This window comes from Hemiscyllium ocellatum, chromosome 2 (assembly GCF_020745735.1).
Source record: "Hemiscyllium ocellatum isolate sHemOce1 chromosome 2, sHemOce1.pat.X.cur, whole genome shotgun sequence".
NCBI classification, from domain to species: domain Eukaryota; kingdom Metazoa; phylum Chordata; class Chondrichthyes; order Orectolobiformes; family Hemiscylliidae; genus Hemiscyllium; species Hemiscyllium ocellatum.
This window is the reverse complement of record NC_083402.1, coordinates 76,988,039-77,132,217: the sequence shown is the minus strand read 5'-3', so window position 1 is coordinate 77,132,217 and position 144,179 is coordinate 76,988,039. Positions and strand designations below refer to the sequence as shown.

Genomic DNA, 144,179 nt, shown 5'->3' with positions numbered 1-144,179 from the left:
CAGAGGCAAATTGAGGTTTATGCTGATTTTGTTAAATCCAGTTACTGCCCTCCTTTTGTGCTTTAACTATTCCACAAATCTGAGTCAAGCCAATTTTTGATTTTCATTTTATAAATCTTTCTCCATCTTTTTCCATTCATCACCTGATTCGTGCTATTTACAAAATTCATACCTTTATTAAGTTCCTCACTGGGAGAAAAAACAAATTTATTGGCTGAAATTTTGAAGCTGAATTTAATTGCTCTCATTGGCATACACGGGGTTAAAAAAAATCACGTAGGGTCTTCCCAAAGTGGGGAAGAAAGGGCTTCAATTTGTTTCCTGAAAAACACTGGAGACTGTTGTTATTTCCTGGTGTTAAGTGGCCAGTGCATTCACATTCACTGTCAAGAATGTAGACCATTGTTAGAAATTGAATTCACTACTTTATGAATGGCTACTTTACAAGGTTTATTGCCTGCTATTCTTTCTTAGGGTCCATACGGGTGTTCACTCGGCCCTTGTTGGCAGATGAAAGGTTAGAACTCAAACTGTCCTAGCAGCATTTTTGATTGACAACTGTACCTAAGGGAAGATACAATCATTGATTGGTTGCAGCCCCTGCGACTGACAGTATTGAATTGAGTTGAATTTATTGTCACGTATACCGAGGCACAGTGAAAAGCTTTGTCTTGTGAGAAATACAGGCAGACCTCATAGTTAAGTAGTATAGATCAGCAAATAATAGGTAAACAGTGGCAAAAACAAAAACACAGGTACAGGCGCATGCAAAGAGTTTGTGAGCCCATTCAGTATTCTAACAAAAATAGGGTAGAAACTGTTTCAAAACCAGCTGGTGCATGTGGTCAGGCTTCTGCATCTTCTCCCCAGTGGTAGAGGTTATAGGAAAACATTACCAGGGTCATAAAGATCTTTGAGAATTCTGGCGGCCTTTCCTTGACAGCAGGCCTGGTAGATGGATTCTATAGATGGAAGGTTGACCTTTGTGATTGCCCAGGCCGAATTCACCACTCTCGATAACTGTCTCCAATCTTGAATGGTACAGTTACCATACCATATTTAGGAGTCAGAGACATCCAGTAGCAGATTTATTTTGGGGCATAGTCATCAGGCCAATGCTCAGTGAATGAGCTTTGTAGGCAGGAGTTGCTGGACTATTTTCCAGTCCAGCTGTTGAGATTGACTGGAGCTTGACTTTGGTGTTTCTTTTCACTTACTTTTTCACAGGACCTGGGATAGGCCAGTATTTATTGCCCATCCCTAATTGCCCTTGAGAAAATGGTGGTGAGCTGCCTTGTTGAACCACTGCAATCCATGCTGTGAACCAGTGAGCTTTTGCTTAAAGGGGCACATTTAAAAAGAAGGTCTGTTGTATTTGAACTGTTTTGGACCATCTTTATTGTGCTAAAGATTAGTTTTGTTGAATCATATGTCTCATGTGTCACAAGAGTGTGTACTGGTCAAATGATTGCAGCCTGAATTCTTGCTCCTCAGTTGGGAGCACAAATTTGAGCAAAACCCCAGCACCACAAAAGCAATGCTGAAGGAGATGCTCGGACTTGTCAGGTTTGTCTTCTGGGGAAAGAGTGATGACCAGAATTAGGTCCACCACCAGCAAAACTCTGGGGGCAGCCACATGTGCTGTTGATGTGGAGACGGCCTGTTTAAAAGGCCTGCCTCTGTGCTGTGGGACTTTATCAAACCTGTTAATAAAGCAATAAAACCAAAAGTCAGCCCTCATCCCCACACACTTGCACCATGTCCCCACCAACCCATGCTGTGTCATGCTCCCCATCCACTCCCCATGATCCCTCATATTCTCGGTGCCAAAGTGTGCTCCTCCCCCCACTCACCTGTCCCTTTGTGCCTTCCATGGCAACCTTTGCCCCCTCACTAACCTCCATTGCCTATTTTTGCCCCTATATCAACCAATGCACCTCCATCAATGGCCTTTTATTGCCTCCTGCACCAAGTGCCCATACAGAGTGACCCATCTACCCCACTCATCACCCACATCAGCCAACAGCACACCCATTTACCCAGTATGAACATGAATCCATGCCTAGACTAACTAAGATAATTATCTTTTTTTTTAAAGTACAGCTAAACACTGGTATTTATCTGGTAAGGTAGAGCTTTGAGAGAAAGTGAGGACTGCAGATGCTGGCAATCACAATCGAAAAGTCTGGTGCTAGAAGATCACAGCAGGTCAGGTGGCATCTGAGGAGCAGGAGAGTCGACGTTTCGGGCATAAGCTCTTCAATATAGAACTTTGCCCGTATTTATCCTGCCCATAAAAAGTAAGGCTAAGCCAATCTGTTTGTACTGCCATAACAGATCATCAACAACTTGACAGTGTTCTCAAATGATATTTCCCCAGAAATAACCTGTTCACTGATACTCAGTTTGGATTCTGCCAGGACCATTCAACTCCTGATCTCCTTTCAAACTTGGTCCAAACATAGACAATGGGTTGAAAGCTAAAATGAGGTGAGAGTGGCCATACTTGATCTCAAGACAGCATTTGACTGAGTGTGGCATCAAGGAGCCCGATCAAAACTGGAGTCAATGGGAGTCAGGAGGAGAACCGTGCACTTAACTGGAGCCATGTCTCACATTTTGTGATCTAGTTGTCGTAGTTTTTGGCCAACCAGGATATCACTGCAGTGTTTTCTCAGGGGCAAGTCTTTGACCCCACAGTCTTCAGCTGCTCCATCAATGAGCTTCCTTACATCATAAATTCAAAAGTTCAGTGCCATTTGTGAGTCCTCAGGCTCCTTTGACTTTCCAAACCTGCAACCTCTACCACCATTCTCTGCCTACTTGGTTCCTCAGAGTATGCTACAGGGTCATGTGACAGAGGCTTCCTCTCCAATGATATAAATGTAGCAGACTGTATGATCCCTGATGAGGTCCTCAATGATGAGGGCAATAGCCACATGTACCTCAGCTGCAAGCAGAGACCAGAGAGTAGACTGCCTGGAGCTGCTCTGTGGTCACAAGGTGAGCATTGCGTGGTTGAGGCCGAGTGCTGAGGATATCTTGTCAGTTCTGAATTAGTGACACTAGTGCCCTCCGACTGTCTCTGAGCATGGTGTCAGACAGTCACTTTATTGCAGACATGATGAGGATAATGATATGAGGTGGTAAAGGAAATGAAAGGGTCATTCATAGTCAAGATAAAGCTTCATTCACAGTCAAGGCAAAACATTAAGTCAAAAGGAGCATCAGATGTTATGGGGCAACCTTATCAAAGTTTATAAAATCTTGAGGGACATGGATTGGGCAAATAGCCAAGGTTTTTTCCCCAAGGTAGGGGAGTCAAAAACTAGAGAGCACCGATTTAAGGTGAAAGGAGAAAAATTTAATAGGGACCTAAGAGACAATGTTTTCATGCAAATGGTGATGTGTGTGTGTATAGAATGAGCTGCCAAAGGAGGTGGTGGAGGCTGGTACAATTCCAACATTTAAAAGGCTTCTGGATGTGTATATGAATAGGAAGGGTTTAGAGGAATATGGGCCAAGTGGTGGCAAATGGAACTGGATTAATTTAGAATATCTGGCCAGCATGGACGAGTTGGACCAAAGGGTCTGTTTCAGAGCTGTACATCTCTATGACTCTAATGGCAGCCAGTGCTGTGAGGATACAAATGTCTGCATGGAGAATTATAATCCCCTGCATCTATGATTCTCAGTCACCTCCTAGCAACCCAGTGTTTGCGAGTGGATCCTATGTGGAAGGTTTTGCATTTATGAACATCAAGCCACTTGTTCTTTTCTCCTTAGCTCCTATTGTGATTGGCTCTGCTCTTCCTCTTCAGAATTTGTGTTCTGGACCCAAACTCCAAGCTTTATGTTCCCATTGCCAACTTCTGCTTTCTTTCTAATCAGTTGATTGTCCATTTATCCTTGGCAGTTTCCCCCTACTTTTTTGCCCCTGTGATACCTCGATGGTAACAGGTTCCACACTGCCTTAGTGCTGACTGCCCACTCTGCCTGGTCCCATGGCAGCACTGAGGGCATCAAGATACCAATCTCTAAGCCTGCTGCTGTGCCACCAAAATGGTGATGTCTCCAGGGTAAATCCCTGGGTAACCATTATTGGCTCCCCACTCTGTACCCAATCCCTTCCATCTGTTTTGCACCAGACAGCCTGGAAGGGTTCCCTGAGATTCTCAACACGCCTAGCAGGCTCTCCACAATCTTCAGTTGGCCATTATAGGAGTTGGGGTTGGATCAAGAACTTATGCTTCCCATAGTACTAGTCAACTTAGACAGCATCAGGAAATCAGTCAACAAACCAGCATGCCAGCTGTTGTCAGGAATTTTGGACTCTGTTCACATCTGGTGTTGCCTCAATGATAAACATTCATTCAGACACTGAGGAGAACTCCCCTGTTATTCTTTGAAATATGAGATGGAATCTTTTATGTACACAGGAGAGCAAATGATTAACATTTTAAAAAATTACAGCTCTTCTGACAGTGCAACACTCTTCTCAACTGAGGTTATTGTGTTTAGTTTTAATCTGGTTTGGAGGCTGAGAGAGCTACAATTGAGGTGTAACTGACATAAAAGTATCATGGAGCACACCTGAAGAACAATTGACTTCCGTCTCCTCCATTCATCGGATTGTCAGAAAAAATATCGTAGGTTAAGCAATGGCATCAACGTTGTCGTTTGATCAGCTGAAGGAGCACCCATAAAGAACATTTCAATTTCTCCTTGCTACAAGCAAACGTTGTTGTAGAAGGAGTATAAATAAAAAAGTTTATACAAGGTCGGAATTTAATCACAAGGACAAAAGTTTTAAATTCGAGGTATGGGGAGATCCAGAACCAGTAAACAGATTAGGAAGTCGCCTATTTTGATTCTTGGTGAGCAATAGGTCAGTTGGCAGTCAGGCAATTGTAATAAGTTATAGTGTGCCCAGAAAATAGGTGGGAGTAGAATCTAGCCAAATTCCAAACAATAGTCCAATTCCATCACAAGAAAATTTCACAAGAAAGTATGGGTGCCTGTAACTCCATCCTTCCTCCCTTATCTCATCCATATTTGAAGCAATTGCTGTGCTATAAATCTACAAGTCATAGCTTTTTAAAAAGCAGAGCAGAAAAATGAAAAAACAAAAGAATTTTAATGATATCTAATTGGAACTCTGTTAAATTGCAAGTGGCAATGAAGTAGAATATATTTTTATAATGTTCCAGGACTTTATAGAGGGCGCATGTTTTAATTAACAGAGCCTAAAAGGTTAATGCACTATGTCATAACCAACATCAATATAGCTGGAAAGATATGTGGCAAGTAAGAAACTGCATTATCTTCTGAACATAGCACTGCTGTGAAATCAGATTGAGCAATCTCTTAAAGGAAAGGTGCAGACTCTTTATTCTAGTGATTACTGTTGTCACTACTTGACTTGCATCCTGACAGCTAGCTATGAGGATCACTTGCCAAGCTTTGATACAATTGATGGATTGCAGTGGGTAACTGTTTGGTAACTTTGACTCACCAATGAGGACAGAGTTAGTCAGGAGGGATGACGATGGCAGGTTTTAAGAAGGTGGATAGTACCTAAGGACAAAGAAACATTAACAACTAGTGTTCACATCAGATCAGAAGGGAAGTTGATTGGTCAGCACTTCAGTAGGGATAGGAAGCAAGAGATTGGGTTGAGAAGATATGAAGGAGATCAGAGCAATACTAAAGAAATAAATTATTTCAGGATAACAGCAATAAAATGGGGAAATAGAATGACGAGAAAAGGGAAAGATCCGATTGACAATATTGTAGTGTTCTTTTCAGCTTGAGACACTGGCCAAGGAGAAGAATGGAATAAAAGGGATGGAGCAAAGTTAGTGGCTGGTGCCAATAACAATGGTTTTGGTTTTAACTCTGATGAACTGGATAAAGTTATGAATCATTTATAGTTGGATGTTGGATAAATAGTCACACAGCAGAGAGTAATAGAAAGGCACAATACTATGGTTTCAATTTTAATTAAATCCCTGGCAGGATTGGTGGGGTTATTAAAGTATCAGGATTATAAAATCAGGGTGGTTTGCAGCACAGAAAAAAAGCCCTTCAGCCCATTAAGCCTGTGCCAGTCAAAAAAAACCATCTAACTGTTCTAATCCCACTTTCCAGTACTCGACAATAGCCTTGTATGCCTTGGCAGCACAAATATGCGCCTAATTACTTCTGAAATATGTACCTCCTCAGTCTCCTCTGCTCCAAAGGAAATATCAGAACTGAAATGCTCCACCTCAGGGATCATCCTGGTAAGTGTCCTTTGGACCCTCCTATAATGTGGACTTCAGAACTGCATACAGTACTCTACCTGTGGCCCAACCAAAATTTTATGTCGATTGTTCACCCTGATCCCAACTTGACCCTGTTTTCTGCCTGTGTTTAAAATCTGAAGTACAGAAAACTGATTACAGATGAAGCTCTCACAAAAGGCAGGTGGGAACATGGTCAACATACCACAGTCACAGGCTGTAACGTAATTGACAACTTAAATTTAGTCATAATTGAGGGGAAGCCTGGCAACATGCTTGTGGCTGATGTGACAGATGGACAGCATATGAAGCATATCGATGATTTAGAGGATAGGACAAAGAAAGTTACTTGACGAGAGGTGACTGTGCAGAAAGGAAATGAGAAATTATTTTTGGAGAAAATACATTTGCATCAGTGACTTCATCAATGTTAATGGTTCTCTGTCCTTAGGTACTGTCCATCTCCTTAAAACCTGGCATCGTCATCCGTCTCACCTAACCATCCCCTGTCCTCACTGATCAGCTGAAGTTACCAAATAATTGCCAATCGCAATTCATCAATTATATCAAAGCTCAGCAAATGATCCTCATAGCTGATTTCCCTCAGTTTTACTTCAATTTATAAATCTTCATGTAATGAAGTGCATGAAGCAAGACCTGGACAATGTTCAGACTTGGAATAGTTTCAAGATCACAGTTTATTAACCAGGATCACCTATGGACATATCAAGCTTTAATTACAATATGCTTTACGTTCTGTTAAGAAAAGGACTGTAAATACTTTTTTATTTTTCTGTATTTTTGATGTTGGACTGAAATGGGAAAGGTTTTATAAATATTGCATTTGCTGGCACCTGGAGTATGTGCAGCTGCAGTGAAACATCAGAATTAAATTTAAATAAAACCTAACAAGCATGTAAAAATGCTTCAAAAATCAATGAGAAATTAATGTTGAAGAGAAAAAAATCTTTTAGACAAAGTAAGCTTTTATCTATGTTCTTAAAATCTGCTGTATATTGCACACAAGTATACTTATGTCAAAAACAGAGATGACCTTGCACATTCAGAATTTACTATTGTAACTTCGGTGTCAACAGACACTTTAATTAAAAAAGCAAGAACTGTGGAAACGATTTCTGCACTTTTAAAAAGCGAGTTACCTGACACTGGTAAGCTGTTCATACTGCTGTTGGTTAAAGTAGTGGAGGTGAGGCCTACTTACAGACAAGATGGAGTCAAGAGTTATGTACAATAGAGATTCAGCTGGCAATGGTGACCTATTGTAGATGCCTTTTGTCTGTCAGCAACTACATGATTAGCTCCAGATAGCTGAACAGCTTCAACTCTGATCTGTGTATGTTGGTCTCCTGACGTCCAAATGCATGGATTGGTGGGCTGTGAAGGTCACTTCTCTGAGTAACTTTAACACATGACTATTTAAACACCCCTGTACTTTAGGTAAGGAAAGAAAAAATACTATTGCTTACTCTGAATGCTGAAAGTTGTACAAAAGCATTTTAATCAACCTACAGCGCCAAGAATCTTGAGGTTGACTGAGAAATGACCAATGCCATTGCTATTGGTAACACCAATGCAATGAATGCAACATTCAAGTATTTGCACTTCATGAACAACTTAGAGATTAATCCATATCTTTTGATATTAGCTTTTTGGACTCAACGTCATAATTCTCATCTGTGTGTATGTGTTTTGCATTCTTATTTCATCTTGTGTTTAGTAATTAATGAATTCACTCTTGGTTATTTCAAGTAAACCCTGTTTAAATTGACTCCATTTGAAACACCTACGTCTCAGAGAAAGATATGAAACTTGCTGCAGCCAGCTGAGGGGTAGGTGTAGAACCATATGGAGCCAGTTCAACCCTTCTCACCAACAAGCTGAACAGCTTGAAATATCCCATCTGAAACCACAGCAATTTGGGGAACCTCACTAGAGAAATAGTTGTCACATGAGTAAGCGTGAAGTAAATGAAGGCTGCACGTGTTGGGTAATAGCTATATCCGAGCTGAAAATGTGTTGCTGGAAAAGCGCAGCAGGTCAGGCAGCATCCAAGGAACAGGAGATTCGACATTTTGGGCATAAGCCCTTCTTCAGGGCTTATGCCCGAAACGTCGATTCTCCTGTTCCTTGGATGCTGCCTGACCTGCTGCGCTTTTCCAGCAACACATTTTCAGCTCTGACCTCCAGCATCTGCAGACCTCACTTTCTCCTCTAATACCTGTATCCAACAAGAGATTCTAAACAGCTCCCCTTGACAGTCACAGAGTCACAGAGATGTACAGCACCAAAACAGACCCTTCTTGTCCATGCTGACCAGATGTCCTAACCTAAACTAATTCCATTTGCCAGCACGTGGCCCATAACCCTCTGAACCATTCCTATTTATATACACATCCAGAAGCCTTTTCAATGTTGTCATTGTACCAGCCTCCACCGCTTCCTCTGGCATCTCATTCCAAAAATGCACCACCCTTTGCATGAAAAACTTGCCCCCTAGGTCCCTTTTAAATTTTTCCCCTCTCACCCTAAATCTTGGTTTCTCATTATCATATCTCCTACCATCAACATTGTGAGGATTACCCGTGACCGATAACTTATGTGAACCAGTCACATCAATACTGTGGCTACATTAGTAGGTAAGAAGTTGCGTTTTCAGTGGTGAGCTATTTATATCCTGGCTCCTCAAAGCCTTTGCACCATTTAAATGACATAAGTAAAGAGTGTGAAGGATCTATCCAATTTGCTGCAATGCCAATGAGATTCAAGAAACTCAATGCCAAGGCAAAGTAACCTCCTTGGTTGGCACCCCATCCATCAGCTACAACATTCAGATAACTTAAACACCAGCATGGAATGTGCACTATCTACAAGATGCACTGCAGCAGTTACCAAGGTTTTTTCAAACAGCACTTCAAAATTACATGAGCTCCTGGGAATGTCACCACCTGACACAATATCCTGACAGTGGATGTACCTTCAACCCATGGACTCATTTCAGTGATTGTTGCTGTGCATGGTTCTGTACAGACAATGAGGGCTGTTTGACAATGGGGGGAATCACAGTCAAGCCTGCTCTGTATTCGTTCACCTTTTTTAGAATGATATTATTGGATTTCTATTCATAAAGTTAACACTGACTGATATTTTCCTCTCTGGACTCGGGGTTGTAAAGTAAACTATTGCCAGCGAAGTTGAAATCAGATAGCTCTGCCCAAACTGCAGCTTGAACCTCACATCAACCTGGCCTGTGTTTGCTCCATTCACAATATTTAGAAACTAAGCCACAAGTAGGACAAGTACTTGGAACACATGTGTTATGATTGTCTCAAAGTATTTATGGAATATTATAGCTTTTCAAGACTCAAGAGCCCCATTCACATTGCAACAATCATAGTCTCGTAAAATATTTGCAAAATTGATATCAATAAACCCTAAGTGACTAAATTTGACTCGGGACTGTTTACATTGACAAATTTTGATATCGAGCAAATGCCAAGAGAATAGTAAATGCTTACAGACATGTTTCAATACACTTATGTCATGGAGTTTTCTACTCGAACATCTGGTATTCAAGTTACAGATTTCTGTTGTGGATATATTTATACTGAAGTTTTCCAACAGGACCTGACCTCTGTAAAATTTAAAGAATTTTGCCTGACCTCCTCAGTTAAAATCCCACTAACATTGGAACCTGCTTTCCTGATGATTTAGGGTCAAACTGCCTTGTGACCTGATGAACATTGCTAACCTAAGTGTAATGTGAACAGGGCACATTTCACAACCCTCCCCCATCTCCTTCTTACTCACCAGACAGATATTAGTTTCCAATTTCTTCAACACTGGAACATGAAAAGTGCATTCATATGTAGACTATGAGATGTTGCAACATGAAATTTGTTTTATGCTGCTGCTTCAGAGTACAAAACAAAATTATGTTCACTTTCCCAGTCCAGAAGTGTATTCGGTGTGCTTATGCATTTTAATATTTGATCGGTATAGGAGTAACCTTTGTTTTTTTTAAATTAAGGAATGTCAATATGTTTTGTTTTTCCTGAAAGTTTTGGCTAATTGCTGGGATTTGGCTTCACATGCACTCATATGTCTACAGGGACTTCATCCACGTGATCCTCATTTGTATGTGAACTGAGTCTAGACAGGAAGTTGCCGTTCACTTTGGGAAAGAGCTGAATCAATGTTGGTAAAAAGGCCTTTACACCTTTTTTTTGCCTAGAGTTTTCACAACTCTTCCATCAAGCAAGTACAAGAACCCCTGCAGAAGTTCACCTCCTTTAACTGTGGAGGTGATTGAAGGTAGTTTAGTGAAAACAGCTAAAGTCTGATCCAATTTCTTTTCAAGTTCCAAAGCAGTGTGTTGTTCCTTAGCCATAAGGAATGAGAAGCTAAGAAAATTTTACCTGAACCCTAAATCAAGAGGCCAAATGAACTGCCTGAATGCAATTGATGAAATCAATCTGAATCTGGGATCCTTTTGACCTGTAAAGTTCAGCTTCTTATTATTTAAATCTCTGAATAATTGTGGAAGCTCATAAGAAATTTTATATGGCCTGAGCAGATGGCGCAGTGTACAAAAATAAAAGAGAAGTGGCTAACTGAGGAAAAACAAAGATTCAGACTGACTCTTCGATTCATAAAATGAGCCAAATTTTAACATAGCATAGAGAATTCCAACCAGCTATCCATTCGTGCATACTATAGCTTAGAACAGAAGGTATTTCCTAAAACTGCACCATCACTCAAATCTACAATGAAAACATATTTTGCACTGTGCTATTGTTTAGCTACTGGGGAATTCTTTGCAGTCTGATTATAACAAAACAAGTATTTCCAGTTTCCTGGCAAATTCTCAAAACAGCACATTCCACATCCCGCCGTGCATGTATAACTAGAGCAGCTACATAAAAAATGCAATATAACAGAAGTTGATTTTTTTTGTGTGATTGATTCATTCCTTACCTTTCGCTTATTATGGAATACGTACAGTCCAATTTCTTCCATCAGCTGTAACTTTAATATGTAAAGTAACATGCTGTCATGTATATACAGTTATAGAATCATACAGATGTACAGCACAGAAACAGACCCTTCAGTCCAACTTGTCCATGTCAACCAGATATCCTAAAATAATCTAGTCACATTTGCCCATATCCCTTTCCTATTCATATACCCATCCAGATGCCTTTTAAACGTTTTAATTGTATCAGCCTCCACCACTTCCGCTGGCAGCTCATTCTGTACATTCACCCCCCCGCTCTGTGTGAAAAAATGTAGTTACATTCTCACAAAATAACTTTAGCTGTCCAAAGTACTGCAAAAGAGGAGAAAGTGAGGTCTGCAGATGCTGGAGATCAGAGCTGAAAATGTATTGCTGGAAAAGCGCAGCAGGTCAGGCAGCATCCAAGGAGCAGGAGATTCGACGTTTTGGGCATAAGCCCTTCTTCAAGAATTAATTACTGCAAGTACTGCAAAAGTCAAGTGGCAATTGGTTATAGAACATAATGCAGTCAGATTGAGAAAGGCAAAATGGTGGATGGCTGAAGAGCAATGGCATCAGTTCAAATAATGTGCTGCCACTTTCTACATTAATTGGTCACAATCGGCAAAGGCAACTCACAACTTGAACCCCGACCCATCCAAGATTAGTTGAGGTATTCTGGGACCTGTTGCAGTGTAAGACTAAAGTGTGAGGCTAGCTGGAGGCCGTGGGTGCTGGAATGGTCCTGGTGACACCCTCATGTTATGGAGGTGAGGGTGTGGGTAACCTTCAGACTGCAGCATCCTGGAGAGATACTTGCCCAATGTCACAGATCCAGCTGAGGTTGTCCTGAAAAAGGGTTTTTGTTGCTGTAGAGGCCTCACTGAATAACCAGCATAGACTATAGGCTTTCCAACCTGGCTTTGGCACTGAATGGCAAAGCGATGACATAGTGGTACGATGCCTGCACCAGAGTGCTAGGCTTATGCTTTGTGGATATGGGTTCAAAACCCATCAGATCAGCAAGCCTAATGGTGTTTATGTAACTAATGTTGTAAATACCAATCGTTAATGTCCTCCAGAAAAGGTAATCTGTCTTTCTTACCTGATCTGGCCCACATCTGACTCCAGATCCGCGAAAATGGTGATCCATTCAAGGGCAGTTCAGGATGTGCATTAAAGTTTGGTTCAGCCAGCAATAAGTAACTTTAAGAAAAAGGTTTATTTGAGGATACCGAGCTTCATTGCTAGGGGATATTATTTTGGGGGATTTATGTTTGGTAGGCATTAGGTTGTGAAGATTTAATTCGGTGGTGAGTATTGTTTGGGAGATTGTTATGGTGTGTTGTTTATTTGGGTGGTTGTAGTGCTGTGGTGGGTTTTATTTCAGAGCATTTCATGCAGGAGGCCAAGATTTTGTGACAGTATGTAATTCCTGACATCATAACATCAGAAGTGGACATTAGGATTGACAAATCAGCCATAATCCTATTAAATAGCAGAGCAGACTGGGAAGGCAAATGACCTACTTCTGCTCCTATTTCCTATTTCTTAGAACAACACATCTCTGACCATTTCCTGGGACATCATCAGGTAGGTCGTTTCTTTTTGTCCTGTCGCTAGGTTGACATACCAGTGCCTGTCTTGACTGATACGTTCCCTGGATGCCTGCATCCAGACCAGCCTCACATTCTAGTGCTGCCTGCTTTTGACCTTGAGGTCTTTGTTGATGGGCAGCACAAATTCACCATCGTCACATTCTCTCCTCCTGTTTCCAGTATTACAGGAAATGAGACCCATTGCTATGGCAGTAATTACACTGTTTTAAGGGGGGAAACACACACGTGAGAGCACACTCATTTACAGAATCCTTTTAAATCAGCCAACTGAGTACAACATTAACTCCAGCCATCTAAAATTACCTTCCTCCCTTTTTAATCTAACTTATATTCATTTATTGTACCCGTTGCTCCCGATGCAGTCTCCTCTACATTGGGGAGACTGGACACCTCCGAGCAGAGCGCTTTAGGGAACATCTCTGGGACACCCGCACCAATCAACACCACCGCCCTGTGACCCAACACTTCAAACCCCTCTCCCACTCTGCCGAGCACATCCAGGTCCTGGGCCTCCTCCACCGCTGCTCCCTCACCACCCGACGCCTGGAAGAATGCCTCATCTTCTGCCTCAGAACACTTCAACCCTAGGGCATCAATATAGACTTCACCAGTTTCCTCATTTCCCCTTCCTCCACCTCACCCCATTTCCAACTTTCCAGCTCAGCACTGTCCCCATGACATGTCCTACCTGCCTATTTTCATTTCCACCTATCCACTCCACCCTCCTCTCTGACCTATCACCTTCATCCCCAACCCCAATCACCTATTGTACTCTATGCTACTTTCTCCCCACCCCCACCCCCGTCTCAATTATCTCTCCACTCTGCAGGCACCCTGCCTCTATTCCTGATGAAGGGCTTTTGCCCGAAACGTGGATTTTCCTGCTCCTCGGATGCTACCTGACCTGCTGTGCCTTTCCAGCACCACTCTGATCTAGACTTATATTCAGAAAAGCAAGCCATTAAAAAGATGGATTGACTTACATTGAAAACCTGTTCTGGTATATTCCACCTTTCTCCTATCACTCTCATGTTTGCCCCAACACCTTTGATCCATCCAATATAACATTCCCTCTTCCCTTTATTACTTTTGAACCTCCTCATAGTTGCCCAGGTCCAATTATTTGTTCCCTGCATGTATCAACTCTGGCCTCTTTTCCTACATCCATGACCTTCCCAATCCACATTCTGATTGTGAATCATTTCATTACCTTCATCCATACATTTGTTCCCTCCTGTGATCCACTCCACAAGAACTTCCAATATGCGACCTTGACTCTGGACATGCTCCCATACTGAGTACCACTCCGCTCTTTAATATAACTGATTTCTCCACCACCCACTACCCTCAAGAGTGTCATTGATTTCACCAACATCACCCTTCAGACACATCGTCCATATTTCAATCCCTGCCTTGACCCTAATGCACCCGCTTCTTACTGAGCCATCACACCCGACTCACAAAATCATTCCCTTCATCACACCTTCCCTCAGCCAGACAGCAGGGCTCTGTTCTCCCTTCCATCTCTGTATTACACCATCCTGCACCCAACACCATGCCCTGTCCCCCCTGCCTTCTCTCTTCCACCTCTGTCCACACATACCCAGCACTTTCAACACCCAACACTCTATGTTAGACTTCAATATGAAACGTTACTTTCTTTAGTTGCAAGGGCATAAAACTGACTGGTATGTGCTGCTCTTAAACAGTCATGTACTGGGTGCCTCGACATTCTAATGTGCCATTAATTTTACCCCCAAGGTAAGTTTTAATTAAGAATAGTTTCGTATTAATGAATATTTATGTCATGTAGACCTGATAAGTATGAGCCAATAGGGTTGCATGAGGATCAACTCTGTGCAAATATGCCACTGACTTTATCTTTGTATCTTGACTTGATTCACACCCAGTGAATGAAGCAACCCACCTTCGTCAACTCACATAACATGCATGGAAACCATCAAGTTTAAGCTTTGACCAAGCTGATGACAAAATATCCTCATTTTCAGATACTTGCTGCATGGTTTTGAACGTGGATGATGTACAAATATCAAACCAAACCTTCAATAATTGCCATGGGTGGTGCAGTATAGGCACATCATGGCAGATCATAGTCAGAAAAGCAATAGTCCCCTGAAATCCAGAGCTCCCTGAAATATAGAACTCCCAGGTTTTTTTTTAGATTAGATTAGACTTACAGTGTGGAAACAGGCCCTTCGGCCCAACAAGTCCACACCAACCCACCGAAGCGCAACCCACCCATACCCCTACATTTACCCCTTACCTAACACTACGGGCAATTTAGCTTGGCCGATTCACCTGACCCGCACATCTTTGTGACTGTGGGAGGAAACCGGAGCACCCGGAGGAAACCCACGCAGACACGGGGAGAACGTGCAAACTCCACACAGTCAGTCGCCTGAGTCGGGAATTGAACCCGGGTCTACAGGCGCTGTGAGGCAGCAGTGCTAACCACTGTGCCACCGTGCCGCCCACATTAATGTTAAAAAGCATTAACAAACAGAGAGCCCTTCATTGACTTTGGCACACCTTCAAGGTGGAAGATAGTCACGCACAGAAGGACTCCCTCCATGGTGAAGCCAGATCACCAGTGGGATGTCTAATACTCCATTTCGAGGATGCTTGCAGATGTGCTGTGAAGGTCCTAAGTGCTAACTATGGCACTTTGAAGTGTCTCGGTGAAGACAGAGGAAATTGGAGACCTGTAGGCTGTCATGCGCCTCTATGATAGCCAGAACAGCAGCTTGAAAACAGACATCAATATCGAAAACTTCCATCAAAATAGTTCTAGGTTACTTCATGTGCTTCACAGTGGCAGAACCTACCTCTTAAGGTTTAACCTCTTCAGCCATCAGCAAAGATGCACAATATGAAGATGCCCTTTCTGAACTGAATTATTTGCCTTATCTTCGTCATTATTAATAGATGCTGTAAAAGGAAACTGCACATTGATAAAGAAAATCAAGAAAACAAAATCAGCCAACATTGAGGGAACCTGACAGGATAGATGCAGAGAGATTGTTTCCCATTCTGGTGGAATCTAGGATTGGAGGGCATGATCTCAAATTTAGGGATTACCCTCAAATTTAGAGATCACCATCTTGCCTCCCTCAATATGACTGCAATTATGTTGTATGACCATTTGCTACTTGAGTTTTGTGGTGCTTTGGACAGCAAAAGTTATAGTGTAAGAATTTAAATATATTTTTTCAAACAGAGTGGGGTGCATGTGCAGAATGAGCTGCCAGATGAAGTGGTGGAGGCTGATACAATTACAACATTTAAAAGGCATTTGGATGGATATATGAATTGGAAAGGTTTACAGGGATATGGGACAAATGCTGGCAAATGGGACTGTATTTATTTAGAATATCTGGTTGACGGATGAGTTGGACTGAAGGGTCTGTTTCCGTGCTGTACATCTACTCTATAACTGTATATACAACTCAAGACAGAGATGAGGAAGGTTTTTTTCTCTCAGAGGGCAGTCAATCTGCAGAATTCTTTAGCACAAGGGACTGTCGAGGCTGGATTGTGAAGTATATCCAGGGCTGAGGTAGTCACATTGGCAATCAGTGAGAGAATCAAGAATTAGCAGGAAACGTTGAAGATTATCAGGTCAGCCATGATCTCTCTGAATAGCAGAACAGACTCGATAGGCTAAAAGGCCTACTTTAACTCCTGTACCTTATGGTTTTATGATCTTATGAGGTTGAAAGGAAAGGATCAGTGCAATAAATTATTAAATGGTTTGGAGTCATATTTAAATGTAAACATTTATCTATCTAATTGACAGAGGCAACAGGGGACAGAGTAAATTCTACAGAACATTATATAATGCTGACTGAATTGACTGCTTCGCAGTAAGTTGCTCATAATATTTAATTATTTTTAAAGTGTATTGTTGTCACATTTGTTATTTGTTTTCACTAATCTGCTTAGTTATTAGCTATTAATTTGCTCCAACAGGACTCTTCCTGCTGTGCAGCACGTAGCAATTAAAACTGAGTGTTCATTCCCAGTTGATTTTGATGTCCCTCTGCCTATCCAATGTTGCAAAGCCAGCATTTTCCTCCCCAGCTCTCCTGAAGACACTGATTCCTTGTTGGATTACAATTCCAGCAGGAGAATGGTTTACAATTGACAGCTGATGTTTTTAATGTAAGACATAGCTGGTCAGCAGTTGAAAATAGTTTGAGGTCGCATCTCAGCCACCCCAATTATCCCCAAGGGCCTGACTGAAAGAAATTTAAGAGAGACCAGAAAATTGCCAACTCAAAGAGATTGAGGGCCACCTAATTGAAATGTAGGACCCCAACTGTCATTTCCCCATTAGAATCATAGAATCCTTACAGTGTGGAAAAAGGCCACTTGGCCCTCGCATTAACTCCACGCCAATCCTCTGAAGAACATTCCACCCAGACCCAGCCCTCTGAGGTGTTTGAGGGTTGTTTTTCAGACTGGAGGCCTCTGACCAGCAATGTGCCAAAAGGATCAGTACTGAGCCAACTGCTGTCCATCATTTACATAAATTATTTGGATGTGAACACAGGAGGTATAATTAGTAAGTTTGCAGATGACATCAAAATTGGAGGTGTAATGGACAGTGAAGAAAGTTACCTCAGATTACAGCAGGATCTTGATCAGGTGGGCCAAAGGCTAAGGAAGTGATGGAGGCTGGTAGCAGATGGAGTTTAATTTGGAAAATGTGAGGTGCTGCATTTTGGAAAGGCAAATCAGGGCAGGACTTATACAATTAATGGTAAGGTCCTGAAGAGTGTTACTGAACAAAGAGACTTTAGAGTGTGGGTTCATAGTTCCTTGAAAATGGAGTTCCAGGTGGATAGGCTACTGAATAAGACATTTGGAATGCTTGCCTTTATCGGTCAGTGCCTTGAGTATAAGACTTGGGAAATCATGTTGTGGCTGTACAGGACATTGCTTAAGCCACTTTTGGAATACTACGATTAATTCTAATCTCTCTGCTATGTTGTGAAACTTGAAAGAGTTCTGAAAAGATTTATAAGGATGTTGCCAGGGTTAGAGGGTTTGAGCAAAAGGGAGAGACTGAATAGGCTGAGGTTGTTTTCCCTGGAGTATTGGAGGCTGAGAGGTGACCTTACAGAGGCTTACAAAATCATGAGGGGCATGGATAGGCTAATTAGACAAGGTGTTTTCTCTGGAGTGGGGTGTCCAAATCTAGAGTGCATAGGTTTAGGGTGATAGGAGAAATATTTAAATGGGACCTAAGGGGCAAACGTTTTCATGCAGAAGTGGTACATGTATGGAATGAGCTATCAGAGGAAGTGAAGGAGCTGGTGCGATTATCTAAAAGGCAGCTGCATGGGAACATGAATAGGAAAAGTTTAGAGGGATATGGGCCCAATATTGACAAATGGGATTAGATTTATTTAGGCTTTCTGGTTGGCATGGATGATTTGGACCGAAGATACTGTTCCCGTGTTGTACATCTCTATGACTTCATTGCAATATTGGACTTTTTTTCTCAACACCGAGAAACTCAATTTTCCATTCTGGTCATATTTTCCCAACTGACATGACATTTTCCATGCCATCCAGGGGCTGAAACAATTCTGTTAAACTGTGGGATAATGACAATGATGGCACTGGTTAGCACTGTTGCCTGACAGTATCAGGGACCCGAATTCAATTCAAGTCTCGGGCGACTGTGTGGAGTTTGAACAACTTGTGTCAGTGTGGGTTTCCTCCAGGTGCTCTGTGGGTTAGGTGAATTGACCATGCTAAATTGCCCATAGTGTTCAGGGATGTGTGGGTTAGGTGTATTAGTCAGGGGTAAATGTAGTATAATAGAAAGGGGAAGCAGTCTGTGTGGGTTACTCTTTGGAGGATTGTTGTGGATTTGTTGGGCCAAATGGCCTCTTACTACACTGTAGGTATTCTATGCTGATGCAGAAAGAATTACCAAAGAGATGTGGCTGCCTTGCAGGAAGTTACAACTTATACTGTCATAAAACTTCCAGCTCATAAAGTGTGTATCATTTTCAACCCATTGTTTGGAAACAGTGTCAATTCAGATGATTAATTCTACTGGTTTACTACTCAGCCACTGAAGATTAAAAAAAACAAGTATTTCATTGCTTACACATAAGAAATAAACACAGATTTCATTGTCAAGAGGCATTATGTTTTAATGTTAAAATAAATTAGATTTTTAATAACTATTAGAGTCATAGACCCTTCGGTCCAACCAGTCCACTCTGACCAGATATCCCAACCCAATCTAGTCCCACCTGTCAGCACCCGGCCCATATCCCTCCAAATCCTTCCTATTCATATACCCACTCAAATGCCTTTTAAATGTTGCAATTGTACCAGCCTCCACCACTTCGTCTGGCAGCTCATTCCATACACACATCACCCTTTGTGTGAAGTTGCTCCTTAGGTCTCTTTTATATCTTACCCCTCTCACCCTAAACCTGTGCCCTCCAGTTCTGGACCCAGGGAAAATACCTTGTCTATTTATCCTATCTATGCCCCTCATGATTTTATAAACCTCTCAGCCTCAGACACTCCAGGGAAAACAGCTCCAGCCTATTTAGCCTCTCCCTATAGCTCAAATCCTCCAACCCAGGCAACATCATTGTAAATCTTTTCTGAACCCTTTCAAGTTTCACAGCATTCTTCTGATAGGAAGGAGACCAGAATTGCACACAATATTGCAAAAGTGGCCTAACCAATGTCCTGTACAGCCTCAGCATGATCTCCCAACTCCTATACTCAATGCTCCATCCAGTAAAGGAATGCATACCAAACGCCTTCTTCACTATCATATCCACCTGCAACTCTGCTTTCAAGGAGCTATGAACCTGCACTCTAAGGTCTCTTTGTTCAGCAACACTCCCCAGGACTTTACCATTCAGTGTGTAAGTCTTGCCATGATTTGCTTTTCCAAAGTGCAGCATCTCGCATTTATCTAAGTTAAACTTCATCTGCCATTCTTAAGCCCATTGGCCCATCTGATCAAGATCCCATTGTAACCTGAAGTGACCTTCATCGCTGTCCTCCACACCTCCAATTTTGGTGTCATCTGCAAATTTACTTATTATATATATACCTCTTACTCATTATACCTCTGCTCACATCCAAATCATTTATATCAATGACAAAAAGTAGTGGACCCAGCACCGGTCCTTGTGGCACTCCACTGGTCACAGGCCTCCAGTCTGAAAAATAAACCTTCACCACCGTCTGTCTTCTACCTTTGAGTCAGTTCTGTAACCAAATGGCTAGTTCTCCTTGTATTCCATGAGATCTAATCTTGCTAGTCAGTCTCCCATGGGGAACCTTGTTGAACGCCTTACTGAAGTACATATAGATCGTGTCTACTGCTCTGTTCTCATCAATCCTCTCTGTTACTTTTTCAAAAAACTATTCTGTAATATTAAAATATTTGGCTTTCTTCTTTTATACTTAATGAAAGTAATATACAGCTGAACCCTACTTAATGCATGTTTCAAAATTTAAAAATCAAGTAATTCTATCCTGCTACATTAGTTTTAGTTGATTGTTGAACATAAGAGTCATAGAGATGTACAGCACGGAAATAGACCCTTCAATCCATGCTGACCAGGTATCCTAAATTAATCTAGTCCCATTTGCCAGTATTTGGCCCATATCCCTCTAAACCCTTCCTAGACATGTACTCATCCAGATGCCATTTAAATATTATAATTGTACCCACCTCAACCATCTCCTCTCATTCCATACATGCACCACCCTCTCCATGAAAAGCGTGCACTGCAGGTCTCTTTTAAATCTTTCCCCTACCACCTTAAACCTATGCCCTCGGGTTTTGGATTCCCCTATGCTGTGGAAAGACCTCATCTATTTATCCTATCCATGCCCTTCATGATTTTATAAACTTCTGTAAGGTCACCCCTCAGCTTCCAACATTCCAGGAAAAATAGCCTCAGTTTATTCAGCCTCTCCCAATAGCTCAAGCTCTCCAACCCTGGCAAAATCCTTGTAAATGTTTTCTGAACCCTTTCAAATTTCACAACGTCCTTCCTATAAGAGGGAGACCAGAACTGAATGCAGAATTCTACTAATGGCCTAACCAGTGTCCCAGAATGACTTCCCAACTCCTGTACTCAATGCACTGACCAATAAAGGCAAGCATACTACCCTGAGAACCTGCAAGTCCACTTTCAAGGAACTGTGAACCTACACTGCAAAGTCTCTTTGTTCAGCAACACTACCCAGGACTTTACCATTATATGTCCTGCCCTGGTTTTTCCTACCAAAATGCAGCACCTCACATTTATCTGAATTTAACTCTAAATTAAACACTTCTCGGCCTATCAGCCCACCTGATCAATGTCTCATTGTACGCTGAGGTAACTTTCTTGGTGTCATCTGCTAATTTACTAACTGCACCATTTACATTCACATTCATATGTGAAAAGTAACACCCTTCTTCTGGATGATGCTGTTAAATGGTTAGTACATACGGTAAAAATGAAGTTAGAATGCTAGAAGGATAGGGTGCAGGATGGTTAAGAGGGGGCAGGGTGCCAGGTAAGTAGGATGCCATGTGGAATAAGATGCTAAGTGTGTAGCACTTTAAATGATTAATGTGCCAATGTAAAGGATATCAGTTAGATTGGGAGTTGGTTTCCAGGGGGTTGGATGACAGGTGTGCAAGATGCAAGTTGGTAAGATGTCAGGTAGTAAGGTGCTAGAAGGACAAGGGTTTAGGGTGCAAGGTAAAAGGCGAAGCAGATGAGTGATGTGCATATGGCAGGTTGGAGTGGATGGAGCTATCACATCAAAAAGGATATGGAGGAGAGTGGGCACAACGCAAGTGGTGAGAGGATAAGGGGACTGTCTGGTTTATAGAACGGCAAGATGTTGGGTCCCAAGTAAGAGAAGTGGGTATCATTTCAGGATCTCGGTGGTGTAATTGGCTTATGGAGTGCAGTTAGGTTTGAGTGAGGCAAGTAAGGAGTCAATTGAATAGATACTCATGTGTTAGAAGTCACTCTTTACTTAATTTCTTCAGAATCCTCCAAATTCTCCAATGAAATTGGATACTTTCAGAGAGTTCAAAACATAGAAAAATGTCCAGGAACATTCGATTTCCTGGAGGATTCCTTCGAAATTTGTTACGATGTGGATTCTGCGAGGTCCCCATGAGCAACTTCCATCTACACTGAAATAATGTCTGGCCATTGAAAAATCAGTACGGCTCAATAAAAGAGAAATTCTCTAACACATAAGGCTGTGTAGGTTATGTCACTGAATACATTTCTAGATTTCTAGACATGAAGGGCCTCAATGGGTGTGAGAAGAAAGGAGGAATATGTCATTGAGATAGAAGATCAGCTCTGATCACGTTAAGTGATAGAACAGGCTCTATGGTTTACTACTGCTCTTGTTTGTTATGTTTCTACTTAGGGTTTGATTAACAGCCAGTTGGATTTCTTGGCCTTTCACACCTCTTTATCTTAAGCTATGCAGAACTGCAAAATCTGAGATAGATCCTTATCTACTCTCCTGCTGTTTGCACAGCAGAAATATATGTGATTTCCAATACAATGACGGGTGCTTAGCTCATAGCCTGTTCAGGTGATAATACTTCTTCCATTCTTGACTTGGAGATGGTGGTGTTGGACTGGGGTGTACAAAGTTAAAAATCACACAACACCAGGTTATAGTCCAACAGGTTTGATTGGAAGCACACTAGCTTTAGGAGCAATGCTCCTTCATCAGGTGAGAGTGGAGGGCTCCACTCTCACCTGATGAAGGAGCGTCGCTGCAAAAGCTGGTGTTATGTGATTTTTAACTCCATTCTTGACAGAACTGATCATTGCAGTCAACTTGTGGCATTGTCCTGTTGTAAATGATTGATCAGGAGTCAGGATTTTATTTAGTTCATTCCTCTGTGCATTGAGCTTAACTGTTTCATGTTGCTCAGTTCTCTCTTTATTATTTCTTTAACACCTAAGATATTACTTCTGATGATCCTCCTGCCACTTTGAGTGGATTGCTCATCTCAGCCAAATCTTAGAGAGTCATTGACAGAGAGGGTCATGGAGCATAGGAAGAAGCCCTTCAGTCCACCATATCTGTGCTGACAATCAAACACCAAGCTACACAAGGGTTTTCTGATGCATAATCATTGGACTCAAAAAAACTTTACCTCCTTCTCACAGATGCTGTCAGACCTGCTGAATTTTGCCAGCAATTTCTGTTCTTGTAGTGATCCACACTAATCCCATTTACCTGCACTTGATCCATAACCTACTTTGCCCTCACATTTTAAAGTGTGCATCTAGGTGCTTCTGAAATGTTGCAAGAGTAGCTGCATCCACCACCCTCTCAGGCAACACACTTTTTCCCCTCAAATCTCCTCGAAATTACTTGTTCCTTACTTTAGTCATATTCCCTCTGGGCTTAGTATGTCTGTCACAGGGAAAAGATTCTCACGTCTACCATCTGTACACCCCTCTTAAATCTGGAGACTTCATACAGATTTGTCTGTTCCCGTCAGCCTCCTCTGCTCCAAGGATAACAAACCCAACCCATCCATTCTCTCCTCATAATTGAGGCTATCCATTCCAGGCATAGAGTCATCCAGCATGGAAACAGACCCTTCAGACCAACCAGTCCATGTTGAATATTATCCCAAATTTAACTAGTCCAACCTGCCTGCTCCTGGCACTGGTCAATGTCCTTTAGTGCAATCATGTCCCTCCAATATTGTGGTGACCAGACGTTTGCACAATATTTCACCTGTGACCTAACCAAGGGTTTGTAAAGATGTAACAAGTCGTCTATGCTCCTGTATTCTCTACCCTGGCTAACGATGGCAAGCATCCTGCATACTGCCTTTAACCCCCTGCCTACCTGTGCTGACACCTTCAGGGATTATAGATTTATATGACAAGGTGCTTTTGTTCCTCAGTACTCCATAGGGACTGACAATTCATTGTGTAAATCCTTCCCTTAGTAGACTTGCCACAATCATTCACACCTATAAGGATTAAAATTCCATCTGCCACTGCACTGCTCAATTTACCAAATGATCGACATCAGACTGGAGTTTGAGACCAATCTCCTCACGATCAACAACATCAAGTCCTACATTCACATCCAAGTTGCTAGTGAACATAGCTACAACAAAGGTGCCAGCACTGATCCTTGTGGCACAGTACTAATCACAAACTTCCAGTCATAAAAAACAATTCTTTAATCAGTTAAGACATTGTTTTTTTTATATTCATTCACAGGATGAGGGTATCGCCAGCTGGACAGCATTTATTGTCCATTCCTAAGTGCCTCGAGGGAAGTTAAGAATCAACCACATTGCTGTGGGTCTGGAATCACATGCAGGCCAGACCAGGTAAGGATGGCAGTTTCCTTCCCTGAAAGACATTAATGGACCAGATGAGCTTTTCCCACAATTGACAATTGATTCATGGTCATCGTTACACTCTTAATTCCAGATTTTATTGAATTCAAGCTTCACTATCTGCCACAGTAGGATTCAAATGCGGGTCTCCAGAACATTCTCTGGGTCTCAGCATTAACAGTCTAGTGATAATACCACTAGGCCATTGCCTCCCGTTAAGTTCCATCATCTGGAATCCCTTTCTTACTAAACCATCAAGTGTCTCCCTTTTAGTTTTTCTTTTTAGCTTTATAAAGATGGTATCTTTTTAAAATTGCTGTATTTTTTATTCTAGATTGGAAAGGGAAAGGGGCTGTTTAAAAGCCAAGGATTTGTGAAAGGGAATACTGCGCTTTTTTATAAAAAAATTACCTGCTACTCATTTTAAGCGTAGTTTACACTCTGTTTGTTCAAAACAGCAGGGAAGCCTAGCTATAGTTGAGCTGGAGCCGGAGCATTGTGTACAAATGAATATTCGGCCAGCAATAAGTGAAGTGGTGACCAGTTATCAAGGACAAAAGCCTTACACTTGCCAACAACTATGTGATTGAGTCCCAGGTAGCTAATGTGAATAAAACCCATAAGAACTACAGCTGCTGGAAATCAGAAACAAAAGCACAAATTGCTGGAAAAGCTCAGCAGGTCTGGCAGCACCTGCAAGGAGAAATCAGAGTTAACATTGCAGGTCCAGGAAGCCTTCCACACAACAGTTCTGAGGAAGGGTCACTGGATCCGAAAAGTTATCTGTTTTCACTCCATGAATGCTACAAGAGCTAGCTTTTCCATGCGTTTCTGTGTTTTTTCTTGGTGATGTGAGCATTCAGGTCAGAAGCCTTTGGATCTCTGAAGGAAAGGAGCTGTCTTTGTTCTACGGTAAATGTATCAAGCCAGAAAATAGCCAGTCTATTTTTCCACATCAGATGCTGAAAGCTGGCACTTTTAATTAACATTCTGGATCTGAGTGGCGCTGGAAAAGCACACCAGTTCAGGCAGCATCCGAGGAGCAGACTTCCCTCCTCCTCGGATGCGGCCTGAACTGCTGTGCTTTTCCAGCACCACTCAAATCCAGAATCTGGTTTCCAACATCTGCAGTCATTGTTTTTAACCTACTTTTAATTAACAAGCCAGCGACCTTTATAACTGTGAACCAGTTATCCTGTGCCTCCTGCAAACAAGAGAAAGCACCAGGAGAAGGACGATCATGTTCAGCTGAAGGATTGTCTCAGCAAAGCCTGTTGTCAGAGACCACTGAATTGCCTTCCTTGTCTTCCCCCCCACACATAATACCCATTTCTTTTACCTCTGTAAACATGTGTAGACGGACAGGTTAATAAGTGAATTACAATTTTAATTTATGAAGTTATAGAACCAATGGTTCTTAATTATTTATCTCTAGTTAAAATATTTCTCTTTGCAGTAAATAGTAATTCTTGTCAAGTACCAAACCTTGGTCTGTGCTTTCTACCGAGTTGCCTCTAAAGGACAGGTGTACAGGGGACCCTCGATTATCCGAACATCAATTATCTCAAAATTAGATTATCCGGAGGAGATCTCGAGGTCCTGACAGAAACATTACATCAAAGACGTGTGTCCAACACTGATCGTGTCTTTTGTTTACAGTGATTAAATAGGCATGGTCTCCAAATGACTGACCTCCCGCCCTCTCTCTCTCTCCCCCACACTTTCCCTGGAGTTCTACCCAGGTGTGTACCCTAAATCCCACTCCCCTTCCCCAGATAATCACTCTAACATTGTCCTATACAGGCAAAGGTGGAACCAGTCAAAAAGTTGCAGCAAAAAGTTGAGTGTGTGTATGTGTCCGTGTGCGTGCACTATTTGGAAACTCACCGCACCCTCCCAAAATGCAGAGCAACGGTAACAATCTTGTTGTTTGTGTCCAATCTGACTGCCCCGGAGAAAGGGCGGGGGTGGATGGGGGTGGTGCACAGGGGTCTGGGGGTGCGGACTGATGGGTGTGCAAACGGGAGGGCAGTGTTAGATGAGGGTAGGGGGCGGGCAGTAGGCAGTGTTCAGGGCGGTGTTGGACGGGGTTTGGGGCAGGCAGGGGGCGGCGTTGGACGAGATCGGGAGGAGAAAGGTGTTGGGGCAGACGGGGTGCAGCCGGGACCCAACACTCCTCCCTGGCCACCCCCCTGTCAGCCCCCAACACTACCCCCACTTGCCCTCAATCTCGTCCAACACTGCCCCCGCCCGCCCTCCAAACCCCGTCCAACACTCGTGTGCACGCGCGCATGCTACCCTGCTGTGTCTCTCCTGAACGGGGAGTCGACTTTAATAGAAAACTCCCGAATCCCAGAGGAAAGGCATTGAATCGATTAACCAAATAATCAATTATCCGAACGAAATAATGCCTACCCATCTTGTTCAGATCATCAAAGTTCCTCTTGTATTGGGGATTCTGCGTACTTTTAAAAATCTTCAATTTTGTCACAACTCCTGTAATAGCAGTGCTTGATTTTCAGTGCACCACCCCAGAGGCATAACAATTTACATATCAAAACATACAAATACAATAATCAATTGTAGAATCACTAATACATATGACACAATTCAACTCCAAGGAGGAACCTCAATATCCCAGTGCAGAGTTTCTCCAGCACATTCTGTTTTTATTCCTTCTACATTATTGTTGGTCGTAGAGTTCCTTCATAGCTAACCACATGCAGAGAAGCGAATAATGCCTCACATATACACAATTTTGAAGGACAGAAATATGTTCCACCTGGTTGTTGTGACTGACCCATCACTGGCATCCTGATAGCTATCCACATTGTAGTTTGGTAACTCCCCATTGGAGAAACTCAGCGGGTCTGGCAGCATCTGTGGGGAGAAAGCAGATTTAATGTTTCAAGTTCAGTGAACTGGTTGTTCAGTTTCTTCCTGCATTGTCCTCTGCAGGAGGATATTTTATTACCTCAGTATTTTGCTTCCTGATTCACCTTTGTGTTGCTCAAACTTTCCAATTCATTTTTATCTCCTCTAAGTACATTCGCCACAAGGAGTCGGTTTTGGTTTTGTAGCCATGGTAACCAAAATGCTTTTCTTCTCATTCATTTATAGTCACATCTATTGTCCAATATATTATCTTCTCCTGCAGATTCTTGCACCTTCGATTCAGAAATATCTACTTTGCTACACACATATGAGGATATCCCATCCTCCATTGTGTGTGTCTTGATCTTGTTCATCATTTACCTCTAGTCCTTTGAGTCCTGCTGTGATTTAAAAGATCTGTAGGAGATCCTAGTCCCTTTCTCTTTACAGTAATTCTTGGACTCTGGCCTTAAAAGAACAAAATGCATACAAGAAACATGGTTAAATGCAAAGTTGAATTCATTAGTTCATTAAACCAACAAGACCAAAGTACAAAGCCATTTTTGATTTGACTGAAACTTACAATCACCTACGTGGCCAGTTGTTACCAATGTTGAACGTGGAGCTGATCAGTCTCTGTCCTTTTCCACTGGATGCTGCCACCATGCTTTCATATCTTCCTTTTGTATAGTGCCCAGTCACACTATCACACCCTGGGCCTCCGGCATAGATTTCTTTAACAGCCTGCTGGGTTTCCCAGTCTTTCTCACCTCTTTATTCAGTCTTTCAGTCTCCTGAGATATGCAGAGCTGCAAGGTCAGAGACAATTCAAGAACACTCCCCTGCTATTTACAGTACACAGCAGAACAGCAGAAAGATGATCTAATTTCCAGCACACTTTAAACGCACGTAGCTCATTGTATGTTCAGAAGTTAATGCTCCTTCTAAAAGAACTGATCATGATTCAGAATTGCAGTTAACTTGTGGCATTGTCCAGTTGTTAATGATATCAAAGCCAATCACATGGAAAGATTCCAATGAGTTAATTCCATCTGTGCATCAAGGTTAAGAAATAACTGATGACATTTATACTGAATGTTTGTAATTGTAATTATTTGTAATTACTGTAGCATATTTACCTGAGCAATACTTTGGGTTGTATAGGAATTTTTCAGGTATTTTACTTGATGGTTCTGGCAGAAAAATTCTTTTCTTAGATTTTGACCTCTGTATTTTTCATTTTGCCTCCTTGCAGAACAGTGTTAGTGTCTGTATCCTTGTACTGAGAGGCCTGGATTCAAGCCCCACCTGCTCCAGAGTGAATAACATCTCAGGACATGTTGATTAGGGAATGGATTACATTTTTAAAAATCCCATTTTTGCACATGGTCCGTATCCCTCTATTCCCTGCCTGTTCAAGTGTCTGTCTAAATGTTGCTATTATATCTGCTTCTACAACTCCCAAAAAGTAATATATTAAAAGTCAGTGCAAAATATTAGGCCTGGATATTTATCATATCTCTGACTGCATAGAGTCTTAGAGATGATGAGAATAAGAATGACTATGGAAGATATACCGTAGATTAAGAGGTAATGAATGTCTGATATGTATTGCTACACAAATAAAATTACAACACCCAGACTCTACTCAGCTACTGTAAAAATTGGAATATTTATTTTAAAGCAGGCAAATTCACAAAAAAACTAAACCATCATGAGTTAAAACTAAATTTGTTTTTAAATAAAGCAACAATTTAGCTAACAATATGAAGCCTGATCTCAGAACTCATCTAATCCTGAGAATTGGCTAACATGCAACTTCAATCGAGAAGTTGATTAGGCAAGTGTGAATGTTAGATTTTTCAAAGTAATCAATAATTGGCATAATTAGAATTGATAGTTGCAAATAATGTAGCTTGAATCCATCGCTGGAATACCAATTGCATATTAGCTTCAGAAATCTAGGCAGTGGCACGGAACACTTATTCGCCAATTTGATTTTAGCTGTGCACAAATTGCTTTAGCTCTATCCAGCTGATTTAGACCTTTGCCTGGAGGTGCAAGAGATTAATTGGTAGCTACACATTCATTGCTTACAGAATGGAGTCTGTAATTGGGGAAATTTGTTAATGCCAGTTATAAAATACCAATATAGTCCAGCTTTCTTGATAACATTTCATTAGAAGAACCCTAAAATCTCACAGCCAAACAACATTGTCTTCAAGTATTAAAATCCATTATTACGACTTATTCATATTTTTGTTAACATTAATTTTTTTTTAGTATTTATAAGGTGTGTTGTGAACATGAAGATTGACAATGACAGTTCAGCATCGAGGCCTTTGTGGATATGTGCAGTGCCACATTACTGAGTTGATAAGTCTGGGAAGGTTTCACATTGATATCCAGGTTTATATGGAGTGAAGGGACTGATCTCAACCAATCCCTTTGGCTGATGGTGCAGTATGATGCCATACATGTATTTATCCTTGGAGTGAATAGTAGTATCTCACTAAACATAGCAAAGAGGAGCAGGAGTGACCTTTTACACTTGCAGCTTGATCCACCATTCATTCTGTTCATGGTTACTGCTCTATCTGAATCCAAGATTTTTTTGCTTTCCCCCCAAATCCCATGATGCCTTTAAAATCTAAAATATCTTTCATCTATTATTGACTTAGCCTCCACACCCTTCCAGGGATTCTCAGATTCACTACCCATTGAGCAAAGACATTATTCCTCACCTCAGTCCAAAATGGTCTACTCTCTATCCTGAGACTATGTCCACTGGTTGTAGACTCCTCACACAGGGAAAATATTCCCCTGTACATCTAGTCTGTCCAGCCCCGTTAGAAATTCAAACTTTTCCATCAGATCCCTTCTCATTCTTTGAAACTCTAGTGAATACAGGCACAATCAAACCAATCTCTCCCCATATGATATTCCAGCCATCCACAGTATCTGCTTCGTGAACCACAGCTGCACTCCCACTGTGGTAAGTATTAACCCCATTAATTTCCCCAGCTCTGCTTTGTTACTAATACTGACTTCTTTGAATTCCACCTTCTCACCAGACCCTTGGTTCCATAACATTTTGGGGACAATATTTGTGCCGTCTTTTGTGAGGAGTGAAGTCCAATTCTTCTGGCATTTCTTTATACCCTACTACAACTTCCCTGGCTTCTGACTGTAACTCTCAAAATCTCACTAGCCAGATTGTTTTATCATGATAAAACAGTCTGTGCAGATGACCAATATTGTTCACATCTGGAATATCTTTGTAAAGGAGGTAATTGATTATACAGATGTTCATGCCTTAAGGAATGTCCTACAAACGTGAAAGTATACAACTTTAATTCCTCCAGCATATGCACATTTCAAAACTGATTCCATTATCTTTGAAAATCCTTCTAATACAGAGCAGAATGCCTCATTCCTTCATATAATTACTGACCCTGTAAGGAAATTATGGGAGCGTGTGATTTGTGAGAACGTGATTTAGTCAGTGGGCCATTAATTACAAGGGGAAAAAGACATTCATGGGTACGATTTCACTCTCCTCTCATGATTGCCAAAAATAGCTCTTTGAGGATAAGAAAAAATATTATCAATGTCTAGAGAACTGGACAGCAAGGAAAGCTTTACTTCAACACCATGAGTGCACAATTTATAGATATTGTGTCATGACCACCAGAGAGTTCAAAGTATCTTTAGTAGTGAAGTTGACCGGATAATTTGTGAGTGAGTCATGGCCAACCTCAAGATATTTATCACCATGTGCTGGCCACAACAATTTCTATTTATACCGCACATTTAAGAGATCACATCAAGGAAAGAATGTAAGTATAGAACTAAAACAAAAAATTCTCTATGCTTTTCAGGTTTCATGTGGTTAAAAAAAATGTGCTGCAAGGTTTGGACAGTCAATGGCATAGTTAAGAGGTTGAGAATTGTACTGTAAGGGTCATGATACAAGAGGAATATAAACCTCTTCTTCAATTCGTGTGTTGACTCATTCAGCCATGCTGTTGGGGACATGTGCTGAGGGAGGCAAGTGCAAAGCAAAGGTTTGGCCTCTTTTTACAGAGTGAAGAGAAAAATTAGATGGAGGAATACCAGAAGGAGGTTTCCATTCATTTTGTAACACTTTGAGGCAGCTAAGACTGATGGGAATGGCCCTAGCAAATGCAAGAGGTCCATGCTCCTCTTGCATCAAGAGGAGATGTAATATTTTATGTGTTCACTAAAGCTGCAAATCATATCTTGGCAAGAGAAAAACAATCAGGATATTTAAAATATTTTATTTCTCAGCAATTAATGTGTAGTGGTTGCAAAGTGTTGCTCATGGTAACAACTCCTTCTGTTCCATATGTAAATTAGTCCATGAAGTGGAGTAACCCATGTTTATATCAGCATTCAATAGAGTTGGGCAACAAAAACCCTTTTTATAAAGTGCCAAACTTTAATTCAGTTCCTGGAAACTTCATGAATTAATATTGATGAAGTAGCATAAAAGAAAAGCCATTTGTACTAGTTTTTTATGAGGTTTCATGAGTTGTATACTTATGCATTTCCTTGAAGTTACCTGAGGTTGCTGTGAGGATTACTGATTTAAATAATCAACTGAATGATGACTTAGAAAAACAAATAATTTGGTATTTCTTTGTTCATCCTGAAGATGGTGATTCATCTGGTAGCAGTCAGAAGCTGTTGAGTATAAAGTGCCAGACACTGTAACTCAACTCTTCTGTTCTTCATTCAGTGCCAAATGCACGATCCAAGACCACAAGTGGATAGGGAACATGAGAGTGAATTTGGTTTCACAGCCCTAATTATTGAGTCCAATTGTTGCATTCCCCCTTTTCCTGGATGAGAGTAATCAAGGTCTGCAGCACAGAAAAAGATCCTCTCCAGCCCATCGAGTCCACCTGAGTCAAAGGTAACGTCCAACTATTCTAATTCCATTTTCCAGCACTTGGGCCATACCCTTTGGCATCGGAAGCACACATCTAACTAATTCTTAAATGTTATGAGCATTTCTGCCTCCACCACCTGTACGGGTATGAGTTCCAGATTGACACCACCGGCTGGGTGAGAAAGGTTTGCCTCACATCTCCTCACAACCTTCAAACACCGCCCCCTTGTCATAGATCCCTCCACCAAGGGGAAAGATTGAAGCATGTTTACTACTATCTATGCTCCTTGTAATTTTCACATCTCAGTCAAGTGCCCCTCAGTCTCTACTGCTCCAAGGAACGCAACCCCAGTCTGTCCAATCTCACTTTATAATTACAACTCCCCAGCCCAGGCAACATCCTGGTAAACCTCCTCTGCAATAAAGTAACTTGATACTGTACAGCACAGAAATGGGTTGTTGGGCCCAAAATCCAAATAGTGTTTTATGCTTTTGCTTAAAAGATCAACTAGTTCGGTCATGTTATTATTGAACTGAGGAACCACTAAAGTAAAAACAACCACAGTTGGAGTTAAGTACAGGCCTTCAAACAGTAGCCAGGAGATGGGGTGCAAGATACACCAAGGAATAGAAAAGATGTGTAGGAAAGGCAAAATTACAATGATCATGAGGGATTTCAATATGTAGGTGGACTGGGAAAATCAGGTTGGTATGGGATTGCAAGAAAAGGAATTTGTGGAATGGCTACAAGATGGCTTTTTGGAGCAGCTTGTGGTGGAGACCCCAAGGGAAAAGGCAATCCTGGATTTAGTGTTGTGCAACGAGGCAGACTTGATAAGGAAGCTGAAGGTGAAGGAACCCTTAGGAGGCAGGCAGTGATCATATTATGATTGAATTTACTCTGCAATTTGAGAGGGAGAAGATAGAATCAGAGGTAATGGTGTTACAGCTGAATAAAGGTAACTGCAGAAATATGAGGGAGGCGCTGGGTAGAACTGACTGGGAAAGGAGCCTAGCAGGAAAGACAGTGCAACAGCACTGACAGGTGTCTCTGGAAGTAAGCTGAAAATGTGTTGCTGGTTAAAGCACAGCAGGTCAGGCAGCATCCAAGGAACAGGACATTCGACGTTTCGGGCCAGAGCCCTTCATCAGGAATGAGGAGAGGGTGCCAGGCAGGCTAAGATAAAAGGTAGGGAGGAGGGACTTGGGGGAGGGGCGATGGAGATGTGATAGGTGGAAGGAGGTCAAGGTGAGGGCGATAGGCCGGAGTGAGGTGGGGGCGGAGAGGTCAGTGAGAGAGAGACTTACTGAAATCCTTGTAGAGGGAGGAAGAGAGCTTCTTCAAGGAAGTAATTCAGGAGATGCAGCAGTGTTTCATCCTGAGGGAAAAAGAAGCATGGTCCAAGGAGGATGAGGCAACCATGGCTGACTAAGGAAGTCAGGAATAGCATCAATGCAAAAAGAGAAAGGATGTAATGTGGAAAATGGCATGGAAAACCAGAGGATTGGGAAGCTTACGAAGACCAACAGATGGCAACAAAGAAATAACGAGGGAGAAGATTAAATAGGAGGGTAAGCTAGCTAGTAACATTAAGGAAGACAGTAAGAGTTTCTTTAGATATATAAAGGAGAAAAGAGAGGCAAAAGTGGACATTGGGCTGCAAAATGACACTGGAAAGATAGTGGTGGGGAACAAGAAAATGGCTGACGAACTGAATAATTACTTCGAGTTAGTCTTAACAATGACTAACAAGTAATATCCCAAAAATTCCAAAAAGAGGAATATCCAAAATGAGGGAGGGACCAGTGCTGAGTATGGCAGCCATAACCAAGGAGAAAGTGCTAGGAGAACTGAATGGCTTGAAGGTGAATAAATGACCTGGACCAGATGGACTACACCCCAGAGTTCGAGGGGAGAGAACTGATGAGATAGTGGAAACATTAGTGGTGATATTGCATGAATCATTAGAATCAGGATGGGTCCCAGAGGACTGGAAAATTGCTAATGTGACACCCAGTTTACAAAGGGAATAAGACAAAAGATGGAAAATTACAAACCGATTCACCTTACCTTGGTCATGGGTAAGATCCTGGATTCCATTGTGAAGGATGAGATTTCTGAATACTTGGAAGTGTATGGTAAAATAGGGCAAAGTCAGCATGGTTTCATCACACCTGACAAACCTTCTAGAATTCTTTGAGGAAGTAATGAGCAGGTGAAACCAAGGAGAGCCAATGGATGTCATTTACCTGGATTTCAAGAAGGCCTTTGACAAGGTAATGCACAGGAGGCTACTGAGTACGATAAGAGCCCATGGTGCTAGAGGCAAGGTGCTAGCATGAATAGAAGCTTGGTTGTCTGGCAGAAAGCAGAGAGTGGGGATAAAAGGGACCTTCTCAGGATGGCAGCTGGTGACAAGTGGTGTTCCGCAAGGCTCAGTATTTGGGACCACAAAGTTTCACTTCATACGTTAATGATCTAGATGAAGGAAATGAGGGCATTCTGGTTGAGTCTGCAGACGATACAAAGATAGGTAGAAGGACAGGTAGCATTGAGGAGGTAGGGAGATGACAGAAGATTTGTACAGGTTGGCAGAATGGGAAAAGTAGTGGCAGATGGAGTACAACGTGGGAAAGTATGAGGTCACACACTTTGGTAGGAAAAATAGAGGCACGGACTATTTTCTAAATGGGGAGAAAATTCAGAAGTCTGAAGTGCAAAAGAACTTGGGAGTTCTAGTCCAGGATTCTCTCAAAGTAAATTTGCAAGTAAAGTCAATAGTGATTGCCAATTAAGGTATTTATTTTGGGAGAACTTGAATATAAAAGCAGGGATATACTTCTGAGCCTCTATTACACTCTGGTCAGACCACTTTTGGAGTATTGCAGTTTCAGGCCCCATATCTCAGTAAGGAGGTATTGGCCTTGGAGGATATTTAGAGGAGGTTCATGAAAATGGTCCCAGGAATGAAGAGCTTAATATGAGGAACATTTGAGGACTTTGGGTCTGTACTCAATGGAGTTTAGAAGAATGAGGGGTGGGGAGGGAATCCATTCAAAACAAACAGAATACTGATTGGCCTGGACAGAGTAAAAGTTGGAAAGACGTTTCCATTGGTAGGAGGGACAAGGACCCGAGGGCACAGCCTCATCGGAAAGGAAAAATCTGAAATTTTTTCAGCCAGAGAGTGGTGAATCCATGGAATTCATTGCCACAGAAGACTGTGGAGGCCAGGTCATTGAGTATATGTAAGACTGAGATAGATAGGTTTGAGTATCAAGGGGATCAAGGATTATGGGGAGAATGGGGATGAGAAACTTATCAGCCATGACTGAATGGTGGAGCACTTTGATGGGCTGATGGCCTAATTTCTACCCCTATGTCTTATAGTCTTATACTCCTCCAGATGGGATTGAATGTAGATTGCCTGACACAGAGGCAGGAACATTACCACTGTATCACATGAGCCCTCTATTGAGCCACTTAACATCTGACAAGGAGGGCCAGGGAATGACTCCACAAGTAACATTGACATAGCACAATCTTCCAAGGAATGAAGCACCATCAGTTCAGGAACAGATAAGATATTGAAAGTGCTGTGTTAGTACTAACATTTTCCGCTCTCAGCCTCATATTATGTAAAAAAGCAGCATCACTGCATAGAAGAGTAAATTGTTGAATGGTTAACAGGCCAAGATGTGGAGATGCTGGCATTGGACTGGGGTGGACAAAGTCAGAAGTCACATGACACCAGGCTTATTTGAAATCATACGCTTTCTTCATCAGGTGAAGTTCACCTGAGCACTCCAAAAGCTGGTGATTTCAAATAAACCTGTTGGACTATAACCTGGTGTTGTGTGACTTCTGACTTTAACAGATCAAGGTGAGAGGGAATCATCTATGTGCCTTGTGCAGCCTATGAGATTTTGCAGTACCTTTGAGAATTCTGGCCCATGCGTGAGACTTAAGTGGTTTATGATTACTTCTAGGATCATAGGAACAGGAGCAGGCTATTCAATCCCTCCAGCCTGTTCCCCCATTCAATAAGACCATGGCTGATCTGTGGCATAATTCCATATGCCTTATGCCTTGGTCCATATGCCTTATTACCTTTGCTTAACAAAAACATTATTTTTCTCAGATTTAAAAACTGATCCTGCAGTCAACGCTGTTTGAGGAAAAGAGTTCCAAACACCTACCACTTTTTTGTGAAGAATTGCTTCCCAACATCTCTCCTGAATGGTCTGCTCCTAATTCTCAGAGTATACTCTCTAGTAATAAACTCGCCAACCAATGACAATAATTTATCTCTATTTACCTTATCTTTTCCTATTAATCGCTTAAAGACTTTGATCAGGTCACCACTTAATCTTCTGAATTCTTAAGAAAACAGGTCTAATGTGGGTAATCTCTCCTCATACCTTAACCCCTGAATCCAGATATCAATTCTGTAAACTTACTTTGTACTCACTCCAAAACCAATATATCCTTCCTAAGGTATAGTGCCCAGATCTGCTCACAGTATTCCAAAAGAGGTCTAACCAGGGCTTTGTATAAATGCAGCATGAATCCTACATCCTTACACTCCAAACCTATAAATATAAAGGCCAGCATATGATTGCTTTCTTGATTATTTTATGCACCTGTCAGGGAGATTTTAAAAATCTATGCACCTTAACCCACAAATCTCTTTGGGCAATGACTGTATTTAACTTCATACCATCTAGAAAGTGCTGTGATTTATCCCTTTTCGGTGAAAAATGGATAACCGCACACTTTATATTGAACTCCATCTGTCACTGCCTACTCACCTAGACTATAAGATTGCTTTGTAATTTTATGCTATCATCGATACTGTACACAGGTTACCTAATTTTGTATCATCAGCAAATTTGGATATGTGCATTTCCATGCCATTACCCAAGTTGTTAGCAAATAACGTGAATAATTGAGGTCCTATCACAGAATTCTTGTCGGATTTTGTCAATTACACCTACTTACAACATTCTGACATCTGCCATTCAAGCAATTTCTCAATCACCTTAGAATTTGCCCTCGATTCCATGGTCTTCTACCTTAGTAAACAGTTTTTTATGTGGGACTTAATCAAATGCCTTCTAGAAGTCCATATAACCAACATCCATAAACACTGCGTTGTCTTCACAGAAATGACTGCCTTGAAACTGCAATGATCCATGACAGGATCAAGCAATTAGATTCCCTAGATTAAGGGCTATGGGGAGAACACTGGTAAGTGGAGTTGAAATGCCCATCAGCCATGATTGAATGGCGGAGTGGACTCGATGGGCCAAATGGCCTTACTTCCACTCCTATGTCTTATGGTCTTATAGATTCCCTACAGTGTGGAAACAGACCCTTGGCTCAACCAGTCCACACTGATCCTCCAAAGAGTAACCCACCCACACCCATTTCCCTCTGATTAATACACCTAACACTATGGGCAATTTTAGCATAGCCAATTCACCTGACCTGCACATCTTTGGACTGTGGGAGGAAACTGGAGCACCCAGATGAAACCCACACAGACAGGGGGAGAATGTGCAAACTCACACAGACAGTCGCCCAAGGCTAGAATTGAACCTGGACCCTGGTGCTGTGAGGCAGCAGTGCTAACCATTGAGCCACCATGCCACTGAACACAGTTCTACATTGTATGCATTTCATATTGTTAGAGCCATAACTGATTCTTCATTATTTTTGATTTGTTATTTTATCAATTTTGGTTAGGAGCAGTAAATTGGGAGATATAAGCTAAAGGCAATTTATAGACTATAGATAACAGCTTGTGTTAAAAGGAAAACAAACTAAACTAACTTTTGTTAATTCATGAGGCCTGGCATTGAGGCTCCCTGCCTAACCTCCCATGAATAGCTTGCAGGAGCCTAGAGAGTAGAAAATTACATTGTAAGTATTACTGCCTTTATCTGAATGAAGTTAAAATCACACAACACCAGGTTATAGTCCAACAGGTTTATTTGAATTTATAAGCTTTTGTCAGGTCGCTAGTGGGGCAGGTACATAAGATACAGAATTTATAGCAAAAGATCAAAGGGTTATACAACAATACGATGTATTAGACAAATCTAGATGGCTGTTAAGTCTTTAATCATTTAGAATGGGGATGCAGGTTTTGATTGATTAATATGTTAATCCCAGAATTTCTTTCAAGTCACAGCCCCGAGTTAAGTTAAGGTTTCATCAGTGGATAAAAAAAGTCACATCTCAGCTCAGACGATGCATGAAAAGTGTAAGGTTAGAGTCTGTCAATATCCCAAACTGGAGTTAGACTGGTTGAACTAAACGGTTGACCCTGATCGACATCTTCAGAAAATCAAACATCTATGCCGGTGGTTTGTGAAATGCATTGTGAAAACCACTTCAGTAATCTGCTGGAAAAGCACAGCAGGTCAGGCAGTATCTGAGGAGCAGGAGAATCAACATTTCGGTCATAAGCCCTTCATCCAGGATGCTGCCTGACCTGCTGTGTTTTCCAGCACCACACTCTCAACTCTTATCTCTAGCATCTGCAGTCCTCACTTTCTTCCACTTAAGTAAGCCTAGATTACTTAAGTATCATCTTTTGGTATCATCTTTTATTTATTTCTTAATTGTCTGTCCTTTGTGTGGATGGACCTGGATGGGTTTATAGCATAGGTAACAATTAGATTAATTTGTTATTTAATTCTTGCACTGCTATTGTGAAATAAATTGCTAAGTCTGTTGTTTAAGATACAAACCGGTGACTGGATGTATTTATTTACATAATCTAGGATTGGTTATTGGAAAGTCTGGTTAGGAGTTAATTTAAGGATTTTTGAAGATTTTAATTTTACTGCATTATTGGTTGATTTGGTTGTGCCATCTCCATGTCAGAACAACATGTCGGATGCAATGATTGATGTTGATTTAAACTTTTATTGTGAATGCCTGTTGAAAAGCTTCATGTTGTACATAAGTAAAGCCCAGCTTTCTCTGACAAATATAAAACACTGACTCTGCCCAGGTGAGGCTGCAGTTACTTTTCATTTGCAGTGCATATTAATGACTCGTATGAACATGGAAGGCCATACATCTCATGTATGACATAGTGAGACTCAGCCTGGTAATCAAGGGGTGTCTCTGAACCTCCACGTCCCTTTCTTTCCAGCTTTCCTGGGTCAGGTCTTGAATATTGATCCTCCAAATGTTTACACACACCACCTGAAATTGTGTCTTTAACTCTCAACAATGACCCTGAACCCCAGCCTTAAATTTTAGTCATGCCTACCATCATATTGCACAGTGAGGTCACATTGGTGATATGATAACATGCCTCCCTCAATATCCGTTATTCTCCAAAGTGCTTCAAATACCCCACCCCCAATGAGATGTCAAGTTTGCTCCCTTCATAATACTTGTATCCTTTATAAGCACTGTTGCCTCACAGCGCCAGAGACCCGGGTTCAATTCCCGCCTCAGGCGACTGTGCGTGGCGTTTGCACATTCTCCCCGTGTCTGTGTGGGTTTCCTCCGGGTGCTCCAATTTCCTCCCACAGTCCAAAAATGTGCAGGTTAGGTGGATTGGCCATGCTAAATTGCCCGTAGTGTTAGGTGAAGGGGTAAAGTGAAGGGGAATGGGTCTGGGTGGGTTGCGCTTCGGTGGGTCGGTGTGGACTTGTTGGGCCGAAGGGCCTGTTTCCACACTGCAAGTAAGTAATCTAATCTAAATAAGTAATCTAATCAAAGCTTGCTGCCTTCAAAACGCAGAACTGAATCCCCCAATTTCCCTAAAACAGCAATGGGCCAGAACTCTCCTTTACTTTCCATTGAGGCGAAATTCAGGACTGACTGTGGCTCGCCCTGTCAATGGACCAAATTTGAGGAACCAGTCTCACTAATAGGTGACATACTTTCCTCAACTGACTCACCCTAAATCCCCTGAATGTTTGTATGGGACCTGCAGGGCTGATTGCAGCCCACACCCCAGAAGATAGCAATATGGACCCCAAACATATCCACTCCATGTCACAGAATGTGTCCAAGCCTCCAGGCCAAGATCCGTTGATGACATTGACTTACTGTGCCAGGAGCACCTGACTAATGCCAGTTCCCTTTGATTTGATTGAGAAGGACTTCCTTTAAACTTTGAGAAATAACCATTTATTTAAAGTCTATGGTGTATACTTGCCACATAGGCTGCTGGTACATGCTGTCAATGTGAGGTTGACCTGGTACTGTATCATTCAGTAACATACCGACTCCCTTGACTAATCACACGTCACAGCTGCCTGGTTTTGTGTCTGTGCTAAGCAGCAAGCCAACACAGAAATACTGTGAGCCTTTAAACTCTGGCTAAGGGGGCAAAGTGCAAAAATGGCAACAATGTTGTAGAAGGTGAAGTGCCAAGACATGAGCAAGCAGCTCTGAGATATACCCTGGTGCATGCATGAAAAGGCTGCCGGCCCTTTGTGTAAAGCAGCATTGCAATGAAAGGTGTTAGTGTGCTCCACATTCGAGCACTGAAGCACAGAATTATCTTGCAAGTGAATCAGAGATGTGTCATGAGGTAATGGCAAGGCTGCCATGTGTCAGATACCAACATTCGTGGACAGTGGTGGGATGCAGTTCCTGCCCAAGGAGTGTGCCCAGAAATGTTGGTACCTGGTGTCAAAGATAGAGTTCCTTAAGAGCAAATAGCAAACTGGAGTTGGCAGGTAACTGCTTTGATTCGGAATAGTCACCATCTAGCATTTTATGGACAGGTAGGAGAATGAGAAACTGCATATTAGGGAGGTGACACAAAGTAATAATGAGAAGTCAATGCATACAAATAGGCCACTCACCACTCATGTGCAAGTACATACCATTCATTACACCATTGGTAAATAGAATGTTTTACTCTTGACATTAAAAAATTGCTCACTGGCCATCTCTCATGAATTTCCTAACTTTCTTGTCTATGGCTGCATCGCTCAAGGCCATGAAAGGTTCGACCCTACATATTTCTATTTGGTGGGGACAATAAACTTGATTGCAACAAAAACAGAGATTACCAGAAATGCACAGCAGTTCTGACAGCATCTGTAGAGTCAAAGCAGAGTTAACATTTCAGGTGCAGTGACCTTTCTTCAGAAGTGATTCTAGCTGGGTAAATGTTGGTATATATGCTAAAGGTGGGGTAGGAAAATGGGGAGCAGTTGACAATAGGTGGAGATGCAGCCCAGAGAGAAAACTATAGTTGGATAGACAAAGGACTGGATAAAAGCCTGGGAGATTGAATAATTGGGGGAATATTAGTGGCTGACAATGGGTTGGTTGTGGTAACAGACTGTGATGACAAGGCCTAATGTGTGCGTGTAGAGACATGGGAGAAGGTGCTCAGGCCCTCAAAATATTGAGCTTGATATTGGATCCTGAAGGCTGCAGGGTCCCCAAGTAGAAAATAAGAAGCTGTTCTTCCAGCTTGCATTGACTTTCGCTGGAGCACTGCAGCAGGCCCGAGACTGAGTTGTTGGTGAGGGAATATGGTGCTGTGTTGAAAAAGCAGGCAACAGAAAGCTCTGGGTCATTTTTGCAGACAGAATGTGGGCTTTCTGTAAAGCGGTCACCCAGTCTGTGGACAGCTGAACTACATAGCTGACTCTATGACTCTAAATACCGAGAGTTTTGCAACTTGAAGATCAAAAAATGCCGATCTTTAGTTGTGTTCAACAACTTTGCTTTTTGAAGCAGCAAGGCAGCGAATTTGAGAGTAAGTGGCACCACATGTTTTCTGAGTGAAGGAGGTTCTGCCTGATGACAGCCTGCTGACTGGTTAAACTGCAGCATGTTAAAAGCTGTAAGTGTCAGGGCAGCAGAGAGAGAAACATCCAGAGGCTGTGAACTGAAAACATCCACCTCTCTCTCTCTCTCTTTATGTATAGGAAAAATATAAAGTATCAAGAAAGCTTAAGAGGAAGAATTCTCATTAAAAAAATCTAGGTCCTCACAATCAAGATTGGGGAATCGTGAAAACCCTACAAACAGAGGCATGTTGCCATTGCTAAAAATCAAAAGGTCTATGGAAGACAACTCACTCTTGAAATCTAGACATTTATTCTTTCAAACTTGCTTACCCCGCCTATATTATTTTTCAACTCATTGTTTGTGGGTCAAAGGTGCCTGTCTTTTGTATGTCTTAAACATGAATGTGTGTGCGTGTGTTCATGCACGTGTGTATATTTGGGGTTTCTTAAAGGAGAACAGTATACGTTGCATAGTAGTAGATTAGAAATCCTATTGTTTCCCTGCTTTTTAAGTGTGTTGCAATATATCAAATTATATTCTGTTCCTGACAAAACCTGGTGTGAATTATTTTTGCCCTGAATAGTGGTCTGTTAGGCAAATTGGTCATCTTCATATCCTGAATGGTATTTTGTACATTTTGGGAAAGTGTGGCATAATCATTAGCACACCGTTCCCAGCTAAGTCAGAACAATTGATTGTAAGTAATTGACACTCCAACACTGATCCCTGTGGTACACCACCTGTCACATCCTGCTAATGTGAGAACACTTTTTTATATACCCACACTCTGCTCCTTATTAATCAATGAAATCTGTAAACAGGTTAGTATGTTACCCCTACAGCATGACTCTTACACTGCGTTGTAAGCTTAGATGTGGCACCTTATTAAATGCCTTCTGGGAAACTAAATATAATATATCCTTGGTTCCACTTTATCTTCAAACAACTCTAAATAAATTAATCAAACATTATTTCCCTTTCACAAAACCACAACTCTGCCTGATTGCCTTAAGATTTTCAAAGTGGCTTGGTGTAAAAAATTCCAGCAGATGCTAGGTCAACCGCTCTGTTGATCGCTGCTTCCTCTCGCTGTTTCTTGAATCACAGATATTGGTGCATTGTGTCTACTCTGGTTGCCCACTGAGCACTATGACTTATGCCATTTTTCTGTCTATTAAATAGATACATGTATCTATTTAAATACTCATCTAATGCCCTTCTGAATGCTTCAATTGACTCTACCTTCACACACCTTTTGGCAGTGTACTACAGACACTACTTGTGTGTAATAGACTTTTTCACACCGCATTTGCCTTGTTTGTAAATAGAAGAATCCCAGATGCTATTTTCCAATCTGATGGGACTATTCCAGAATCAAGGGAGCTTTGGAACTGTAAAACCAGTCAATTACAACATCAGCAGCCACTTCTTTTAAGGTGCGAGGATGAAGTCTATCACAGCAGGTGGACTTGTTAGATTTAAACAACTTCTTCTGAAGTTTTTCTTTGCTGATTGCAGTGATTTTGCATTCTTCATTGCCTTTCACATTCTGATTCACATTTATTTCTGGTGTTATTTGTGTCCTCAATAATGAAGTAGACATACAATATTTATTTAATGCATTTGCAATTCTCCGATTTTCCAATAGTCATTTCTCAGACTCAATCTCTGGAGGAGCAGCACCAACTTTTGTTGCTCTTTTCAATTTTGCAATACCCGTTGAAGCACTTACTATCTGTTTTTATATTTCTTGTTAGCTTTCCACAATACTCAAGTTTCACTTTTCTCATTAATCGTTTTGTTACTCTTTTATGCTCTTTGTATTCTATTCAAACATCTGACTTACCACTCCTCTTTGTGGAATTATGTTAGTTTTCTTTCAATTTGACATTATCTTTAACTTCCTTAGTCACAGAAGGTACATCCTACTCTATGCAAAGGAACCTCAAGTACCCAAAGGACACAGGCGAGGAGTATTTTGTTTGGTTAATTGAATTCCGGATATTTGAATGCCAGACAACATAGTTTAACCAACCATCCGGACCTTGCGATCTTGCAGGATAATCCGATATTTGGATAATTGAATGCCGGATAATCAAGGTTCCTCTGTAATCTTTTTCTTTGAAATATATATGTCTTGAGTATTCTAAAATGTTGCCTCAATGTGTGCCTCCATGTTTGCATGATCCCATCTCTTAACCTGGCTTCTCAGTTCACTTTAGCCAGTTATGTTATCATACCCTTAGAATTGCCCTTATTTAAGATGAAAATGCTAGTCTTAGATCCACTCTTCTTTCCCTCAAACTGACTACAAAGTTCTATCATGCTATGATCATTGTGACCTTGGGGTGCCTTCACTATGTGGATATTAATTAAGCCAATTTTATTGCACATCACAAGATCTAGTCTACTCTTCCAATCTTATTTATCCTATATACGTGCATATTAAAAGCGCCCATGGTGATCAGATTTCCTTTCTCACATTTCTTTTTGTACACCTTTCCTTACAATATGATTGCTATTAGGTGGCCGATAAACCACTCCCACAAGCGATAGCTTACCTTTACTAGCTTCTTAAATGTCATGTTGCCTTGAATATTCAGGTTCCAGTCTTATCCATCTTGTAACCATGTCTCGTAATGACTATCAATTAATTCTTTTTATTGTAATTGGCACTGTCAATTCATTTATTTTATGATTAAAAACTAGGTGCATTTAAATACAGAGCCTTTTGTTCTATCTTTTTTCTGAACTTTATCCCCATTAACTGCACTCTTAGGTTTGTATACTTGTGTGTTCCTATCTGGTTCTGATGATCACTTCCTTTATGGTTAAAAAATCAAAGAAGCATAGAGAATAGGTGCAGGAGTAGACCATTTGGCCCTTCAAGCCTGCATCACCTTTCAATAAGATCATGGCTGGTCATGCAATTTCAGTATCCCACGCCCTCCATCTCTCCATACCCCTTCAGCCCTTTAGCTGCAGGGGCCATGTCCAGCTCCCTCTTGAATATATCGAGCAAACTGACCCTAACAGTTTTCTGTGGTAGAGAATTCCACAGCTTCACAACTCTCTCAATGAAGAAATTCTTTTCTTCTCAGTCCTGAGATTACCTTGCTCTCTTGCTTTGTCTTGTGTATTTATAATTTACAGAATCTTCCCAAATGCTATCCCTCAACTCCAACCTTAAGTTTAAAGTCCTCTCGACTGCCCTAGTAATACGACTCGACAGAACTGATCCCAACTGATCCCAGTCAAATACTGCCTCAGCCACACAGATGCCACTTCCACCAGTACTGTTGCCAAAGTTTCGGAACTGAAACCCATTTCTCCCAAACCAATCTTTGAATCACAAAGGTTGAATGGAGTTGAGTCTACTAAGTGACCATTGGAAAGCATGGAAGAGTGTGATTCCCACTAAGTCACTAAGTTCCAATGGGCTCAAGAATAAATGGTGCCATTCGGTTTATTAATGAGTCTAATTTACCTCCCACCCTGCCCCCAATAAGTGGACGAGCATCTTGCTTTGGCCTGTTCCCAACCTCAACATAATCACAGGACGTTCTCCAGTTTCCAACAGTTTAACCACGGCTTCCCCTGTGATTAAATGGACCCTGACACCATATTTTGCATTGCAATGGACTGGATCAAATTCCTTTCTATGTTCTCACTTAGTCCGCTCGTAAACATGCTTCTGGTTATCAAGCATAGGTGGGACTGTGGATTCTGAAATACAAACACATGAGTCAATATCTGATTGAATGGTGGAGCAGGTTTGAGGGGCTGAATGGCCTATATGTGTTCTTAATTTGATTTTAAATTGCTAAAGATATGCAGCAAGAACAAGTTACCTATTCGGTATGCATCAGTGGCAAAATAATGTTCAAATCTATTGCAACAATGAGCAATTAGATATACTTTTAATATTCAGAAATATCAGGCTATAAAGTATGGCTTTTCTGGCACATGAACATCATTGAGGCTGTGGCCATTGTTCAGTTAATTTAATCTGCCTGTATGTCTTACATGAAGAATTAGGTGTCGACTTGATGGAATGCTGAAAGCTTCACCAAAGTCTTAATTTAAAATGAACAGTACTGTTATTGTCAGCAGTTCCAGTCAAGGATAACTGATGATGTATTTAACAGTGACTTCAATTCTGCACATATAAGTAATACAGCAACTCAAAATTTAACCCAGCAAAGATAATTAACAAAAATCAATACTGTGGACACTTGTCACAGTTTTTTTTCCAATGTGCATGATACGTCAGAATGGCACCACACATCAGAACACATGTAAGCTTTAGAAAACACTGATTGCTAAATACAATCAATTTAAAATTCTTTGACCTCACATTAACTCAAGACAATAGGCTGAATTCTGCCACTTTTACACAGTGTTTTTTGAATGAGATTGATGGCACTGGCCCACTATGACCCTTGCCAAATTTTCACATGCAATCTTCACCTTATTAATTATGCAACCAGCCTCTGCAATCCAGGAAGATTTACAATAATAATGCCAGGGTTGGAGGCTTTGAGTTGTAGGGAGAGGCTGATTAGGCTGGGGCTATTTTCCCTGGAGCTTTGGAGACTGAGGGATGAGCGTATAGAAGTTCATAAAATCATGAAAGGCATGAATAGGGTGAATAGCCAAGGTCTTTTCCCCAGGGTGGGAGAGTCCAAATCTAAAGGGCATAAGTTTAAGGTGAGAGGGGAAAGGTTTAAACGTGATGTAAGGGGCAACTTTATCACACAGAATGTGCAAGGGATGAACTGCCAGAGGAGGTGTTGGAGGCTGGTACAATGGCAACATTTAAAAGGCTTCTGGACGGGCACATGAATAGGAAGGGTTTAGAGGGCTATGGGCCAAATGCTGGCAAATGGGACTAAATTTATTTGGGATACCTGGTCGGCATGGACGGGTTGGATCGAAGGGTCTGTTTCTGTGCTATATAATTCTGTGACTCTGTGAATGCTGGTTGAAGTTCTTCTGCAGCCTGCAAGAATTAGTGTCTTCTTTCTACTACCTCATACTCTTGGGCCATCACCCTCTCTAACTCTGCCACAACACACGCCTCTCACCTAGGCTTATGGATTACATTTGCTATTACATGCATCATGTCCACACAATGGCTCTCATCTACTGTGTTCTCCCAAACTATTAACCCTTCATATCCTCTGCATTGCCAATTCATTGGGTCGGGCACTTCACCATCCCTCTTTTTTCTATTCATTAGATGAGGGCAATTTAACTACCCATCCCTAATTATCCAGAGGGCGGTTAAGGGTCAACCACATTGCTGTGATTTGGGAGTCACATGTAGGCCAGACTCTAAAGGGCATTAATGAACCAGACTGTTTTTTCCTTACCATTAACAATGGATTCATGGTCATCATTAGACTCTTAATTCCAGATTTTCTTTCAATGAATTCAAATTCCACAATCTTCAGTGGTGAGATTTGAATTCAGGACCCCAGAACATTATCTGGGTCTCTGGATTAACAGTCCAGTGATAATGCCACGAGGTCATCACCCCCACCCCCTTCCTTGCTTGCTCCAGATTCAACACAAAGTGCTCTTGAATCTATTTCCATCATACTCAGTCCCTTCCTTTGTTCACTGCAGGAAAAATTGGTCCATGCCCAGTCTCCACAACATTCTGACTGGTCTATGTGTAATACTTGGACTTTCTTCTTTAGCAGTGTTTGCTGACACTTAGAACTGCAGGCAACTATGCATTCACGTTCATTCTGGAGTGCATATACTCTGACACTGCTGCACACGGATGTGTGCATTATTTTGAACTGGGCTTTAGTGGTGAGGATTGGGTTTTTGGACAAGGGTTAGAGGGAATGCCCTTCCAAAGTGAGAATGTAACAGGGCTCAGAAACAGGAAGGTTGGGGGTGACAAGATGAGCCCAGGAGCCATGAGGCTATCTTCCCCTCTGTCAATTGACCGTGCATTAGGGAGACAATGGCTTCATGGTATTATCACTGGACTGTTGATCCAGATAACAGTCTTGGAGGCTGGATTCAAATACCACCACAGCAGCTGGTGGAATCTGAATTCAACAAATATCCATTTAGTATTAAGAATCTATTGATGACCATGAGTCAATTGTCAGTTCATTAATGTCATTTAGCGAAGGAAACTGCCATCTTTACCTGGTCTAGATCCCCAAACCGTCCTTCCAGGTAAGACTGAGGTTCATCTGCCTCTCTTCCATCAGGTGCTTCCGATGTGATCCTTGCTACATCAGGGAGACTGAATGTAAACTTAGGCAACAGTTTGCCTTGCATCTCAGCTGGGCTCGCAGGGGCTGGCAGGACATCCCAGTCACTGCCCATTTTAATTCACCTTCCCACTCCCTTTCCAATATGACTATCCTTGGCGTCCTCCATTGCCAAACAAACCAAATTGCAAATTGGAGGAACAACACCTCATCTTCTGCCTGAACAGCCTACAGCCCGGATCAACATTGAGTTCTCCAATTTCAAATAATCTCCCTTCCCATCCATTGACTTCCTTCCCATCCCTTCCCCCTCCTTTCCACCCCTCCCTGCCACCAACTGGATTCATTCCTCCCATTGAGCAACCAGGTCGTACTTTCTGCCTGTCTTCATCTATCCCTTCACCACCCTGCCCCCATCATCCATTTTATCTGCAGCTCCCCTTACACCCACCAGCAGTCCTGAAGAAGGGTTATATCCAAAACATCAATTTCTCCACCTCCTAGTGCTGCCTGGTTTGTTGAGTTCTTCCAGCCTCCTGCCTGAATACTTTGAATTCCAGCATCTGCAGTTTTTTTTTGTCTCTAATCCTTATCTGGTCTGGTCTACATGTGACTCCAGACCCACAGCAATGTGGTTGACTCTTAACCGCACTCCAGGCAATTAGAGAAGGGCAATAAATGCTGCCTGGCCAGTGACGCCTTCATCCTGTGACTGTATGAAGAAAAAAATGCCTACCTCAGCTCGCTCCAGCTCCTCCTTTCCCTCCGGTTCTCTTCTGGATCCTAATCTCCACCTCTCTCTCTTCCCGTGTCCTCCTGATTTTTCGCCCTACCCAACCCCTCCATCCTCCCAGCCTGGTCCTGATCATTTTATCCCAACCATCTCGATCTCTTACACCTCTTATACCTCCCAGTCTTGATCTCTAATCCCCAGTCCCAGACCTCTGCCCCCAAAATTGGCACATTTAAACCAACTCATAGCATACAAGCATCGGTGTCAGCTAACACAGCCTATTTCTTTACTCCTTTATGGGTTGTGATGAACTGCCTTCCTGAACTGCTACATTCCATTTTGTTTAAGTAGTTCAATAATACAGTTAGGGAGGTTGTTCCAGGATTTTGACTGAATGAAGTGCAAAATATTTCCAGGTCAAGATGGTGAGTGGTTTGAAGGGGAATTTGTAGGTGGTAGTGTCCCTTGGCTCTGCTGCTCTTGTCCTTGCGGATAGTAGTGGTCATGGGTTTCAAATGTGCTTTATAAGGAGCCTTGGTGCATTTCTGCAGTGCATCTTGTAGAGAGTACACACTGCTGTGACTGAATGTCAATGGTGGAGAGGATGGATCCTGGTGAATGTGATGCCATTCAAGCAGGCTGCTTTATCCTGGATGGTGTCAAGCTTCTTGAGTGTGATTGTAGCTGCACTCATACAGACAAGTGGAGAGTAACCCACCACCCTCAGGATTTGAGCCTTGGAGGCTATGAACAGGCTTTGGGGAACAGGAAGTGAGTTACTCCCTGCAGGATTCCTCTACTTTGACCGGCTCTTGGAGACACAGTAATTACTGGCTTGTCTAGTTCAGCTTCTGGTCAATAGATTGATTGGATTCAGAGATAGTAACACTATTAAATGCTTTAATTCTCCCTTGTTGGATGTGGTCATTGCCTGGCACTTGTTTGGCATGAATGTTACTTGCTACCTTTCAGCCTAAGCTTAAATATTGTCCAGATCTTGCTGCATTGAACATGGTCTGCTTCAGCACCAGAGGAATCGCTAATGATGGGGAGCACTGTGCAATCAGTCAGTCATCTTTACTTCTGACTTGATGGAGGGAGGGTCATTGATGAAGCAGCTGAAGATGGTTGGGCTGAGCATAAGTACCCTGAGGAACTCCTGCTGGGATGTCCTGGAGTTGAGATGACTGAGCTCCAATAATCTTTCTTTGTAACAATGGAGTACTTACCCTCTGATTTTCATTGACTTCAGTTTTTCTAAGGGTCCTTGATGCTTCACTCCATCAAAGGTCTCCTTGACTTCAAGGGCACTCACTCTCACCTCACCTCTGGAACTTAACTCTTTGCTCATATTTGAATTAAAAATATAATAAGGTCAGGAGCTGAGTGACCCTCGTAGAACCCAAACTGAATGCCAGTTAGCATGTTATTGCTAAGCAACTGTGGCTTGATAGCACTATCGGTGATACCTTCCATCACTTTCCTTACGATCAAGATAGACTGATGGAGCAATAATTGGTTACGTTGGACTTGTCCCGCTTTTTTTAAACACAGGACACGGCAACACAATTTTCCTTACTACTGGGTATATACTAGTGTTATAGCTGTACTGGAACAGCTTGACCAGGGAGAAAGTGAGGGCTGCAGACGCCAGAGAGACTGAGTTGAAAAAGCCTGGCTCTAGAGAAAGCACAGCAGGTCAGGCAGTATAGAGGAGCAAGAGAGTTGACTGAAGAAGATTATGCCCAAAACATCAACTCTCTTGCTCCTCAGTTGTATCCTGACCTGCTGTGCTTTCTGTAGGGGTACAAGACATTCTGGAGCATAAGTCTTCAATACTACAGCCAGAATGTTGTCAGGGACCGTGGCCATTACAGTATCCAGTACTTCGAACCATTGCCTGATATCACATGGAGTGAATTGAATTGGCTGAAGACTAACATCCGTGACATTGGGGATCTTTGGCGGAGGCAGTAGTGTATCATCCACTCGGTACTTCTGGCTGAAGATTGTTTCAAATGCTTCAGCCTTATCTTTTGCATTGATGTGCTGGGCTCCCCCATTATTGAAGATGGGGATATTTATATCCTCCGCCTCCAGTGATTAATTGTCCACCACACCACAATTCACAATTGGATGTGGCAGGCTTAAACCTGATCTGTTGGTTGTGCAAGTTACTTCGCTCTGTCTATGCTGTGTGGCATGCAAGTAGTCCTGCCTCGTAGCTGCACCAAGTTGGCACGTTTCCAGGGAAACCTGGTACTTACTTTTGGCTGCCCACATGCAGCCTTCATTGAACTGGTTGCAGTTGACCTGAAAAGTTAATTATGGCTTCATCACTACGAGAACATGGACCAAATGCCTGAACCCTATGATTGGAATTTGATGAGTTCCGTGTCTGACTGGGGCAGTAACCTCTAACTCTTTAAAGATCCCCCTTAACACTACAAAAAGACCACACCCTTTTGATGTTCTGGTATGGTCATTTCGTTGAAGCACACACAGTGTGTTTGCCACATGAGCTCCTAGCGCCTACTGTGATACAATGATATAGCACATCGCCATAAACAATTTTTCCACCTTCTTGGCTGCTCAATGCTCTGAAACGTGACAAGTTACCATCTTCTCATGCAAGCCACAGAGGCTGGCAGCCTCCGAGGAAATGCAAACTGAGTGAGATATGTGATGTCCCCCTGCATGTGAAGCAACCTGACAGCAGCATGTGACTCACAGATGTCAATGATCTCCAAAATAAAGTTCTGAAGTAGTGTGTGACACTCTGATGGTGATGTGGTGAAGCTGGTGAATTGATGTTGACTAGCGTAGACAAAAGACAGAGGAAGACTGTGTCCGTGAAGCGTACAGAGATCTTGTGATGAAGACGGGGTTGGATGAAGGCCTGGAGAAACATGTAATGAGGTACTGCCAACTCTGACTTTCATGTTGTGAACTGGCTCCATCTCTTTGGAGAGGAGAGAATTGGGTGGGTTTAGCCAATGAGGAGATGATGATGAATGGAAGTAAGGTTGTTACCATTCATTCGCGAGATTCTGAACTTGTCATTTTCACCTTAAAGATAATATTGGGAACGTTTTTTTCTCAATATTTGATATTTTTATTTTTGTCATATTTTCTACATTGCTTCCCATTGCTCATATTGTTTCAGGGAGAGAAAATCCTGCCCTATAACTTTTTTTTTGTAATGACATCAGAGATGAGACTAGCTTGCTCGACGTTGCCTGTTTCTATGGCATAGAGCTGACAACCCCCTCATATGTGTCTTGATTTCATCCAGTTCTCATTCCCTTCACCCACAAGTATGATATTCACCTCAGGCTGTGCAAGTGAGGCCTACGGTTCCACTTCTAGATGTCAAGGAGACAGTGACGTGACAGGACAATGTCATGATGCTACTGACCAGCCAGGTGTCAAATTTCTGACACTGGAGGTCTACGGCCAGTTGCCTTATAACAGTGCTGAATTAATGCTGCAAACTGTGCACTTGAAACTGAGCACCCACCACTGGGTTAGTACAGCTGCAGGAGGAGAGAGAAGGAGTGGGCATCATTTTGCTACTATGTAAGGGTGATAGCAAAAGCCAACAAGAGCAGCTTCTATCGAGAAGAGAACAGCAGCTGCAACAATACAGCATAGGAAAATAAAGACTCAACAACACATATACAAAAACATTTTTTTTTATTCTGATTGCCGAATTATTTAAGGCAAGTATAAAAAATGAAAGCATTCAATATACACTTTACATAAAATAAACTAGATTACAGCATAAAACAAGTAACCAGGCAACTGCGCAAGTTCTTCCTAAATCTGGATAATTGTAAACATTTAAAACTGCTGAACTAGTTCAAGTAATAAACAATCACAGATGTCTTCTTGTATGGGTGGGTGGAAGAGATTATGTAGGCTATGGGGGTAATCAGCCATTCAATATCATAAAGACATTTTATATTCACAGATGCTCATTATTTTCCATTTCAAACCTGTACATTATATACACTCACACGCGCGCGCACACACACAATCACAATGGGCATTCTTATAACCCTCAGAGCCCTCTGTATGTATAATCTTCACAATAAACAACAATGCAGTGGACATGTGAATACAGTTAGCACACAGACGCATTTAAATAGTGTCTAAGTGTTTTCAAGGGGTCACCAAGTACACGTAAACACTGTACCAAAGTGTTACTGTCACAATTAGCCTCTCTGAGGGTCTAAATGCCACAACCAGTTCAAAAGAACACCTACCCAGAACAGTATGCTCTACAAAACCAAGCAATTGTCATCTTTTTGTTGCTAACATTTTCAGGAAACGGCAAAGTACTGTGACAACTGCCACCAATAATTGACCCTGCATTTGTGAGCCTGGTTACCAATACAAAAAAAACCAAAAAGAATATATTTAAACAAAAGTTTAATTACAGCAACATTTGTAACTCAGTTATAAAATTTGCAATTTACAAATATGAAATGACTGGTTTCGCCTGACATCAAGGCATTTGAAATCAACACCATGGAACTGATGTCTGTATAAACCTTTTCTTCATGTGATCCAGTCACATGATTATGATTCAATATACACTCATGAGGTCATCATTCCCTGCAGAAGAAAAAGCAAGACAAGATGTCAGAAAGGATTCTAGGAATAGGTCAGCCTGTTAATTTGCTAAGTAATGCGACTACACAAAGTACGAGAATCCCAGGTCTGATGCGCAATTTGATTTCCAGCCATTAGCCGTTCTTGACCAAAGTAGCCACAGAGATGCTGCATTCAGCCTCACTACTCTGGGGTAAGAAGGGAAGGGTCAACTAGGATTGCTGGTCCTGAGTGAACTTTGCCAAAATGTGGACATTGCAGTCGCTGGGGTGAGGTACAGCTTTGGTCTAGTTGCCCAAACCATGTTCTCAAGTGAATAATGGCCACTTGGAAAGGATAGTGGAATAAATCAGAAATCTTAGAATCCCTACAGTATGAAAACAAGTCCCTGGGCCCAACAAGTCCCTGGGCCCAACAAGTCCATGTCGACCCTCCAAAGAGTATCCCATCCAAACCCATTATTCCACATTTACCCCTGACTAATGCACCTAACCTACACGTACCTGAACACGATGGTCAATTTAGCACGGTCAATTCACCTAACCTGCACATCTTAGGATTGTGGGAGGAAACCAGAGCACCCAGAGGAAACCAACGCAGATACAGGGAGAACACACAAACTCCGCACGGTTGCCTGAGGCTGGAGTCGAACTCGGGTCCCTGGCACTGTGAAGTGATAATGCTAACCACTGAGCAACTATGCCATCCAAGAGCAATTCAACCTCAATCAATGTGCATCAATCCACATTTTCCAGAATTGGTCATTGTGTATGAAACAGGATTTGGGTGGCATCATTCCTTTCATAAGTAATGGCTATTAGGTTCAACTGGAGCACACTCACTACCCCATGGCCTAGACTCAGAGATATACAGCATGGAAATAGACCCTTCGGTCCAACCCATCCATGCCGACCAGATATCCCAACCCAATCTGGTCCCATCTGTCAGCACCTGGCCCATATCCCTCCAAACCCTTCCTATTCATATACCCATCAAAATGCCTCTTACCAGCTTCCACCACTTCCTCTGGCAGCTCATTCCATACCCATACCACCCTCTGCATGAAAATGTTGTCCTGAAGGTCTCTTTTATATTTTTCTCCTCTCACCCTAAACCTATGCCCTCTAGTTCTGGACTCCCCCATCCAGGGAAAAGACTTTGCCTATTTACCCTATCCATGCCTCTCAATTTTGTAAACCTCCATAAGGTCACCCCTCAGCCTCCAATGCTCCAGAGAAAACTGCCCCAGCATGTTTAGCCTCTCCCTGTAGCTCAAATCCTCCAACCCTGGCAACATGCTTGTAAATCTTTTCTGAACCCTTTCAAGTTTCACAACACCTTTCCGATAGGAAGGAGACCAGAATTGCGCAATATTCCAACAGTGGCCTAACCCATGTCCTGTACAGCCGCAACATGATCCCCCAACTCCTGTACTCAATACTCTGACCAATAAGGGAAAGCATACCAAACAACTTCTTCACTATCCTATCTACCAGCGACTCCACTTTCAATGAGCTATGAACCTGCACTCCAAGGTCTCTTTGTTCAGCAACACTCCCTAGGACCTTACCATTAAGTGTATAAGTCCTGCCAAGATATGCGTTCCCAAAATGCAGCCCCTCCCATTTATCGGAATCAAAATCCGTCTGCCACTTCTCAGTCCATTGGCCCATCTGGTCAAGATCCTTTTGTAATCTGATGTAACCCTCTTCGCTGTCCACTACACCTCCAATTTTGGTGTCATCTGCAAATTTACTAACTGTATCTCTTATGCTTGCACCCAAATCATTTATGTAAATGACAAAAAGTAGAGGACCCAGCACCGATCCTTGTGGTCACAGGCCTCCACTGGTCACAGGCCTCCAGTCTGAAAAACAACCCTCCACCACCACCCTCTGTCTTCTACCTTCGAGCCAGTTCTGTATCCAAATGGCTAGTTCTCTCTGTATTCCATGAGATCTAACCTTGCTAATGTCTCCCATGGGGAACCTTGTCGAACGCTTTACTAAAGTCCATACAGATCACATCTACTGCTCTGCCCTCATCAATCCTCTTTGTCACTTCTTCAAAAAACTCAGTCAAGTTTGTGAGACATGATTTCCCATGCACAAAGCCATGTTGACTATCCCTAATCAGTCCTTGCCTTTCCAACTACATGTACATCCTGTCCCTCAGGATTCCCTCCAACAACTTGCCCACCACCGAGGTCAGGCTCACCGGTCTATAGTTCCCTGGCTTGTCCTTACCACCCTTCTTAAACAGTGGTACCACGTTTGCCAACCTCCACTCTTCTGGCACCTCACCTGTGACTATCGATGATACAAATATCTCAGCAAGAGGCCTAGCAATCACTTCTCTAGCTTCCCACAGAGTTCTCGGGTACACCTGATCAGGTGCTGGGGATTTATCACCTTTACCCGTTTCAAGACATCCAGCACTTCCTCCTCTGTAATCTGGACATTTTGCAAGATGTCACCATCTATTTTCCTCCAGTCTATATCTTCCATATCCTTTTCCATACTTGACTGTGAATTATTTTATTCCAAGTAGCTGAGTGCCAAAAAACGTGTGCATTTGAGCAATGCTGAAATAACACTCCATTAAATTTTCAGCCTTCCACTGATCTCTAATGTGGCTGTCATGAAATTAGATAGAACCAGCCTACCAACATATAACTAACTAGCAAAAGGAACTGCATTGAAAAATGCATGCTTAAGGCACATTGGTCTTTGGATCTTTAAATTTGTGTTAAACTGCTAAGTCTCATGTAAATTGTAGATGCAGGGGTTGGTAGTGCTACATAACAGGAATGAGGAGGACATAAGGGTATTATATTGAGAAAGAATGAATTATGCAGGAGCTAGTGACATTTTTGGAACAGCTCCAATTCTCAGGAACAAATGCGTGGAAATGTAGAAAATTTAGAGTCAGGTCAGCAATTCTTTTTCCTCGGGGTTATTTTGTTGTTGGCTGTCCCTCAGTCCTTTTGAGGAATGTTGGTCAGGTCACAAGTAAATATGATATCCTTAAGGAGGCCTGAAATAGTCGCTGGACCCTAACTGGATATTTGAAAGTGCTAACATGTGTTTCAAGTACAGGGCCATGTGCCCACCAACTTCAGCTGACAGCTGTCGGGAAGGTGATGGGAGAATATGGACACTGACACCAATATCTACTGCATCAACACACTTCAAAAGCCAGCATTTCACAGGAAAAGACTTTTTTTAAAATATATACAGCTCACCTTCTCTGAGCAGGGAAAATGGCGGATGCAGAAGCCTGCGCAGCCACCTGCTGACCGGCAACGATGGCAGCGGATGCCAGCCCTAAAGGAATTAATGCAAACAGAGCCAACATTTAGAGTTAGTGGAACATGTAGCAAACACATACTAAATACTGCAGCTGGAACTGACAAGAACTGTAACACTGACAGCATAAAATATTGAGTCTGACTGAGGTTTTGCTAGATTAAACTACTACCTTTAATTACACTGTCTGAATGTTAGGAAGCAGGGCAGCTTTGAGCTTGCGTTCTCTGAGAGATTTTCACTCTTCCAGCATAAAAATACCGTGAGCACACAAAATTTCATGCCATGTGTTCGTGGCAAATGAGGCTTCAGATCAGCTGCATGCATTGGGAAAATATACTTCAGCTGGCATGCTTCAGATTATAGCGTCACTGCTCCAGTGTTTATGTTACACCAATACCAAGTTATATTGTTGCTCATTTTTCATGTGTTATCACATCAGTTTCTCCCCTATCCCTTGTCTCCTGAACAGGGTGACTCCTTTCTGGAGTACTTTATCATTGCTACTGGCTTGTTCCCTTGTACCGTGCCACTATTATTAGCTTAGGCAGTGAAAGTCAGCAACTCATTTAGCTGCAGGAGATGTCCAGGTCACATTCCAGTTTGCTCTTCAGCATGTTTTAATCAAGCATGGGTTGCATTATAGAGGACAGGGTTGAGTTCTCTCTGTATAAACCAGGGGACTTTAAGTCTAATTGTGGCATGCTGTTACATTAGCTACATACTGCTAACTCAGCACAGATTAGGAATCCAATCTGGGCCCACATCCATGTGGCTCAACTACGAGGTGCAGAAACGTTCTAAATAGCCAGCGACAATGACACCTTTTGAATTATTTTGAAGTCACAGCCAAATTTAAAGTGGAGCAAGTTTCTTTTAACTCACAATTTGGCTCACCTGAAGTTTAAACTATTGAATATCCCACAGATTAAAAAAAAATGTAATTTCGATGTTTGCTAAGAGTTCTATGATGCAATGTGCCCCCCTCCCACCCCCACACCCCCACCTCCTTCATGCCTCAGACTAAAAGGACAACTGAGATCAGAAACTTGGAGCATTTAAGGACCAAAATGGACATCAGTCTGCAAAGTTAATTGTTGGAAAAATAGATGTTAATGATTTTTTTATCATCAATGTAACAGAAAAACCAACAAGGGAAAATAAAAACACATTTATAACATATCAAACATTACGATGTAATAGTCAGCTTTGACAAAATGAAAAACCCAATGGCTCAGTCAGGTTAGTACCTTGATATGGGTCATATTGGCCTGGTATTAGAGGATAGCCCATTCCAACATGCGTGTGGTGATGGGTGTGGACATGTCGCTGTGCAAAAGGTGAATGACGCTCTCTCTCTCGCTCAGCTTCTCTCTCGCGTTCAGGTGCAGCCTTTTCGGCGGGCTACAGAAGAAAAAAATTGCAACGTTTCACAAAAAAAACAGTTCTGCAGAGTCAGGCTAATTACAATATAAATTACCATCTCCGACTCATTGCACCAAATATTTAGCTCGTACATATTAATTAAGTCACACAACTTAACATTCTACACGCATGCTAATAAAGCAGGAACAAACTTCAAAGGGAACCAGAAAGCCATTTTTTCTCTGTTACCAAAGTCATGAAAAGATAAAGGGAGGCATTGATCTATAAAAATGTGGTTGTGATTTACTGAGTAAAGATTGATGAAGGAAAGAGATCCTGATATTTCAAAGTCTTTTAACAATGCTAAAACCTGAATCAGAAATTACTCCAGGAAAACCAATCAATCAATCTGGAGCTCAGTTGTATGCCAAATATGGACATTTCTATATTGCTTGAAAATATACCCAAACAACATGTAAAGGTTGTGGCTTTGGAAAATATTCCTAAAACAAGTTAAAGGCATGAAGATCAATCACATGCTGAGAATTGGTTGTGAGTATTTCAGACTTTATTTCACGTGTTCCCTATGGATCCCTTTATCTGCATGTTTTTACAAATGTGGTACATCAAGCAGGACATGTTGTCAAAGAAAGTCATAAATTATGAGTTTTATATCTGAGTTTATTGCACCACAGCAGTTTTTATGGTGGTTTTCCCTGTGCAGATTGTCATGCTCAAACAATTTTGGCCGACGTTCGGTCACCCTACTCACCCCAGGAGACTTGCTGCGATACTGGTTGGCATGCTGCTGAAGCAGATCGAGTGCCTTGGATTCAGCCGCTGGTTTAGTGTTCACGTTGGGACTTGTGCTTGATTTCTCTGTTTCCTCACGGCTGGACATCTTCCCATAGACAGGGTAGTGAAACCCAGGAGAGAGGTATGCCCCTGTTTGATACACACAAATAGGTGAAGTCCTCCCAGAGTTTCAAAGAACACCCTGTTTGAATGCCACCGCCAACAAGATTTCTTGTCACAGATCGGGTTTGCGAGCATTCAAAACAGAGGCAGACGTCAACCATTTGGCCCCCAAGTCAGCTCCGCCATGTTACTGAGATAATTGCTGTTCCAGCAAAGTCTGGCAGCATCAGTGGAGATGGAAACGAGTCCAGTGGATTAGCTCTGCTTCTCTCTCCACAGATGCTGCTTGACCTGCTGAGTTTCTCGAGCTTGTATTTTTAGCTTTTCAGCATCTGTGGTATTTTGCCTTTACTTCATGGCTGACTTTTTTTGCTTCAATTTCACATTCCTATTGACTCGTCATAACCTTTTTATTCCCTTATCTGACAAGAATCTATCCACCTTTACCTGAAAAAAATACCCAATGACCCATATCTCCATTGCCTTCTGAGGGAGAAATCCAGAGCCACATTGCTCTGAGAACATATTTTGCCTCATTATATTCCAGAAGAGGAAACCCCTGATTTTACATCAGTGACTCCTTCTGACTCACTTTTTCCACAACCAATGGGTTAAGATCATTCAAGATTTTAAAAACCTCAACCAAGTCACCCCCTCCCAGTCTTCTCAACTCCACTGAAAACAAGCCCAATCTGTCCAACCTATCCTCAGAAGACAACCCACTCATTCCAGATATCACTTGAGTCAGCTGACTCATGCATTTGAACTCCTGAACCTCTCTGCATCTTGGAATTCTGCAGTTATTCTCCATGTAAGAAATATTCTGATTTCTCATTCTTCCTGCCAAAGTGAACATCTTCACACTTACCCACATTATACTCCATCTGTCAGACTTTTGCCATACGACCACCAAATTTAAACTCAAAAGTAAGTCATTTAGCCCACTGAATCAGTCCCCCCAGGCAGTGTGCTCATGGTTAGTCTGGCAATCCTCAACACCACTTTCCTTTCTTTACTCCCTGCCCCCTCCCCAAACCCATTGATTTTCTCACTGGTTAAAAATCTGTCAATCTCAGCTTTGAACATAATTAATGTCCCAGCCTCCGTGATAAAAGAACTCCACAAATTCACTGCACTCCGAGAGAGGAAATTCCACCTCATCTCTGTCTTAAAATGGTGGCTCCCTTACTCGAGAGGTAATGCCCTCTGGCTTCACAAGGGGAAACAATGTTTCTGCATCCACCCTGTCAAGTTCTCGGAGAATCTTCTATGTTTTAGTAAGGTTGCCTCTCATTTTTCTAAACTCCACTGAGTACAGACAAGCGCAATCAACTCAACCTCTACTCATTATACAACCTTTCCATAACCGGCATCAGCCTAGTGAGTCTTTTTTGCACTGCCTCCAATATCAGTATATCTATCCTTAATAAGAGGCTCAAAATGTTCAAAGTATGTGACGCTGTGGTCTGCATAGTTTTAGCAAGATTTCCTAATCTTTATACTCCACTCATCACATTTAGGGAAAGACCCACTTACACATATTCAGCTTCCTGCCAGACAGCTGTACTTCTTTCCGTCTTAGTATGTTACCCCCTACATCATGAGTTTTTATTTTCTGCAATAATCTTTGACGTGACATCTTATCAAATGTATTCTGAAAATCTAAGCACAATACATCTACAGGTTGCCTCCTATCCACAGTGCACATTACTCAGTCAATGAAGTCCAATAAATTGACTAAATATGTTTTCCCTTTGCATGCCTCACTCTCACATTTCTATTCAATGTCTTTTTCACTCAGTCCATGCTGAAATCACTGGCTTAATTTGGGCTGTTTAATGCCAGGTTCTGTCAGCCCAGCAACGTCTGAGACAAATGGCCACCGAAAGAGCCTGGACAGCAAACATCAGCTGGTCGTTCAAAGTGCATGCACTGAAGCACAGTGCCAATCTGCAGACTTTGGGAATCAGAATCCAATAGCATTAGTCATCACTATGTTTACCTCTTGGAAGCCCAGGAAAAGTAAGGCTTGTTGTAAAGCCTTTACGTTTACCTGGCTGAGATCTGCCCAGCTCTGTACTGGGAGTCAAAGGTTGTCAAACATAGGAAAAAAAAAGAGGAGATGTGGTCACAGTCAGATCAGCCACAAATTTACTGAAGAGCAGTGCAGGCTAGAGAGGCTAAATGGCCTAGTTCTGGTCCTAATTAATGTGTTCACATGTACACTATGATTGTACTGACTGGGAGCCAGCACAGGATCCTCTTGGTATGTTATTCCTAGTTACACCTGGCAATTACTGAGATTTTCTTTCTATTCTTTATCTCTAATATTGTTTTTTTTTCACTTTCAAAATCTCTTATGACCTCAACTATTATGAACCAAAACTTTCCATAACCTTTTGATTCTTCACACACACACATATGCGGACGTATAAATGACACACTGACAGACAGAGAGACACATGCACCCGCAAGCACATAGTAGAATGACCTACCTGGGTAGCTATGCATTAGCACTGGAGACACTGCTCTGTAGGCTGGATCATACATTTGTGAATAAGGATTATAAGCGTGCAGGTATTGAATGTAAGATTGATGCTGATTCATTGGTGATGAGACAGCAACACGAGCTCCTCGAGACTCCTTTGCAATGACAGGAGTCTTACGATCATCAGTTTTATTTTTATGTTCCTCCAGTGAGAGAGACTGCGATTCAGCCCGTTTGGCATCTTTTGGCTCCTCTTTTATGTTAGTTACTCCCATAGGAATATTAGATCCATTTCCCTCTTTGCTGGATGCCTTAATTGGACTGTCTTCTTTCTGCTTTTTCTCTCGCTCAAAATCGTCCATTTTTTGCTGTTCCATGTACTTTGGCTGGTAAACATAATGGGGCCATGGTCGGCTATCTGGCTCCTGTGTATAATCAGAGAACATGTCATCGAGATTTCACATTCCATCGCCTCATTAAATCCGTGCAATAAAACTCTGCAGTTACCTTACACACTCACGCACACAGTCATACACATTTCTATATTAAACTGACCTTTTGATATAACTGTCTTGCTAATATGCCATGTTCACATTCATTGCTAAATATATAGCAATCAAGCTTCATCCATTGTGCATAAAGGACTCTGCTCACCTCATAGGAATTATCTGGGATGGACTTAAAACTGATTTCTTAAAGCTCTCTATGAAGTATGGAACCAAAGAAATATTTTTCCAATTATGTTTCTTTCTTCTATGCAGATTAGAATCAAGGAGAATCCAATTACAGTCATAATAACTAGCTCATCTGCTCAGTCAATACTAAAAGGTCCTTTGGGCACAATTTTATATGAACAAGCTATAAACTTTCTGCAGATATCTTGAAACACATTACATAAAAGTGCAACTGAAAGATTTGGACCTGTCCTTTTACACCTAAAAGGTGATTCAGTCACTATCAGTCATCAATTTAAGCTAGGTTATTTTCACTAGAAACTGAATGGTAGTGTGTAACTGGAATGCTGTAAACATAGAACAAAGTTACTTGACACTAATAATTCAAATAAGTTAATTATCAAAGATTTCATAGAATAGAATTCCTACAGTGTGGAAACAGGCCATACAGCCCATCAAGTCCACACCAACCTTCTGAAGAGCATTCCACCCAGACCCACTCCATCCCTGTAATTCTGCATTTCCTATGCCTAATCCACCTCACCTATATATCCCTGAACACTATGGGCAATTTAGCACGGACAATCCACCACACAAACATCGGGAAAATGTGCAAACTCCACACAGACAGTCACCCAAGGGTGGAAGTGAACCTGGGTTCCTGGTGCTATGACCTAGTAGTACTAACCACTGAGCCATTGTGCCATTCTCAAATCAGCATTCTGATTCTAGGATACAGTGGAGGAAAACAGGCTGTATATCTTACTGAGTCTGTTCTACCATTCAAAGAGATCACGGCTAACCTCAATCCAAATACCCATTTATCCGTATCACTAAATATAACAGAAACTTATCAGTTAGCAATTAGTATTTTCAGAAGAAAATCTGTGTAGAAACGTTAGCTACTTTTCATGCAAAGGAATTTCCTTGCCAAGAAGTAGAGAATGTCTAGAATTCTCTACCATAGACAGTGTTGAAGTTAGATCACTGAAAATATTAGAAAAGAAAGTAGGTAGATTTTCAAAATATTGAGGAGTTGAAGCCCAGGGAATACCAGCCATGATTTTATAGAATGTGGGATAGGCTTCAGGGGTTGAATAGCCTCCTCCTGCTCCTATTGCTTGCGGTCATATGTTCACTCCTGAAAGATATGGCTAACTTTTACATGATACCTACCAATCCTAGACCTTCCTAACCAATGCAAATACTTTCAATCTATCCCATTCTTTTTCCCCCTTAATACCTTGAACACTTGGTGAAATCATGAATTAACCTTCTCATAGTGCTCACTTATAGGCCTCACCTCACTACAACTGGTAGTCACCCAGTAGCAGGAGGGGTCTCATCATAGGAGACACCTGTGGAAGATTCAGGAGCAGGTTCATCCTTCAAAGACACTCAAAGGCCTGATCAAAGGACCTAATATTGGGAAGAGAGAGATTGCTGAAAACCAGCCCTCCATCTTTGCAGCAAAACCCTATCCCCCTCAGTTGCCATGCTGTGATGCCCTTCCTGCCATCACTCCCCTGTAGTTTTGGTTCCTCACTGACTGTGGGTGAGTGCATTACTGGCAGTAGCCAGTTCCCCACAGTGTGCTGCTGATCACCGAAGATTATCTCAGTGGGCAGGACTTCTGATTCTCGATCTTTGATCGCCATGAAGGGCCTCTGTTAAGTGCCTGACTGGGTCTTTCTACAAGTAAAAAATGAGGTCTGCAGATGCTGGAGATCACAGCTGCAAATGTGTTGCTGGTCAAAGCACAGCAGGCCAGGCAGCATCCCAGGAACAGAGAACTCGACGTTTCGAGCATAAGCCCCCTGATGAAGGGCTTATGCTCGAAACGTCGAGTTCTCTGTTCCTGGGATGCTGCCTGGCCTGCTGTGCTTTGACCAGCAACACATTTGCAGCTGGGTCTTTCTACAAACTACATTAAATCCTCCCCTGAGGAGAGACACAAGACTGTGTCACAGCATTTCAGGTTTGGTCTAAGGCAACACTGTGAAGCTGTGGCATAACCAACACCCCATTTTTTCTAAATCTCTCTCTCTCTAGATATATCGATCATCATTCATTAACCTGTACGATTACATTCTGTAAATGTTCCGACATTTTAATGAACTATGTACATGGACCCCAAAGTTTCTTTGATCCTCAACTGTTTTTAGCTCTTCATTCTCTGTTCAATCCTTCCAGTGGGTGTGGACAATCCCACATTTGCTTATTTTGAAATCCATTTGCCACACCTCTGCCCATTTCAATTTATTGATATCTCTGTCAACTTCTAGCAACCATGGTTACAAAGTCACTTATCTCTCTGTCATTGTGAAGTTTGAATCTCTCATTCAGTACTTTGGGTCATTTAAGTTACAAGAGACTAACTTACAAGCTCTCTGCATAGCTGAAACTGGTTTCCTTACTTAGACGGCAGAATTCTTTTCCAAAAGAAAACATCAAACACTAACAGCTTTCAATGCTGACAATTTAGTCCACAGCAGGGAAGCATCAGAGACTAGCATCAAACTCATTTCAGCCACGAGTCAAAAAGATGTTTTTCAGCAGAGACTGCAGCACAGAAATCAGGACAAGAGGTTTTCCTGACACTGACAAGTGTGGTCCCAGTGGTAATAATTCCATTATGATCAAAAGTGAACTCAGTGAATGGGATTTGAAATTGTAATCTTATTTCCTTCCCTTCATCCCATCTTCTCTTTCAGAAAGCTTTCAGATTTCTTCATCCTAAACTGCAGAATTCCCTCCTTAAATGTCTCCAGCTCTTCACATAACAGTCCACATTTATAAACTGTTGTTAGAACCCTTTAACCCAGGCATTGTGACGTGGCATCAATTCCTTCATCTATTTTCACTTACGTACTGTAATGTGTTGTGTAGCAATTCTACATTGAAGAGATTTTACAAACATTGTAAAATGTACGGCAAACCTTTTTTATTAACCAGCATCTTATGGGATGTGCCATTTGGTCAAGTGGTCAACATAATCAATGTAAAATCACACATTAAAAAATAGAAATGTAATGCAGGGGATATACACATCACTTAATTGCAGAATATGTCACTTAAGTAAAACTTTCCAGCACAGAGCCTTTCACTCTCACCCCGAACTGACTACTCAGGCATCGTGATAATACAGTAAACTTTGTGGTAGTTAAGTATATAATTTTGGCTGGTTTATCGAGAGTGCCTGTTCATAAAGTGCCGATTAAAACAAAGCTTGCTTTAATTTTATTCACCCCGACCACAACTTCAAGCAACTAAAACTTAAGTTTACCTGTTTAAAGCGGATGGTGGGGTCCACTCCTGTCTGCTTCATCGAATCCATCACAGATTTCATTTCCACCGCCTCCTTGATGAGCTGGTGATTCTCCATTTGCTTGGCTTTAAACCCGTCCATTGTCAGTTGTTGTTGCTGCTGCAGAGGCTGAATGTGTGATTTCCCAAGCTCATCTGCTTTGTTAGCGATTCCGGGTTTTGAGGAATCTGACAGCAAGAAGGGATCCTTAGCTTTTGTGCTACTTTTGTTTGGCTCAGGGGTAGAAGGGGCTTTTGAGATCGTAGCGGTTGGAATATTTTTCTGTTTTAATTCATCTTTTCCCAGATCCTTCTGCTGCCCTTCACCTTTTCTTTCGTTATCTCTACTCAACTGCTGCAGTTTCTGCTCTGCAAACCGTTGCTCCTCATAAAATTTTTCATATTGTTGCCTGTAAGAAGGGTTTGTCATTATTGATTTCTGGTCAACGTAACATAAGCCATATGCATATTGTCCATAATACAGTGACTGAGCAAGTGCTGGATGTCTTTGTGTAATAACAGATTGGTGCTGAGCCTGGACATTTACTGCACTTGTGTCACTTTTTTTAACATCCAAAACCTCCACCTTCTCCTTTTTCTCAGCATCTTCATCTGCCTCTTTTTTCACTTTGATGTTCTGGACTGAAGACGGATTTCCAGTCGTGGCATTACTGACCTGACTAGGGTGCATGTAATTAGGAGAATAGTAAGGCTCGTAACCATGGTAAAAAGGTGAATGAGTCTCTTTACTTTGTGCTGGCTGAGAAGAGGCTGAGGAATGAGTTTTTACAATTGTCTCCTTGGAGGAAATTGTATCTGCAGGAGAATTAGTCTTTGACCTTGCGCCCTCTGACCTGCTGTCAGAGCCACCATCATCAGCAGCATCAGAAATATCCGAGTAAGCCGGGCTGTTTGTTTTGGTAGCGGTCCCATCACCACCATTTTGTGTTAAAACATGCAATGGTGTCATGGGAGATTGTCCATTAACCAGACTGCTGCATTCCAGCCTACAGGCACTCCCAATAGAAGGGCTGGGGGCATTGTCTGTGAATGTGTAAACCTTATCAGCCTCGGCTTTTATGCTGGCCATTCTGCTCTCCTGAGAGTCACATAAACCATTCACAAGCACTTCATTTTTATTGAGATGCTCTTTTAAAAAATGTGCAGTCAGCTCTTTTGCAGAAGCCTTTAAATCCTCAGGTTTCCCGAGCTTCGAGTCCATCTTGGGGCTGACTGTCTCTTTACCTTCTTTGTCTTTCAGCTTTCGCTTCTCTTTCTTCTTTTTATCCTTGAGGGAGGACAGAGCTGGGTTTACCACGCTAGGTTCTCCCATAATTGTAGGCTTTGGTTGAATAGGTTTCAGCGGTGGACTCTTTGGTGTTGCCTGGACAACTGTTGTAGTCAGAGAGGGTAGCCCTGGTATTGTTCCTGCAGTGGTGGTTGTGAATGTTGCTGTGGGAATAGCAATCAGCTGCGGTGGGGGAGGGGCCGGAGCAATTGGCCTTGTTGTTTTAGGCTTTGATAACGTTTTATCCACTTTGCCATTGTTGCTCTTTTTCCCTTTTTCTTTGTCACCCATATTTTTCTTATCTATAACCCCTTCCACTTCAAGTTTGGGCATTTCTGAAGCAGACCCACCATCAGGAACTGAGCAGCTTTCCAAAGCTGCAGTCATGTTGGAAATCACAGGAAGATTATTCAGGTCGTTATGCAGTCCTTTCCTTTTACTAGCATTCTTCCCAGATTTAGAGTTGACTATTGGGCTCTGGGCTGCGTTAGCCAAGTCTTTACGGCCCTTTGGTGTCCCTGGGGTGCTAGTGATAGGTGATGGAGGAGCTTTCATTGGATCATAACTCAATCCACTGCCAGAAAGCAAGCTGCCACTTCCTGGCTCAGCAGATTCAACGCCAATTGCCACGTTACTCAAAGCTTCTTCACAGTCTGACATTTTGTCTTCAATGTCCGGCTCAAATTCCAATTTATTCTCAGGATCTAAATGTGCATGAGCCTGGTGGTATCGCAAACCATTGATGTGCTTGTACTTCTTACTACAGTTTGGATGGGGACAGTCAATTAATACTGGAGAAGAGCAACCTTGATCCACAAAAGTAGTCTCGGGCTTCCCCTGTGGGGTGGTTGGAGTGCTTCTCGAATTTGTACGGACCCTCTTCCCGGACTTGGTATCCTCGGAGCTGGAGTTCAGGTCCAACTCCATGGGCGGCTTGTTCTTCCTTTTGGTAATGGGGGAAGGGCTGGTTTTCACATCCTCCATGGTGCAGTTGGGGGGTGTCCTACGTCCGCTCGTGTTAAGACTCCCTCGCCGACCTTTCCCATTCGCCCCGCCTCGGTTCTTGCTTTGCATGCCCCTGGACTCCGTAAAACTGGCTTCATTCATTGGAGCGCTTGCCACAGACCGCGCCCTTTTCCCTCGGCCTCGGCTGGCTCGCATTTCAAAGTCACTCGTGGGCGATTCACAAAACCTGTGGAACATAAAGTACACTTCAGGTTAGTATTAGCCAGAATCGTGAACGTTTGTAGCTCAGTCAAAAGTAAATGAGGGCCAATAAGAAACAGAAAAGTGACCGTTAACACAACTTCCTTTTCATTCATTCACAGGGTGAGGGTGGTGCTGACCTGAGCAGCTGTTCCTAATATCCTCTGAGAGGATGGTGGTGAACTGCCTTCTTGAGCCGCTGCAGTCCATGTGGTGTCAGCATACTCACAGTGCTGTTAGCGAGTGGGTTTCAGGATTTTGATCTACTAACTATGAAGGAACTGTGATACAGTTCCATATAAGGATAGTGTGTGGTTTGGAGGAGAAATTGCAAGTGATGGTGTTCGCATGTATATGTTGCCTATGTCTTGCTAGGTGTTAGAGGTCATGGGTTTAGAAGTGCTGCCTAAGGAGCCTTGTGGCAGTGCAATTTGTAGATGGTAGACGCTGCTGCTGCTGTGCATCACTGGTAGTGGGAGCAAATGTTAAAGGTGTTAAACACGGTGCCAGTCCAGAGGGCTGCTTTGTCCTGCTTTGAGTGTTGTTGCAACTGCATTCATCCAGGTAAGTTGGGGAGTATTCCATCGAAGTGCTGCCTTGTAGATGGTGTACAGGCTCTGGGGAGTCAGAAGGTGAGTTACTCAACACAGAATGTCCACCCTTTGACACAGTCGTGTAGTCACACTGGTTTCATGACTGATTCAGGTCAGTCTCTGGTAACTTCCAGGATGTTAAAATTTAGAAGTTCAGAAGAGAAATGCCAGCAAGGTGCCCCATATGTTTTCGGATAATGATTTTATATTAGATTGCAAATGAATGGTAAAAAGAAGATGTTTGCAATAATACACTTTTTTTAAATAAAGAGGGCTCCCTGAAGACTCATCAATTTCTATCAAATCCTAATAGGAAGACTGAATAGTCGTGGGGTACAGGCTAGCTCTTTTAATCCGGGAATCACGTACAAAGTCAATTTTGGGTAAAAAGACGAATGGTCCCACTTTTGTCTGTTAGGTTCTTACATTGAATGAGTCTGGCTAATTTCAACACTGGGACTGCCTTAATATAGAAACATTATTGCTTAATAAATGGCAGCCACACATACTGAATTAATGGAGCTGAACCAGACAAGGAAAAGAAGGAAAGAAACCTTGGATTAATTACAGACAAATAACAATACAAATAAAATGTTTAGCAATATGTCTAAAATTAGTAGAGTTATAATTCTGAGGCTGTTATGCTAAACTTTGACTTTATTATGGTCAGACTGTGCCTTGAATATGGCACCCAGGTTTGTCATTAACAGAAGAATCACAAAGCTAATCCCAGAGGATAAAGTATGTAGGCAATTTAGAAAAGCTTGAATTCAACATTCAGTTGAAAAATACAGGTTATTTACATTTCCAAATTGATGAAAAAGGTAAGCAATGAACACAATTGAAAGTGAAAATCAAAATTGCAGAACAGGGAAACAAAGGTACAAACGAGGGAAATGCAAATTCAAAATTGAGGTCAGGAAGCACTTCTCAGTCCAAAGACCTTCCAAGTAGGGCAGTAAGGTCAAAACCCGTGCATCATTCAAAAATCCATTAAATCAGAGTGATAGGGTGGTTTAGGTGTTAATTGAATATCAACTGAGTGTTAATTGTATTCAAGTGAGAGACATTAATTGGAAACACTCCTGTGTTTTTAATATATGAAATGGGCACGATGTGAAATGTGTGTCCCTGTATTCACTTAAAGGGTTTTATTTAAAAGATCAGACACCAATGCCCTATTTTTCACTAGCTGTTTATTCAACCTCTAACAGTTTTCCATGTAAGAACAAGCTAGATGGGTTGAATGGTCTCTTTTATCTCTCGAATACATATTCGGTATGAAGTTTTAATCAATCTGTTCGGAAGTGTTGTGAGACACTTACTGCCGAGGTGGGACTTGAACCTTGTGGCCCACTACTATGATGCCCCACACGCTTGGTACCATGCTCTATTGACGACTTAAAAGTTACCAGCAACTAGGAACAAGGGATACGCTTTCTCCATATAGGATATTAGAAACAATTGGGGAAGAAGGCCTAGGTTAATTTCTGAACAATTTGATTAAACAACCGCATTAGTACTAGTAAAACTCTTCAAAGTTGTGATTTGGAGGAGCTGATGTTGGACTGGGGTGGACAAAGTTAAAAATTGCACAACACCAGGTTACAGTCTAACAGGCATCCAAATAAATCTGTTGGACTATAACCTGGTGTTGTGCGATTTTTAACCTTCTTCAAAGTTGGGACAATTTCAGGTTATGTCTAAAATCCTTCTCCAATTTCCAAGGATTTCAAATACCTTGAAAGCAGGCTTACCTTGGAGGTGCCCAGTCATGCTTAGTGCAGTCCAGAAGTGTCCCAACATATGTTTTATTTCGCCAAGTCACATTTACCACTAGAACACCTGCAGGAGATATGAGAAAAAGAGAAGTGTTTTTTTTAAAAAAATCCAACATCTTTACAATGGAAGTCCATTTTACCGTTTCCAGTCATGCACTTAATGCACATTTGTTTCTGTGGCTGTGGTTTTGCTTTCTTCCTCTTTCTGGTTTTGCTGACCTCAAGTCAAGACCGACAGGAAATTGTTTTTTTTAAGTGTGTAATCGAGATACGGCTGACAGAAGGAAATGGTTCTTGCCACGTCCTGCTGTAAAACGGCAACACTCACCTCTTAATTTTTGCTGTTATTACACGTAATTGCTTTTGCTTGGCAAACTGCCAGCACACACTGAGTCATTCTGCAGAACTAAAAAGCTCTCTGAGTTGACCATAAGCAATCTGTGAACTTTTCCTTTTTGGGTTCTTGGTGAATGATGAGATGGGTGGGGTGGGCGAGGGGGGTGTTTGGAGAAAGGGGGGGTTATGAATTAAAAACCCAGTCAATGTTGCTACGTGATGATGGTTGTATAATGCAGCACAATTAAAAATGGCAGGAGGAGGATATGGGATTTATGTAAATTTAATCTTTCCCCAACAGAAAGATGTGCATCAATCAATCAGACACCTCCTCAAAGCTTTAATTCACATTTCCTTCCTTCGACGTCTGAATTCTTGCCAGAAAAAAGGTTATTTTTCTTCTCAAACAAAATCCATGCAAGTAACTCAGTTGCCAAATCATTTTAAATTGACACCTGCACAAATTACAACTACCCATTACTCAATGCAAAATTGTTCGTTTCAAATTATGAATTTAAAGTTGAATGCTGTGAATGCTATTATACACAAATTCTGGAAGAGTAAATAAATGACACACAACGTAAGACCTATCACTGGAACTATTTTTCTATGAATTAGCTTTCCTTCATTACCTAAACGATACGCAATGTTGGTTTGCTGGTGTTTAAATTTACATAAATCCCATATTCTTCTCCTGCCATTTTTAATTGTGGTGTATAATACGATTGTCGTCATGCAGTAACATGGACTCTGGGTTTTTATTTATCTACTCAATTAGAACTACATATCACCATTTGATATGATTTATTTTTCATATCCCCTTCACCACTCTGTGGGTTTCTTGTAAACAAATGAAGCTCTTCAAAAACGAAGAGGAGAAAAGTCAAGGGCCAAATGATTTCTCATCAGTTTTTCCTTACCTGTACATGTACAGGATAAATTTTTCAAAATAATCTCAGCACTGATAACACATTTCTCCTCATACAGTATGGAATGTAAATAATTTATATTTCATTCCTACCATAAGGTTTTACCTTCTTTCACATTCAATTACAAACAAATATTTTAAATTTTATTTTAAAAGTATGCATTTTGTTAGAAGACATCAAAACTACCTTTATAGCCTTCAGTTATCAAGCGTTTAATCTGTACTGAATAAAACCACAAAACATCTATCTTACACTGCAGTCACGTGGAACAAAACAGCTTTCCCAGCTGGGTTTCCAAGGGCCTGTAAGCAGAACAATCCTACAATTTAATTCCCCAAAGGACTGACAAAATGCTACTGTGGGGAAGAACCTAAACATACCAGTATTCTTATCTCTACGTGACATTGGTGCATCTTACTAGGTGAGAAAACATGTCCACTATATACTGTATTACAGTAAAACAGTATTGTGATTGCAATCAACTTTTCTACGACTGTCCATCCCCAAATAAAGAAAAACCTCCCATCTGGAAATTCTATGAAATAAGGGCACTCTCAGACTACTTGGCCTTTTTTCCTCCTTTCACAATACTAGCTATGGTATCGCAGAACTCTCAGCTGCGTTAAATTCTTGAACATGTCAACAATATTTACAACACTAATGCATTTGTATCGCCAGAGGGTTTTTTTTTGTCCCTCTCTCTCTCTCTCTCTCCCTGGACCCATCCCAGAGATTGCTAGTTCCAGTCACTACTGACTGCAGCAGCGCAGCTGTGGCAACAGAGAGGGGAAAAACTCAGAATACAAACATATAATTAAAATACCCACCACTCCCCCACCCCCCTCAAAAAAAAGCTTTAGAATTTTGAAGAGAAAGGGACAAGCAAGTCCTTTCAGAGCTGCGGCAATAAAACCGTGGAAGACGAAAGACCAGTGAAGACAGTTAACATTTGTCTGCAGTGAAAGTCTTTGTTTAAGCATTTCCCTTCAGGGTTTTGTGTTGCCAAACCAAAGGAGCCACTTCATTGGCTTGCTCCTGTTGCGAGCGCTGCAAGCTGATTGGTTCCTCCTCAGCTTTGCAGCACAGAACACAAAGAGAGAAGCTTTAGCAAAGAGATGGGTACCTTGGAGAAAACACTGCAGCACCATAAGCTGAACAATACTGTTTCCAGGGTTTCAAAAAAAAACCCAAATGAGAACCTGCAAAGAAATTTACTTTTCCTTCATCCCTGACTTAAAGGCTGCCCTGTCGTTTTTGGAATCACATCAAACATGAATATAATAGCTGATAGTTCAATCGACCAAAGAAGGCATGAAAAAAAAATCAGCTTGATCAATTGGAGCCTGCTGCCAAAACTCATGCATCAAATTAACCTTTCCTCACATGGATACGGCTAACGATAAATCAACACTCCACAAACCAGCACCTTATCCAAATCGGAGATTTTCCACAGAAACCAGCAAGCCTGCAGCTTATTGTTGGAGGAGCTGTGCCAGGTCCGGAATTCCAAATATCCTCACGTAAACAGCCTCTGACCTTCTCTTTTTAACTGCTAGGTTACTGAAGCATGCCGCATGCCGCCATGGCTTTTTAACCACAGGACTCATAAAAATTACACTGTTAAATTACAGCCATGAACACCGTACACTGAGGCCCTGTCAGAGCTCCACTGAACACTTTCAATCTGTTTGCTATGACAAATTTAGCAGCGGAGTGCAGTAAAGAATCCTTTCGTAGCTCACAGACCAAACAACTGTAACTGCCTCTCAGTATTTAGATAATGTCAAGACAAATAAAGCTTCATGGAAACGTGCAGGCTGCCAAGCCTGTCCGGCTTTCCAAAAGGCAAATAAGAACCGACTACCAAAAACATGTTTTTCTTTAGTGACAGACTGCACAAGGTGTGGAGAGTTTACAATGTTTTTCAGATGTGGAAACAAAGCACCAACTTCACTGACATCAAAGTTACTTTTGGCTGACAGTTCTGTGCACTGGATGAACAATGGGCCTGTGTCCTGTTGCAAAGGACTAAGTTTCTAAATGTAAACTGGTAGTGGGTGGACATGATAAATACTCCTAGTTAAATGCTGTGTAAAAGCAAGGGAATTAACAGAGTGTAGGATCATACTTTTTTTCTGATGGTGGAACAAGGTACAGCAAAAGGTAACTTGGAAGCAGCAATATCTCATACTTTTAGCCTGGTGGTCTGTTGGACTACAGAAGAATTTGAACAAATGAGCAACACATTTCCTACTGCTCAAAAGTATGTTACAGTTAACCTGCTTCAGAAGATGTAGACATCTGAATTTGTCCCCAGCACAGACTAGGCTTGTCAAGAGTTTCACAAGTATTAATTTGAGCATTGTGATTCTTCCCACCAACAGGAACAGGAACATAGCATCAGTTCCGACAGCTGGCATCAATGGCACTATTGAACTCCTGCTCCTCCCTACCCAGCTCCCACTTGCTACACTACTCCTTCCCACTCCCTGCTACTTGTATTTTTCAGGAAGTGGACAGCCAGAAGAAAGAGCCACTAGGAAGGAGTTGAGGTTTGGGGGTCAAGGAGCAGCAGGAACCGGTGAAGAGAGTGGGTGATGAAGAAAGTAGTGAACAGTTTGGGCTAGAGTACAGATCAGGACAGAGAGGTAAAGGAAGCAGTAGACAGTACTGAGCAGGCAAATTCATGGCAAGGAGGAGGGAAAGGGGAATTAATAAAGGGAATTAGCAAATGAGTCCCATTTGAATATACTTTAGGATTACCTCATAGATGCAAGTGTAATATCTTTCAGAACATGTAAGAGTGCAGGTAAGATGCAATCACTGCAAGACAAGTGACTGGAAACTTCGTGGAAATCATCTGTGCTGAGCACATCTTTAGCTGCATTTCCTTGCTGCCAACCTTCACTTTAGCCTGGGAACAGCTTGGGAATGGGAACTACTGAAGTCACGAATCTCTACTCTGTCCAATGTACTCTTAACAGAATGTCAAGAAAACTCCATTGTTAGGCTCGGACCCCTGTCCCGAGGACACAACCTGGTTCTGGCCATTCTTGTTAAAAGTGACGTTGTAGAATTGCTATGGATTTTAGGGGCCTGCATTTTGTATCAACCAGACTAAAGATGCAGTATTGAAGATTATAGGTCTGCGTAAACTAAAGGTAGTAGCAGGAGCAATTTGATTTGATAAATGTAAAATATCACATTAAAAAAAGCATAAATAAGTGTATTTATATTATTTTATATTTCTACCAATATACTATGTAAGCCCTCTAAGAACATTGCAGATATTGCTCTTATACACTTGGGTGCTAAATAATTGTCCGGGCAGAACACATCTAACATGAAGATCAGACGTCTGGAATGAAGCACACCTGCCCAAATGTTCAAATGGAAAATGAATGCCATACAGCTCGTTGCAATTGTGAAAGGCTAGCATTGGTACATGTGGATGCCTCATGACTAATGGTTCTTTAACAACTGCAGGAGTTCCTTATAAAAGTACGACACTCTTAAATATAATTGTGCTGCACAGATCTGAACCTTTAGGTCAGAAAAATGTCAATTATTGTTCAGAGTCAAACTATCTTGAGTACAAAGTGGTGATTAGTAACCCCTTGTAATGCTGAGGACAAAGCTTATCTGAACAAATAATGTGTTGCAGTATAGTGGAGGGCAACAGCACAAGGAGAAATAGAACGAAACACTTTATGCTCTGGTACACATCATGCTATAAATTGTAGGGCTGACTCTGTCATTTGTCTTTTGTGAAAGGATGGATGAACACTACTAGATTATTACTGATCAGCTCATGACTGCATCTGTTCATGTACCAAAAGCAGAAGGGGAATTTTTGAGAATAATCTGACACAGTAGATGTTTTACTTACAAGGGGTACACACACTAATGTTTAGAAAAAAATTACATTTACTTTCACTGTTTTTCAGGTTTTGAAAACTGTGAAGTGAGTTTCTGGTTTGATAAAAACATATCTAATAACAGAAGTTTCTGTCGCTTAAAGCTTAAGAATTGGACTGCATATTGACATTTAGGGAAAGAATGAATTTTAATTGGAAAACTCTTGCAGTTCTAACAGTAGACGGCATACATTGTACATCAAGGCAGGATTTCACAATAAGAAACAGCTTTCTAAAAGCTCAACATACTCCTCAAGCGAGCACTACTTGCAAGTTCCCAGGTGAATTCCTAAATTTTCTTCCTAAAATTGCCATCTTTGAGTTTTAGAGAGGGAAATTTTATTTAGCCAGGCTTTCCAATCGTTATGCACAGCCAATCATCTCACGACTATGCATGGACATACAGTGCAACATCAGCAGCTACCAAATTGTGCAACAGCATGATTGAATAACATTTACTTTTGCTAAAGATCTGCACTCAGTTATATCTCAGAGAATATCTAATTTCAAGGAAAATCAGCAAGTGACAAAGCTCCAGTCTTAATAAACACTCAAAAATGCAAAGCAACCTCCACCTGCTTCTGGTTAGTATATTTCCTATTATCTGTAAATTATGAAACAGGACTCTTTTTGCAGCCCCCCAGGACAATGAGGGTCATATCTATTTGACAAAGGCTGCGTCTACCCATCTCAGCCTGTATCATGTGAACAAATGAAAAATTGCCACCAGCCACCAAAGCAACATTTGTTAAATTTCAGCACAGTTCCCTCCCCCACCCTTGTCTGTTATTTTCAAGTGAAACTTGTTCTCAGCTGCAGAGAATACTGTATCCACTGAAACAAAACTCTAACACATAAAACAAGGAAGAATGTTTGCCTCTGGGGACTGTGTGTTCCAACGCAGTGAGGTTTTCACCATTGTCATATCTTTGCAGCCTTTGTTGTGCAGCTTGATGTGTAATATTGATCAAAAAAAATCATTGCAATGCTACAAAAACTATACTCAAGCTTATTCATTGCTTAAAGCATAGCGACATCTCTCAGTGGTTCACTAACGTCTGACTTTAAAGAAAATGATATGCCTTAACACTATCCCAATTCATATCCATTTGCAGCCACTTATTTTGTGGCAAGAGATTGAAAACTGTAAAGAAGACATGGAAACTTTTGAATGTGGACATAATTATCAAGTTAAATTATCCCTTTCTGCTACAAGATCAACATTCCCTAATCACTTGGTTGCCATATCGAGACAAACCCACAATCACAGCGCCAACTTACAACTAGAAAGTACAATTTGTTTGTGTCTCAGTATTCTGAATTAAATTCAGATTCTTGCTAAATATATAACAAGTGTGCTTGAGAGAAACCTATAAAATTGATGAGCAAGATATATGGTTAATAGTCCATATCATATTAAAAATTGCATTAATATATATCGAAAGCTTGCTTTTATTCTACAAGTATCACATCTTTTTAAGATATTCTCAAGTGTGTTATGCGCAATGGATGACATTTTCTGTGCAGCAATCACAGTATTTTTATTCACTGGCATAGCCATCCATTTTCACACTGAGAGGCCCAAGAAATACCAAATGAGAGAAATGACCAGTTGCCCTGGTGGACAAAAACTGCCAATTCTGGACTTGTGCGAAACACGCATGTTAATTGGTAGATGGATTTGAACTTCAAATCTGACCGTTGCAGCTGCATTGTGCAAATTTACAAAGGCCTTTATATAAATCATTATTTAAACAGTCCAGTCACAGATTGTGAGTCTTAATTTAGCAAATGCATTCAATCATAATACAGCGTAAAAGAGCAAACAAAAAATAAAACTGCAAATTAAGAATACCATTACATCTGCTTGGATGACAGTAATTTTGGTTTATTTTACATCCTCTTTTGGCAAACTAAACCGGAAAATGTTGTTCAAATTACACATTGTCCAGAATTTGGTACATCCTTGACAAGGACACACACACCCAAAACGTGGGGTTCTGGAACAAGAATTTAGACATTGCATGTCTTCAGGGAGGTAGCCTTGTAAATTCAAAGAGAAGTTAAACTACAAAAGTGCTTCTTAAAAAAAGTCACATTGCAACAGCAAAGCACAATGGTATTTTTGTGTTTCTCAAAACTTGTGCTAAATGCCACTCCGAAATGAAACCTGCTAAAGAGTTTTGGCTTGTCCCCTATACAGTTCAAGGCCTTTCACCATCAGTTGTATTCTTTCATTTCAAGCCTTTTGATTAATCCCAAGAGCTGACCTTTAAACTTTTTCTTGAAGGTCTTCCACTCTCTGTAAATCACACACACAATTAAATATCAATATCCTATCCATATTAATAAGCCTTATTGTGCTCCATGGATGAGTGGGAACTGGTACCATGGCTGAGGCTGCCCCTCCTCTATTCCCACTGCAATATAAAAGCCACAACCGCCCTTTCTTACAGCCTTTCCTTACTTCTACAAGGCTGCACATCAATTATCATGAACACTCACATGCAGGGCTTTCATCGCCTCTGTCATGGTTGCTTCCTGCAGCTTCATTAATTATAGGATCACTGCAACTGTTTATTGTAAGAGATTTTGTGCCATTATCCGTCAAACCAATGCTTCCAGGAGCTGAATCTTTTCTCTCCCTCACAACCAAATTCAGTACTGCTGTTACAAATGTCTTCCAAACAGACATATACCTAAATACATATCAAGCCTTAACAGATCATTTACAATGTGGGGAAGGAGATTTAAGTATTTTAAGTTTTTAAAGTAAAATGTCTACCCTGTGATTGAAGTGTTATTGTTCCAAATAGACAAAAACAAGTCATGTTTTCTAACTGTGCTCCTTAACTATTTCTTAACTTGTCAATCTGACCCTTAAGACTTAAAGACTCTTACATCCTGCATGTCACTATCTGGTGAATGTGACTTTTTGCAGTGATGTTAAGTCATTTATCAGAATACAACAAGCTATCTAAATGCCTTCCCCTGTGCATCTTCACAGGAAACATACAAAAATCAATAAGTTGGACAAATTGTTTCAACAATCTTAATATTTTGACACTTGTTTTTTTTAAGTAAAACTTCTTTTGAAAGCCTTGTTTTACGAAAATAAATTCTGGAACATGACACTGTTTATAGTTCCAGAGCTACAAGGGTTCATAGATTCCAACATGCCTGAAAGCCCATTAATGTCTTCTTTAAAATGCTGTATAATTTGTGCCAGCCCCAGGCTCTTTTTCAATCAGTTCCAAATGAAACAAAAAGCATTCATAATTCCTCTTGGCACCCAGCTGTTGTCTTCCTAAATCAGCACTCTCTTAACCAGCTCTTTATTAACATTGCCAAAGAAATAACTTCTTTTAAAATGCAATGCCTTGCTGACCACAGACTTCAAATCATATTTATCTTTAATACTACAAAACCAAATACAAAAAAAACCTTTTATAGAGTCATAAAGATGTACAGCATGGAAACAGACCTTTCGGTCCAACTCATCCATGCAGACCAGATATTCCAACCTAATCTAGTCCTTTTATATTTTAGAAAACTTTCTTATGTGCTATTAAACTGCAAACCTCACCATGTTGCAACTTTTAAAGAAAGGTCCTGCCTGGTTGTTCAGGTAGATACAACAGATCCCAGCAGCAGAATTTCCCTCTGACCCTCGCCAACGTCTATCCCTCACCCACCAGAAGAATTAGCATTAGATTTTATTGTCATGTGTACTCAAGTACAGGGATACAAAAGTGTAAAAAGTTGCCACTCCCAGCACCATCTTAGGTACAAAAGTACCTAGGTACAAAACCATTGGTAGAGAAAATTAAAGTTAAAAGTTCAACAGGATGCAGATTAGCTGGTTATTTATCTCCTAAATTTTGTGGGACCTGCTGTACAACTTATCTGCTGCACTTGCCTAAGTTACAGAATTTTCACTTCCAAAGCACTTCATTGGTTGTAGAATGCTTCGGGATCACATGAAACGGTGAGAGGTAGCATAAAAATTCAACCTCTTTCTTCCAATGGCCTTCATCATTCGAGTGTTTCTACAAACAACCTCTGCTTTTCCCTCTTTTGAACAGTCTAATTTCTCCCATTACTTGTGAAAAATGTTCAGAAAACATAAAAGTGACTTATGATGCTGCTAATTATCAAGATTTTGCCCAGGTGAAGAGAGGGTAATGATAGATAAATCAGTAGATTTGAATGGGCTCATATTGCAAGGTTATGGACATTACTGAAATGATAAGGAAAGGAGATTATCAAGTACATTTTGTTCACTAATCTCCCCTAAATCCACAGTTTTAAGTCATAATTACACTCTTAGATGAAAGTCACCGAACAGCTGTATTTACCATTTCAACAAGAGTTTAAAGTGAAAACAGCTACTGTGCATGCTTTATTTTGCTTTCAACAATGGTCTGGATTGCACATCAATGCCAAGAAAAATTCATTCAAATGCTGTGTCTTTTCCTGTATGCATTTGTTTAAATAAAAGTCAATATTAGGTATGCAATGGACAGTGCTTTACCATGCCACAGTCCCTTATGCCTTGCATTCCAAAGTTCTTCATCCTCAGCATAAAATTGAACTACAAGTGCTTCAATCATGTGCTTAGAGACCAGAGCTTTTCTGTAAACAAGACTAATGGAGTGCAACTAATAGACTTCTCCAGGAGCGTGGTTAGTTAACAGAGTCTTTGTCAGCAGTCACTGATGCAAAGTCGCCTTTTGCTTGGATAGTAGAAAAAAGGACTATTCCCAGAAAAGCCTTCAGTTTGTTGGTTACAGATTGACTTGCCTGAATATGTGTCAGCATTATACAATCAACACCTTATCTTCTTCATAGAACACATGTACAATTCAAAACCTCAGCTCTATTTACCACAGTCGCCCCCGAATTCATAGGCAGTACAATTCAATACTATAGTGTTAATTGACCCTTTATCTCATACAATGCAATTGGGCAGATTTTGTTTTGCAGAACAACCTGTCACTTAAACCCGATCCTAGCAGTAACAATGCAGGGAATCAAATGAGGTTTGGAAATGGTGGGATGAGCAAGCTTGATCAGTATCATGTTTCCCAGGGTAGATATTTTCTAATCAACTTGTTCACAGATATTATTCTACACTTCTAAAGCAGGTGGGACTTGAACCTGGGTCTCCTGGCTGGGTGGTAAGGACACTACCATTACACCATAATAACCTGCTATTTCTTACTATATTTGGCTGCTCCAAGATCTTTTATATTACTTGCTGTGTGCCAAATGCTATAGCATACTTCCTGCCCAGTTGAATAAGTCTTATCAAAGAGCTCTATACATTGCTTGGAAGGGGCCCACTGCAGCAATATCTTGAGCTAAGCCATGTTAATTGATATCCAACCCTCAGCTAATTGTTCAGAAAATGCTGAATTCTGGCTAAATCTTCCAGAAGATTCAGATCTCTAATTTATATTTTCCTTGGTTTTCAATTTGAATTTACAATCAGCATAGATATTGGAAGGTCTCTGGTCTTGCATATTGTGGGCCAAAGATCCTGTGCTATTTTTGATGTATTCATGAAACAAGCTGGATTTCTATAAAATGTGTAATTAAATATCCATATTCCCTTACACTGCGTAGTCTCTGCATTTGTCATAATATCTTAGAGATGCATAGTACAGAAACAGACCCTTTGGTCCAACTCTTCCATGCCGAACAGATATCCTAAATTCATCTAAGCACACTTGCCAGCACTTGGCCCATATCCATCTAAATCCTTCCTGTTCATATACCCATCCAGATGCCGTTTAAATATTATAATTGTACCAGCCTCCATCACTTCCTCTGGCAGCTCATTGCACACACGCACCATCCTCTGCGTGAAAAAGTTGCCCCTTAGGTCCCTTTTAAATCTTTCCCCTTTCACCTCAAACCTCTGCCCTCTAGTTTCAGTGAGACTTATTTAGTCTTCTTACCTACAGCCTAGATTAGTTCCAAAGTCCAGCAATGCTAATTTCTAGGGCAAGTAACATTTTCTGCCTGTTCAAGAGTACTGCTATTAAAATGAAAGTAGTTGGACCTTGTGGATCCTCACTGTCGACATACATTATGACCAACAAAGTATAAAGACTAACCTGGGCAGACAGTTATGGGTTTCATGACCTCTGTTGAATATTTTGACTCTTTATCTGCCAAATCCACATCAAAAAATTAAAATATTTGTAGCAGGTCTCTTTTGGAGCAGTTATAATGTACCTATCTCTGAGCCAGAAGGTTTGGGTTCATTTTCTACCTCAGGGCTAGAGGGCTTGAGTTATAAGGACAGGCTGGATAGCCTGGTTCATTGCAGCATAGGAGTGTGAAAGGTGACCTTATAGACATTTATAAAATCATGAGGGGCATAGATATGGTGAATCGCAAAGGTCTGTTCTCTTGGGTACATAGAACATAGAACAATTCAGCGCAGAACAGGCCCTTTGGCCCTCGATGTTGCGCCAACCTGTGAACGAATCAGCCCATCCTCCTACCAGCATCCGTATGCTTATCCAAGGATTGTTTAAATCTCCCTAATGTGGCTGAGTTAACTACGTTGGCAGGCAGGGCATTCCACGCCCTTACCACCCTCTGGAGGGGACATATTTTTAAGGTGAGAGGAGAAAGATTTAAAAGGGACCTGAGGGGCAACCTTTTCACACTGGGATGGTTGTATGTGGAATATATTACCAGAGGAAGTGATATATGCAGGTACAGTACAATATCTAAACGACATTTAGACAGGTACATGAATAGGAAAGGTTTAGAAGGATCTGGTCCAAAAGCAGGCAAGTGAGACTAGTTAATTTTGGGAAACTTGGTCAGCATGGACGAGTTGGACCGAAGGGTCTATTTCCGTGCTGTATGACTCTATAAGTCTAAAACTTCCAAACTCTAAAATTCTACTTCTGTTACAGATCCAATAAAAATCATATGGGCAGTTAATTAAAATCCTAAAAGCGAATTATGACCATATTGCCAGTGGTCATTAGAAGGTTATTAAACAAATAAGCCATTAACACTGGGCAAGAATTTTCATTTTGGATGCACTTGCAATCTCGATGCAAATAACACACCAGAGGTGCATTGGTTTCCAAAAATGATTCCTTGTGCTTAATTCAATATTTAAGCTTATCTGCATTTCACCGAGTATAATGTCTTTCAGGAACCAATTTTATATTTTTGGGCAATGTTTTAAATTTTTTTTTACACAGCTGATATAATTTAGAGTGGTAACCTGGTGATTGGCAAACGTGAACATGGGCCCATCACAAAAAGTATTTTCAGCAAATATTTCAAGTCAAGCAGCCATAATATTCATTGATGCAAGATATCATTTACTAAGGAAAATGCTTGGCTTAATTTGTAAAATTTTTAAAAAGATTCCCTTTGTGTGCTTGCACCTTTCAAAAAGCTTTCTTTTACGAGCCCTTTTGAAGGCTGGAAATGGATGCACACAGTGGATACTCACCATGATGATATGGAAGAGCTGAGTAGGGTCAGACAAGAAGATACCAACTCCCACAGTCGATTGTTTTGTATTCAGTAGTTTCACTGGCTCCTATTTGGCCTGGACAATGGTAACAGAATAAACTGCTACAAAAATCACTCCCTGCACTATGCATTGACCACAGGAGTTAATATATTTTCTATTTAAAACATAGAACAATACAGCACAGTACAGGCCCTTCGGCCCAGGATGTTGTGCCAAGCGTTTATCTTAATCTAACCTTACACACCCCTCAATTTACTGCCGTCTGTGTGCTTGCCTAGCAGTCGCTTGAATGTCCCTATTTGTCAGATGTGCCCCAATACTGGTAACCAGAAAGTAAAGTCATCTCACTGGGGTTTCACAGAATTCATAGTTTTGTTTAAATGAACACTTAGCTGGTAGGCAGATTGCATTCCTATTGGCAACACTAATTTGTACACATAACTCAAACCAAGTGAACAACATCCAAGACCAAAGCAAGGTTTCTGTATAAATTATTGATTACACTTTGCCCTCATCTCAAACACTGGCCCTGCAGCTGATAAGCTAAACCCTGATGGCACATCAAGCCCTTACAGAACAGGCACGAACATTATTGCCTTGCACGAGGGACAGCAGTGTGAGAGCCAATCAATCAGGCTTGTGACAGCTTTTACAGCCTCTTTACGCAGCCCAATTTGGCCTGCAAGATTCTTTTGTTCGCTTGTCTCTTTCTTTTCCTCAAAGATTTACCTTACATTTGCAGAGATACAACATCATTGAAAATGGAAGAAATCTTTTTCGTTATGAGCATTAGTGTAAAGATTAAATTCAAAATGATAATAGCAAATTCGCAAGCTGTAAAATTAAATACTATTTTAAAATTTAATGTTGTCATGAAACAGTAAAAATCACTGTGAAATGCCTCTTTTTCCCTCTCCAGCTCCTTTTGCATAAACAAAGGACAAGCAATTTGAAAAAAAACACTTGCAATGCAATATGCCTGGTTTAACACTAAGCCCAAAGGTTTGAAGTTTGAGAGTGAAACAAACATTTGTTCAATACTGTAATGTCACAATCAAGCATCAATCCCCAACAGTACTGATTAACAGGGAAACCTTAAAAATTTTCAATAAATTGTAATCAAAATAGGAAATCCAATCCAGTTTGTACCCTTGTAGACACAAAATTGTACCAAATGAGGCTGGAATGAAGTGCAGCAACCAGGAGAGGTCAACTGAGCAGATCAGGTTCTGACAGTAAAACATATTTGCTTGCAGAGGAACAGGATAAAAGTACTCCTGGATGTGGCTGTCACAATAGATCAGAGGAAAATATTAGGAATGTTTTTTTGTTCAATCTCAAGCCTGTGTTGAATTAGTTGATCTTTAGTTGACTTGAGGCAGTACAATTGGTCACAGCACTTCCACATTCGAAGGGAACATCAACCACTGTTCCTGCTCCTGATTGCAATACCATCCAGTGAGCAAATGAAGATAGGATCATTCTCAGCTGTCAGACAGCCTGCCAACATTCACCGTCAAGGTACATACATGAATAGTGGTTGTCTTGGCCAGAGTCCAAGGGACACCTGTGAAACTGTGAACCTGAGAAGGAGTGAACATCTTCAATAAGGTGGGGTGGGGTAGCATGCATGTCAATGAACACTTTGAATTCAATCATGTAATAAATAGATCAAATATTTATTTAATTCATTCCACTCCAACTTAATACAGGAAAAAGTCCATTCATAGAGCTATATATTAAAGCAAAAGCAAGCTTAATATTTAACCGTCCAGGTTTGAAGCAGCAATCAGGATTTGAATAGGACACAGATGCTGCCTACAATAAAGTGAAGGCAGCTGATAATACATATCCTGCCTTGTTTCAGTGCCTGTCACACCTGCTTCATTTGTTGTGACCGAGTCCTCCGATAAGACATGACAGCTCATTTCAGCAAACCTGTCAGCTACTGAATCCATGCAATCACTGGAAGGCAAAGGAGGGACTCTGCATGCCAACTTAATCCAGCTTTCACTCTGTTCAACATTAACTGACTACACCCATGGCCATCCACTAAAGATGGCGTACCAATTCCTGCTCAACTGAAACAAACTTTTGTTTATCTTGGCACACAAATCTAAAACGCCCTGCCCTGTGAACAAAGTGACTGAATAGGTAGTGTCTCAAATATCAAGACAGAAGTAGAAGCCACCATTATATTCACAGTGCTATAAAATAGTTGGCTTCATTTATAGCAACGTTTCAAAGACTTCACAAACACCAGAAGTTCTACTATCTAGAAGAACAATGGCCCAGATGCACAGGAACAACATTTAGCATTTGCAAGTTCAAGCCATTTGACATGACAATTTGGCACTGTATTATGTTACTGATCCAAAACCATGGAAGTCCCTCCCTATTTGCCTAATAGCATGGTGGGATGTACCAACAACCACAAGAACCGCAGTGGTTCAAAAAGATGGCTCATCAACACCCCTGTGAGGGCAATTACGGGTGGGCAATAAATACTAGCCTCTCCAGCAATGTCGCACATGAACATTTTTTTGCTAGAAAGTGAGTGGACAGAGTCTCAAAGATCTAGTGCCTTAGTTGCAATTAAATAAACTGCAGTGGAATTGCTCTGTTGTATTATCAGAAGACTTTCAGTGATTCACAATTTTTATTTGTTGATTCATTTTTCAAGCACTTACTGAAGTGTGCATGCGCTGTTAATAAAAAATTAATTTCTGTTTTCTGCCAGTACTCTATAATATCTTTCCTGAAGAATGGACAAGTCTGATGGGGTATTTAAACAGATTAGTGGAATTCAGCTGGCCGAGAGAACAAGAGCTTCCATCTGTTAAATCCCCCAGATAGAGAGCAGCCTGTCTTTTGAACTGTCACTCACATTTGAACCAATGGTTCAAAGAGAAGGCGGGGGTAATGGGATGGAAGAAGAGCTGTCGCCAAGTGTGCTCCAATTGCATTGGGTGCCGAGGAGGCTGAGGTAAATGCTGCAACAATCAGTAGGCCAAAAAAAAACAAAATTGATCCACACTGAATGAAACTTATGATTTTCTGTCACATCAGCACGTTTCAGACAGTTCATTCTGTCTGCGTATGCTGTGAATTTAATGAACAGCTAGGTTCAACGCTGTTTGTAAGAGCAGGCTGACATCAGTAGCGCGTGAGTTCTATTCAGATGCTGAGCTTTGGTACAGAGTTGTCACTTTTTCTTAAATAAATCTGCAGATGTTCTACAGAAACAGCTATAAAAAGGAGCTTCTTAAAACAAAGCCAACAGAGCAGAAAGCTATTATACCATAATGGGTGTAAAACTGTGGCAGCCCTGAGGCAATTTCGCTCAAAAGTGATTGCACATTTTCATACTGTATCTTTAATGCCAACATTATAAAACTGAATGCATTTCATTTCAATGCCACACAACACTCCTCCAATTACGAACAAGAGTGGCTTGTTAAAATCCTTTGAATCCTGAACTTTCTTTATTTGGACAACATATCAGGCATTGATTAATGTCTGTTTAATTTATTCCTGAATCCTTTGCTCACATATTCCAGACAACATACTATGCACACAAACCTATGGCTGGAATCTTGTGGTGGCGACAGCGATCTTAGCTGTCAGCTGCAGAGCCAGTGAGAGCGCAGTCTCTGCTCCACCTCGAGAAACCCCATCCCATCTTGTGCCATTCAGGCATTCAACAGGCAGGCCATCCCCCACCCCGACCCTCACCCTGGGGTAGAGATACTGCCTCCTGCCATCTAAACAGAGGGGGAGGGGTATTGGGATCAAGGACGCTGGTGGCTCTCAGCAGCCTCCATGCACTGTCACTTGATCACCAAGTGTCGTTGAATAAGGGGGAGCTCCTTCCCACCCCCTTGCAAACACACCAGCTTTCACTATCTGCTTCCAACACTCCTCAATAAATTAAGACTTTGCCAGAATAATGCTTCTTCCATACATACATGTTCATCACTACTTTTGCTGGAAGCAGTAGTTTTTCAGAAGACAAAGCATTTGAGATCCAGAGCTTTGCATCTGCGTTGATAAAGTTCGTACCAAATCAAATACTCCTTCATTATTGAGTAGAGAAGTCGGGACATCTTGTTGCCGCTGTAAAAAGTGGTGAAGCCACACTTAGGAGTACTGCATGCAGTTTTGCTCACCCTATATAGAAAGGATTATTATTAAACTAGAAACAGTGCAGAAAAGATTTACTATGATAGTGCGTGTATGGAATGAGCTGCCAGAGGAAGTGGTGGAGGCTGGTACAATTACAGATTTAAAAGGTATCTAGATGGATATATGAATATGTTTAGCAGGGTTTAGAGAGATATGGGCCAATTGCTGAACAATGCGACTAGACTAGGTTAGGATATCTGGTCGGCATGGATGAGTTGGACTGAAGGGTCTGTTTCCGTGCTATACATCTCTATGCCTCTATGACTGAACTTGGACTGGAGGGTTGAGTTATAAGGAGAGCTTGGATAGAATGGGACCTTTTTCCCTGGAGTGTAGGAAACTGAGGGGTGACCTTATAGAGGTCTATAAAATCATGAGAGACATAGATAAGGTAGATAGCTACCAGCATTCCCTATGTTACGTGTGTCTAAAACTAGGGAGCAAAGAGAGCAAAACTAGAGAGGGGAGAGATTCAAAAGAGTCTAGAGGGGCAATGTTTTCACACAGAGGGTGGTGAGTGTCTGGAATGGGCTGCCAGTGGTAGTGTTGGAAGTAAGTACAATTTCATCATTTAAGGAATATTTAGACCTATACATGGATGTAATAGGTATGGAGGGATATCAAACAAACACAGGCAAATGGAACTAGTTTAAATTGTGGGCAGCGTAGGCAATTTGAGTTGCTGGGCTTGTTTCCATTCTGTATTCCTCCATGACGCTATAAGCGAGAGAAAAAAATTATTGTTCCAACCTTCCCATCCAAATCAGACATAATTGACGAGATGTGGATCTCACCATTTGCCTCATGGGGTGTATATAATATTAAACAGTGCTGCTGAGTATTTTTATTGCAACAGGAATGGAACTGGAAAGCCTGGGTGTCTTCAAAACATCCCAACAAGTAACTTATTGACCTAAATGTCATCATGATTACTTAGGCAAATATCACAATCAATTTTACACAGAGCAAGATCTCATAAATAGCAATGAAATGAAACGATTAAGTAATTGGTATTGTTGTTAATGGACTGGTAAATGTTGACCGTGGAAACTACCGTGTTCTTCTGTGAATGATGTAATTGGATTAGTTATGCACACTTGGACACAAAGGTACCTGATTAAGGAGTTAAAATATAGGACATTAAAATAGAGTCTATTATGGGAGGAATTTAATGCCCTCCCTCCCCTGTGTTGAATTTGGTGGCAGGGGGAATTTAATTAGGTGGGAGGCTGGTGGGTGGAAACTGCCTTACTGCCATTGACCCAATTAAATCAGGACAGCCTTTCCATAGATAATTACGGTGTTTACGTGGACTATAAATGCCACTTAAGGCTATCATTCTGCCAGCACTGGCATTCACCTATAGTGGGAGATGAGGTCTCTCCCTGCATGAAGTCGTAGTGGGGTGATGGATTTGGATGAGATGTTCTTCAGAGGGTTGGTGCAGAGTCAACTGGACGAATAGTCTCTATCTGCACTGTAGAGATTCTATGATGATCTCCCATGATATTGACTTACTCGGGTCCATGGTGAGCCCAAGCCTTAGTGCCACCTCCCTGGTGGCACGGTTGACCAATAAAGAGCTGCTGGCTTTGGTCCCAATCAAAGCTCTGAAGTGGAGGGATTTCTGTCTGCAGATCCTTGATCCAGGAATGGCCCACTTCTGCCTACTTAAGTGTTTCAGTGGCACACAGTGCAGGGGGCAATAAAATATGATGGAGAAATGGTGGGGGGGGATTCTTGCTAGCTCTTCCAGCTGGCAGCCTGTCACCCTCCAGTAAATACTGCTCCTGTGTGCATGTTTTTGTTAAATATGAAACAATTTGACATTCTGATAAATTGTCCAGAATTAAGTGCATGTGCCTTTGTACTGGAGGCAAGAAGATGTAACAACATCATTTGTTACAATAAAAGGTCACAAATAACAGTACGTACTGAACAATAAAATTGTTCTCAAGCACCCAGCTTTAACACAATACAGCTTGTCTCTGCCATCTGCACTGGCTGCTGTGGTCTCTCAGCTCCCAACACAGCAGTATGAAAAAGGTAGAACTTGAAATAAAAATCCTCCTTTGGAAATTCTTGAGGCAAATGTATAGTTAATACAATATTATATAAATAGCCTGACTTTGTCCACATGTTTAAATCTCTGCAGATTAATGAAGTGCTAAGCATTTATTGGACACCATCAGCAAGTGGTGTGTGGATATAGTCAGCTCCTGCACAAGCTGTTTAGAGGCAAGTGGATGTCATGGACTTTATACCATACTAATTAAAATCAGTTCAACTGAACCTGTAATACGTAATTTGCATTGTTCTATTTATTACTGAGGCAGATTGGGTGGTAGGATGCAGTTTTTAAAGAAACGTTACTGACCTGATTAGCTGACAGCTTTTATGAAATGTTGGGGGGACAGTAGTATGTTGACACATATCAACCACAGCAGCTAATCTTCACCTGTCTATGAGAGCGACATGCTGCCAAATTACACATTGTGTTCCAGTCTGAAGCAGAAAAAAATTCTCGATGTCCAAGCTTTACAAGTTTTCAATTTGTAAAAGAAAAAGTGCATGTTCTTATATTATGTGAAAGTGCTTGTTTCTTTCTGTCAGCGTTTGCATAAATGTGCATGGTATGAATTGCAGTTTTTTTTTGTAGAGAGGACTCACTAGCATTGGCGTCTGCATCTGCACATTGGATGGAGTCTAACTTACATCGTCATTTCTACAAAATTGGGACTAATTACATTCAAGATTGTCATCAATTTTCCACTTACGCAATGCAAATTCGTTTTGAATACTGCAATGCTGTTTTATATATGAAAAAAGGCTTTTTTTCTGTTACTGAATGCTATATTTGGTGTGCTCAGCATATTGCCCTTTTCACCATGTTGTCATTTATTCAATTCCCCATGTTTTCTGACTGGGCCAAATGCCTATTCTCCTCTCATTTCTCAGTTCTAAAGAAGCCAATGTCTGTTCTCCCACAGCTGCTGACATGCTGTATTTGTTTCCAACATTTTCCGTTTATGTTTCAATTTCCAACATCTGCAGTACTCTTCTCTTTACAAAGTATCCAGTACCTCATTTTTAAAACAATTGTTATAGGAAGTATTCTCATAGGAGCAATACCTAAATCTCTCCCCGCCGCTTAGTGGGTCACTCAGAGAAGAGCTTGAGAGATTCACATTGCTAAAAGTGATCCTTGTTCTAAACTTTTAACTTTAACTAATGATCTCATAACAATTCCAGTCAGAAAATATCTTTAACTGCCTCCTGCTGATTTAACAGGAAAGCAATGATTATGATGGCTTACAATGATCAGAATAGTGACTTCATATATCTGCACAGGCTAATGTTGTCATCTCCCCAGGCTAAGGTATTCAATGCTATCAATGAAAAGTGGTATTTGAATATGCAACTAAGTGCAGTACCACAATTTGACAAATCAATGTTCATTACGCTACCATGACAACACAACACCAGCAATTGCAATACTGGAATCAGCAACTGTAATGGACCCAAACATCAATAGAACAGAACATTAGTGTCATACAAGGAGCTAAAGTGAAGTCACTTTGTTATTCAACACGTTCCTGTACATAGTCCACCAGGCTTGCACCTGAAGTCATTGTCTGCTGCAGGCAATCTTATAAATACCAACCACTCCCTGCTCATGCCCTTATTTCAGTGCTATTCATAGAAATCTACATTAAAACACAGCATGCTCAAAATTAAAAACAGATCAACCAATTAATGCACAATTCTTCCAGTGAAGACTTACAGTGACAAGAATATCTTTTAAATTCTTCACACCTTCTCCAGGTAGTCATGGCTCATACTTAAGTCGTAATAGAGAATTTGACAAGCATTTCAATTTTCGGGTAAATATCTGTCTTCACGAGCTAGACCGCAGCACAGCAGGTTTCCAACTCAGTGTGGAATCCCATCTGACCTTCACTCCATTGAAACGAGAATAAAGAAAACCGAGCAGCGATCCAGTGAGATAATCGCTCAGGCAAGGATGAAATTGTACTGTTGATCTTATGTTTGCTAATATTCATGCATTTTGACTGTCAGCAATTGTTGATGCATTGTCATCAGGAGCAAGAAATGTAGCAGGCTGTTAAAAGCAGAATCATGAGGTATTCTGTAGAGTGTCTCTACTGTCTATTCAAACCAGACATCTTCCTATTCTTCATGGACTGCTAGGGGCCAAATAAATTTGCTGAGACATCAGGATAGCTCACGCTTCAGTTAATCTAATCAGAGTCTTCCCGCATTCTTTATCTGTCTTTTTCCCAGCTTGAGCATTCCCATTAAGGGATCCTCTAAACCACAAGACCACCCACTTCATTGGTGTTTACTCTTGTTTAGTTTTCTTTGAGTAAACACAGCAAAATGTATGTTTTATGGATCCTCCTACCATTTACACAGCTAGGGAAGAACTCATTTGTACGAGTGACTTTAAAAGGCAAGCTCAAATTCCAGCAAAAATGCCATCAACGCAGCACCACATACCTCATACAACACAAAGACAGTTACTAAGGCAAGTCTGTTGGCAAGAATCATGTCAAATACTTTGAATACTCTGTCTATACAGGAAGAGCAACTTCAGGATTCCAAAAGGCAATGCAAACAGTAAAAGAAAACTCATGGCGAGCCAGGTGCAGCACTGCTGTGCCATAGACTCTGAGTCCAAAAGAACATTTTGTATGAACTGTGCTTGGATGAGCTCTATGCCAGGTATACGAGAAGCTGGACACATGAAAAAAAAATTTGTGAAAGGTATAGTGAGGCAGTCTGCAAGAAAACCCTTCCAAAAAGGTTTCCATTTTACAGAATTGTCACCATTCTAACAGTTTGCCCGGGAACCCAAGATGGAATTCTATGCCAATGACCCATCTCCCAATCTCCCCTCGCCAAAAGGGCTGATGAGGATCCATCCCACAGAAGCTCTCAACCCTGCTGTCATTTCATGATCAATTGGCCATTAATTTGCTTGAGGCATGAATTCTGCCTCTGTCTCAGTTGCAGATCTTGCTTCAGAAAACTGCCAGCCAAATGGATGGTCAGCAGCTCTGTGCTCCCAGCAAGGTCAGATGAGCAGAGTGGTCACTGCTGACCCTTTGGGCAGTCCCCATGAGGATTCATACAAGCTCAGAATCCCAACAGTGCAGATAGAGGCCATTCAACCCATCAAGACTACACTGATGCACCAAAGACCATATCACCCTATCCCCGTTAGCCCATATTTACTTTTGTTAACCCACCTAGCCTGCAAACAACAGGGAAATTAAGCACAGCAAATCCACCTGACTTGTACATATTTGGACTGTAGGAGAAAACCGGAGCACCTGGAGAAACCCATATAGAGACAGGGAGAACGCGCAAACTCCACACAGGACAATTACCCAAGGATAGAGTCAAACACGGGTCCCTGGCACTGCAGTTAAGACATCAATGTAATGAATTTCATCAAAGTCAGAATGGGAGTTTGAAGGGTGGTGGCTGCCAATGGGTACAGCGGACTGGCGAAGGAGATTCCTCCACCCCCTTGTCCAACACCAACTTCCACCAAATCAACACAAGCCTCCACCTGTTGTGGGTAAAATACTGGTGCTCAGCCCTTTAAATGTCCCTCAGTAGGCCCAAGGATAGGAGACACAGGTAACTCTCCTGCTTCCCATTAAAATTTCACAGGTCAGAGGTGGGTGAATACAGTGGAGTGTAAAATCTAGTGCCTGATAATGCTGACACATGTTAAGAGTGGACTGGCTTTACCAAGAAAGAAAAGTTCACCTTTCACCACTCAAACAATCTTGAGTCTGATGGATTCCTCAGGTCTGTTCGGTGTGAGTCCTGTTGTTCTATTGGAAAGGAGGTAAGTAGCAGCAAAATAACTGAATATTGACAAGAAACAGGATATTCAGAAAAATCCATTAAGTTGAATGGTCATGGTCAAACCAAATTCATGTGTAGGCTTCCAGTGCACTTTCTTTTAATTATGCACGTACAGTAAAAAAAAATTCTCAAAAGATCTTTATAAAAAGACAAGTTTACAAGATATTGAACTATCTGTTTTTCAATATTTGTACAATGTTTGGCAGCACAATTTTTCACAATACAATTCCTGGTAACATCTGTAGGCAATATATACATGGGTTGAAGTAGTGAATAACTAAAAAAATCCCTACCACAGAGATACAGCTGGTCAAAAAGACAACCCTCCACCACTTCCGAAATTTTGTGGGGTACTATGTGCCAACCTTATGTCTAAAACCAAGAACTGAATAATAAATAAAGCCTTGAAAACTGCCAGATTATTATTGGGACTTTTTTAGTTGTTAGAAAATATAACTGCTCTATTTACTGAGGAATGCGAGAAAGAGAGAGCAGAAGAAACATGGATACATACACTTCCACAAAATATCAAATATAATAATCATAAATAAAAAATCACGAACTGACACGAACAATCTTAAGACATCTTCATCCTCACTCTTTATGTTCAAATATCACTGAGCATTAGCAGCAAAGCCTGTTGCCCATCCCTAATTACCCCTGAAAAAGGTATGGGTGAGGAGTACTGTCAGATTTATGGCTATTCCTTGCCTCATTGCTAACAAGGTACACTGGGTCCCAAAATTCTTTGGGGCTTTTACCAATCTGTCACTGAACTCCAAAGACATCATCAGATCTCTAGAAATCTCCCATTCTCCTTGTAGAATTATCATAGGAAGCAATTCTCAGAATTCCACACACTAGTATTCACTTCTAACCCTTGTCTGTCCAATGTCATGTTCCCCTTGTACAGAAATTACTCTTTTCTCTGCCCCCAGATCCTTCTCAAAACTGTAACAACCCATTGGCAAAATGAAGACTACATCTGCTTTAGCAAAGCCCACTTATCCAACCCAGTATTGTTAAATATTGTTTTCTAACTCCTAACTTGAATATTCTCAGCTTTAAAACGATACATTAATGATAATGAAATACACCCAGAAACAAATATATTGAAACTAAAGGTCATTCACAAGTTATGGAATTTGATCCCATAGCAACAATAAGAAAGGAATGTAATGTGTTCATTTGCTGAGTGACTCTTATGTTATCCAGATTGTCATAGATAGTGATTCCACTGACTCACAAGGCAAGACAGTAGCAGATTTGCTAGCAACCAGTACAAAGAGCCCACATCCTCATGTAAATGCCTGTAGCTGTATACTTTATTATTCAGAATATTTTTAAAAAATCTCTCATCAGGTTATTGTGCATTTACTGTTGTTTATTAAAATACAGCATTATATTCTGTTTTGTTTCTTAAGAAGCAAACATGCAGGAAACATGATTAGAAATAACATTTCCGCCAATCACAGCTGCCTATTGAAAGTTGTATCATTTATCAAAAGAGATTAACTCACAACTTAATTGATAAGTAAGATGCTGCATCACATTTTACAGCTGATAAACGTTTAGAATAAACTGATCCCACGGACAATATTATGTCAGGTACTTTGTGAGAGGGATTTTTGTCTGCTTACATTGCAAAAAAAAAGTAAGAGGTTGGTGATTTTTCTTTAAAGAAGCTAGCACTCAGTGGCTGTTCAAAGTCTGGTTGACTTGATTTTCAAGCAACAGCTGCTGTTTGAAAGGAATGTTGGCTATTTGTGATATTTTAATCAGAGTCCAACATTGAGTGGCACTGGGCAGCATAGTGGCTGAGTGGTTAGCACTGGTGCCTCACAGCGCCAGGGACCCAGGTACGATTCCTGCCTCAGGCGACTGCCTGTGTGGAGTTTGCACATTCTCCCTGCATCTGCGTCTGGGTGCTTCGGTTTCCTCCCACAATCCAATGTGCAGGTCAGGTGAATTGGTCATGCTCAATTGCCTGTAGTGTTAGGTACATTAGTCAGGGGTAAATATAGGGGAAGGGAATAGGTCTGGGTGGGTTATTCTTTGGAGGGTGGATGTGTGTATTTGTTGGGCCAAATGGCCTTTTTCCACACTGTAGGTGATCTAATCTAATCTGATTATAAGATCTCAGTGTAATTTTGTTCTTCTAGCAGGTGAAATGATGAATCATTAAAAAAAGCTATTTTAGACTGCTCTAAATTGTCCTCCAATTCTGACTTCACGTAAATCTCAGTCACTTATCCTCCTTCCTCATTCTTTAAATGCCCATTTCTAGCTTGGTTCTGAGGCAGAACTGCCTGATCTGTCCAACACTGTCCCCACCCAGTTCTCTTCCCCCATCAGCAAGCAGTCAGACACCTCTTATTGAACAATGGCAGCTTGTCGGAAATATTACAGTAAAGTATACTCATTAAATAGCTTGGATCTCTACTGGAGCCAAGGAGCAAGCTATCATCCATCTGATGTGTACACAAGCCAAAAAATGATCTTGGTGTCCTCAGCCTCATACAATGTCTACTAAAATCAAAGATTATTGAAGCACCATTCACTGCATGCCACTCCTGAGGACAATTCTGAGGCTAGGTGCACTGTACATGTCTTATATGACTTGGCTCACACAAGACCCAGATCAATTCTCATAGAAACAGCAACAGAGACTGTCCACATTTCTTAGAAGATTAACTATTATCCAATACTACTCCATTCATAGTAAGGTTTTCTGTCATATGACAGACATTAAATAGCATCCAAACGTACCAGCTCCTAAAGTCAGGAATGACCAGTGAATTCTTCCTGAACTGTAACTGGTAACAGAAAGGAAACTTGTGTTTTCAGCGTCTCCAGTAAGTTATTCAATAAACGGACCCAATTACAACATTTAAAACGCATCTTTATGGGGACATGACTAGGAAGGATTTAGAGGGATATGGGCTAAGTACTGGCAAATGAGTTGGGATTAGTTTAGGATATACGGTCGGCATGGACAAGTTGGACTGAAGGGTCTGCTTCTGTGCTGTACATCTCTATGACTCGAAAAGCATTGTTGCTCCATGTACAAATTTGAATATGCATTGCCAGCCTAATCTGCCCATGGTGTCAAGAAGCTACTGTTGCGGTTTCTTAAGTGAAACTGTAAGAGAATAAAGCTCATCTTTTATTCTAAGACAGAGCCTACAAAAGCACATTGATGGCATTTCGATTATTTCTGTGAACAAGGTTTCGCCAATGCGGCAACTGTAAAAAGCAAACCAGGGACAAAACGCCCTTGCACTGCACTGAAGATCAAGATGATCAGTGATAGCCAGCATGCAATTCCTTCGAACAGATTATTCATACATGTCTACGGCCTCAGAATGCAGTAAAATCACAAAGGCACAATCTAGGATAGGTCACTGTCACTCAGGGAAACCAGCCACAACAGCAAGAATTCCAAGTTGTTCCAAAAGGCCTGCCCTTCCTTTGTAGGCGTTCATTTCATTAATAGTGAAATAATTGCCCTTTTTATCTCTGGAAGAAAGAAACCAATCTCAATCTTCAGTGAATTATTCTTCACAACAGCCCTGCTGTGAACACAGCTTTTGATTTTGTATTTAATGATTCTTCTCACATTTCAGCATATTTATCTAAAGAACTCTCACCTTCCCACATCCCTTTTTCAACTGGCATAAGGTAACAGAAGATGAGGGAGTGTGTTTTATGGTGCACCATGGTCTCTGAGCCTGCCCTCCCCTGCCAAGGTGGGGAGGCCCTCGATCCTAACAGCTGCAGCACGACAGTTCAACCCTGGTCACATGATTTGTTGCTGTATTGAGAGGCATCTGCCTCTTTTGTGAGACCAAGTATCTAACTTGTAGTCTATTGAATAACTGACCTTTTGCTAATCTCCCATTTCTCCCACTGCTGGCAGATACACTATGCTGAGAAGCCCAGGTACATCTGAGATTTGCGATCTTAGCGATGGGGAGCGAAGGTGATGGACTACATGTAGCAGGAAAGGAAAGTGAGCTTCAAGGGGCTGGGTGCAAAGACAGCTGGTTAGGGTGCCTGTGATGGACCTAAGGGACCTCTGAATGAGGTTCCCTAGTCCATTGCCTGACACCAGCCCATACAGGCAAAACTGCCAGACTCCTTACATTGACTGTGTCCCTCCAAGCCTGTATAAAAGACTCGCAGTGGTGGGATGTAACCCATACCCAGAGATTAATAGGCCCAAAGGCAGGAAGGACACGCAATTCATCCCCATCACACACCTGCATAATTTCAGACAGGTTGTGGTGGATGATAGGAAAGCCACCCATTGGAGCTATCATTGCACTAACATGGAAGTGCAAAATCTACTCCATAATTTCCACAGAGGTTTCAATGATACAAAGCTCCATTTGATCAAGAGAAAGCACACTTCTGTCAATCAGGGATCCCACTTTCCAACAAGGGAGATGTCCCTACAACTGAAAACGAGTCCTATTTACACTCATTCAGATGATAATCAGCTGCTGAAAAGGGGCATAAGTAAATCTTCACACTTAGCTCACATGCAGTTGGAAATATTTCCCACAGAATCAAGGTCAAGGGGTTTCAAAATGGTCACCAGGATAACCAAGCCCAATCATGCAAAGCCTTTTAAACATCCCCCATAAAACTGAAAACAAATTTTGAGCTTTGCTAGCTTCAAACTGTCTGTGCAGATGGAGCCTGCTTTCACAAAAGACTTCCCTTACACTGCAAGAAGACAGTAGTTCTCAAAGAATCTGCCTCAGGGACACCAAAACATTTTCTATAGCTCATTTCCTGTCACTTTCTTGTCTAGACTGGTAAAGAGGCCTCAAAGCCTCATTGCTATCCTCCCCCATAGTAACAATATATTCTCCTGTGCCACTGAGATCTTTTAATACAGGACAAAGCCAATTAAGCTAAATCATACAGGCAACATTTTCCTTTAATGGACACATTTGCACCTAGCAAACTTAGATGAACCAAAATGTAAAGGATCATGAACTATCTTCTCAGCATCCTGCAGGATACATCCCTCCTAGTGCATTCAGAAGCCTTTTGCACCTCACCACTTAACAAGCTTTGACTGTGGCTCTGGCTACCAGAATATCCATTGAATATTGAAATGTTTAAGGCACTAAATATTAATGTGCAGGATCTGATACATTTCATTACAATTGCCTATTATAGAGTCATATGGTCATAGAATTATACATCATTCTTCAAAACATGATTACAGGCCCAACCTGTCCAACCTTGCCTCACAAAATGACCACTTAATCCCCGGAATCACTCAACTGAATTGTTTCTGAACTGTTTCTTGTGCAATTATATGTCTTATGAAGGAAAAAAAACTGTCATCTCAGCATATCTCTTTACAACTTTAATAAAATCTCATTTAATGCAAACTTCATTTGCATTCCTAATCCTGCATTCTAATCTTTTAGGGTTCACTTACCAACACACTCACATTTGTATATAAATCCACAGCCTCTCCCTATTTAAACCACTCTTCCTACAACAAAGTGTACAATTTCACACTATGCCGCATAATACTTCATCTGTCAAATTTGTCCTCACTCACTTAAACTATACTTTTATAGAATCTTTATGCCCCATGACTTTTAATGGCATTATCATTGCTGAGTCTCCAATTAACAACAGCTTGGGGGTTGCCACTGACCAGAAACTGTACTGGACGAGCCAAGTAAATAATGTGGCTGCAAGGGCAGGTCTGAGCCTAGGAATCAGGTGGGGTGTAGCTCACCTCCTGACTCTGAAAGCCCATCCACCATTTAGATGGCTCAAATCAAACCAGTTACTTGAATGAACTCGAACAACACTCAAGAAGCTTGATACCATCCAGGAAATAGCAGTCTGCTCGATTAGCACTACATCCACAAACATCCACTCTTACCACCACTATTGCTCAGTAGCAGTAGCGTGTAATTCTTATAAGATGTACTGCAGAAATTAAACAAAAACAGCACCTTCCAAACCCAGAGCCACACCCATATAGAAGAACAAGGAAAGCAGCTACACGAGAACACCACCACCTGTAACTTCCCCTCCAAGCAACTCTGCATGATGACTGGGAAATATATCCCTGTTCCTTCAGTGTCACTGGCTCAAACTCCTAGAGCTCCCTGTCCAATAGCTTTCTGGGTCTACCTACAGCACACAGACTGCAGTGGTTCAAGAAGGTAGCTCACGACCACCTTCTCAAGGGCAATTAGGGATGGACAATACCGGCCAATCCAGCAATACCCACAACGTAGGAATGAATTAAAGCGTTCTCTTCGCATGTCTTTATATCAACGGCAACTTTACAACCTGTCCCTTCATCCAAGTTACTGATATAGTATGCAATCACTGTTGCACCCCAATCCAAAACTGACCAACATTATCTTCCTCGTTGCTGTGTGTTAATTAATTCTCTCTCCATATTATATGTTACCCATAACACAATGTACGCTTCTCTTATGTAGTAACATTTGATATTCGGCCTTGTGCCTTTTGTAAACCATGGAGACCACGTCGACAGATTCCCCTTCATCCATCTTCCTTCTTGTTTTCTCAAAGAACATAATAATTTTGCCAAATACAATTTCCTTTTCAGAAAACTATGTTGACTCTGCATGATTGCATTCAGGCTTCCTAAGCACTTTGTCATAACTTCCTTAGTGATAGATCTATAACACGGCCCAAGGATACATAGGGAATTAAGTCGTGAAGAGGACATGAGGAGGCAACAGAAAGATATAACCAGGTTAAATAAACGAGCATAGATCCGCCAAATGAAGTATAATGTGTGGAAACATAAAATTATCTATTTTAGTAGAGAGAATAAAAAAGTTATTTTCTAAATGGTGAGAAATTGCAGAGCTTTGAAATATAGAGGAATCTGGGCATTCTCATGCATGAGTCGCAAAGGTTAGCACTGAGATATAGCAACTAAGGAGGAAAGCTGATAAAATGTTGTTGTTTGTCATTAGGGGAATTAAATACAAAATTAGTCAAGTTATGCTTCAGTTCTATAGGACAATGTGAGGCTATATCTGGCGTGCTATGCGCAATTTTGGTCACCTTATTTAAGGATGTAAATCCGTTGGAAGCATTTTAAGAAAGGCTTACTGGACTAATCCTTAGAATGCAGCATTATGAGGAAACGTTGGGCAGGCTAGGCTCATACCCCTTGCATTTTAGGAGAGGTGATTTGATAAGATACTGAAGGGTCTTGACAGAATAGATGTTGTGATGATGTTGCCTCTTATGGGAGAATCTAGAGCCGGGGTCACTGTTTAAAAATCAGGGGTCACCATTTAAGACCGACATGAAGTAATACTTTTTCTCTCTGAGTGTTGAGAGTCTTCAGAATTCACTAACTGGGAAAATGGGAGAAGCACAGCCCTTGAATATTTTTAAAGTCGGAAGCAAGATTCTTGTAAAAGAAAGGTTACCAGAAGTAGGCGCGATTGCAGATTTGAGGTTACAATCAGATCAGCCATGACTGGGTAACATAAAAAATAGGTGGAAAGGCTAGAGGTGAGGATGCAGAGGGATATAGACAAGTTAAACATGTGCAAAAACTTGGAAGATGGAATATAATGTGACAAAGAATTACAAAAGGTTAGTGTCCAAGTTCTATGAGAAATAAGGAAAACAAATGGAATGCTGGGCTTTATGTCAAAGGAAGTGAAATATAAAAGTAAGGAGCTGAAAATGTGTTGCTGGAAAAGCACAGCAGGTCAGGCAGCATTCCTGAAGAAGGGCTCATGCCCGAAACGTCGATTCTCCTGCTCCTTGGATGCTGCCTCATCTGCTTCGCTTTTCCAGCAACACATTTTCAGCTCTGATCTCCAGCATCTGCAGTCCTCACTTTCTCCAATAAAAGTAAGGAGGTTTTGCTAAAGTTATACAAGGCACCAGTCAGGCCAAAGCTGTGAAGAATTTTAAAGCTCTTGTCTTAGGGTAATACGGTGGCTCAGTGGTTAGCACTGCTGCCTCATAGCACCAGGGACCAAGGTTCAAGTCCAGCCTTGGGCGACTGTCTGTGTGGGAGTTTGCACATTCTTCCTGTGTCTGTGTGGGTTTCCTCCAGGTGCTCCAGCTTCCTTTCACAGTCCATGTGCAGGTTAGGTGAATTGTCCATGCTAAACTGCCCATATCCAGCCATGTATAGGACAGGTGGGTTAGCTATGGGAAATGCAGGGTTGCAAAGATAGGGTGGGGTAAGTTTGCACCTGGATGGGATGCTCTTCAGATGGTTAGTGCAGACTTGATGGGCCAAATGGCCTGCTTCCACACTGCGGGGATTCTATCTAAGGAAAGATATACTGGGTAGGATTTAGGTTTAGGAGTTGTCGTATGAGAAGAGTTGACTACATTGAGACTGTACTCGCTGGAAGAAAGCTAGTTACTCTTACTGACATACAAGATTCTTAGGAGGAACTTGACAGCATAGATACAGAAGGGTTGCTTTCCCTTTAAGAAGAGTCGAGGACCAGAGGGTAAAATTTCAGAATGAGCGGTTGCACTTTTAAGATAGAGATGAAGAGTAATTTTTTTCTCTCAAGAGGGTTGTGAATCTTTACTGCAGAGGGCTGTTGAGTCTGGACAGATTTTTAATCAGTATGAGACTCAAGAGTTATTGGGAAAAGGCAGGGAACTGGAGTTGAGAATTATTAAATCAGCCTTATTCTCAATGAATGGTGGAGCACACTCAATGAACTGAATTGCTTACTCCAGTACCTAATTCTTGTGCTCATATTTGCCCTATGATGGCTGTCAGGCTAACTGATCTGTGGTTTTCTACTTTGTGACTTGCTCCCCTTTTGAGTAGCAAGTTACTACTGTTAATTTTCAATCTGAGATGACCTTTCCAGACTGTAGAAAATTTTAGAAAAATTATAACTGATGTATGCACTATCTTGACAGCAATTCTTTCAAGATTGCAGAATGAAGTCACAATCAGGCTCGGCCTTTCGCACTGACAGTTTTCTCAGTATCCTTTTCTTAACGATTATAACTATTTTAATTTCCATCAATGAACACATCCAATTACATACAACCTTCCATTCATCAGAAGGTCAGAATTGGATGTGTTTGCTGGTGATTGCAAAATGTTCAGCGACTTGTGCAAATCCTCAGATATTGAAGCAGTCCATGTTCAAACGCAGCAAGACCTGGACAATATCCAAGTTTAGGCTGATAACCCTGCAAGTGATATTCATATCACACAAGTGCCAGGCAATGACCATGCAGAATCTAATTAACATATCTTGACAATCAATGGTAATACCATTGCTAGATCTCCTCCTCTCTCTCTCTCTCTCTCCCCCCCCCCGCCCCCCCACCCCCAACTGTGAACATTCCTGGAGTAAGCACTTAACAGAGTCTGAACTGGACAGCCATGCAAATACTGTGGTTTTAAGAACAGTAGATGCTAGGAGTTCTACAGTGGCTAACTCATAAGCCAATAAGAAATAGGAACAGGAGTAAGCCATTCAGTTCTTCAATAGGATCATGGCTGATCTGACACTCCTTACCTCCATTTCCTGCCCTATTCCCATAACCTTGGTTCCTCTATAACTCAGCTGAAAATATGTTGCTGGTTAAAGCACAGCAGGTCAGGCAGCATCCAAGGAACAGGAAATTCGACGTTTCGGGCAAAAGCCCTTCATCAGCCCTTCCTGATGAAGGGCTTTTGCCCGAAACGTCGAATTTCCTGTTCCTTGGATGCTGCCTGACCTGCTGCGCTTTAACCAGCAACACATTTTCAGCTCTGATCTCCAGCATCTGCAGACCTCACTTTTTACTCCTCTATAACTCATGCCTCCCATTTACAAGGCAGATGTCAGGAGTGTGATAAAATATTCTCCACTTGTATGGATGAGTGCAGCTCCAGCAATACTGAAAAAGCTTGACACCGTCCAGGACAAAATAGCCGCATTGGTTGGCACCTTATCCACTTCAGCATTCGTTCCCATCACCACTGATGTACAATGGCTGACACAAGATTTTTGCTCACCCTGAAACACATGAAGGGTCCTAAGACAACACCTTCTGAAACCATAGCCCCTTCCAACTGGAAGGACAAGGGCACCAGATACATGGGAATGTCACCACCTGCAAGTTCCCCTCCTTTCACAACCCTGATTTGGAAATATATTACCATTTCTGCAGTATTGCGAAGTCAAATCCTGGAACTGTCTATGAGAATAGAGAAACGTCTCAAAGTTACAAAACAATGAAGATGGAACAAGTATTTTCCACACCTTTAGGATAACGAAATATCACATAGACACTATAAAATGTGGCAAGCGACATATGGGGATTTCAGGGCAGATGCTCAAAATCCTGATTGTTGAGACAAATTTTAAGGAGGGTTTGAAAGGAGGATTGCAAACTTTGCAAAGCCTATGAAAGTGACTGAGGGAGATTAAAATTCAAGATACTTCGAAAGTTTGAATAAGAGCAGTGCAGATACTTTTGAATCCAATATTGTAAGAATTGTGGGATTGGAGAAGTTCACTGAGAGAATGAAGGTCATAACTATGGAGGGATTTGAAAATAAAGGTGAAAATTTTAAAGCTCAAGGTTTTTCTTAAAGCAGGACTAATGTAGATAATGAGAACAGACATGATCAGTGAACAGGATTTTGTGCAAAATAGGTAATGAATGACTCAGTTTACTGCTGGTAGCATGTGGGAAGTGAATGAGGAACGCACTGCATCAATTTTGCATTTCAGCAGCGACAGAGCTTATACAGGAGTGAAGCTGGATGATGCCACAATGTTGAAACAGATAATCTTACTGGCAGCATGGATGTGACTGAAAGTCCACCTTGGCATCGAATCTGACACCACGGTTTGAAAATGTCAGGTTCAGTCCCAGAAAGTTGCCAGGGAGAGGAACAGCATGGATGGCAAGAGATTAGAATTTGTGATGGAAACCAAAGGTAATGGGTTCAATCTCCTTAATATTTAATTAGTAGAATTTTCTGCTTAGCCAGTACTGGAAGTCAGACAAGCTCAATGCAGAGTCAGTGAAGGGATCAAGGACTTTGGTGGTTAGAGGAAGCTGGATGTCATCAGGCATAATATGAAAAATGACACTGAGATGCATATGACCATATACTGGCAAAGTGTTTTTTTTTGTTGAGTTTCATGGAGGGTTTCTCTCTGCTGTCGGCTATGTGAAGAGGCGGTGAGAGCTAGAGATTTCCACATCAGGAATGCTTGGTGTTGCTTCGATCCAGGGGATTGGTTTGCTCTGTTGGCTGGACAGCTGGTTTGCAGCGCAGAGTGATACCAACAGCGCAGGTTCAATTCCAGCACCTGTTGAGGTTACTGTGAAGGTCTCACCTTTCTCAAACTCTCTCCTTGCCTGAGCAGTCCACAACCATCGCCTCACTACAATTAGACAGCAGCCACGTGGTCCTCTAAGACTTTGGTACAATGGGAATCTGCATATTGATGAAGTGAAATTAGCTATGACTGAGTGTAATAATGTGCAATAATCCCTGTCGATAGGCCTCTCACCACTCACCAGCGAGAATCTTAGTTCCACATCTGAAACTTAGGTGAAAATGATAAAATCAAGAAAGGCCCTGATCTCTTAAACAATTCCTAAAAATTTCTCAGCACGGCAAGTAAATAACAAATTGGTGAAGGAGAAGGATTGGAGGACACCAGAAGTAACTAGGTGGTAATGGGAAGAGAAGACACTGATGACAAATCTCTGGCTACAATTAGAAATATGAGAAAAGAACTCGACCCAGGTGAACGACGGTGAAGAACCATCGGGAGAGAGATGATAGACATCATTGTGTTACAGGATCCAGGGACCATATTCCTTTAGTTAGCTCCATTGTTGGTTAACAATGAAATTGGTTATCATTGGTAATCTTCTTTACATTTCAGACTACTGTTAAGAACACTGCATAAATTTTACGCTAATTATATTAAAAAATCGATGGCAAGATCGTGGGAAATGTACTTAACTTAGCAAAACATGGATCTCTGGTTTCTATAAGAATCTTTGACAAAAGCAACAGGGCCAGAAGCCCCACAGGAAAAAAAGAGGCCACACGACACAATGAGCTTAGATCTGAAAATCACTTGTTTCCTAAGAAGCTACTTCAACTACTTCACAAAAATATACATCTGGTCATTTTTATCTGTAACTGAACATGAAGAATGTTATACAATTGGAAAATACCACAGATGCTGAAAATCAAAAATAAAAAGACTGAGCTGTAAAAGTAGGTCAGGAAACACCCGTGGAGAGAGAAACATTGAAACTAACAGCAAACAGAACTCTGCACATACATCGAGCAACTTGGAAATCCAAAGGTTGCAATTCGTAATGCCATTCTACCCTAGAGTTTGTGCAATCGTAGACCTGACAGAATGCAATCACTGGAGAATTTTTGAACTGGCATGAACTTACACTTGCATCCTGCTACACTCTCTGTAAAAAACTAATGAAAAGTTTTACACCTTGTTGAATGAGATGTAACTAACGTTTAACAACACCTTAACTGCATAATTACTTATAAACACCCTCACTGACCCTGAAAAGCTTTATTTGTCAATTTGTTCCACTATAGCAAACCATTCCACGATTGTTTTAAACTCTAGTTTTATTCCATCATATTTAGTTATTTCACCAGCTGAAATTTCAAGTGAACTTTAAAAGGACTCAGTACTTTTCCACTTTTTAATTAGTTGTCTTTCCAGCTATAGCAATGTGTCTGGCAGCTCACCTTGCTTGATGACATCACTGCACACCTGCACCAGATTCATGCTAACATCACAAAAGGTGAAAACCACGCCAGAAAAAGTTGCTCTATCTTTGTTCACTGGTCTTACAAGTGTAACAGCAAATACACTTGTCTCGGTCTGACACATTTTACCATTTTTTTGACATGCATTTCACTTCCCTCATTGTGCAGTAACATCTGGAGCAATTCTTTACTGAGCCTTCAAAGCTTGGAGTTTGAGTGACGTCATTTAAGTAGCAAATTTCAAGGAATCTCAAAAAAAAATGCAAACAAGAAACAAAGCAATAATGCAAAGTTAAAAATCAGACAACACCAGGTTATAGCCAACAGATTTAATTGGAAGCACTAGCTTTTGGAGCGATGCTCCTTCATCAGGTGATTGTGGAGAATAAGACTGTAAGACAAAATTTATAGCAAAAGTTTACAGTATGATGTAACAGAAATTATACATTGAAAAAGATCTGGATTATTTGTTAAATTTCTCAACTTTTAGAATGACCACATTGATTTCAATTCTTTCATATGTAAATCCCAAAACTTTTTTTTAAAGTTACATTCTCAAGTGAACTTTAACGATAGGTGCAATGTCAGCAATAATGAAAATTGACTTCCCTAATAACTTCATTTAACATCACTTTATGAATACTATATAAAATCAGGGCCAGTTCTATTGCTCACCAGATATCATTCATATCATTGCTGCTAAAAGTCCAGTTACATCTGATTGACAAGGTTCAACGTCTTGTCCTCAGTGACTTAAGTGATTACCAGCACTGGAGATGGTTCACAGCAAAGTGTGTGTTATTAATCTGACGGAAAGATTGTAACTTCAGGATTTCTGTGCTGGAGTACACATGTTGCACATCCTGAAGTTGTTATCAGTTTGGATATTAGGGCTGGATAGATTGAATTAAAGTCGAAGATTGATAATTTGCCGGCATCACCTTCAGCTTACCCTCCTGAAACATTTGGACACTATTTCTCTCTCCAGAGATGCTCGCTGATCTAATGGGGATTCCCAAATTTTTCCATTTCTATTTTTAAACGACTGTTCTTGACAATCACAACAGTTCACAAAGCATACCCTTCTCGTAATTTGTTTTACATGCAAGCTTCCAGTGAGTTGTGCATAAACATAATGAGGCAGTTGACAGGAAATGTAATTTTATAATTAGCCTAGCCATAAAAAAGAGGATTTTTTTGTGAGAGAAAATTCCGTCCTCCACATTTTACGGCAATAAAGTAAGTTAGATTGGAACGCCAAAACTGATGAATAAAAAGTCTTAGCATGAAAACAAATACAGCACAGAAGAAACATTTGTCAGAAATATTATGTGATTAATTGCTCTAAGATTTACTTGATGATATTTTATTCAGCTCAGTTATACTTCAACATCCAGTGTCCTCTTAAAATCCGGGACCATGTTATAAGTTAGTGATTAACAAAACAACTTGTTTTGTATTCTGTTTTTCATAGAACTGGCTTTCACTATATAACAGGATCAATCATACAAAAGCTATTAGTTTGAATAATTATTGAACATAAATTTTAATAAATGGTTTACTAACAGCCGTAGATCAACTGAAGAAGTTGTGAAAAACTGCTTTCTCCTCTGAGAAGTTTAGTAACATTACAAGCTAATTCAATCAGCATTGCTCAGTGCTTTTCCTGTCTAAACTGATTTGTATAAGCCACAAGCCAAAGTAAATGATGCCTCATAATTTCTGTAAGACTCACTTACTTCCACTCTTAACACAAGCCCACTGTCAAAGATAACAGCTACGATGTCTAATTTGGACAGCACACCAACTACATTCCTGAAGCATCATCTTCAAAAGTACTGTGTGCATTTGAAACTTAAGTAATTTCAACAGAAACATAAAATCAGCCCTGAATTCCAATGAATTTGCAATGGCCAGCTGCCAGGAAACCAGTCTTTTTTGCTAATTGGATCTTTCCGCTGACTTATGTTACAAATCAGTACATTTACTTTGGAGCTATCAGATACACATGATTGCAAGACTGCCACATTGAGTACCACCAGCTCAAACATCTCACTAAACCACATCTAAAAGAAGTTAAGTAGCATACTGAACTCAGGAACACAGAGGTCACGAGACCACTCAATAGGAATCCTGTTGTGCAGGAATTACTGCTTTAAATTGCAAGGGTACAGAATGTATTCTAAGAGAAGACTTAGACACCCATTACAATGCCTAGTTTAGTAGTACCACAACAGATTGTGTCCTGAAGGACTAAGGGCCCTTTTGACAAATTCGATAGAATGAACAGGAGAGGAAAACCTACTCAACCTTGTCTTCACCAATCTACTTGTTGTAGAAGCATTTATCTACTGCATGATGGCTGGGGCCGGTTTATGATAAAGAGCGATGCCACTGTGGGTTCAGGTCCAGTACTGGCTGCAGTCATCATGAAAGTCCAGCCATCTCAACCTCACCCTTGCCTCAAATTTGATGACCCTCAGGTTAAACTCAATGCCAGTCACCTCTATGACTAAGCAGTACTCAGAGACATTGGGATTTTACCTTTACTTGGTGGGAGTGATCACTGCGCAGTTAATATGCAGATGAAGTTGTTGAGATGAAGATACGCTCTACTATACTGCAAAGGTCTACCACTACGCATGGACAGATCTAGCAAATCCAGCAACTGAAAACAGGCATGCATGAGGCAATGTGGACCATCTTCAGCAGCAATATTATCCCCAGTCATAACATGGCCTAGAAAACCCCTCAGTTTACCATAACCATCAGGCTAGAAAACCAACTGTAGTTCATTGAAGAGTTTCGGAAAGCATGCCAAGAACAATGCCAGGTATGTGAAAATGAGGTACCAACCTAGTGATGCTACAATGCTGAACTTGCTAATGCACAGAAGCAATATACCATAGTTATCTCACATCCAACAAAACAGCTCAAAGCTCTCTAGTTGTGAATGGTGCTGAACAATTAAACAACTGACTGGAGGAGTAGCCTTCCCATCTTCTATAACAGGGGCATCCAGCACATCAGTATAAAAGACAAGGTTGAAGCCTTTACAACCATCTTCAGTCAGGATCATCTCAACCACATCTGATCCTCATCATCATGGAAACTAATCTTCAGCCAAATCAGCCCTTTTGTGATGAATCAGCTGAGTGCATTGTGTGTTTTAAAGGCAATGGGCCTAAAAGCATCCAGCTGCAAAACAAAGTACTGCTCAGTCAGGCTGGTCCAGCTCCAGCAGCTGCAACTGTCCAACTAAACAGAAAAATGCCCAGGTATGGTGAACATACTCAATCAGATGATTCCCCATCACCAATCGCCCAATGACAGAAGGCGTAGTCAACAGTGTGACCAATCAGTACTTACTCATTGATGCTCAAGTTTGGATTCAACTCCACACAGCAAAAAAAAGCTGAAATCCAGAGGTGATCTGCATGTAGCTGCCATTCTCACTGAAGTACCATTCGACATACTGTGGCAGCAATAAGTCCTGGAAATTTCTAAACTGAAGTCAATTGGAACCAGGTAGGAAATTGTCCACTGACTAGAGATTTGCTATCCAAAGAAAGTTACTGGTATAGGTATTGGAAGCCAAAGATCTCAGTCCATGGACATCGCCACTCGAGTTCCTCAGTTCCTACTGCCCTTTTGTCCAAGGATCTTCAACAATGTCATAAATAACTTCTTCCATTTAAATGGTGATGCTCACTGATGACTGATGTTCATTTCTATTTACAACTCTTCAGATAACAAAGCAGCTTGTGTCCACGTGCAGCAAAACTGAGATAACTTACAAGCTTAAGCTGCTAAGTTGGGAGTAAGATATGTGCCACACAAATAGCAAGCAATGACCAATTCCAACAAGAGAGAATCTAACCATTTCTCAAAGATACCACCATCCCTCAACAATCAATAAGAGTCACTGTTGACCAGAAACCTATAATAGCAGGCCAGAAGCTGCAGAGAACAACTCACCTTCTAATTCCCCAAAGCCTGTCTATCATATGCAAGGCCCAATGTGATGGAATACACTCCACTTGCCTGGATGAGTGCAGCTCCAACAATCTCAACATTACCTAGGATGCCACAGGCCACTTGACTGGCAGCTTAAACATTCATTCCCTCCAGTACTGATGCATCACACCTCAGACACAGTGCAAAACCAACTCAGGCTCCATCAACTGTACCTTTCAAACCTGTTGTGTTCTACCTCCTGCAAAGAAAAGGACAGATGACATATAGAGACTTTAACATCTCCAAGTTGCCAAGTTCTCTCTAAATCACAAAATCTTTATTGAAGATATAATCATTGCCACTGGATCAAAGTCCTGGAACTTCCTTCAGAACAAAAGATGTGTCAGAATTTTCAGCAGTTTAAGAAGGTGGTGGACAATTGAGGGAAGGAAATAAATGCTGGCTTTGCTAGTAAGTCACAAGTTGAGAATAAATAGAAAAGAAGTGGTCAGCCAAAAGCTAACTAAGTGTTTTTTATAGGATGCAAAGAAATATTAAAATAAACATTGTTTTGTGGACCACTTGCATAGTCACTCACCATACATTTTATGATTAACCAAACCATTTACCAAAAAGTAGTGAATGAAGTAATGTGAAATATGCACATTTCCTGAGCCATTAACAATCCTGGATGTGCCTTGTCTGTGATTTTTTTTAAACAAAAGATTACCAATGATTAATAGCACAATTTCAGTATTCAAACTATTGAACTGAAAATTGGCTGTCATCCATATTTCAAATTTTAAAAAATAAAATTAGACAGCAACAATTAAAAATACAACATGGTGACAATGAACAGTTCTGATCCTTATCTCGAACTGAAACACCAACCCACCCAACAGCAAGAACAGGCAGTCAGAATTCTCCTTCAAAAGGAAAACTGACAAACGGCACTGGGGTTTTATCAGCGACCTCGTGCTGTCACTTCCTAACTGGCCTTCCCCAGGCAGAGGCCATTAACGGCCTGTTATTTTATCTATACTTCAAAGCAAATTTGGCTGGACTTCTTTCCCAGGAGAGTTTCGTGCGCCTGTAAAGAGAGACAGGCTGCAAGATGTTTTTATTCTACTTTTGTTTTAAAGTGTGAGGGTGACAGTGTTCAGTGATGACCAACACATCACCCCCATCACCATGAAAACTTGCCAATACCACCTGCTCCTTGAAGAGCTGGCGGGGGAGATAGGGCAAGTTTCCAGCTGAATCTCACAACCTCAGTACTGATGTCTCAGATTGCCAATCTCACATACAGTCAGCTTCTGGGTCCTACAGACTGCTAGTTGAAGCTTGATTCTTGGGGGATTCCATGGTGAGAAGGTGAGTTGTCTTTATCTTCTTGTCAAAAGGGGGGTGGGGAGGGTATGTTGTTGGGACTGTGCGGGGGAGGTCAACGGCAATGGCAAAATGATGGTTTTTAAAGGTCACCCTCTTGCCTGCCATACATGCCCTGGACTGAGGTAATTGGGGCCACCCCCTCCCCTTCAAGCCCAGCAGGCAGGTCACCCTGGCTTCCAACTCAGGCAACTAACTATCTTTCTCGCCCAGCACAAAGACGCGTGATTGGGAAGTTGGTGGGTTGAGGCCATAAAGTGGCCATTCTTGACTACCTAAGGCCTGAATTAGTTATCGGTGAAGAGGGTTGTCTTTCAGCCTCCTATCCAGGTGTGGAGGCGTGAAGAGATATGTTTCTATCTAAAGTCAACTCCTTCCATTATTCCCCCTTCTTGCCCTCTCCAGAGAGATAAAAATAATGCCCATAAAGTCACTGGATTTTCCATTCTTGACCCCTATCTTTTTATATTTTCATTTCCTGTGCCATCAGCCATCTGACACTACCTGAGTTGGAGACTACAACAGTATCACAATAAAGCAATTCAGACATCAGTCATAAATTATTCAATGGCAGATTCTGTTTGTTCAACTAGCAGTGAGAAATCCTATGCTGTAATGTTCTCTGTAATTTCACTAACACAATTCTCCTCTCTATTTACCAACCTATTCTCTACCACTCACCATTCTTCACAATAGGCTAGCAGTTTCATCTATCATCACTTAACACCTTCAAACTCACTAATTTTTTTATGATGATTCTGAATCAGTCCCTTTATCAGACTAACATACTCAAGTATGCAACCAAATCCCCTCCCCCATAACAACTGGGCCTCATTATCCTTTTCAAGCTACAGCACACCCACAGGTTTGCAGATTGAGACGGTCAGACTGTCTTGTCTGGCAGACTCTCTCCTTCTCTCCCCCTTTATTCCTTTAGCATTTTCTTAGTGATGAAATATTTTTGTTGTGTATGTACAAGAGGCACAAGGGACCTAGCATTGAGCTTCTGTGTCTGGCAGGTGGCAGCTCATGTGGGCCAGCTACATATTTCATACAAATCCACAAGATGTTGTTCACAATCCATCCAGTCACAACTGGGCATCACACCAAGCTGTGGGGATGCATGTTTCTGGGCTATGTTTAAACATTGGAGATAATCCTAGGTACCAATATAACACTAAAGCAGATCTACTCTTTTGCAATTAGAGTTAGGAAAATTAAATATGTTAATTCAATGCAAAAGGCACGTAGGAAAAATTCAACTTGCCTTTCCCTGAATTAACAATTTAAATCTTTTTCTAATGTTATACATTTGACTTTAGCAAACAGCTTAAATATAATGAACAAAATGACATGGAAAAGCACTATCATCGTATTCGCTTAAAATTGTATTACATATAGTAAAACATACATTAGCTTCTAGTTTCATGAATACATTGAAGCTCACTGCTCATGCAATTAAATCCATTAATGTATCGCAAAATTTAGCTCAGTATGAAAGACTCTTTTCTGTGGTTACATATCCCTATGCTGCAGAGATCTTCACAAAAATTCACATCATTGCTACAGTACGCAAACACTATTAAAGCCTGACCTTTTTTGTTTAAGAAAAATGCTTTTGAAAAATCTTGCCTTTCCTCTCCATTCACACTAGATAATCGGAGCCAGAAGAAGGTCTGACAGTTTATGTAATGGTCTCCTGAGGCAATTTGTCATGCCAGGTATTAGCCATCTTCTGGAGCTTAGTAGCCCATTTGTTTCCTTTTTGCTGTGTGCAAATGGTTTAACAGACAGAGCTGGAGAAAGAATTGCCTTTCATTCGGTTTGACATCTGAGCTGTTTCTACAAGTCCATTGTACTGGTTCGCTTAGCAATTCAAGCCTTAGGCAATAGCCCTCTCCAACCTTCAAATTATCACTCCCGATGATTGGAACTTTTGCATAATAATATCCTCTGCTTCGCTGGCATTAGTAAAGAACTGATCGTCTTTTCACTAAGAATGCGGGACTCATTTGTTTTCTACTGCCAACAGGCTAAACCTTGGCACCTTTCTCTTCTGCCTACACTACACTTTTTTCATATTTATTAGCAAAGTACCCTAGACCCAGTAACACAAAGGAGTCAGAATGGCCACAGGCAAGCATTCAAGATGGTTTGCAATATCCCAGACAACTATACTGAGCAATCCCAATCTACTTTTAAAAAGATGGAAAGAGAAAAACAACCTTACAAGAGCATTGCACCAATTTAAGAATAGTTTTATACATGAAATATTTGTCATTAATCCCCGATCCATTTTTCACAACAAAAGCAAACCTAGTTTTGCATCTGAAACCAAAGCACATCTTTTTATACATTTCTGCCATTATTTCTATTTGAAGGACAGCAGAAAAGACCTCACTCTTGCAACATTTAATTAGCTCAGTATGTAATTTAATCCTTTGATAAACATGGGGAGCATATTCTTGATTATTACTGTTCATCCACTGAGGCTACTAATTTACATGATTCAATTATATCTTGTTTGTTACTGTTTGGTCAGTGAGGGAGGGAAAAGCTTTTGTGTGTAATTTCACTGTTATCGAACAGATTTAGATAGAGGATTACTACTTCAACTACACAGGGAAAAAAACCTTCAGACTCGAAAAAAATTAGATTAGTTACAGTGTGGAAACAGATCCTTCGGCCCAACAAGTCCACACCGACCCGCAACCCCCTCACCTAACACTACAGGCAATTTAGCATAGCCAATTCACCTAACCTACACATTTTTGGATGGTGGGAAGAAGCCCACACAGACATGGGGAGAATGTGCAAAATCCACAGACAGTTGCCTGAGGTGGGAATTGAAGCCGGGTCCCTAGCGCTGTGAAGCAGCAGTGCTAACCTCTGTGCCACCATGCCACCTAAATGTAAGAGAAAATTACATCTACACTGGGATGCAGGGATCGCTTTCTCCTCAACTATTAATTCTAATCAAGCATAAAATATTCAGTGGGTCAGAAGGGTATTTGATTCACCATGAATAACTCCATTAAGGTCACCACAGGCTTTCTTATTGCGCCACAAACAGCCACACATTCTGGTGCAGGAGGAAATCGTTTCCAGGAGCCAAGTTATTTTGAACACACTAGCGTCACATTTTGTATTGAATTTAGAAAAGCCCCCAGCTATTTTTAACATTAGTCACTGACCATGTGAAAAAAAAGCTTCTTTCTATTACTTAACACAAAGAATAAGTGTTGTATAAAGTGCAGACACTAAACCAGAGCTGCTAACCACAAACATGTTCTAACTTTAACTCTAATTTTCTAAATATTAACTGTTCAGGCGCTAAATTCCAATTTCCTTCTGCATGATGGAAACAGAACACATGGCACATCTTTTGTAATGATGGCTCCTTTGCCCCCAGCACTGTATCATCCCTGAATATACTGAGGAAAACCTGGATTATTCAGTTCTCCAATTTCAGGAAACATATAATGAAAAATATTACAATATTTCACAGTAAACCAAAAAAGAAAGCCGACTGAACAATGCTGCACAGTCAGGTACAACGCTACAGAAAAGCACCGAAAGATTACAAATCCACAACCACAAGTGCAGAAGGGGAAGTACAAGTTTCTCCAGACAAACTGCTTTTTTAACTTTCTGTATGACCCCCCCCCAGCCCCAGGTGCTGAAATTCACAACTCGAAACTGCCAAACATACAGTTAACAGCCGTGTCTCAGTACTGCCTTTAAGCGGGGGTAAGGGACTTCAACTGATGCAAGCTTTGAGTGTTAAATCTGCTTTTACATGGCACAGAGTCCTGAGCTAGTAGCACAGCTAGCAAATTGAATGTAAACTTACTGGAACTCACAAAGGGCAACTTTCGGTAATACATTCGCGGTGTCTCGACCACTCACATGATCTTACACAAACATCTTGAAAACTGGACTCAAATATTGAGCCCGAAATCATGCGAATACCAAGGTCCATCAGCTCACAGTTAGGACTGAGTTAGATGATTTCAGTTAGGGCTGTCGTTGTTGCAAATGAACGTTAGGTGAGTGGGGAGAAATAATAAAGTTCAGGTTCCTGACCCGAATTAGTCATCAGTCAGAAAGTACACTGGTTGATATTAGGTAAGGGAGGATTGAGCTTAGATATGATGCCCTCTAAGTTCAAACAGCTTTCCAAAACACACTGCTGAGAATCACACTGAAAGGAATTCCCTGTTTTGAAAAGATGACATGCAACTGGGGAATTGTATTCCAGTAAAAATTAGTGTCATTAAAATTTGTCAGGAAATAAGGGGGACAAAAAACTGGAAGAACTGGTTGCCTGTAACTTACCTCAACGTAATTCCTTGAACTATAACCGAAACAGCATAGAAACAACCAACTCTGCCCATTTGATTCATGTTGTACACCACTGTCCTCCCAACTCCCTTCAGCATCAACTGACATTTACAGAGCACCGATAACATGGTAAAATATCTCAAGATACTTGGCAGAAGAGATACCAAACAAAACTTTGACACCAAAGCAAACAAGGAAATTTTAGGGCAAATGACATTAAGTTTTGTCAATGGAGGTTTTAAGGAATATATCACGAAAAGAGAGGTAGAAGAGAGTTGGGTGGGTTTCGTGGGGGATTTCCAGAACGAATGTCCTTCTTCACTAAGGCCAAAGCCAGGCAAATACTTCAGAGGGCTGTAGGGATTGAGAAGGTTGGGGAGGAGTAATCTTAATGAAGCATTTAAAAATGATAGGAATGTTAAAATGAAGAGGTCACTAAAATGGGAGTCTGAAGTGGGTCTCAGAATACAGGATGGTGGGTGAACAGTACAAGCTGGGATACGATAGCAGCATTTTAGTATAAGGAGGTTTGAGACACGCTGGGATAATGGGGTTTAGATGGAACACATCAGGAGCTAGAGATTAGCTGAGACAGCAGTGAATTCAGATGATTTCACAGAGGTGGAAATAGGTGGTCTTAGCAATGACACTGACCTGTGGTCAGAAGCTCAGCTCACAGTCAAAATAAATCACCAAGGAGCTGAACAGTTCAATTCAACTTCAGACAGTTGCTAGACAGTGGTAGACTCAGAGGTTACAGAATAGAATTTGTAAGAGGGAGCTCAAGATAATGTCTTAATTTTTCCCAGTGCTTAGTGGGAAAGATGTTTGCTCATGCAGTACTGAATGGTGGACAAGCACTTGTCCAATTCTATCTGTGCAAGTTTCCCTTCAATCCAAACCTTATAAGCTGACACAAACTTCACCTGGTTACTTAAACATGCTGCCTCAGATGTTATCACAAAATATATAAATGATTTAAAATCTCTTACCTTCCTCAGTTTCATGCCACACAATCCCTTCCAGGTTTACACTAGTTCCCGGCTCACAAGGTCCAAGGCATTCCGGCTCAGTCACTACTCCAACCTCGCACGTATTTATACCCATTGAACGAGTCCTTACTAAAAGCTGCTCAACTGGTGCAGCTATGCTAGATGAAGAAGGAAAGTAAGAAGGCAGAATCTGAGGTGGCATGCTCACAGAGATTGGTGGTGGAGGTGCAGGCACAGTGAACAAGGGATCAACCTGGAAAAAATTAGAAAAACGTTACCCATGTGCATCGATAGAATAACAACTTAATATACAGAATTTAGGACTTAGTTCATCAGTTTTTTTTCTTGCTTCAAGTAAATTTTAGCACATCCCAACAACTTTGCCATAAACAAACATTTTTTCACACTCATTCACAATAGAAAGTGTCCCTCAACATTCATTACCAATTAATATACTTATTCACACATTGTGTTGTTTTAAAAATGTTAATCATGTCATCATAAATATAGTTAGTTGCCTTTGGAAAGCATGGTGAAGTCTGCAATATTAAGGAATGATAAAAACCATCAGAAATAATCAATCTTATCCTCTTATTCCTCAGCAAAGAAAATCGTACTGTATAAAAAGTCACAATTAGCATGTGCAAAATATCAATGACCCCACAGGAAGTTGCATTTGTGAAAGTTCATACTGTGTGGATTTTAATGAGATGTCTGGAGTCTTGCCCATGAATGAGAGCCTTGTAGCACCTCTCTTAGGGAAAACCCAATGAATTGAAGTGATGGGTCTTCAGTGAGTTCAATCCTTGTTCATGCCATTGCATGCAAGGGGAACAAAGTCACTGAACAATCATAGACAAAATTATTTTGCACTACCTAGCTGCAACCTCCTTTTTGGAGGGTTTGCAAGCCTCCTCCTTCTGGAGGTCTATACTAAAATTTCTTCAAATTTTGACAATGATCCCAAAAGTATGAGATAGTTCTGACCTTTGATCATTTGAAAGGAGAGTCAGTGATATACACGTCCAACAGCCATTGGGATGAGTGCATAGTGACTACAAAGTCATAGAGGTTTAAATCACAGAAAAAAAACCCTTCTGCGCTGGTCAAAAACAACCTCCTAACTATTCTAATCTCATATTTTAGCACTTGGTCCATAGTCTTCTATGCCTTGGCATCACATATGTGTATCTAAATACTTCTTAAATGTTATGAGGGTGTCTGTCTCTGTTATTCTTTCAAGCAGTGAACTCCAGATTCCCACATCCTTTGGGTGATAAGTAGTTCTTCCTCACATCCCCTGCAAACCTCCTGCCTCTTACCTTAAACCTATATCTCCTGGTCATTGATCCCCCCACCAAAGGGAAATACTACTTCCTGTCTGTGGCCCTCACAATTTTACACACCTCAACCTTGTACTCACTAAGCTTCCCAAATTCTGCTTGCAAGACCTCATCCCTTTTCCTACCTACATCATTATACCAACATGTACTACCATCGCCGTCTGTTTGCCCACACCTCCCCATCCAGCTACTCTGAAATACCCTAACCCTGGCAAGAGGGGGGCAACATGCCATCCTGGAGTTTCCTTTGTGGCCACAGAAACACCTATCTGTTCCTCTTACAATTGATTCCCCAACTCTACAGCCCTACTGTTCCTTTTGTGCAGCAGATCCTCTCATGGTACCATGAAGATTGCTCTCATTGCTCCCCCCTGCACAGTCATCTTTCTCAACAGTTTCCATGAGTGTATCCATGAGAGTGGGTAGCTACAGGCATTTCCTCTACTCTGCCTGTTCAGTCATCATGTGAAGCCCCCCACCCTCACTGAACGCATTACCCAGCAGCACAGATGCACATCAGTGAATTTACTTTGAAATTTAGCTGCAGTTGGACACTTCTTGCATACATGGTCACCGATTTACTGTTATTACAAGCATACAAATAAGTAATAGGAGAAGGGTCTTCAGCCTCTTTATATCAGGCCTCTGCTGATTCAGGCCTCAACTTCACATTCAAACTTCCCCTGAAAACCAATGACTCCCTCGTTAGTCAAGAAACCATCAGTCTCAAACACTCATGACCCTCTGAGAGAAACAAACTCCTCTTTATCTCAGCCTTATAAACAGGAGACCCAAGCTTTTTGCTACTCTGACACTTAGTTCTGCTATCTCCTTGTAGGAGATACTATTCTTCCAGGTTCATCCTGTCAAGCCCTGGTCAAGTGATGGCATCAGCTACAAAAAAGGCATAAGTTATTAAGCACCTCCAATCCATTTTGATGACTTAAAATGACTTGCAAGAAAGGACAAAGGGTGATGCATGAATGGAATGAGCTGCCAGAGGAGGTGGTGGAGGCTGATCCAATTACAATATTTGAGGAGAAAGTGAGGTCTGCAGATGCTGGAGATCAGAGCTGAAAATGTGTTGCTGGAAAAGCGCAGCAGGTCAGGCAGCATCCAAGGAACAGGAAATTCGACGTTTCGGGCATAAGCCCTTCTTCAGGAAGGGCTTCTTCCTTCCTGAAGAAGGCCCTTCTTCCTGAAGAAGGACTTATGCCCGAAACGTCGAATTTCCTGTTCCTTGGATGCTGCCTGACCTGCTGCGCTTTCCAGCAACACATTTTCAGCCAATTACAATATTTATAAGGCATCTGGATGGGTACATGAATAGGAAGGGATTTGGGTCAAATACTGGCAAATAGGACTAGATTTATTTAAATCTGGTCAGTATAGACGAGTTGGACCAAAGGGTCCATTTCCGTGCTGTATATCTCTATGACTCTACAACCCTATGCCTCATAGTGCATTAATAACAATTCTCCAGCATAATTTTAACCTCACCATTAGGCACAAGGAATGTCTGCACCTGGACAAAGATTATTACATTTGCTGGAAAAATCACACTGTAGCCCTTCTGTTCTACTTGCACTGATCTGTCACATTCATTGTATTTTACATCAAGGGAGAAAAATGAAGCCCATACGATTATTATGGATTTGACATGTCATGAAATACCACATAATGAAGAGCATGTGCCATCCTATTTAATGGATCAGCCATTATGTCTGCAACTTGTCCACTCAGATTAGGAGGCTTCTAAGAGTCAGGACAGCAGTAGGTAACAGCTCAACGTAAGCACAGGCATATTCTTACAATCCAATTCACGCAGATCACAGTAATAAAACTGTCGATTGGCAATGGTATTACATTCTCAATATACCAACCCAGTACTTTGTAACTTAATACTTTTAAAAGGCTCTGATATCAGGATCGAATCTCTCCTTCCCCAACAAAGCAAGATTTGCTGGAACACATAAAGCTCCAGGGAAAGACAGTCATCATGTTAATACTGAAAGACACATTCTTTGATGAAACCTTCCTTGCTGTTTATTGAAAACCCATTTCAAATCTTACTGCAAGGAAAAGACTGTAATCAAATGTAGCCCTGCGGAGCTTATTATAAGACATATTTTTTCCATGCGCGTTGGCAAAATTCAAACTGAATGAGAATAAAAAACAAGAGACAAATGTCATTCAGTGTAAAAACACCAACAATGTGCCACTGATGAGGCAATTTCCATGAGGCAGCACTCTGATACCATCTGTTCCACAGAGCAAATTAAGTTCTTTTAAATTCCCACATTAATTAATATAGCACACCAAAAATAAGCAAAAATAACCTAATTTTATTTTTAAATGTATCTACTTTTAAAAAGTTGATTTTACAGTGCTCCCTCTCTCTACTCCCATATGCTGTTTCATATCCAATCCTACTGTGAAGGCAATTAAATGCACACTGCCATTTTCTTCATGGCGGTTGCAGGGGGAACTGAAAGTGGGGTGGAAATCAGCCAAATATAAAACATTAGATGTACAAATCTCAAACCACTGAACATGACAGTCTGTTAAAACAAGGAAAGAATGTTAGAATCAGACACTGCTTTCCACTGTGTTACTCTAATGTGATTATTCCCAGGTGTTATTGTATAATGACCAAAATTCTGGCAATTCATCACAAAAGCCACAGTGGAGAGATGAAGAGAAAGGGACATGTTAGGTGATCTTTCTCTCCTGCGTGTATACACACACACACACACACACACACACACTTACTACTACTTAGGGTGCAAGCCTCACTCATCACATATTAATACTCATAATACAAAATGCATTTTTTTTCAATTTATGCTGCATTGTACTATAAAATATTTTGATGACCACCAACCTGTTTAACACTACAGTTTTAAATGATGCAAGGCTGAAGAAACATTCCAAAAATAATTATCCTAACTATTTACAATTAAATCTTTTACGCATGCTTTAGTGATGCTGTTAAGAAATGGACATCACTCTCCAATATAGAACATAGAACAATACAGCACAGAACAGGCCCTTCATTCTTGATTTGAGTAACTTACATTATTTTCTTTGTTCCAAGCATCAGGAAAGTGTTTGGGCATTTTGTAATTACCTCAGTCTAATAGCAAGGCTTCTACAGAATATTTTCTTAAAAAGGTGACATTAATTTAACGATAAGATATTACAGTCCCACCACCAATCTAATCATTAGTACTCCGACAGTAGTCATGTGAACACATCAATTATGGGTAAGTGCCAAAAGCTCCGGAGATCCAGCAGATTAACAGGCAATCCTCTGTTTTACAAGCGCACATCAAAAGGAATATTAATAAGAGGAGGGGGCGGTGTGAGTGCTTGTCAGGCTGATTCAGCCATGGATGTAAAGCATTTCCTCCAGCCTTTTCCACGAAACTATCCCATGAAAGAAACTGGCACTGACTACAAAGTCTATAGCTTCCACCTTTTCAAAAGCACTGTTGCGATCACTGTAACATTTAAAATCGTAAGACTCCGGAGTTACTTTTGTCCTTACACTCTAACAAGCATTTAGAGGCTGGGTACTTTTAAAAGCATTTGTTTTGTTTCATCCCATTATCATTCCTTTTTCATGACAGCGCCCAGTTTCCTGAAAACATAAAGAAACCAGAAGTATGCATTCAGATAATAGCAGTTAAGGATGCTGACTCAAAACATGACAAAACAACTGTAGTCATATCAAGGTGCAAATTCTTCATGTACTGATGTCCTGCACTGATAAGGTAGAATCTGTAATGAATGTCCTGAAATTCAGACAGTTCCAGACTTTTATTATTTAATACATGGGGGATAATTTTATCTCAGTTGTGTATCCATAATATCGAATAAATTGAATGTTGTAAGTCTTAAGTAGACAATAAGTTGACTTAAATTACATGTTTGCCCATCTTTAGGCTGTGAATAATAATTTTGAACACAGATGGATTTTTAAAATTTATAATCTTCAGCGCTCTTTCAGCCCACTCTCAGCATGCAATATAAACTACCAAATGCAGTATCACCAAAATTTGTGTAAATCTATTACTTTCAGCTAGGATACCATTGGTAACTCCCAGCAGGACAAATAATTGTGAGTTTTTCACCCTCCCTTAAACCCTATTGCTAATACAGCTCTAATGACCTGGACTGCAACACTTGCTCCGCACAGTTACCTCCTGATTTGAATTCATTGCAACAGATTTACAAGGTCAATAGCGTCAGTCAGCATTAAACATGTAGAGATTTTAAGAGACTTGGAATGTTGAGCACAGAAAAGCATAAACTGTAGCCAAAGGGTGAGGATTGAAGAAAAGAACGAAAAAAATTGAATACATTATTCTTCATAGCATGCAATTACATAATTGTTTCCAAAAACAGGCTCTCACATTTTACATATTAAGGTGTGATTTTTAATTCCCGTTTCAACAGGAAAACAATACAATTTTCCTCCCTAATTAACGGTGACAATCTCGAAAAAATACACATCTCAAAATAGTGCAGTATCAAATTTCATTATCAGATAATTAATTATGGAAAAACATAAACAATTTTTCATTAAAAGGTTAGCTTTAATGGCTCCCTGTCCCCATCATTGAAAGAAATGATGTATAGATTCAGTATGCTCATCATGAACAGGCGTTAAATTCGTCTTCTAACAAACAAATATTCAAACAGTGGTAAAAATGTGATCGGCAGTGCTGTTTAGTCCTTGCTTAGTAGATTGTTCTGGTATCTGTAATTAACATATGGATGCAATCTTCACATTCACTCAATTAGTCACAGACGTTGTGGGTAAGCTGAGAAAGCAAATGCTGCTCATCACAAGGATTTACAGCCACAAGCACCACACAATAAGCTCAATTCTTCCCATTATGCATGCACAGCCAGTAAGTGCAAACCATTTTTTTCTCCCTCCTCCGTCTCCTAAATGAGCACGGGTTCTGCACAAAATCTTTAAGCAATATTCTCTGTCAGAGAAAGGAATTAATTCAGAACAATAATGCCTTTCATAGCAACTGTACTCAGCACAATTAGTCCAACCAGGTTTATGTTTCCTTTAAGCTATGGAGATGCAGCAAAGCAAATGATTCACTCATGCCCACAAAAAGAACTAATATAAATGTCACCCAACACTGGAGGAAAGGATAAAAGTACATGTTTAAAAACCAACCCTTGTAAATATAACTTATTCTAGATAAAGAAAACAAAGTGTTTCTTCTGAAAGATGGTTCACGGGAAATGGAAAATCCCACACCCCACACTAATTTTCTCTCCCCTCCATGGAACCTTCTGTTCGATGTTTCTCAAGTACTCATTCTTCATTTGCAACTGCAGATTCTTAGCAACAGCAGGCTATTTCAAAAGAAAGGCATCACTGTAAAACCTGCTTCTCACCTATTGTCCACAAGTGCACACTCACCGGTAAATTGTATTATGATCAGAACCAGAATCCTGAGGTGATATCGCTGCTCCTTGGCTGAGGAGCACTGAGGGAAACTGTAACAATAAGCATTCTCCCTGAAGTATTATCCCACTGAGATCAGGTAATTTAGCACAGAAGTGAAACAAAATCTGAAACTTTCCTAATCTGCACAACTCAGTAAAACACTGAGGCCAAAGGGAGTTCTTCTTCAGATCTGCAAACTTCCTGATTCCACAAGCACTCTTGCACCTAAGCAGGCAAATCTTTTTAACATAATGGTAACAGACAAGCCCCTACTCTTTGTATTGCAATAACAAGGCCTCTCATAGCACCACTACCTTTGAACAACAAAATATTGAAACTTATGATAAGTTGCACCTTTGTGTCTGTTCCCAATTTTGACTAAATATTCCTCAACATCAATTGTCTGTAGCTTGAGGAAACTTTAAGTGCAGTGTATTGTTCAATCAACCATTTTTGATTGTGGCAGCCTGCCAGGGCAGGTCTTACAACAATCACATGGTCCATTTTATGACTAATAGCTCTTAATAATGCTCTTAATCGTTGCTGAGTCAGTACACTATTTGGCATGGTGGGGGATGGGGAGTTGGAGGATTAGTATTGCTCAGAATTGAATCATACTCTTCCAATGGAATTTTAGTTAAAGAAAATGCTGCCATCCTGTTTCAGCTTCAAAAGTTGAGGAAATTATCAAGCCCACTCTTCCTGATGATTTAATAATATTCTAGGTCTGTTTGTAGTGAACAGTGAAGGTCCACATCCAATAAAAATACAAAAGTAATTTTACACATAATTGCTCCCATTCTATGCAGTTCCACCCAATGGGCATTTGTGGTGGGGTTGTAGGAGGTGTGTGCAGTTGATAAAAATAAGTTAAAGAGCCATACTTTTGTTTGCAAAACGGTACAATCAGTTAGTGTGTTTAATAGATGTTATAATGAAAGCGATTTCACTCAATCTGCCACAGATTCTGATGTAGACTTGTTGGGCCGAAGGGCCTGTTTCCACACTAAGTAATCTAATCTAATCTAATCAAATTACTATGTGGACTAAAATATTCAAAATGAAGGTTTCTGGATAGAAATGACAGGATTTACCAAAATAAATTAATTCTTTTAAGACCTAAATCAGTCTTTGCTATAACCAATGAAACTTTCAAGAAAGTTATTCTCAAAACGTGGAGTCATCTTAGCTGTTTGAATAAATGGGAATGGTGTCAACTTCTCTATACCACCTGCACAGACACAGGAAACAACGTTTGTCTAAAATTTAGGGTGGACAGAGGTGGGACAAGGTCTCATAACTCTTGAGGATCCATGTCATTGATGCAAATCTGGCATTAGAAAACCTCTTTTCTCCCAAATCTAAATTGAAGGCTCCATCCATCTCCCTCGTATAGCGTCAACTTTAACTGGAATGGTCTTTTTGGCCTCAATACTTCTCCCAAAAGTGAAGCTCGTCATAGATGCACCACCAGATAGCTCCCTGACCCTTCTGTGCCAAATAAATCACCAAAAAGGAAACATCTTTGCTCTCAAAAGAGACTCTGCCCTTTCAGAATAGGATAATTGATCATCTTCAGGATGAATCATCTTATTTGAGCAAAGTATTGGGATCAATTTGAATATCTCATCAGGACAAATGCTAGTTCTCAGCTGTTGCAAGTAAACAGCATTATTCCTGAGGTAGATTTAGAACTTCTGTATGTACAACCCAAAATCTCATCACTATAATCCTCATCAATATAATTCAACGAGCCATGGCAAATGGGTCAGAATCGGATTATGATCTGTTTCCACCCAAAAGCTTTGGCTCTTTCCCATGTGAGAATCAAGTTTCCTGCACTCACTCAGGTCTCTCCGCAATTTTTCAGACTGATGGGGATGGTTTCACCTGGCCTTCTCACTGTTGTCCCAACTAAGGCTCTTGAGTGGGCAATTCGTGACCACGTGGGCCATTTGCAACCTAGCCTCAATTTGCAGGAAGAGATCAGGGGTAGACGGGAAGCTTGAAAAGTGACCTCACTCAGGTCCAGGTGAGGTAGGAATTGGAGTAGGGCTCCTCCATGGCGGCCTCCATTGACATTGAGTGCTTGCAGCAGATGAGGTGGGACTTCCTCAGTAGTGAAGGGCAAAACATCTATCTCCATGTATTAACACTCCCAAGTATTGGCAGCAAAACATCCTCAACCAGCTCTTCAGGTATTGGGCCAGGAAACCATCCCAATAATCCTGGTCCTGGTCTTTCGACAAGTAGGCAACAAAACAATGGGTGAGCTTGTATTTCTGAACACAAAACACTGAACCTCATTGTATATTCACCTCCTCCGTTCTATCTAACATTAGAAACAGGACTCACAATCAAGTGTCATCTGCACAGTTTAATTTGGCATCATTCTGCCGAATTGACAACAGTCTTGGTGCAAAGATAAAACAGAACTGCTAAAAAAACCTCATACAATATTGAAGGACATGTCAAAAGAAGCATTGTTTACACATGTAGCATTCAAATTGTTCAATGCAGCTTAGATAGATACCACATTCATTTGCAACACCAATAACAGTGCAGTGTAATAATGATGAGTTTTACCTCTGGAAAGAAACATTTCATTCCAATTAACCGTAAAAACATCAAAGAGAGAGCAGTGCAGCAGTGCAAAAAGCTCAGCAGTGATTCACAATACAAATTAATGCTTGCATATGGTAATTAGGCCACTGATTTATGGTGGTGCATGGTAAGTGCAACCAATTACAAAATGCAAAGCTGCAGAGGCGCTACTAATTCAGGAGAAAACTTACAGCAAGGAATTATGTTAGTTATCACTAGCAAGAAATGCGTTACTGCATTTCAGTTACTGAAAAGCCTTTGAATTCCATACCTTCTTCAGTAAATGAAAAAGAATTCCATAAGGCTCAAGTATTCAATGTGACTGTAAATTTAAGCATTTGATACACAATTGTTTGGTTTCAAGATTTACAGTCCATTTCAAATTTTTATACATCATTGCCAACCTCAGCAACTGTCCATATGACAAAAAAAGAATGATCACACCACATAAGCATAGCCTGGTCCAACAGCTATTCACAAAATGTCAAGCACGGCAAATTAATCGCTTCAGATCCTAGCTACCCATTAATACAGGTCACTAATTAATTAGGGTGCTGGAACAATGGCAGATTTATAGCATATAATGTTTTCTCCAAAAAAAAGTTCAAATCAAAACTCGAGGATTTACTTTAATTGAATGGAACATTTTTTCCATCCGCCTCCACCTGCTCTACTCTCTCCACTGTGCTTGTAAACTCACTTTGCTAATAACTGGTGCCCAACAGCTAGAAGCAGCTTGGCTTGACAAGTTTCCGTCAGCTTCTGAAGGTACTCTGTCATTGCCCATCCCCCATTCTTTGTTCTCCTGAAAGCACTTACTGTGCAATGAAGAATTGCCTTTACCCATTAAGAATGTATTTCGTCTTCTGTTTTGACTAGAGTACGGGGTGAAGAGGCACAGACTAGAGACACCTGAACAGAAATTAGGAATGCTATTGCATTTCCAGCCCAACTGCATCCAATTCTATCTCCTCCTCAGCCTCATTTCAAACAACATTTGGCTAACAAATTGGACCTTCTCTCTATAAACAAATGATCTTGCTCTACAATTAAGCCATTCATACACTTCTTTTCAGTTGGCCCTCATCCAACTGCAAGCTCATTGGCTCTGTTATAATTTAGTGTGGTTAAAAAGGCAATAAAGCAAATTTCAGCTTCATATGACTATATTTGATAAGGGCAGCATCATCAAGCTGACAGAGTAATGACTGTGATTGTCTTGATTACTTAACCCTTTGCCTTCCAAACACTTTTTTGACAAAGACGATCCTTGACAATAAAATTCTGAGGCACCCATCTTATTAAATATTTTTTTTTAATCAGTACACATGTTCTATCTAGCCTGTTAGTTAACTAATATGCAGGCTCACCATCCATTATCAACAGCAGGTTTTGCTCCTAGATTACTTATTAGCAAAGTGAAATCTTGATGTTGCTGCATATTTAAAACATAAATTTAAGCTTTAGGCATATGCGTACAATGTAAAAATTATACCTGCAGTAAAAGCATTTACATAAGTATCCTGCCTTTAATTATTTTAAACTTCGAAATGACGAGTTTATCTGGCCTGTCCACATCCAGATTTGCATCAAAAATCTATCTTTGAAATCGCCACCCTCTCCCTACCTTGGTGACATCTCTGCAGATGTGGGATCAACCTGGCATTCTATCTGAACTTGAACCAAACACCCAATTTCACCATCATCAAGAATGCCTCATTTAACCCCCAAGTCATGACTTACCTCTGCCCTATCTCAGCTCATCTACCACTGAAACTGACAACAACAGGTACAAATTCATTGTGGGGGGAATGCTTGGCCCCTGGAACAAACGTTGGTTTTCTTCGCAGCCATAAGCCGTGGTGGCCAGGCTGAACTGGCTAACTGAAGGACATGTACTTCTCGCTTGGGAGTGGGAGATGGTGGGAGGAGTCTCACTCTTGGCAGCTGACACCCTATTACTCCATCACTCCTGGTAGTACCAGAGCTCAGTAACAGACACTGCCAGGATTGTAGGAAGAGGAGCATGCCTACCACGGTTTACAGTGGTAGGCATTTCTAGACTCCAGGGAAGGACAGGTCATGGCAAGTAGGTGGCAGGTTCTGTCAGGCTGGCAGACTGGAATGAAGAGCAGGGTGGTATCTTAGTAGAGTGACCCTGATGCACACAGTTTTCCTGTCTCCTCCCAGAGTGTGATGACCCACTTCCTTTCTGCCTTTGTGGTGTTTAAAAATGGGCTGCCTACTCCTATATTTTAACAAGTTCGATTGCCCCTTCATTACTCACTTACATACAGTGGGTGAGCTGCTCATTCCAGCACCTGACCATCTTCCAGTTTGAGGGATGGGCAGGAATGTAGTGGCTTGGTGCACCCGCCCTATTTTACATGCAAACCCAGCCTCCTTGAAATTACACCCAGTAAGGCTGTTTAATGTTCAGCTCTGTATCTCTGCAACCTTTAGACATGATCAGTATTATTCTGATTGGTACTGGAAACAAAAAAAAACCCACAGCAAGTCAAGCAGCAAATATGGAGAGAGACGAGCAAGCTAACAATTCGAGTGTAGATGACTCTTCATCAAAGTCTTATTCTGATTGATCTCTGATCCTCCATACGCTTTACTAATCCAAACTCTTGCTGCTCATAACTAATTCATGCAAAAACCCCTAATCTTGCAGTTCTATAATCAATCTAAGGCATCAAGTTAAAAATTAGCAACTTTGCGTTTCAACCACACCATTGCGTCCACTCCAACCCAGCCAGCTCTGTATCCTTCTTCAGCAAAACTTCCTCTAAATTCTCTGTTCATTTACATTCTCCACATATGTCCCCATCACCTCCATTTGCCCTCGTATTGGGGGCCATGCTTTGAATCCATACTCAGGGCCTTTCTCCCTAACTAATACACATCCCAATTCATTGATATGGTCATTGTATCAGTGCTGCAAGCATTGTACTAAGAGCAAAAATGAAAATAAACTTCAGTGTTGTGATAATCTTGTACACCACATTTTTTGATCCAAGGGAACACCCCTGAGGTTCATTATACGTTGTGCTGCCCTGGACCCTTGAATGTTTGCACTGCTCATAATTTATGAATGTCTTCGGCAGAAGCTGTAAACAGCAAAGCCAATGACAGTAAAGAAGATGGCAGTGGGAAGCAAAAAACTGACAGCTTTAAAAAGCCAGAGGCAATTTAAGTGCCCAGGGACTGGAATTAAAAATGTTACACTAATCACACATGACTTCTCCCATTACAGAATAATAATAACTCAGTTTATTTTGCTTTCGGTATTTTAGTAAAATGAAATATGCCATCCATTTACCTTCTGATAAAACAAAGTAATCTTTCACTAGCTAACCTCTAATTTTAAGAATACGATCTCATCTTTGGAACACTGTTAGCTTTAATTTTATCAAAATAGATCTCCCTTGGCTTTTAAATGCAACCAACATTTTACGATTGAAACTGCCTAATTACAATGTTCATCTGCATGTATGCCTTCTAGAGTTAACTATTTTTACTACGTACCAAGTTCCCTTTTACCTTTTGACAAGATTCTATTTAATGTTAAGAATCCTGATCTTTAAAGCTTAATTTCCAAGAATTAAGATGGAAACAGAATTGTTACAGAGAGAAGTGAGAAATACTTAAGTCCACAAAGAAATTGCTGCATGCACACTCATCGGCTGATTTTCAATTTTCAAAACAAAACCACTAATTTCACAAATATTTATACAACCGCAGTAATATCCTTTCCACCTTTCCTAGTCTATCAGGTGTCTCTGTATTATTGTTTCACACTAGTTTGTCTACAATTATTTCTGAATTTTCATTTACCTTATTCAGTTTGTACAACTGTGTTGTTTCCTAAATCAAAGCTGGATATAGGACTTCTGAATAGAGCAAAATATTATCCTGAACGATTCATTTCTTTAGTAAAGGACTTCCGTGCTAACATTGAAATTGTCTCCTGACATTCGTGGTCTTTGCAACTAATCGTTTGCAACAATGGTACGCCGTAACTTTATTCACCAGGAAGTTGAACAGCTCCCTTTGTGCATTAGTAATATATTATTTTACAACAGGAGATTGGGCAGTGAAAGATCAAGGCTGAGGATGAAAATGGAAGAGAGGGATGGGTCTTTTGAAGCCCTTTTGACATTGCCTTACAAAGGCAAGATTGTCCAAAATCAACGCGTGCAAGACAAAGAAAGAATCAACGTTGCAAGTAAGGAAAGGCGACCAGATTTGTTTATTCACAATGAATGTATGAAGAAAATTAATCTAATAAGGGTTGCCGCCAGAATTAAAAGTACACAGGCATTCCCCAAGATACAAAGACTGAAAGAGCCTGCAGAGAATGCTAATGTCAGCAAGGAGAGTTCTTACAGAGGAAACAGATTGTATAGGATAATATAGCGATGGTGTAATGGAAACAGCTGCTTGCTTTATATTCTGCTGTCTGGCATCTGCTACAGCATCATGGGAAAGGTTGGTTTAGAATTTCGACAGCAAATGTAAATTCAGACAACTAGCCAAACAGCAGGATGCAGAATGGGCAAGGAGAGTAGGATCAACTTTTTAGAAACTCAGATTGAAATAATGAGTAAACAGATTCCAGTCAAGCTTGACTTCTGAGTGCTGGGAAACATTACTAGAAAGCTGTAGATTTAGATAAAATATCCCATCGGGTTTGGGTGTCATATCTGGACAGTAACAATTAATAATGACAAAGAAATATACAGGAGACTTAAATACTGCATATTATTTCTCCCTAGCCTCTGCTTTTCTATTGAGGGTATAGTAGAAGCCTGCATAAAAATTTGATGAAATGCTTCACCTGTCAATGCAAATCCATTTAGACAATATTCAATGCTAAATGCACCGCATGCGAAAACTTCAGGAGAAAGTTGAAAAAAATTAAATACATCCTTTGATAAAGCTAAACTAGTACAAAGCAATCTGGTTCTATTAGGGTCAAATTTGAAAGGGCAAAAAAAAACCAAATTTATTAAGATGCTTACCCACTGTCTTTGAGGAAGCATGTCCTTGTACAGTCAGGAATGGGATTTTTCAGCCTCTTACTCATTGAAAACATGATTCTTGTTCAACATCCGTTCAAACAGTTGTAAAAAGTTTTCACATCAAATGGCTTAATTGTCTTTCGTTTATTTAATAAAGTGTAAAATATGAACTGGAAATGTGAGAAATTGAAGAGGAAACACCTAGATCCATTTTTTTACATGAAACATCCTCTCTAAATTAAACGCAAATGCGGAGTTCTTGACTGTATTTCTATCTGCAGTGAAGCTCAACTTCGAAACGCAGAAGAAAAAGACGGGATAATAGTCTCAATCTCTCCATTTATCAAGGGACCACTAACCATTCTGGTCTTTAACAAAGCAACTTTTAAAAAGTTAAACAGCAGCAGAGCTCATTTAACTTTATATGAAACAGTATAACAATGGGAAAATATATATCTGGAGTGTATTCTACAATCTGTTTTCTAGTAACCTAAACTACAGATTTTTATACGTTTTATAATTTCTATTATACCTTTTGTGTGGTAAAATAAAGGTTCCTTTCTAAATTAGCATTTAAACATTGCCCAGTGTTAGAAAAATTGAACAGTTTAGTTAAAACCTTGAACAGAAAAAATTCACACCCTCTGCTAAACCTACTAATGGAACAGCAATTCTGACATGTGACCCCAGAGAAATGCATCACCCCCTCCCCTCACGAATCTGCTTTTAGCTCCCAAAAAATGATACAAACAGCCCTATTGTCAGCCAATCCACATTTAATCCATGCATTAATGTCTGAATAGTTTTACAACCTTTCATTCAAATGCAAAGGCTTTGTTCAACTTGCCAAGACCATTTAGTTTGGATTAAAGAGAAAAAAGCAACAGACACACTGCACTAAAAACCATCATGGACACAAAGAAGCCTTTGGTTATTACTGCTGTCCTTCTACTTTAATACCCTTTAGTGGCAAATTATCACTTGGCCTGATCTTCTGTTCTTCACTAACAAAGGTTATCCAATTTGAAGATCTCACCCCAGTTAATGTTCCAAGCTGCTGAATTAAAATCCTGGTTCAAGCAGCTATTTAACCTGCTGAATACGCTTTTCGGGCACATTTTTCACAATGCGTAAATCGAGTTTCCTTTCAAAAAGTAGGATATATGACTTTCAGCTGGTCAAAAGCACACATGCACAGTTTCATTCTGCTGTTTCATTCTCCATACGGAGCCACAGTGTGGGAGAAAGGAAGAGAAAGAAAATGTACAACCACCACAGTATTCATTTTGAACAACCTCAAACAATTCCATCACGTTTTTGGGAAACACAGAAATTGTCCATTTGACAAACTGCTATACCGTAAATCATGTATTATGTTAACTTAAAATGATAGTGAAAGTTAGATTAGACATTTTAATAGATTACCACTGTTGTACTTGAAAACTTGACAGATTTTATTTTACTTGTGGAGTCAATCTCTGTACATAAAGATACTTCCAGCCTATGGCTTTCAATAAGGATTGGAGAGTTTGTGTTTGTCAGGGTTTATCTAAGCTCAAGGACGAGCTTTATGCTTAGCTGGCTGCAAGATTTGATTACACAGATGGATTTCCTATCTCACTTCCATGCTACTTCATTTTAGATCCTGTGTTCAACTAAAACTCTACAATCAGGGTCATCATCTGCTACTGACAAGTAACAGATTCCACTGAGAGTGAAAACATATGAGAAAAACACAAAACTCTAATTTCTCATTGCTTATATCAGATACCATGAAAAAAAATCAGAATATGTTTATTTTTAAAAACTGCAAAGCCCAAATCTTTCCAGCTCATACATATGTGTGATACAAATAGTAGTCATTGCGGCAAAGTGGGTGTCATCTTAACAATATTATTTTTGCTTTTTGAAAAACACATCAAGCTGTAGAGAACAAAATGACCTGAAACCTTTTCTTTTTCAAAGAGATGTAGACCACCACAGAGGAAAAAAAATCTTTCCTAAAATGATTCAGGATAAATTGAAATTAAGAATGTCATTGCAGTGATTTGACATCCATATGAAAACACACCATTATGCTTCTAATTACCTTGACCCACATGGGAAAAGCAGGAATGCATTATGCGCTAATGATCACAACTAGAGGTCCTGCCTTTTCTTTTGCAAGGAACGGGGAAGATCCTCCCTGCAGCTTCACTATTAACATGTCTGTTTCCTGTCAGCCCACTCAGAGATAGTGTCATTTATCTTGGAGCGGCACAAGACCAGTCATTAGCCTCAATAAAAAGACCTCGAACAAAGAACAGTGATTGCTATCCATTGCTCAGAGTCTGCAGCCAAAAAACTAATTTCTTTGGGGGATGGGGGCGTGGAGACATTGCAATGAAGTACTCACACACCAACCAGCAGCAGATTTCTCCTAATGAATGTTGATAATTGTAGATGATTTTGATAACCACATAAAACACCAGGCTTGAACATTTTAACAATCAACAGAATTTAATTTTAAACAGGAATAGAAGATGTAGGAAACAATCCAGTCAGTCAGACTGCACTGGCGGAAAAAAAAGTCAGCATTCTGGTGAAGAGTCCCCACCTGAAATATTAATTTGGCTGTTCTCTCCACAGATGGCAACCTTTGCAGCATTATTTGCTCTGTGATATTACGCTCTATTTCGAGTTTAGCATCGGTAATGTTTGATTAAACAAAATTTCCATGGCCAAGATCAATGAAGGTTTGTGAAATAAATTAAGGTGATGTTTGTGACTTGATGTAAATGAATGGCTGAAGGGGACAAAAGGTCGATTCACATTTCAGACTCCATAGTCATAGGCCTGAAGCTTACAATTTTTTTGGCAAACCACTAGTCGTGTTGGGTTTGGTGGATTGATTCTTGCTGTGAGGGTGAGTGAGTTTTCTTGCCATTTATGTGAGTATCATGTTCGATTTCCATCACATCTAACGTACGCTGTTCCCACAACCCTCCATTCAGGGCATCCCTGCTACCGGCATACAATACTTATAAGGTCATTGCGCATGGGATAAACCCTGTCAACTGGGAGTTTCTGACATTTGCCCCTGACATGACACACAGGGGTAATTAGGCTCCCCACCTCCTTTGCAGGCATAGTCCTGAAATTCTTAATGGATGTGCGCTGCACAGATGGGGCCTCCTCTTGCCACAGGACCACCAGTGGAGGCCATGACACCAGATTATTTCATGTTGAAGGACTTATGCCCTAAATGTTGATTCTCCTGCTCCTTGGATACTGCCTAACCGGCTGTGCTTTTCCAGCACTACACTCTCAAATCTAATCTCTAGCATTTACAGTCCTCACTTTCTCCTACTAGATCATTCCAGCCTGTTCCAAGATTACCACCCAGGTTAAATGCCTGAAGGAATGTTCAGCACTATAGGAACACGTTCACTGTCCTTCTTCACTCTGCCACCATAACTGCTCCAATATCTCATCCTCACTATCTCTGCTTTGGATTCACCTCCAACTGAGGCTCATGCCCCAACACTCTCACTAATGGATTGAATTATTTCTCCACTCACCCTCACTCACCTCAATGTGCAATACCACTCACCCTTTGCTGCACACTCACTCACTCAGGAAAACACCAACAGTAATAGCTGTTACAGCCATTAGACAACCATACACCCACCTTCATCTTCCGTGGAACCTGCCTCTCTCTTGTTTCAGAACCAAAACAGTCCTCAATAGGGTCTAGACCAGTGGTAGGAGAAAGTGAGGACTGCAGATGCTGGAGATCAGAGCTTAAAAATGTGTTGCTGGAAAAGCATAGCAGGTCAGGCAGCATCAAAGGAACAGGAGAATCGACGTTTCGGGCATAAGCCCTTCTTCAAGGGCTTATGCCCGAAACGTCGATTCTCCTGTTCCTTTGATGCTGCCTGACCTGCTGTGTTTTTCCAGCAACACATTTTTAAGCTCTAGACCAGTGGTATGCCACTATTCATTTGGCTCATTACCCCTTATCAGGAAAGGACTCTGACTGCCTGAGCAGAGCCTAGACTAGGATGGGAGCCTGCCCTCAACTTACTATGCAGGGACCCCATGTGCGAGGTCTATACCCTTGCCTGGACCTGATGCCTACTGACACTTTGGCTCATTTCCTGTCTTCATGCTGGTGCTAAACCACACAGCACAATGGTGATAATATGAGCATGGCATCTGTAGATGAGGTAGCAATGCACAGGAAAGCAAGGCAATGCAATGCATGGCAGGGATATTGTGGACATTCCAGATGGACTCAAGAGTAGGAGAGCACTATAACAGCAAGCAAAAAGACAGAGATGCAGTCAGCCCCAGTCCATGAGCTAGCATGTGGTCCTGAGCACAAAGTATCCCTACTGCAGCATTACAGTGATGATTGCACTCAAGTAGAGAAGTGTCCTATAGGTGGATTAGAGATGTGCCACGAGGGTTTAAAGAGGCTGGTGCTCATGTAGGATGCCACTGTGTATGTGTGGATGGCGCCCCTGGGCAATGACCAAGATGTTGGCATCATAACCTACAAGGATGGCCTTTGGATCAAGCGGCAAGCTGAACCCACCAAGAACCTGCCCTGGTTTCCATGTCAAAATTTTCTGACTCAGTGACGGTGAGGTTTTTTTTCATTCATTCACAGGATGTGGAGGTCACTGGCCAGGCCAGAATTTGCTGCCCAACCCTAATTTTCTTGGAGGGCAGTTAAAAGTCAGTCACACTGCTGTGAGTCTGGAGTCACATGTCAACCAGAACCAGGTAAGAGCAGCAATTTCCTTCCATAAAAGACATTAGTGAACCAGTTGGGCTTTTCCCAACAATCAGCAGTGAATTCATGAATAAAAGCAGAAATTGCTGGAAAAGCGCAGCAGGTCTGGCATCATCTGCGAAGAGAAATCAGAGTTCACATTTGGGATTTCTCAGAAGCAAAGCATTAACCCTGATTTCTCTTCACAGATGCTGCTTGAACTGCTGAGCTTTCCCAGCAACTTCTGTTTCTGATTTATAGCATCCACAGTTATTTTGGCAATGGATTCACATTCATTATGAGACTCCAGTCATTATTGACTTCAATTTTCATTGAAACTTCCAGCATCTGCCATGGCAGGATTAGAACCTGGGTCCGGAGAACACCAGCTGGGTCAATAGATTAATCGCCCAGCAACAATACCATTAGGCCACTTCCTTCCCCTGTGTGATTAGTTAAGATCAGGTTGGACTGATAGCAAAGGATTGAACAAGCAATAACGAACATCAATTGAGAACTCAACCTGGCCTAACAAGGTCTCACCATACCACTTGAGAAAAGCATATAAGATGAGCTAAGATGACCTTGATGTCCAGGTGGATCTTGCTGAACACTTCACCCGATTCTGCGATCATCTCACCATAGCCCACATTGCTCAGGTACCACCAATCGCACATGAATAGCTGTGTCCTTATACCACAAAAAGTCCTCAACATTTAAAGAATACACAAATATTTCTTCTCCCAGACGACCCGGGTGACTTACTTTCCCCTAACAGTCCTCAGAAACCTGTAACTAAAACTTGGGATCTTCAATTTTGCTTAATGAAAAGGTGTGCATTTTTACAGAGCCCCTTATGATCTCAGGAGATCCTTAGGCATTTCACAGCCCACCTATGTACGATACTCCCTGCCGTAACATATCAAAATAACTATTACGGCATAAATAGTAAATTCATAAAATTGTACTTTACAATACGTTTTGATGGTCTCCTTTTAAAATTATGTGTAATGGTATGATTTTTAAAAGCATACCACCTTGCAAATGAAATTTTAAAAACAGCTTATTAGCAAAATAACATCTATAGCACTTTGGTCTCACAGATCTTGGGAGGTTACAACAAGTTCGTCTAGAAGGTTCTCAGCAGTCAAAGGCCACCAGCTCATTCACCCTTTCCGAAAAGCTCTGGTCACACTATTCAAAGTTACAAAGCATTAAGTAGACTGAAGGGTTTTTTGTTCTACAGGGACTCGTGCTAGTTGTGGTACCATTCACCAGCCAAATCTCTTCTTGCAGAGTTTCGAGTCAGCTTTTAAACCGCTCACATTCAACAAATCTGTCCTTTGTTTTCTTCATTAACGACTGCTTACCACTTACAGTCCTTTGCTACAGACTGTAACAGACAAGTAACAGGAGTATACAAAGAACAGGAAGGCAAATGTGTGTTTCAATCAATTAATCAGCAGGAACAAAGTCTAGCACAAAAGGCACAGTAGAAAATATGCTTCTGGCTGTAACTTGCTCTCAATACTATTCCTTTCCATTTATTGGTCTAATGCAGCTGAAAAATAGTTGCTAGCATTAATGTATGTCAAGTCATTTGTGAATGCAATTCTCAGCTGTGAAATGTATCATTGCATCACTTTCAAAGGGTGACAAATTCCACCCTGAGATATTAACAAGCCTTATGAGAACTCTCAAGCCTGCACTCGCATCATGTTTTTTACAGTCAACTGTCAATCCTAGTTAGAAATCTACAATGTGGTGTTTAAAACTGGTTTGGTTTTTCAGTTTTGCTCTATATTCCAGTAACATACTTTAACAATTAAATTAATTAATCTAGCGAGTGATTGTTCACATTTTTAATGCCCTACCTCAAGCAAATCAAATACATAATTCTATTTCATTGGCTGGATAAATGAAAGTGCAAACTTTTATTTACTTCTGGTGAAGGACTTGGTATTGGCAAGCCTTTATTAGCTAATCCTATATTAGAAGGATTTTGCCAACTACTAGGAGTGGTTACTGGTCCTGCCAAGTCTACTTAAATCAGACATGTTAGCAACAGCTAAACCACAAAAATGGGCTACATAGAAATAGCTCAAACAACTCAAATTATAGGCTGCTTTTCACTTGAGCAATACTTGGAGGGAGTGGCAGGTTTTACAACATACTTGTGGTTTTTTGCATAAAAGGCATGCAGAAACAGAGTCACAAAAATAATTAGTTTTAATAGGTCCCAATTTATCATGTTTTACATGACTAACTGCAGCAAACGAATAGAATAAACAGACCAAGAATAAACCTGCAAACACATTGCAGAGATTAACCAATGGCTATAACTCATAAGAATTTAGCTTATACATTTAGCAACCTGCTACTCACACAAGTTTAGTTGGACACATTTCTCTTCAACCTCATTTAAACCAGACGAACGTACAAACGTATAAATATTTCACAGCTTGTTACAACACAGTTTAACAAAACGTGCCTTCACCTTTCAAATAAAAAACAAGTACAAGACACAAATGTATACTTTAAAAGCACAGGTTATGTATTAGTACCATTTCATTTCCTTCGAGTCATATATTGTGTATGCTGCAGATTTAAATTTGAATGATCTCTGGAGCAGTCAAAAGGAAAACAGGCTGTGCTAGAATGAATAGAATGTGCTTGTCAATTATATCTGGGAAGAATCAAGACAAGCAAGTGGCAGTACGATACTGGACATTTTTGTGTATGACCCACTGACTGAATATCAGCAGGCACTGGTTTTGAACACTGATTTGATTGTTTTGAGGAATAGACACACTAAAACATTTTCCCCAGGAGACTATTTGAGGTATAAATAAGGGAGAAATAAGAGGAGTGAAACCACACCACTCTAATCTCTGTTGCCATGACACCTGCCTCTAGGATTTGAAAATGTACAGATTGCCTGCTAAACAAAACTGTTGAATCTGAACATTTGGCTGAAAGATTAAAAACGCTTGGGGGTGCAGGGAGCAATGCTTTCTGCATTCTACACAGCCAGCGAATTCAATCAAATGGTCTTGAAACTTTAACCACAGCCATTGTAAAGAACAGATTAGAGCAAGTTATCTTGATATTTAAAACAGATTAAAACGGCTCCCAATTTGCAGTCTGCTGGAGACCAAAATAAAACGATTTGATTGGGGAGTTGTCATGCATGTCAAACCGTTTGCCAATCTCTCCTTCATTCTGAATCTGTTTAGATACCCTTCTCATGACTAATAGACTATGGAACATTAGCCTCTGCACCTTACTGTTTAAATCTTTATTAACATCTCAAATGTCTCCTTGAAACTGTTCCACCAGTAATAAAATTAATCAAATAAAATACCGTTTTTCAAGCCAACCAATCTTGCTTCTGTCTAAAGTTTCCAACAGTAGTATCAGCAGAATTGCAAAGGTCACCACCTCTACAAGCTAGGAATTCACTTTATTATACACAGGAACAAAATTCTCTCTGACACAACTGACCAATTCCCATTACAGGGAATCTATTTATTGAGTCTAATGGCAAGGGAAAGGCTGAAAAGTGGACTACAAGGTACCCGACAAATTATATTAAAAGGAAGTAATTATTCTGAAAGCACTCATCTTTTCATGTTTTCTTCACTTAAACTCATGTATGACAAAAGCTTCATTGTTCATAACAATGCAAAGCAGTTTTAGAGCCTTGATCTAAACATGCCTATTAAAAATAAGAAACTTGCAGAACTTATTCAGGGATAGTGAGGGCATAGTTTGTAAAACTGTTACCTTCACTAAGTGTCTTATATCTTAAAATAGCACAATTCCAGTGACACTTCCCACCACCACCACACCCTCCCAACCCCAATAATTATCCAGCAAACAATGGATCAGAGCCTACTGAGAAATTCCATAGTATTTGGATAACCACCAACATATCAAAAGCCAGGTTGCATACTAACAATGGAAGCGAAGGCCAAACTTCCTTTTCACACTGCATCTACAAAACCCATGTTAGCAAAATGTCAGGCATCATATCGACCATCTCTGCATCCCAAGAAGGCAAGGCTAGCCCAGCTTTTATGAAGACGTTTACTGTTGTATTTGATTACAAAGCACCTCCCCCATCCTTCAGGCAAATAGTAGTGATTACAATAACCTCATTTCTCTCCAGCTGCGGCGGTGATTCCGTTGTTTGTGTATATGTATAACCATAACACCAGCCTGTTACTTAAAAAAAGCGAAAACGTTGACGTTCTCACTTATTCATGCTTTCCAAAAAAAGCTGCATCATAATTATTATTGCAAAAATGCATTATAATTTGAGGCGTTTGGGACAGTTGTTAAGAAATGCAACCGCAAATTATTTTATACCTCCAGCCACAAAAATTGGCGGATGCTCGAATTGAAACATCAAAAATATTGCCCTGATATTTAAGTCAGCCCTGGGAGATTCTCAGTTTAGTGCAGCATTCATATCACATGGAATAAAGCAATCATTTAAAGAAAAACAAAGAAATCATCAATAACTTTTTTAAAAAATAAAGTGCAAATTACCTTATCAGTTTTCAACTTCTTGATGGGTCGGACACTCTCCTCGTCATGCTCTTCATCATCCTTTTTCAGAACGACAGGGTTGCTCAGTATTCCTGACTCCAGAGTGGTTTTAATGTCCTGGATGCGGGCTGGGGGCTCCCCGCAGCACTGTAAGGAACTGCCGCCGCTTTTGGCACCGAAATTAAAGAGATGGGCAGCGGGTGTCACGGGCGCTGACATCGGGTGCTGTCCAGGGTGCACCCCCACCTCCTGCTTATTGCCATCCTTGCGAGACCTGGCAGCCTCCTTATCCCGCTTCGAGCCTCCCCTGCCCGTGCCCTTGCCCGCTTTCTCCTCTTTGTTTTTAGTGCAATTGCCAAGGGCGGTGTTATTATTAATGTTATTGTTATTATTGTTGCAACCAGCGCTGCCGCTGCTGCTGTTGCTGCTGCTGCTGCTCACTGTTTGACCCAGGGCTGAATTCATGCCAGAAACCTCTCCAGGGCGCCCTTGAACTTCCTGCCTCTTGCCAGCACTGCTAATTTCAGGAATCCCATACAGTGCGGCGGAGGAGAGAGATTTATTAGCATCCTTGGAAGTTTTGCTTCTTTTCACTTTGGATTTGCCAGTCTCCTTGTGGGGATTGCCCGGGGGAGGCTGGACCGAAGAGGAGGTGAATTTGAGGCTCTCCGAAAGGGCTGAAGCTGCTGTGACACTGGCCCCGCAGTCCTTGCTGCTGCTGCTGCTGCTGCCACTGCCCGGGGCTGCAATGCCGCCGCTGCTCGAACTCGAGTTATTCATCTCCAATTTCTGCCTGTCTTTCTCCAGATCCGCGTCGAGATCGATGATCAGATTCCCCACTCCGATCTCCCAGTCATCGCCACTGTCGTAAGTATCAACCGCGTTTGAATCAACACCTTTACTCGTAGCAATGGAACTGTTCACTGACATCCTGAAGATGGGATCGCTTGGATAAAAACTGGATGAACTTCGCTGCTTTGGATGTGGGAGGACATTCGCTTCTCCGCCACGTGTTTCAACCCTCTCATGTGTTTATTTTATACAGAAAGAGACAGAGAGATAGATATTTCCCTTATTTTCGACTCACACGATCCACACGCACGAATAAATTACTTCCTGCAAAAAGATAAAACTAATGAATCGGTTGTTGGGTGAGACCAACATTTTGCTTTCTTTCCTCACTCTTTTTTTCAGCGAGTGAGTCTGACTTGAATTTCCCAATATTAAAAGACAATCCGATTATATGGCTTTAAAAGAATATATATATATAGGTCCTTACAGTCGCCCTGCTTCATTGTTGACCTTTGTAATTTCACACCAACCCAAATGAGAGAGGATAACCAAAAAAAACACATAAAAGAACATACGGGGGGGGGGGGGGGAAGGCAAAAAAAAAGACACAGACTTGATTTTTTTTTGTTTTGCCAAACACGAACATCTGAGAAAGTTATCATGGTGCAAAAGAGACGCGTTTAAAAACATTGCTGGAAATGGATCACCGCCCGTTCGCGCTCCATGAGCTCTGCACCAAGGTGGCCTCAGTGACCGCAAATGAGGTTGTTTGACAAAGATCAGTGTAACCATTCAAAGTCTGAAAAGCATGCATCATGGGTAGCTGCAACTCTTACCTTAACAAATCATTCAAACATCTCTTCCCCGCATTAAACCCCCTCCCCATACACACACAAAAAAATTGCAACATTTCCCCATACATCACCCATGCTATACAACTTGTGCTAATATCAGAATGGAAGAAACATTATGAACCTCATCGCCAAGTCAATGTTTCACTTCGATCCCCTCCTCCTCCTTTCTCCTGGCACACAGTCCGGATTCCGTGCCTTTTCCCAGCACGAAAAAAAATTAAAGTCCACACTCGCGTCCCGAGCAACAATAGCCACATGCATGGGGATATACATTGATTTCTTAAGAAAAAGATTTGATTTACAGGTCCAAAATTTTTTTAAAAAATAAAAGTTTCCAAACTTCACATTCCGCCTTAACCGCACACTTTTGGAAACATCGTGATCAGTAAATGATTATAGCATAGAGAGGAAAGAAAGGAAAACTACAAGCGTCCGGTTGAAAGAAGACAGAATGTGCTAACCCTGGGATAAATTAGGGAAGGGTAAAAAAAATAACAGCAGAAACCTGGACTGGATTACACATTTTGTCCGGACGTGGCACCATCGTCTCTCAAAACAGTGTCAAACATACAAATTAAGCGAGGAAACGACGCCAGTCAATCATGTGGTAATTTCATAATCGACAGCTTCAAATACAACAAGACGAGGACAGGGGGAGAAGGAAAAGGGGGTGGGGGGGGGGGGTGGGGAGAGGAGGAAGGAGTGAAAAAAAATCTTATATCAGCAGCACCGGTTTGTTGCAAACGTTGACGATTGTCTGCTTACCATTTTTTTTGTCATCTTGTACTCGGATTAGGAGCTACACAGTTTAATTAGCTGGCGTTTAGAGCTAAAAGCTGTAATGAATTGTTGATGGATTTGAAGGGGGAGGTTTCAACAACCAACCATCTAAAAGCAGCTATTTTGTTACTGTTCGAGCTTCAATCACGTGAATCCAAGATTCCCTGTAGCTTGACGTGAGAACAAAAATCGGTGACAAGCGTATCAGAAAACTGATCTCGCCTTAGAGAGAAACAAAATCGGGGAAAACTTCAAATCTGTAATTTTGATCGAGGGAAGGAGGGGGGTCAAATCTCTGAGGGAGCTCTTATCGCCTGGGTGAGATTAAACACAAATCTTCAGAACACGCTGCACGTTCTTTTCATATCAGCAATAAAAAAGGGGAGGGGAAGCGTTCGTGATCGACAGTTGTAAATGCTTATTAAAGTCAACTTCAGCAAAAAAAACTTGCAGCTATTTACAAGCTCAAGTTAGCACGGTAGGTGTCACGAGGGACCAACAGCCAAATTTGTTTCCTCTTTTAAAAACCGTGGAAGTAAAACCAAAAAAAAGGAAACAGCACCCGGACACAATTTTCAAATCAACAAGATGAATCAAAACTCTTATCGTATTCAGTAATCTCCTCGAGTTTGTTCAAAATTGGGGACAGGGAGTAAAGTTTTATTTTTTAGAACTTTGAAAAGCGCTTACTTGTCTTGCCAAAAGAGACGATTGTCTGGTGGGATTGGTAAAACTTCACACTCAGGTTATTGCACAATGTACTTACGATCGGTATTGGTTCGGTTTTGCCCTGATCTTCGTGTGATATGAAAATGCATTTGTTTGTTTTACATCAAGTGCTGTGCCAATGTGACTGCCTGTTCTATACCACTGTGGCTGTATGGCGATGTGTGCTCGCTGGGTGGATTGGCTTGTCCTCGCAGTGTCTGTGTTTTTTTTTGAGTGGATTAGCTTGTCCTTGCAGTGTCTGTGTGGATTGGTTTGTCCTCACATTGCCTGTGCTTTTCTGGGTGGATTGGCTTGTCCTCGCAGTGTGTGTGTGTTTTGCTGGCTGAACATTAGTGTCTGTGCTCCAGACCCGGCTCTCTCCTTTGTTTCACAGACATTCGCCCTGCAGCCACTCAGAGCGCAGCTTTTATGAAACTGAGCTCAATCATTGGCTGCGCGTTTTCCCATCTCTGTGTATGTGTGTGTGTGTGAGAGAGAGAGAGCGGAGCTGAGCTTCCAGCGCAAGAGTCAAGTCAGTCTCTGTGTCAAAGGAGCTTCCAACAGAGTCGGCACTAGAGCATTCAACTCC

The 144,179-nt window shown here is 41.0% G+C and overlaps 1 protein-coding gene across 4 annotated transcripts; it reads right to left on the bottom strand.

Moving 5' to 3' along the window:
- Positions 1-52,560: 52,560 nt before the first annotated feature.
- znf608 (zinc finger protein 608) lies at positions 52,561-143,212 on the bottom strand. Of its 4 annotated transcripts, none has more exons than XM_060837776.1 (10): positions 142,868-143,212; positions 140,457-141,572; positions 116,688-116,940; positions 70,402-70,489; positions 65,538-68,037; positions 61,585-62,002; positions 58,944-59,116; positions 58,057-58,210; positions 56,743-56,824; positions 52,561-53,501 (listed from the first exon to the last, which is right to left on the bottom strand). In XM_060837776.1, the coding sequence occupies exons 2-10, from the start codon at positions 141,384-141,386 to the stop codon at positions 53,495-53,497; spliced, it is 4,605 nt and encodes a 1,534-aa protein (XP_060693759.1). In that variant the 5' UTR covers positions 141,387-141,572; positions 142,868-143,212; the 3' UTR covers positions 52,561-53,494. The 4 variants fall into 4 exon arrangements, with proteins under 4 accessions (XP_060693759.1, XP_060693751.1, XP_060693764.1 ...); XM_060837768.1 differs by lacking the exon at positions 142,868-143,212 and adding an exon at positions 142,224-142,589; XM_060837781.1 differs by lacking the exon at positions 142,868-143,212 and adding an exon at positions 141,736-141,987.
- Positions 143,213-144,179: the final 967 nt, after the last annotated feature.

What these genes read in the sequence shown, in the direction of transcription:
- znf608 (XM_060837776.1), bottom strand. Translation starts at nt 141,386, where the DNA reads ATGTCAGTGAACAGTTCCATTGCTACGAGTAAAGGTGTTGATTCAAAC. An exon ending in ATCGCAGCAAGTCTCCTGGG is followed by an intron (nt 58,211 to 58,943) that starts GTGAGTAGGGTG and finishes TTTCTTCTGTAG; the next exon opens with CCCGCCGAAAAGGCTGCACC. An exon ending in CCAATATGACCCATATCAAG is followed by an intron (nt 56,825 to 58,056) that starts GTACTAACCTGA and finishes TAATTCCTTTAG; the next exon opens with GGCTGGCATCCGCTGCCATC.